Genomic DNA, 144,179 nt, shown 5'->3' on the forward strand with positions numbered 1-144,179 from the left:
GACAGACAAATAACAGTACTACTGCTTCTTCGCACCCTCTTGACGGGCTTTTGAGATCGCAAAATATTGTTTGAAAATTATTATTGGAAAAAAAAAAAAGATTGCTGAATGATCAGGCAGGCTGCGATTTCTCAGGCTGGAATAAACCGTCCCGTAGCACTCACATGAACACATTAGCAACTCCTACTTAAATGCTGATGGGACGTTTTTTAGAATGTGATAAGTGTGAAATAGCCTGTGGTTTTATCACTCCCGGGTGCTGCCCACTCCTGCTAAAAAAAGGTTGATTGTGATCATTAAGTTGCAGGTAGGCAGTGCCTCCGGACTGTAAAATAGGAATGTTAGTGCGTAGTGATGAAAGCAAACTTTGCTCAACACCTGTCTATATATATTGCAGGTTGCAGTGGCTGCCCAGTTGATCCGTTCGCTCTGTTGCCTGGGAAGAAAGAAGTGGTAAGTAAAAACAGCTAAGACTAAGGGTGTTTTTTTTTCTTCTTCTTCTTTTTTTTTTTTTAAAAAAAAAACTTAATTAGCTCGTAAATCAAAAGCTCTGCTCTCGCAGCTCGAGAAAAGGCAGCAGAGAGGTAGTGCAGGGAACTGGAGTGGCATGTGAAATGTCAGCCAGTTGTGTTTTCAGCTTGTGTGCTTTCAGCTGAGTTTGTGTTTTGAGGAAAGGATTAAAAAATCATAGTTCTAAAAATGAACTCTGCTAGTTTTTGTTTGAAAGTAACTAGTTTCTTGTTAATGGAATATGGGAAAGGTAAAAAACAAAACACTGTATCAGCAGCTGTCAAAAGTACAAAACCAGAAATAAATAACTGCCTATAACATAAGGTGTTATTGTTTTAACACTTATTTGGATTGAAAAGCAGTGAGATTTTAAGTCACGGTGGTACTGGATACTGGAAAATGTCCGGGATACGATTAATGAAACATTGGAAGGAAATACTGTCAGTCGTGTTAGCATAGATAGCCCGTAAGGTCTGGGTGCTGCACAAGGCAGTGCCAGGCTGTTCTCGATGGAAACATTTTCTTATGCTAATTCAGTTTGATACACCGAGGTAGAAGGAATACATTAGTCTAATGTAGTTAGCTCAACTAATGTGACAGTAGGCAGAAATCAGCTGGTTTCCCAGTAACTTTTATTAGCAGCTCTTCCATTAGATCAGTAAGTCTTTTTAATGTCATTATTCTCTCTTCTCTCCATTCTTTACTGTGTGTTTTGTGTTCGGGATGGGGTAACTTGTTGCTGGAAACATGTTTTGCTGTTTTATTCTTAAAAAAAAAAAAAAAGAAAAAAAAAGGAATGATTGTTTTTAAATACCTGCCATGCATTTCAAGCAGTTCATTGAGGTTTCTTGGTTCTGGCTCTGAAGTTGCTGTGTCTGGTGCTTTGCTTGGTTGTGAATGCAGAAGTTAATGTTTGGGATTAGTTTTCTCTCTGCGCTAGCTTAGACATCAGTTTTCTTTGTTAGTTTTATCTACTTTTCAGCTTTGCCATGTGTTAGATTCAGAATTGTGATAAATAAGCCTCAGGGATTCATAGGAATACATAGTGAGTGCAATATTGTTGTTTTTCTAGCTTTCACACACCTATTTTTTAATTTGCCGCTACTTTAGTTGAAAGCTTACATCCTAGTTGAGCCTGCTAATGTATTCGGAGAAAAAGCCCCAAGGAAGTGCCAGAGCAAACACAAGACTTGCCCCGAGCAAGGCTGGACCCTTGCTGGTGTTTATTTAACTTGTTGCCTCTTCTGTTGGGGTTTCATGGCTGCAGTGGACCAGGATCTTGGGCAAAAATGTCACTGATGTAAAGCAACTAAATTAATTTGTGCTGGCTAAGAGTCTTTCCCTTCCTGTCCTGACAGAATTTGCCTCTCTGTCTGAAATTTTGAGGAAAAGTTCTCTTGTTTCTTCCAGCTGTGCATAAGAAGTATTGCAGTGTAGCTATGTACTTACTGCTATGAAGCACGTGTGGCAAATATTTGCTTTACTAATTCATACAGCTGGATCTCGGATCTGCTGGTAAATCTCCTTTCAGCATAAGATGTAGCATGGTGGTTCATGACAAGAAAGTGGCATGCATTTGTGGAAAATCTGGGAGAGGAGAGAGGGGAGAGGGGAAAGTCTGGCAGAAACCCAAACTTGACTTGGAGCTGCTTAAGCAACCTGGGGAAACCTTTTCGCCCAGAAATTTTACTTCGCCGTGGTTTCGCTGGGTCTGTTCCCATCGAGGTTAGGTGTATTTAAGGCTTACAGCCTTGTAGTTCTCACTGCAGGCACAAGCTGCCCTCTCGGTGAATGGTCACGGCTGGAGGGGTAGAAACAATACCATCCGGGCACGTGCAAATGGAACTTTATATTCTCCAGGTTAAGACCAGCAAAATAAACAGATTTACTACCGCTGTTGATTTAAGAGCAAAAAGCACTGACAGCCAGCCCCACAGCAGCGGAAGCGTTGTTACAGCTGGGTGAGTCACTGGGGAAGGCAATACGGGGTGGCTGTGTGACACCTAGCGTCGCTCCTGTCCTTCCCCAGGGACTTCAGCTCTGAGATGCGGCAGTGAGAGGGGAAATATGGGTCCAGCTTCATACCCCTCGTATTTTATGCCAGTATTTGGGTTCCATTCATTCACGCTGGTCTCCCCCTGAGGAGCGGGAGGTTTCCGTTTCGACAGGAGTCAGAAGGGACATCATAGGCAGTTAGCATTTTCCGAAGGAAAGACTATACTGGCTGCGCCACAGCGCGGGAGGGTTTGCCGCAGGGCTCGCTGGAGCAGGCTGGATTACAGCTTGCACGGGCGTTAGTTTTCAGGCCTCTGCAATATGCATAGCGTACTGTGACCTGCCACCTTCGGGGGGGAACAGGCTCCCGTTTCAGCACAGGATGCTCAGGGTGCAGGCATCTGGCCAGGCTTCCCAGCAGCTAGCGCAGCAGCAGGACGTGTTGCAGAGGCAGCAGGGCTGGCAGAGGGACCGGCAGCACCCCTCGCTTTGGGCACCTCATCCAGCAGCTGTGGCTGCTTTGACCTGGACCAGCAGGTCCAGGGGGACGTGGCTCCTTCTGGCAGGCTGTGCAGCCACTGGCCGTCCTCTGCCTGCTCCCTGACATGTTCCCTTGCAGCTGTCGTCAGTGCTCAGGAGGAAACCACTATTAGTGCTTTCGTAGTCGTGTGTATCTTGCGTAAAATGGTGCAGGTCTTTCACGCCGTGACTGACGTCAGCCTCTCCAAGGGCGCAGCTAACCCGAGGGGCTGGGGAGGGATGCGGGCAGCTCTGTCACCCTGCTCCTCCACAGCATCTGGGTTTCCTCTGCACACTTCACTCAATATATTAATGTCTGTATTCAGGGCAAGAAAGAGCTCTCTGAAGGGAAAACTATATCCTCGCAGCAGCGATTAATTAACAGTAAGTAGCTGTGGCCAGGACGCCGACAACTGGAGTATCAGGTGGCTGTAAATTATCTTCTCAGCTGCTTCGTCTAACAAGATCTGGGATCTGGAGAAAGCTGACAGTTTTGGTAGCACTTCAAGGACCTACGTGGTTCTGATTTCACCCGTCCCTGATAGCAATCGCGCAGAATTGGCTGTTCAAGGAATACCACTGCAAACCCAACTACACGGGGCAAATACTGTTAGGACGTTTGGTATTCAAGTCTACCTTGCCAAATCAGAGGTTGGCTAGGACTCATATGAATAATTTTATAAACATACTTATAAAAAAACTTCCGCCACAGAGGTGCTCAATTCTCATTCTAGGCTATTTAATCACATAAAGCAAAAACAATAATGACGTACCTGTGGGATCCCGAGCACCTCAGGAACATGAGTGTTGCTTATTAAGATGCCTTGCTGAATTCTTGAACGGGGAGAGTTTATTTAGGAGAACTAGAGGCTGGTTTTCTGCTGAAGTTTTCAAGCTCCAGTTCCTGTAGTGAATGCAGCAGTTCAGCTTCCATACTGTGACCATGCAGGCTGAATCCTTCATTTCCACTCTGAGCTGAGCAGAAGAGCTGTAAAAGAACCGACGGCATCTCTCGGGCTGGTGCTGTTCACTATATTCCGTGCTCCTCTGTGTCAGGAATATGTCATCAATGCAACTTTGCACCTGAATTTCCTGTGCATTTTCACGACTTCTGTTTCACTTCAGGAGCATTTGTGCTGAGCAGATATATTTTTTTCAGAACTCTTTAAATGCTGAACATGAATAAATGAAACTTGTTTAACAAGATTGAGGTGTTCTGCCATGGGTGGGGCTTGGAGGTTGTTCTGGCATGGATGAAAATATGAGAATTTGCTTCAAGCAGATGGAAAGCCTTGTTGAAACAAGCAAGAGTGATTTTCATCCATCTCTTCTGAGATCTTTCTTTGTGTGTCTTAGGACCTGCACTGGATCTCATGCCACTGATAACAACTGTGTGAAAGCATATTTTTTGCCTATGAGAGTGTAGAATGACTTTTCTTGCTTAGGTGGAAGGGGAGAAATCCCTAATCTGGGAAGTACCAGAAAACAATGCCCTGCTGTGTTGCAGTAAGACATCAGTGATTATCTCTGTGCCATTTCCTTCCCAGCCAAAGCTGAACTCGGGAGTAGGATGTGTGGCTGTTGACATGGGCAGGGACAAAACTTCAGCTACATAAATGATTATCATTAAACAAACGATTAATTATACTCCCTCAGAGTGGCTGCTAAACGTGGTTGAGCCTTGTTTACGGGTGCACGATACCCGCTCCGACTCTGACCCTCGGAGGCTGGGCGCAGGTGCCTTGTTTATGAGGAGTGTTGCAGGCAGGTTTGTTCATCCTTGTTCCAGCCATGTGGGTGTGAGACGTGGTGGCCACCGGGCAGGCCACAGCCTTGCCTGTGGCATGGTCTGACACGTGTGGTAGACAGGGTTGAAGAGACAGACCCCGAGGTGAGGCTTTTCTGGGGAGTGTTCACCTCTCCCATCCCTTCCACTGAGTTTTGGGTCACAGAGGCTGAGCTAATGAACCACCTTACAAGCCTGGGAGGGAAGAATTATAATCATGTGTTGTTAGAGCCCCCAGTCACCTTGCCCCTCTTTTATCTCTCTCCCCCTGGCTCCCGATACTGGCGAAGCAGCTTGTGTCTTCCAGGTTTTGGTTCAAGAAGCATCTGCCTTCTCTACTTGGGCCTGGGTTTGGTCTTCCACGTGTACTTATTCCAGCAGGAATTGGCCATGTAATTTCCTATTTTTTTGACTTATTATTGGATAATATTAAAATACGTGCTAAATGCCTGACCTCAAAAGGGGTCAGGAAGGAAAAAGTTCATGCAGAGTCTGTGTGAGATGGGAGAGCCTGTAGCTGCTGCTACCAGCTCCGCTTCACTTCCAGTGTCAGCGGCAGGAGCTCCAAATACAGACCTGCAAATGGCCTCTGTCATTTAATAATGCTCTTGTCTGGTCCTTCAGCAAGGGCCATTCTGGACCTTCTGAAGCTTGTGTCTTCCTTTGACTTGTCCAGAGTCACATAGTCCTCCATCCTTCCAAGGGAATGAACCAGTAGAGGCAACAAGAAGGTTGTTTTTAGCATACGTGTCCCAAACTAGGCTATGCCTTGAGGAAGAATTAATTTTCAGTTTGATAAAGGTAGTGAGTTAAAGCTAGAGGATGGAAAAAAGGAAATCAGTGATCTGACTTTTTGCTGAAAGGAGATAAAATGAATTAAAGAAATGCTTTAGGTTAGGAAAGCTGAGAAAAAAAAGTGAACAAAAATATAGACATGATTGACTTTTTTATTAATTTTGTAAATTGCACAAATAAATCAACTGTGTGATTTCAAAGGTAAATGAGATATCAATTTCACAAATAAAATAATAGTTCATAAAAATTAGTAAAAAGCTGTAGTCAAGGACAAATTACTTCTATTCCATTTCTTCTCTTAAAATTAATCATATTCTCAAATGCCTTGTTGTAAATTGAGTATGTTGAGTTCACATACATTTTAATCAGCATTACTTTATCAGTCACAGATCATGGCTCCTTGGCCTGAGGTGGACAAGCCTGAAACCAATAACTATATCGGGGATTCTTCCAAACAAAACCAGAACATGCCTGGAAAAGAAGGAGAAAATCACAAAGGTAACATGTGCTCTCACCTCTGAGTTAGAGATATGTAAGTTTGATGCTCCTTGGAGAAGAAGGAAAGTAATTAAACTTTTTTTTTTTTTTAATGTTCTATTTCATCAGGCAACGTGACTTCACTTGGAAATAAAGGGGAAATTCAACCTGCATTTTCCACGATAGCCTTGATAGATGAGACAACGCCAGAAGAAGACCCATGGGCTCTGCCAGAACTGCAGGACACTGGGGTCAAGTGGTCAGGTAGACGTTTCTCAGTAAATAAGCTATCTGCATTTTTTTTTCTTCCATTACTTTTGCTGTCTTTGTATCAGTTATGTTTTCTGAAATGGTATTTGCTGCAGAACAGAATTTAGGATTTGAACTGTTTTCAGATGTAGGCTTTACATTTTGTCTCAGCTTCCATAGTGGTGAAGTTGGGATAGTGTATTTAGGCAGCTTAGAAGGAATTGGAGAGCATGCTGCTTACTCTCCTTAAAACACAAGGGAATATATGGAAAACAACCCAAAAGCATTAGGATCTTATTTTCAGGGTCCTATTGATCCTTCTTTACTCAGTAGGATGAATATGTTAAACCAAGGATCAGTCCTGGTCTTCATAAGGCATTTATCTTATACCGAAGGCTTTTTTATTTTTTTTCCCTGGTAAAACTAGCTAAATGAACTACCCATTTCTGCAGTTAAAATTTGGATTAAGAACACTCTTTTGGGTTTAATTATACGCTGGGGTCATAACACCATACTTAACTCTGTAGTCTCTGCTTGCACATTAAACTGTTCTGGAGAAAACACCAGATAACATAAATAAGTTTTTTTATGTATAATGTATTTGTTTTGCAGAACTGGATAGAAAAGGAAAAATCATTCGTGTACTATACGGAATAGGAAAGTTTATCATCTTGCTTGGATTACTCTACTTATTCGTGTGCTCTCTGGATGTACTGAGCTCAGCTTTTCAACTGGTAGGAGGTAGGTATGAAAATGCATCTAAAATATCAGGAATAAGCTACAAATGAGGCATTAAATGTCATCCAAGTGAACAAAACCCAAGTTTTACTCTTCAAGAGCATAATGCACAGATTTATGTGTAGAGATACAGATTCAGAAGTAAGTATTTCTGCTTGAAAACTGATTTTCCTCTGCAATAAAAAGGGCCTTTGTTTCTCAGATTCCAAAGAGCTGTTGGTGTAGGGATTATTGGCCCCAGTTTCTTAGGAGGTTCCTTTTACTTTAGTGATAGTTTACACAAATGCACCTGAGCATAAATCTGTCCCATGTGAAAGTCATTTCAACAAGGAGAAATATCAAAACTACTCTCTTGATCAAAGCATTCAGCACTGAAATGTCTCCCAAATCTTTCAAAGATGAAAACTATTGGAATATAGGTTGAAGCCTGCTGATGGATTCAGAAGTTATCAAAGAAATACGTGATTTTCTGCAGAATTATCTGGATTTTTGGCAATACAGAAAGCTACAGGAGCAGAATTACTCAAAATTATTAAATTTGCTTTCCTTGAGGCAGTAACCAAAAGCCATTAGGGCAGAAATAGCATTTAAATCTATGTATATGTGTTTGTTTTTTTTTTTTTCTTTACAGTCTTTCTTCTGATGGTGGTTTTATATAGTTCTCTGCAGAGTTCACTATAGCTTGTTTAGTCACTGAAATGAGAAAATATAACATATTGCCTGATAACTGATAAACTGGGAGTTCAGAACTTGAATTTGGATCCCTGGGCTACATCACTTTGTACATTTTTTGGCTGGCAAGCATGGCTACCTATGTATCATATTAAATGGTTGAATGATCTTTAATTAAATGCTCTGCTAATTCCTATTGACTTCACCTTGTACTTCCCTCACTCTGAGAATATGTTCTTGCAGGTAAAGCAGCAGGGGACATTTTTAAAGATGATTCAGTGCTGTCTAACCCTGTTGCGGGACTGGTGATTGGAGTTCTGGTGACCGTTATGGTCCAGAGCTCCAGTACTTCTTCATCCATTGTGGTCAGCATGGTGTCCTCCACACGTAAGTCTGCTTACAATATCTTCCTAAAGATCACCCACAAATCTCAGTGTGGGGTTGAACAAATGTTCCCACCTGTGCTGAAGTTGTAGAAGCATTGGGTGGAATAGCAGGAAAAGACTTTCACAACTGTTGCCCTGATATCATATTATGAAAAAAAAAGGGGGGGGGAAGAAAAAGTTAATACACTGCAGAAAATACTGTCCATAATAGCAAAGAAAATCACTGGAAGCCTTGGTATTGAATGCATTAGCTTTTAAAGTATCTGCATAGTTTTCTTTTGTTAGCCTGTTACTGAATTTGATTTGTTTCTAGCACCATTTCACAATTCTGCAGACAATACCTGAGACTCTTACTCTGGCCCTCTATCATGCAGTGAAAGGATATAACCATGGGCTGCAGTGGGGGGTCACTAGACTATCAGAGTACCACATTCCCAAGGGGCTTGATTAAAGCAAACGTCTGGATTAGAGTGTCTAATCCCAGTGATATCAAGGGAAGTCAGGTGTTAACATAGATTAATTTTCATTGGACCAAATAGCTCGCTGATGATTTTTTCATTCAATGCTTCATTTTCTACTTTCTAGTGCTGACTGTGCAATCAGCTATTCCTATCATTATGGGGGCAAACATTGGCACCTCAGTTACAAACACAATTGTGGCACTCATGCAAGCCGGGGACAGGAATGAATTTAGAAGGTATTGTACTTAAACAGTAGAACTGAAAAGCTGCTTTTCTTCCTTCTCACTAGGTTTTCTTCTATACTGCCTATCAGCACTACAGCCATTCAACCCTTCTATTGACCAGAATTTGAATGTCTAGTTAGGAAAATCGCAAGAAACTTCTAAAGCAAGGTTAATGACCTATAAATGCAATAGATTTTAATCATAAAGGATTTTATCATTTATTTCAATGGAGGTTAAAAAAAAAAAAGTTAATTGTTTGCTTTTTCCTATGAAATTATGATGTGAATTATGTAATTTTCAGCTTCCTAAACTGTCAGCTTTGACATGATAGCAAGTTTTAAGCTGTTGTCACTCCTCGCACAACTGCCATGGCCAAAGTACAGTGCTGTTTAGATATATGGCTTCATATACATGCAGAAAAGCATATTGGATTTCTTTAAATTTTTGTGGTTTTGTGAGACTCCACCATTTTAAATAGGATCTTACGCAATGATAAATTTTCAGACTACTCCAATGATGCCACCCACTTTTGGTTACTTCTTAATTTTAGGAGTTAATAAATTGACATTACACTATTTCAATCTACTCTCATTAAGAGGGACTCCAGTGCTCCAGGCTTTTGAAGTCTACAACAAGCAACAGCTGGTAGCCATAGAAAAATGAAGTGTTTTGGCTGTAAAATAAATAGAGCAGCAACTTTTTTTTACTGTCACTTGGCATTATCACTAAGAGCTCACTTTATCACATAGAGCTCTCATTAAATGGAGAAGGGCAGTAAACTTGGGAGGAATATAATACTTTAGTATCTTATATTTATGGTATACCAAACATACAAAGTACACCTAGCTGAAGCATATTTCTCAAAGATCTGCTGTTCGGAATCTTTGGTTGAGCTAGTTTCTGTCACTTAACTTGCAATGACAAAGTACCCTACTAGTTTCTGGTCAGGAAAATTTAAATAATTAATAATGGGAAATAAGTTGATTTTTAACGTAGTCATTAACAACCACTTTAGTCTCTAAATACCCTCTGCATATGCTTGTTCTGTAGGGCACTCACAGGTGTACTTTTCACAAAATGGAAAGAAAAACTCTGGTGACCACCACCGATTAAGATATTCTCTCTGTGGTAGCACTCTCCATTTTGTTGGCCTACTTTGAATGTTCCACCTAATTTCCCCTCAAGCAGTTTGGAACCTAAATTAGTGGATTAGCATTTCAAGGAATATTTCTTCCACGTTTTTCTTCCTCTACAATTCTTAATTTAAGGAGCCATATTTTAAAACAAATACAGGCAGATTGCATAGAATTAAGAGGAGCACACACACCTGCCAGGAACTTTGGAAAGAGTGCCCTTGAGGAAATAGCTGTGGCTCCTCAGGTTGTGGAGGAGAAGCTGGAAGGGTGCTGTACACCCATGGTTTGCAAGAACATGTGAGAGGGCTGCAAAGAGATGTCTTCTGCATGAGTCAGGGAGAACAGATCCTAGAAGCAAATCCTGGTTGAGAATTAAAAGTGTACCAAAACAGGGTGAGATACAAAAACAGTGTAAGCTGTTAAGTACTCTTGGCAGCCTTGTGTTGAGGATTACTTTTGTATTGTCTAGTTTTTCTTGTTCTGGTCTCCTTGCCTGACTCTTTCACTTGGACAATGGTGTGGAAAAAACTTAGAGCTCTGTAATAAAGCAACCATCTTCTGGGACCTTAGAAATGAAATAATTCCTATCTGTAAATGGGCTTCATCCCCACCCTTATGATTTCATATTTAATTGAAGTTGTGCACATATTGTTTAATTAAAAGCAGCTCTATTTTTGAATTTCTTCTTGCAGGGCCTTTGCTGGGGCAACAATCCATGATTTCTTCAACTGGCTTGCTGTTTTTGCGTTGTTGCCCATTGAAGTAATTTCTGGCTATCTTTACCATCTCACTAATGTTATAGTGGAGTCCTTTCATCTTGAAAGTGGTGAGGATGCCCCTGAGCTACTAAAAGTTATCACAGACCCTTTTACAAAGCTCATCATTGAGGTAAGCTCTTTTTCTCATTAACGAAGCTACTTACTTGGTACCACCACAGCTAAACAGAATGCTCTGAATATGGGAAAGGGACTCAATCACTTCTCTGTGTCCTTGGGATAAAGCTCATTAGCAGGTGGATTCACAAAGACCCAGCTCCATAATTCCCACTTCTATTTCCCCTACATTTCATCTTCATGAGGATAGGCTTAGCTAGAGGGCTGGGAAGGCAGGTGACATATGGGGTGGATGGGATGGCAGCCTGTTGCTTCAGGCAGTTGTGTCAGTGTAGCTGTTTAAACAGAATGGCTGAGATGATGGGGTGAGTGATTTGGGGAGAATACTCCAGTGTAAGTATTTGTGCATATGAAGTTGTACCTTTTCTGGGAGTAAAACCCATCCTCCCTGCTGGGCAGCAGCTCCAGTATTAGAGATGGTCATGTAGGCTTCATGTGGCTGAGCTTCCAAAAGAGAAGTTATTATCTGGGTAGAGCTGAACAGAAGTGTGTGGTGGAAGTTGGACTAACACTGTTGTTTTCCTTTGTTTATTTTTAAGCTTGATAAATCTGTAATAAATGCAATTGCTACAAATGACGAATCAGCAAAAAACAAAAGCCTTGTAAAGATTTGGTGCGTAACTGAAACCAATGTGGTAAGTATTATGTTAAATTAGTTGTCAGGCTCCTCAGGAAATATTTATTGATCCATAGCTGGCACTGCTTATCATAGGATTGTGAAATTAGATTTTTAAATGAGTATTTATTGCTGCAGAAAAGGAATGCAGACAATTTAATGTAGCTTTTGTACTGCTTAAACCAAGCATGTCATACCAGCAGCAGTCTTGACTTGGTTGCTTTTGCAGCCCCTTGCTTATCAGAACTGGTGGTTTGGAGCCAAACCTACTCCTTTCACATACAAATGCCTTTAAACTTGGCACTCCTTCAGACTCATTGAAAGTGGAAAAAATCTGCAACATATGCCCAAGAAAATCTCTTTTTGCCCACCTATCTGATCTAAGCAGCTTTATGTGCTAGGGTGGTCTGCTGGCAGTTGGTTACTTCAGTTTTCTCAGAAAACTGCCTTCAGACAAAGCCTCTCTGGGGCTAAAATTATTTTTTCTTCTCCTGAGACCACTGCAGCTTGAGGAACTTGTTGTCCAGATTGGCACCAAGGAGTACTTTGGTGGACTGTGGAGCTGTGTTTGGTTTGTGTTGTTCAGCTAAACTAACAACTTGAGCATTGAACAGCCCCTGGACCTCTAACGAGAGTTATTCTACTTGTTAGTGGGTGTGTAAAACTGATTCCTGAAGTCCTGAGGCAGCAGATGCTAAAGCACACATAGAGTGGAGATTAAAATTAAGTTTTCAGAGGAGCCCCACTCCTACTGAATGATGTTCTGGATGGCCAGTGAAATGCTAGCCATGGCAGACAGGGCCAGCAGCAGGCCGTGGTAGCATGAAACTCCCCTCGGGTTACCTGTAGCGGTGCCGGCTGCTCCACCTCAGGTGTGGCAGGAGGCTGAGGCGGGCCTGCTGCTCCCAGTGCCCTCTCAGGTCTGAGTGTCAGCATCCTGCAATCCTTCCAGGCCCAGAAGGCGAGCAATGGCACAAAAAGTGCAAGCAGAACTGTGAATCTATTTCCATGAGCCCTGAGATCAGTAATTATGGTTCTCAGCTACTGACGATCTGGTTGCTCTGACATAGAAGGTTTCATCTTTAAAAGTCATATTGACTGACCTTAGTAACAGCACAGCTGTCTATTTTAACAAAACAAAAAATTTTGCTATGTCATTTCTCTGGTGTCATTAATTATACTCCAGCTTACAAGCCTGCCTGTAGCTGTAGTTGATGAATTCTTGGTTGCAGCAAAAACCTAGAATGGTGTATGGGCTCTTAAAGAAGGCTGTAGGTGACTGAACCATCTGCTTTCTCTGGCAATCTTTAGACACTGCAGAATGTCACACTTTCACCTTCAGAAAACTGCACGTCTCCTGACCTTTGCTGGACTGAAGGAAACGTGACATGGACCATGAAAAATGTATCTGAAACAGACTACATCAGCAAATGTGAGTAGTGGAGCTATTTCTCCTTCTGCAATACTTTTACAGAGTCGCCTATCTTCCTAATGGTGCCTACAGACCACTTCAGAGTTACACCAAGAGGCACTTGCCTGTATGCATGCACAAGGTACTACTACAGGTGCAGTCAAAACAGCCTCAGCTCTACTGTACAGCTACATCATCATCATCACTGCATCTGGCTGCGCGTAGATACCTTTCCATGCTCCCTGATATCAGTAATTGGGGTCCTCAGTATCATGTCACCCTTGCTATTCAGGTGACTCGGTGCTACAGTTACTGTGCTGTGGTGGCTGCTTGGATGTCTCCATCCCTATGTGTGCTGCTCAGGACGTTCAGCAGCCATTCCCAGCACACAGCCGTCCCTGGGAAGAGCTGACTCACAGCCCAGCTGGGAGCACACCACAATTTCCTCACTCTGTTGTTGTTCTCCTTCCATGCATATAGTCACCCTGCTTCTGCCTGCCCTGCAGATGTGCCCACTATGTATTTATGAAAGTGTACATACACGAGTTCCTCTCAGGCATGGCTTTTGTGCAGCCAGGGAGGCAGCATTTTCTTTCTTTTCATCACCGCCTCAAGCTGCGTCCCATGTTCTTAGGGCTATGCATGAAAACCAGAGCTGGCCTTGGGATCAGAAGAAAAAATGTGACTAGGCCAATTTGTTTTCCTTTTCTTTTTTTTTTTCAGGCCGGCATCTCTTTGCAGAATCAGACCTGCCTGATCTTGCCATCGGTCTCATCCTTCTGGCTTTGTCCCTGCTTGTTCTGTGCTCCTGTTTGGTGATGATCGTTAAGCTGTTAAACTCTGTACTTAAAGGACAAGTGGCAAGTGTTATCAAGAAGACAATCAACACTGGTAATTAACCTGCTTTTCCTGAAGATTGCTCTTAGAAATAGCAAGGACATTAGGCACATTTATCAAAATCTCCTGTTCTGTTATGCAGTTATTACAGAATAGGTTCAAGAAAGCAGTATGAAACCAGTCGTCACCCCCCAATATTTCTTCAGCTCAGCATGCTATTTTCTTCCTTTTAAAAGCTATTAGTTAACAGCTTGCTTGTGGACTGCAGGTTAACAACAGAGACCAAAGTTCAGGCTCTGTATCTTGATGTATAATCATTAGCTGTTAGAAATGTAATCTTCATAACCTCAAAAGATAGTGCCGAGATCGTGACTGCTGGCTTGGGCACAGGGCCTCCATGTTTCTTTTAAAGTAAGCTGAATAAATGTACGTAGAGATTAATGATCTAATTTCCTTTACTTGCCCTGCTCCATTCCTTAACCGTCTCCTCAGGGTGATAAGCAGCCCTGCATATAGGTACTTTCTGTCTTTCCCCGTGTTATCCAGGTGATTTTTCAGCCTGTTTTCATTGTGTGCAAACAGCTATTTTGTCTTGTTTTGTTTTGTTTGTTTTCCACTTGGCTGCTTTTTCTTCATTTTCCATTGAATGGAGAGGTCAGAACCTGTACCAGGGAAAAGCAGTCCTGGCATACACCTGATTGTGTTAGAAGAGAATGCTCACAGACGTGGGGAAGACAATAAAGTGGTCCCCTTTCTGTCTTCTTCTGGGCAAAGAACATTGCCCAAATCAAAATAAATGAGTAGAAAGTGATCGGCTGCCAGTTACTGTTCATTTGTGATCTGCTTGGAATCCCTCTGTCTTCCTGACTGATGGAGTCCTGGCCTCTTCTCACTTACAAATCTGCAGACCATTGTGCTTAGTTTCTCTAATCAGTGTGATTAGCTTTTCTTTGCAAGAGTAACAAGTGAATTATTAGGAGATGATCAGCTTAAAACTAGTTAAAACAAACCTCCTTATTTTCTCAGGATAGTCTTCAGAACTTTCTGAAGACCTGATTCATGTAGCAGGCGCCTGCTCGCCAAAACCAATACTTTAAACACCTAGAAAGTTTTGTGTTGAGCTCAGTGGAAAAATTTCTGGTACCTACTCGTATTACAACATACATGCTACTCTGGGTCAGGACAAAGGTCTACCTAGCCTAGTATCCATCTCACAGTGGTGGAAGGCTGGAGAGAGAGTACAAAGAACAGGGTAAATTCAAGTAATAGAACTCAGGCTGACCCCAAATCTTCTTGTTTTAGACAATATGCAAGCAGTATATTTACATTTGAAATGTTTAGTATTGTTTTCTATATGACTGGAACATTTTGTTATTCTAAATATTTGTTATTCTAAAGACAATGTTTTGTTTTGTTTTTAGATTTCCCTTTTCCTTTTACTTGGCTAGCTGGATACCTGGCTATGCTTGCAGGGGCTGGCATGACCTTTGTTGTCCAAAGTAGTTCTGTTTTCACATCTGCAATTACACCTCTTGTTGGTAAGTTGTCAATATTGTAATTTCTATCTCCACTTTTTATCTTTTTTCAACATTCTGCAATCATTCAATGCTGTTTCCTTTCCCCTAGGCATTGGTGTTATAAGCATCGAGCGTTCTTATCCCCTCACCTTAGGAGCTAACATTGGCACAACCACAACAGCTATACTTGCAGCTTTAGCAAGCCCAGGGAGTACATTAAAATATTCATTACAGGTCAGTATAAACCAATGCTTCCTTGAATTCATTTAGAATTGCAAATTTTCTGAATAAAAACCTGACAAAATTAGTTCTGATGCAAATATATCATGGAAATTGGACTTGATTCTTTGAGTGCTACTAGTGACTGCTCATTAATTTCAACTATCAGAGCAAAAGGCTTCTATTAAGCATTCCTAGAATGTCTATATGTAGTCAGATCTTGCTTTCATAAATTTAGCTTGGTCTGATTAATTCATTCAGAAATCAGACAAGATTGGCCACCTGACTGCAGAGTATGCGATCTTAGCATCTTGGAATTCAGTGCTCACTTTGACAACTCTTTTGTCTATCCCCTATGAGGGTTACTAATTTCTGTTGAGTTCCCTGCTCAGGACCCAAACTCTGTTTATGCAGTGTACAGGGATTTCTGTCATCTAAGTAGAGGCTTTAAAACTCATAAGACGTCAAGTTGTCAACCTGTGTGACATTGCAGTGAGCATCATGACAACAACATTCTCATTGCAAATCTAATATGAGCGGCTTTTATTGAATTTCTTTTTGCCTCAGACTACTTGAGATGTAGGCAGCCTGGCTTTGGGCTCCCACTTACCACCCAGTAAAGAACATTCCAGTCAGAAGATAACATTTCAATGAACCCTCTACATCAAAGAGTGAAAAGATAATGAAGTTTCCTTTGTGAATAGGATGAATGCTTTTTACTAGCCACAATAAATTAAGAAAATTACAGAAGTTATTTTATTGTCCTCAGGCATGACAGAACAGATATAATCATGTGAAGATACTATCTTGACCAACCTCAGCTCTCGTGTTAACCTGCTATTTTTATAATGTACTCTAAAAATCAGAATCCAGTACTTTCATGTTTGCTTTAGTCTGATAACAGTTACAGAAGAAAAATAAGATAGTGGGAGCAGGGAATGTACTGTTTTGTTCCACGTATGCTTATTCTGTCCAAGTGACTTCTGAAAGATTTAGCAAGTATATGTCTCTTCATGCTTATTTTTTTTTTAAAGGATTTTGAAATATCAAATGATCATAAAAGATTTAGAAAAAGTCACATTTCAGGAATCTCCTCAGTGCCGTGTAAACTTTTTGCTAATTGTTTGGAAAATCCAGGTTCGTCCAATTAGCAATTTCTCAATAACTTGTATGCAATATTTAATCTACTCTTCCCATCTCTTAGTTGAAAACTTAGGGATGCAGAACTCAGTAATGAACAGTTCTCACGTGGTTCTCCTGCCTTACTAACAACAAAACTGTTTCCTGATTGTTACTTGGTTTGCCAGCTTTATTTCTGGTAGACTCAATTTCTTGCAGTGGAAAGCTGTGTTTTAAAACTTCTCCATCTGCAGGGAGATAAGGAGGAGTCCCCTCTATGCTTGTCTCGTTTCCAAATGCCATGGCCTGTTTGTAGGGTTTGACCTTTACAATGCATGAGGTATTACCCAGTCCTTGCTTCGTGCAGGAAAGGCCTGGCAGTGAAACAGCGTGAAAGACAAGACAAAAAAAAAAAATGAGGAGCAGGAGAAGGGACACTATGGAGTCAGCACCACTGGAAGTTATTATTATGTAGGCAGGAGCATTTAAAGGCATTTGTAGGAGCAAACTTCTCAAACTTTTTTTTTTTTTTTCTTTCAGATTGCCTTGTGCCACTTTTTCTTCAATGTCTCTGGGATAATTCTGTTTTACCCGCTGCCTTTCACCCGGCTCCCAATACGGATGTGCAAGACTTTGGGGAACATAACAGCCAAGTACAGATGGTTTGCTATATTTTATCTTCTCGTCTGCTTCTTTCTTTTGCCTTTGTTTGTATTTGGTCTGTCACTGGCAGGCTGGCCAGTCCTTTTGGGTGTTTGCCTTCCCTTGTTTGTTCTGTTTATTGCTGTGATTGTAATTAATGTTATGCAGAAAAAACGACCACATTCACTGCCTGAGAAGCTCCAAAACTGGGATTTCCTACCCATCTGGATGCACTCTCTAGAGCCCTGGGACAATATGATTATGTCTACACTTGCCTTCTGTGGGAAACACTGCTGCGGTTTCTGCAAGTGCTGCAAAGTCAATGCAGAACAGGAGGGTGCCAAAGACAATCAGCTAAAAACTATGGAGGTTTATGAAAACACCATTGCAATGGCTGATGAAGAAAGAGGTGTAAGAAGGGCACCAGCTGCAGCTTGTGTTGAAAAAACAGGCACAAACAACACAGCCTTATAGTAGTGGATCAACAGAGATACAGCATAGGATGGTTAGGCTCTTGTAAACCATCTTGGACAATGCACTGAGGACAGAGTGAACATTTTGTTAGGTTCCTGCAGCCAGTGATATATCACTCGTCAAGGAATGGAGTCAAACAAGCTTGACAGTCCCTAGAATATCTATGATCATTTGAAAAGCTAAAGACAGATTTGCTTACAGAGGATCTACTGTGTTGTACATTCATCCAACGCTATCAGTAGCAAACAAAAGAAATCCTGATGTAGACCCATGAACAGAGGGATGAAAGGAATGCGATCAATTCAAACTTAATTAAAAAACAACCAACCAACCAAGGCACTTGTAGAACAGCCTTTCTGGCCCATTGGCTTACTCAGCAGAAGTTACTTTGATACCCAAATGCTCTGGAAATTAAAAAAAAGAAAAAAAAAAAAAAAGAAGAACCAAACAAAAAAAAGTATCCAAGCATTTTCATTGGCCTGATTGCAGTGGCTGCAGTGGTCAAAATGGAAAACAGTATTCGCAATACAGACAAAATCTATTGTCCATGTGTGGAGGAAAGTGAAATGCTGGGACATCCCTCAGAAGCTCTGGGAGTCCTGGTCTGGCATAAGGGTATGCATAGGCCCATTGTGAGCCCTCTGTCTCCTTTAACACTGGGGACGGGAGCTGTTATCTTTTGTCATCTCAAGCTAAAGGCCAAAAAGTAATTGCTGATCCCTTTGCCTGCTGAAGGTTAAGCACTGGGTTTGGAGACACGGTGGCTATGAAAGAGCTTGATGGACTCAGGATGTGGTTGCGTGGCCATTCCTCTGTCTAGATAGTCCTCCCCAGTCCTGTTCACCATGTAACCCCACAAGCTCTTGTCCTGACAATTAGAGGAATGGTTCAGGAGGGAGGACAAGTGGCTGGTGTAGGGGTGGAGAGAGCCACTCAAGTCTGGGCTGATGCCAAGAGACCGGTGTGCAACTATGGCTCCGTCTGGCTGAGCCACAAAATGACCTTTAAGGGTAGCGGTGGAGCGACAAGAGTAGCTTTAGGGCTACAAAAGAGGGAACCCAGAGAGAAGATTATGGCTAGTGCGGGACATCTAGTAGCATTTAATGGTGAGAAAGGAGTGTTCACTCTGCACCATCCCTGTGTGCTCCCTGGAAACAATGTGAATTTTACTGGCGATTGAATACAGCATATCCCAAACAAAATCCATAGGTAGTGTAGTCATTGCCACGTGTAGTCAACCCATAGGTAGTGTAGCACTTGGAGTGAAGCTGCTTGTGCACAGATCTTACCATTACTAATGTTCTGCTAAATGCTTATGAGACTGCTCTGACTCATGGACTGACAAAAGGCATCATTTCAGTGTCAGAAAAAGAACATTTCAAAGACGCATTGAGTACTTCTGCTGGCCTTCAATAGCTTAGATATGAGTGAGCACAGGATAATATCTGAGGTCCAACCACCAAAAGAAAAAAAAAATCATGTGGTTGGGTGTAGGCCAAGCAGTATAATTTAAAGCCACTTTATATGGCTGAGATTACATTTGTAATGGAAATGCTGACAAGACCTTTAGTTTAGCGTAGCCATTCCGTGCTGCTAGAACACACTTCTGAACAGTTTGTTTTATGCAAAGCTCTAAGATTAGTAGGTTGCATTCAGCTATCAGGTAAACACACATTTTAGAAGGGGAATTTTTTTAATTTCCTTTTTAAGCTGACATTTGAAATGGGAAACTAAGTTGCCTAAAACATGTTTGAAAATTACATTCATACTGAGATTCCAACTGTTGCTACAATTGTGAGTCAGTGACAAAATGCTTAGAATCAGAGTGAATTTCCAAAAGCATTTAATTTTGGTGTATTTCTGCTCTTTGTAGGCTTAGTAACAGAGAGCAGAGTTATACCTAACTATTTTTTTTGAAAAGTATTTACCTTCTCCCTCATATAGTTCAAACAGATTTTTTTCAGCATCTCATTTTCAAAGTGGAATTGTGGTATCTTCAATAATTGTTTTTCATTTTCTTCTCAGTTCATGATGCTTTCATGATCTGCGTTTCTTTAGATCCTAGCGTGCATTTCCCATGCTCTGTTTCTACAGAAAAAATATGAGAAAATTATCCATAATTCTTTCAAAGTTATCTTAAACAGCCATTGAACACCCATTGAAACAGGGAACATTTTCATCTACTTTTACTCATTTCTTAACGTGCACCTTATTTTGCATCTTGAAGTAAAGCCATCAAGCACAGTGATAACTTTCAGCAAAGCATTAGAGGAAAAGCAGTTCTTGTAAAAGAATCAGGGTAAAAATTATGGTTGGACATATCAGTACTTTATGTTCCTCATTGTAATGTTTCCCATATGATATACCCAGTTCTCACTCTGTCCTTGCTGGTGAACTTCGGGCCATATTGTGCCTTTGTTTTGGGCAGATTCCAAACAAGGACTTTTGATTAACACTTGGCAGCATAACATGTCCTGGTATATTTCCCCCCCGCTCTTAACAAAAGATATTTACACTTTATTTATAATTATTTGAGTGTACAGAACTTTTCATAAGTTATACAGAAAGAGGCTCATGTGATTGTGTTATATATTACGTATTTGATAACTATGCAATGTTTATCTATAAAAATGTAAAAAGGAACTACTGTATATTTTGTAATATAACTTTTAAAATTGTTTGTAACTGTGTATACTGCTTATTATGGAGGCTGTTGGCTCCTTCAATAGGTTACGTAAAGATGGTTTGTAATGCAGAGACAGATTTCTTAAAATAAGGATGGAAGACACCCACATACTTTCATCATATGGCTTAATGCACAAGGATATTGAACTCCACTTTTCTAAAAGATATGAATTTTCTGTAATGAGGAATTTTGGAAATACATTGTTTCTAAAATACTTTTCTAAACTCTCAAACTTTATCACTTTTATTGTTTTTAGGACAGTATATGGCTTTATACTTTGTCCTGAATACTCATCTTGTCTGTCCTCGTGCATCGAATGTAAAAATAAAGAGAAGTTTTAAAAAATGAAGATTTTTTTTCATACTATCTGTTTACATATGTATCACGGAAGCTTGCAGAACAACATAGTACAACATAAAGGAACTGAGGTTAGCCCCAGGCATTAAAGAAACCCATCAGAGGGCTGTGTTTCCAATAAAGGTTTTCATATGAAGAAAAAAAAAAAATTGCTCAGTGCAATTGTGCAGGCCGAAATATCTTCCAGCAGGGTTCTGCAGTCTGTCCTCAGTGAAGGTAAGCACAGGAGACCAGAGCCAAGGCTTCTGTAACAACCAGATGCAAACAGCCTGTCTCACTGTGATAGGCTCAGACTCTCTCTTCCTTCTACAAGAAAGATGGCACACGGAGTGTTTCCAACATGCTTCCCATGACATGAGTGATGTCTGGCTTATGACTAGGCAAAAACAGCCATCTTGCTCTTTTTTTTTTTTGATTGCATATAATCTTAAAATGAAAGGGATGGAGAGAAATGAAAAGTACTCCTTAAATGCCCGAAAGACTATTTTAAGAGGTCATTAGGTTTCCTAACTCTAAGCTCAGCAGAAGCGGAGGAAGCAGCCCCCAAAACAACCGCCATGTCAAACTGTACCATATTTTAGTGAAATGAAGATAACAGAAGTATTTCTTATAACATAAATATTTATGCAATACAGTATAAACAGTCTTCTTCTAAAATGTAAGCAGTAATCACCCTAGGCCCGTGATTTAAAATTTAAGTCTTCTGACACTCATGCAGAAATACTGCAATTCCATGTGCCATCAGCCTCCATGACTCACTGTCCATCAGGAATCAAAGCACATCCAGGAAACATGCACAGGTTGTGCCATCCATCTCCCAGTTTCCAAACAGACTGCAGAGCTACCTAGGGCAAAGTTCAGCGACGCCTATCCGTATTTAACAACAGATTTGTGCTGAAGTACTGCACTGGCCAGAAGCCTTTAAAACATTCAAAATAATGCTTGAGCTAATTGCCAGGTTGCTCCTGATCCTGTGACTGGGATCAGTCGTCTTCCTCTCTGCTTATGACTTAGGCATGATGGTCACGGCTCCTTCTGGTGCTTCTGGTTTTGCTAACCCTCTGCCAAAGCTTCTTGTCCAGTTCCCCCAGATTCAAACTCTCTTGATACCACTGCACTTAACTACCACTATGATGGATTCCCATTAATCAGAAATGCAGGTTGAATTCGTCATTTCTTTCTTCAGCTTACCTTGTAGTGGTGGGCACCCCATCAGGTCCCCAGAACAGCCCTGGCCATACTGCTGGGAAAGGTTACTCACTAATTTATGGCAGACTGTTTGTGCATGCAGCCTGGTGTGGTACCACTGACAGTAGTTTGACAATAGCAAAGGATCTGATCCTGTCAGCCAAAGATTAAAAATTAATACTACCAAGCCAAAAGCCACTATTTCACAAGTTATTTCATGAAGGAGGATATACTTGATACACATACATGGAAATGCCAGGCCATACTGCAACTGCACGATTTCCACAGGCTGTGCTTCCATGCCATGATTTATTTGCATTCAGACTTTTTTTCCTCCAGCTAATGGCCATTCCTGCTCTTGGTACATGCCAAAGCATGACACTCTAAGTGTAAACCTGCTTGTGATATTTTTATAGTGAATATTCTGTAGATCTTAGTCCATTTATTACAATTTTACTACAAAGGAAACCCATAGTTGGTATGAAAGAACAGTATTGGCATACCGAACATATACTGATTTTCACCGAACTGCCCCCAAACAGATCTCCCCCAGCAACTGACATCTCCGTATTTCAACAAGACAGAGGAACAGAGCGAAGGCTAGCATTAAAATGTCACAAACATTCCATCTTACTCAGCACCTGTTGAAATTTCCTAATTGCCATTTACACTTTTGGGGTGTATCAATCTTTTTACACTGCTCAATGTCTAAGGACACATTACCATGACATAAACAATCAGGGTAATTACAGGAGAAGATGTTTTGCAACCAACAGCTCAGCTGATTGTTGTATTATTATTTTTTTTTTCACAGTACAAAAAGTATAAATTACAGGGCATGCAAACAACTTCCAGACCAAGTGCTGCCCTTGGTTAGGCAACGTGCAACCGTAATTGACATTAGGAAAGTTTGTGCACGTGTAAACTAGGGTAGCATTAAGCCCTATTTTAACTGACTAATGCAATGGCCTCGGGCACTGGATCTCAAATGATTACCAGCAGGGAGCCAGCTCTGCTGTTGCTGTATAATATAAACATACAATATCTGCTCTTGTTGCTCCCAGCTGTTACATCGCCTGAGAAGATGTTTTTAGATGTGCCTATCAATAAATGTCTGCTGATGGTCACAGCGCTCTTCACTAAGTGTGAACCTAGCAGGGCCAGCTCTTGCCAGATGTTCTCCTGCTGTGGTCTTTCTGAAGTGCTTTCAGAGTTTCCGTCTCCAGCTGAGCCATCTGAGGTGCAGGACAGAGCTATGCAGCTTGGTCCATGGCCTGGTGGTGTGGTGGTTGTCCTGCTCTCAGACATTTCCAAACTGCGTGGCCTGGCAAGGCAGCCTGGCCCCAGCTCAGGCTCAGGTCAGAGGTTCTCATGGAGGAAGATGAAAGAAAATTATGAGGTCTGCGTTTGTCCTGCTTAGCCTGGTTGCCTTCTTGGGCCAGGCTGTGCGTATCCTTACCTCCCTCATAGGTGACATCTCTCTAAGAAATGGAAAAGGGAAGGGAACAGGAAAAAAATAAGCATCTCACTGTGGCTCAGGTGGGATCCCATCTCTGCCTGCAGTCCTCTGTGCTCTTCTCCCCTCCCTTCAGGCATGACAATGGCGCTGAAACAAGGAAATCCCTAGGTGATGTTCACCCAGCTTGGGAAATATAGGGACAGGGAGTGGTATTTCAATTTTTTTCTACCTTTCTCCCCCATTGCAAGCCTGGGATGCTGGGGGCTGAGGAACCACAGAGCAGCAGTGGGGCTTGGGGTAACACAGCTCTGAAACACAGCTGACTTCTGGGGGCAGATGAGGTGAAATTAACGCTAGGGCTGGGTGACAGGTTGGACCAGGTGGTTGAATGACTGCGTGTGCATCCCAGCAGGCAGAGATCACTTTGGATTCATCGTCAGCAATTTCAACATTAGTTTGAGGTGCAGGGAAAGGAATCCATTCTACTCCTCTGGATTAAAACAAAGCACGTAGTGAGCGCTTAGTGAGGCATCCTACGCCCAGGTTCATGGAGCTGGCGGTCCCCAGACACCTCATGGTCATGGATGTGATGGAGCCCATACCTCCTAATCAGGTAGGAGACTGACACCCATGCATTCACAATCTCAACAAAGCCCTCAATAAAGTGGGCCCATAGCATTCACTGAGGCCCACAAGGAGGGAAAACAACAGTAAGCATTCAGGGGTACCTCATCAACAGGGCTTCACCTTCAAGAAGATGAAGGAGACCTTTCTCCTTGTGTAAGGTGATAGCCTAGCCATTTCTCCTAGAGTACATACACACACACAGAGGGGTGTGGGTGTGCTGGCTGCCAGCACTGCGCGTTGGTATAGCTGCACCCATTTTGTTGGGGCTGGCCTGGGAAGTAAAACTCGGTGCTGTGGGATTGAGCGGAGGCTAGGTAGCTACCCCGGGTGCCTGCAGGGTTTGTTTTCTGGATGGCAAACCTGATCGACAGCTTAGGGTCATGATGTGCTTCCCCACAGGAAGAAAGGGTACTGGTTATAGAAGTAGAAGAAAATATAAAGAGAGGGGAGTGGGTATCAGTTGCAATTGTTAGGCTTCAGGCTTCAGGTAGCTATTAGGCCAGACAGAGCACTTTGGGAAATAAATAACTGCTGAAATCTGGTGAGAGGTGTGAGAGGAAGGCTGGCTATTGTACAACACACAGGTCAGGTATAGTGAGGAACAAGGAGATGCAGTAGGAGCAAGCAGCCAGGGTTCACCTAGCACGGTGTGGGTGTCGGGCACTGAGTGCACCCCAGTTCCTGGGCCTGGCCCAGACAGATTCTCCTCTCTCTTGCCATTTTTCTAAAAGCTGGTGTCATACCCAAATGCTTCATCAGTCATCATAAGAAGTAATTACTGGCAAAAGTGCTGCCTGCAAGACGATTCCCACTTACCTCAGTTATACTGGAACAGATCCTGCTCCCATCTGTAGCAGTGCCACGGAGAAGAGTTAAGTGCACACAGCCTGAGGAAGGGATCTCTGTCAGTGACATGAAAATCACGCGGTAAACAAGGAAGCTACTGTACTTTACAGTGGTGGTATTTGCTTTGCAGGAAAGAATCTCCTCTCCAGAGTCATCAATCAGCACAAGAGGAGAAGGTCAAAGCAGATTAAAGCTGAGGGTAGATTAATTTCAGTTCGGTTTGATTTGGTCCCAAAGAAATGTTAGACCAGTTTTGTGGAATGCCTTTTTCCTCACTAGAGAGTGAACACTTAGTGCTTTCACATCAAATTTAGCATTATTGCAAAACTTTAAGAAGATTACAAGTGCGACTGGGCAGTAAAATCCCTTTGGTGTATGTACAACAAGGCAGCCTACAGTTAATGGAATGTGTCCCAGTGCTGCTGATGGGCCTCTCTTCTGAGCAGAAGGAAGGGATATTTCAACACCATCTGTTAGTGTCCTGGCAATCCTCCCAGATGCAAATGCCAGAAGAATTTAAAATTGCTTCACCTTGACTGGGGGCATTGCCTCAGGAACGAGCACTGACGATGGTCTCTATGGGACAGAGTTTTCTAAGTGCACATATGCCTGAATGTGTGTTCTCCAGGACAGGCATTTCTTGGGTCCGTGAATGACTGGTAGGATAACTGGTGCTGTGTAGGATATCATAAGTGCAATTGTTTTCTAAATATCCACTTATACTTCCAGACATGCAAAATAAACAAATGAAATTGGGGGTCTACAAGAAAGTTGGAGAGGGACTTTTTACAAGGGCATGTGGTGATAGACAAGGAGCAATGGCTTTAAGCTAAAAGAAGGTAGGTTTAGATTAGATATAAGGAAGAAATTCTTCACTGTAAAGGTGGTGAGACACTGGCACAGGTTGCCCAGAGAATCTGTAGATGTTAGGATGTCATACCCCTGGAGGTGTTCAAGGCCAGGCTGGATGGCTTTGGGCAATCTTGGCTGGTGGGAGGCGTCCCTGCCCACAGCAGGGGTAGGAACTGGATGGTCTGTAAGATCCCTTCCCACCCAACCCATTCAATGTGGAAATGAAAAATAATAAATGAACACTTAAAATGTTGTCTAAGATATAATGTGTTACAAATAAATATCACTCAAGATGGGCTGTTTTTTTTCCCCTTTTTTTTTTTTTCCTCCCCCTGAAAAGCTTCAAGTAGCCTTTCAGCTTTATATCTTTCAACTCTATAGAGACGGATTATATCAGCTCCTGGTGCACACCTGGCAATACTTTAAAGCAAAAGGGAGTGATTGAAAACAGCTGAAAAGTGACTGAATAAGAAGTCAGCTTCTGGCTTAAGGGTGTGAATCAGAAACTGCTATCTATTTAAGCTTCAGAAGGTTAGCTTGTGGTAGGTAAAGTTGGTTTTGGAGATATATAGTCTGAGGCTGCTTAGTAATTTAATGAAGAAGTAAGAGTTGGGGGGGAAGGAAGGTTGAGGTTTAAGCAACAGTCAATTTGTCTGAATTTATTTTCCTAGCTTAAGGGTGAGCTGTGTCCTTGAACTAGAGGAGATTGCGTAGAAGGTGAGAATAATTCTGCTTGGGTGCATCAGTGGTATTCTGAAAAAATTAACTGGTGAAGATCTTTTTCTCAATATTTATTGCATGAACACTAAGTATTTATTCCCCTTCCATGGTTGTGAGTTAATTCCTGTGAAGGTGTCCTGTACAATCCAAGTCTGAAATCCTAGATAGTTGTGTACTGGATGTGAGGATAAATTTTAGTTAAGACTTTGTGCTCTCCTGGAGTGGGGTAGGGAGGAAGTAAAGCAGTAGATATCTGCATGTACTTGTTGCTCATTGCTACTCTAATGACGTAGGAGCTGTGGGTTAGATTTCTGTACTTTAAATGTAGAGGAAAAAGATTGTGAAGGAAGCTCATATGTTTTGTTGTGCAGATAAAGAGATGTAAATTGTGGCTAAACATTGATAGCTATCTCTACACAATGTGGACAGCTTGTCTAAAAGAATGTTGCAGTCAATGAGGTGCTGGGAGTTTTGTCTGGAGACAGACAAGAAAACCCCTTTAGAAATCTGGCATGTGAAAGCACAGAGATGCAAACTGCATGCAGCGGCTGGGTGATGAACAAGATGGGATGCAGTGGTCAGGAGAGGCAGTGGTAAGGGCATGGTGCTTAGGAGCATAGTTTAGTGGGTGATATTGGTGGTAGGGGGGTGGTTGGACCAGATGATCTTGGAGGGCTTTTCCAACCTGAACAGTTCTATGATTCTAAGTGTCTGGGAGTAAAGATCTCGTCCCCAGATTATGCCACCTCTGTGTGGAGGTGACCTGTGGAGATATCATTGGGTAGGAGACAGGTTTAGTGCTGAGTTAGAGCTGTGGCTTGGAGAGTGTAGCTGAGTTTCTGTTTGCTGTGTAGATCTTTGATTTTATTTTTTTCCAAGATCAGGTGGAAGACAGTGGAAAGGAGCAAGCTACTAGAAGAACAGCCCCTCGTAGCTCCAGTCATAACAGAGGTGGAAGCCCTATAGCCCATATACCGCTGTGTGCATGAATTGTCTCCTCCAAGATGGTGTGAGATGGTTGTGCTGCTTCAGGGGCTTGCTCCTAGGCTGGGCTAGTATTAGGCTGGCTCAAAACCTCTAAGAAGAAAAAAAAAAATAAAATTGAATCTAGACTGCTGACACAGGAGCTATTGGTGTAATGGGTGGGTGGTGGATGCTTTTTTCCTATCCTTTTAGAAGGAGCATTGGGTGCATACATCTCAGGTTGGGCACCACCAGTAAAAGGGATGGGGAGGCATCCTGTTGGGGCCATGCAGGAGTTGAGTGCTCTCAGTACAGTAGGTGATGTTGTCAGGACTGTCACCTGTCTGGCATCTCATAATTTGTAGAGAGGGCAAATCTCTGTGAAGTGACAGATGTAGGCATGAACCTCCTTGGAATAAGAGGTTGTGGAATGATGCTTCATCTGTGTAGGTTCTCCACTCACAAAGCTGTTCTTATAATAAAAAAATGCTGTATACTTTTTTTTTTTTCAAAGACAGTAGCATAACCACACAGCTGTATCATTGTATTAAGTATCCCCCTCCCTTTTTTATTTTAATAAAATAAGTGGTGGCAGTAGAGTAGCAAGTTCATGTGCATCCTAGGCATTGGAGCAGCTACACAAAATGTTGAGCTTTTACAGTACCCAAAAGCTGTAATCAAAGTTAGTCAAAAAGATGTACCACAAATATTTTTGAGTTCCTCTGATTCTTATATGAGGCTTCTTAAAGAATGATGCAGAAAATAAGGAAGGAAAAAAAAGGTATTTCAAATGTGTTCATGGGCTTATAATTGCAGACCAACAAAAACTAGGTGTCTAAATTCCAACTTATAAGGCAGGAAAAGGCTTAGACTGAGGATTTAATTCTGAATTGTTAAAACTGAGTACCTATTATTTTCATTGAACTGTTAGAAATATATATGTTTTCTTTAAATAAAGTTGGGCATCCAGATTGCAGATTTGGGATCTAACTCCTGACTACTCACACTTGCCAAGGACTCTGGGCTTTTCTCCCATAATGCCTGGATAGCCAGAAGATTCCCCTAAAGACTCATGTTTAGTCAAATCTAATGGTTTAATTCTGTTTTCTGTTTCAAAACACACGTACAGTTATGTGATGTTTCTTTCTGTGGTGAGGGGAACTGCTTTGGACCATTCTGCTTTATTTACAAAGTGGCATAAAGTCCAGTCCTACGGCAGTAACCCTTTTGCTGGCTGAAACTGTCCTGCTGACTGTGCAAGATGTTAGACCTGGAAGTCAAAAGTCCAAAGGAACAATTTAATTTATTAGAATTAGGCACAAAACCCAAATCCTGAGGATGTGTTCTTTAAAATCTTACAGGATGCTGCAAGGATGATGCAACGTCCTTATTCTGATGGAAATAAAAATAAAGCTATATTGCAAGACAGATAATGTGCCTCATTAATTTTCTTTACCTGTACCAGCAAATGCTTATGAGCATGGACTAGCCCGAGTGATTGAGATATAGGCTGGTGCTGGTGACACAAGAGCTGTGGCAAGGCCACCGGTATGGAAAATTCCCAGGGTAAGAGCTCCAGATCACAGTCCAGTCGTGCCCTGATCTGACTACAGACAAATGTGTGCCCAAACCTTGCGCTGCTCCCTGCAGCATTACCAGCCAACATCAGAGACCTGGCATGGCTTATTAGGTCCAGCAGGTCTAAGTACTACTGCTGGCTGAACCTTTGTCCAGAGCAGTGGGCTGAGAAGGGACAGTAAACCTCTACTTGATCTTTGCTGCTGAGATAACTTGTTGATAGCGCCTGGGATAGCCCATGCAAGCAACTACCCTGATGAATCATCTCTAAACTGCTTTGTCTTGACTGGTGCTACATGTGGACTTCTGCCATTGCAATGAAGTCACAGCATTTATCAGTGAACAGCAGTAAAAACACAGAGAACTACTCTTCTCTTTCTGGATGGAGGAGTAATAGAGACTGTGGAAGACTTTGGGGACTCTCAGTACTTTTCCCTCCCCCTCCCCAGCTTCAGTGAGCCTCAACTCAAATTACCAAATTCTGGCAGGATGGCTTTGTGTGTGGAGGGGATCAAGGCTGAGACAAATGCTGAAGTTTTAGATTCTTCATCAGTGAAGAAGCATTGATACTGTATATCATCTTCTAAAGACGTCTTACTCCTAGGACAGAGAAGTTCAGTTTGTAGTATCGTTAACAGTCACACAATCTTTTAAATGAAAATAAAAGCCTTTTACTGGTTTCAGTGGAAGAACTGACTTTTGTCTTTATGTATATGCAGTAGGGACCTTTGTTAAATTTGGCATCCCATCTTCAGCCCTCCAAACGCTTCTGGAGTTACGTACAGCAGCCACACAAAGCAGCACAAGGCCTCCAAAGCTCTGCTTCCACCTGTGTGTGTGTGTGTGTGTGTCGGGGTGTAATCAAGTGCCTGGCAAATTTGTGACTTTTATTTTTATTATTTATAGGCACAGTTATGAATATAAAAACTACTTTCCTTCAATGGGGGATTTTATTTTATGAATATACCATTGTTAAGCACTTAATGCATTGCAAGAGAATCTAGGTGTTCATGGGGTAATGATACTGGGGTACAAGGTACAAATAGGCATGATATAGGGGAGAGTTGTGATAAACATAAACTGAGCTTGATATATATATATATATTATTTCTTTCCCTAGCTAACTGAATTAGCACACAGGATAATAAAACTTACCTAGAAAGCTGTGTAGATAGCTTATTACTCAAAATGCTGGACAAGTTGTTTTCTGTCTCTGATACCAGGATCAATATCAGAGAGCCACCGAGTCTGTCACAATGCTTTTCCTCGGTATCTGAGCACCAGGGGCCTCCTGCATACTTCTGGATATGTCAGGTACGAAAATGATGTTTTTATTTCCTTTGCTGATGGAAAGGCACAGAGGTTGTATTTGCTGTGCCTGGCAAAAGAGCTTGCCTTAGGAGAGCTGAGAAATGGGCTGCACAGCAGTGCTGCTGCCAGACCGCCTCTGGGCCCTCTGAGGTGGTCTGCACTTGCCATGGGTATCTGCCTGGCTGCCACTTCTGCTGTGGGTTTCAGTCTCTCTAAGGACATGTATGTGCTTATAATGTGTATCAGTGACCGGTTCTGAATCTGTTAGTCTGAGATGGGTATCTGAAGAACTTGGCCAGAATTCATTTAGGCCATGGAATATTTGGATTCATGTCTCTGTATTACGGAAGCTTTTCAGTTCCATACATAAACTTCTAAATACAGGCCTGCTGGTGCTTATGGAGGTTGGTTGTGGTTTTAACATTCAATTTATTATTGTTTGGGACCAGACACAGTAAATAATAAAAAAAAAAATAATAATAATAATAATAAATCTAGAGGAAAGACTTCTGATTAAATAAATATGACAAATTGTGGAGTATGTAGAAGCTTTAGGTTATTGTCACTAGAGCAGATGTCTCTGGGTTTCTCATACTGGTATTGTTACCAACAAGGTTGATATGGTTAACTCTCTCTTCTAAGAGTAGTGTGCTGTGGTTGACTTAAAAATGAAACTGGAAGAGCTGCTCATGTTCAGCTGGAGGTGGCTTGGAGGAGCAATGCAAGTTAAGGAGCAGATGTGAGCCCCCAGACCTTGGCATGGACCGCACGTGGAGTTGGTGTGGGACAGGGATGGCAGGGACAGTATTCTTGCTACCAACCAACTGCAGAGCAGAAGGGGAAAACAGGGCTGTGAACTTCCTGCAATGAGGCAAAGTGTGAGTGGAAGCTCTGACTTGTCATAATCAGCAAGTCAGCTGCAGTGCATTTTGGAAAGGCTGTCTTGTTGTCTACAAACACCTCTCGCATGAAAACAAGTCTTCATGACGGCTCTGAACATGCTGGGACTGCTGGGAGGCACGAATTGGTAAATGGGTTGGTGAATTACAGAAATCAGTTCTAACCTTACAGTAATAGGTACTGGGAGGGTGGGGGAGGAACAGGGCCTGGCAGCACACAGCAGAGGCCAGCAGGCAACCAGCAGTTCATCTGCCCAGTTAATCTGAGCAAGGCCTAAGGATGTGTGTGGTGAGGACTCTCACAGACATCTGTGCTGTCCAGCTCTGTGCTCCCCAGCTTAGCCTGTTCGAGTCTTATCCCACTTGACAGTGTTGGGACACAGCTCGGGGGTTCCACGGACCAGGGCTGCCCCCAACACGCAGCTCATGAGGCACCCATATTCTGAGAAGGAGTTTGACCATGGCCATGCTTTACCGCTTCCTCTCACGGACAGGCAGTGAGTGGAGCCTGGCCTTCATTAGCTTAGTAGTAGGAATTTAGCTGGAGATTGTGCAAGTTTAGAAGTATATTAGAGACACTTGCTGTGTAAATCCATGACTCAAGGCCATGCCATAATGAACAGAAGGAAAAAGCCATGTAGGTTTCTCAGTTTCTGCTCTGTCAAACTGCCTATAAAACGGTGCTAGGCCCTGCTAGCCAGGTTGTCAGGTTGTGCTTTTTGCCGTTCACCAGGCAGAACTGATAGGAACAAACAGCAATGCTAGGAGCTATCTGGAAGGTTGGTGAGTGATCAAAGAGACGTCAACAGGGACAAACACGGGAGAAAACCAAGAATCAGGTGATGGGAACAGGGGACAGAGTCAAGGTCAGTGGGCATGTTAGACGAGAGGAACGATCACTGACGACCAAGTTACAAAACAACCTGCCGCAACCAGCTTTCTTCTGAAGGGTTATTAAGACCTGAAAGGTAGGTGAGTATCTGATGGCATTTACCAAGCAACGCAAGTCCTGTAAGCCAAGGGGCACATAAGCACTGTGGCAATTTGTTTGGAATCTCACTGCTTGAGAATATCTAATCTGTAGCAAGCTCTTTGCAAACACATGTTGTCTAATGCTTGGTTATGTATGCATAAACTGCATGGACTGCAGTTCTGCAGTTACGTAACTTATCTCTTCCTTCCCATTTGGGTTACTCATTACTCTTTTTTCTTTTTTTTTTTTTTTTCTTCTGATTCTCACCTGCATGAACCCATATGCAACTGTTTATAAGAGAGATGTATTTAGGCATGGACTTGGACATTTTTTACTGTAAATAACAATTTGGCCTTCTGGCACAGGATTTAGTTCCTAAATAGCTTAGGAAATTTATTAGGAAATTTAGTTTCCTAAAAAATGATGTGTTTCTAGCATGTCTATATGCCAGTGTCTGCTTTTTCTTTGTTTACTGTGTTATTTCAGTTATTCAGACATTGCTTCTCTCACCTATGTCTTAGGAGTGATCAAGGGAAATTGCTCTGTGCCTGGAGTTGCCTCTTCATTCCTTAGCTTCCTTGCACTTGGGCTTGTTCTTCAAAAATACCATCTTGTCTCTTTCACTTCTATTCTCTATGGCCCAGTCTTTTAATTCAGTTCATATGTTTATGGCAGGGAGAAAAGGATGTGGGGAGGAAATTCCTCAGCCAAAGCTTATTGAACCTGTTTCATATCTCTGTACTGCACTTCATCCAAGATAAGGGCCAACAGTCACCCGGTGCTAAAAGCCATAGTCCATTAGTCAAAGGGGACACATTATACAGAAAACAATTGGGTATGAAAACAAATCTCATAATGGGTATTTCCCAAAGCTTTGAGCCTTCCTCATAGCTCAGATGGAAAAGCTATAGTTCCAGCAGGAGATGTACTTGCAATGCACACTCCAAGTACCAGGACTAATATATACGTGTGTGTATGTCTATGCAGCTGTAAGCACATGCTTATTATGCCTGTATATTAGGGTGTAATGTTCATCACTGTACAGGCTGGGAAACAGCATCATGCAATGGTCACAGAATCACCCACGTAAGGATGCCTGCAGTCACTTCTGTCCTGCTACTACCTTGGTATGTAATTCCAACTTCAGTTTCTGCAAGTTTTGCATAACCAATTTGAAACACCTACTACATGATCCTTAAGCTGTTCCCCACTTAGAACTACTCAATGCTGACTTTATTTTTGAAGTTTACCTTCACGTACTCATGTTCCCTTTCTGTAACTGGTATTTAATTCTCAGCAGTATTTTTTTATTGTAGCATTTTGATACATTGTGCATAGGAACTTCTAGTCTTTGTCACTTGCAGTAACACATAAGTTTACTTAGTTGGTACAAACTGTACATTAACTTTATATAATTCAGCACTTACTCTGTAAATAAGGACTCTAGAATTATTTGATGTCTGTAACTTACTTGTTAAAGATAATTCTAAGCTTGAACCAAGACAAAAAAGGGAAAACATACATCACTTACACTACCTTAAGCAACACCTGTTTTGCAAACCCTTTATTTCTAGGCTGTGCTGTTGAGCTGGCTGGGCTTCTATAAAACGTGTATGAGCATGCAGAATTCCAGTTCTAGAGTCCTATGCTTCTGACTTTTTCTTTAAATATTTTTCCCTCCCATCCTGACAACTCAATATGTGCTCAAGAACTATAAACTACAGTGGTCTTGTTCTATCAAAATTTTGGTTTAAGTTGAAACAACTTCTTTTTGTGTTTTCTTGCAGATGTCATAGAATTATGTCACTGCTTTAACTAACCATCCTTTCCTTCTCCCTGGGAATTATATAATTCTCTAGGTTGTCAAATAATAGCCTTCTGTAAAGGGTACCCTGTGAAGGGTAATTTATTATTACTTCAGCCTTAAGTGGTACCACTTTATTGTTAACATATTTTCGTGTTAAATGTTCTTTGATAGGAATTGGCTGTAATGGTTACAATAAACAAAGACATGATTAATAACTGCTGGCGTCAAGAAATATAGGGTAGTTTTATCAATTGCCTTCTGAAATATAGATGTGAAATAACGCTTCTGGCAAGCCTCCTCAAGTCAGTTCACTAATAAAGCTGAAAGCATGAACAGACTTTGGAAAGGACAATGCGGTCAGGCCAATTGCTAATGCTTATTTATATATCGACACAACCTGGAATTCAGGAACTCAACGACCTCTGTGATTTCAGCGGAGGAGTTCCAATCATACCACCATTAATGAGCTTCCATGGGATTAATATTTTATTATGGCATTAAAAAAAAAAATTTTTGTCCCTTAGGGACAGCTGCTTTTGTGACTATAGCATATGTAATAAAATATTTTACGCACAGCTTACTACATGGTGTGGCTTGCCACATGCGTGTTCAAATAATATTTTTTTTGTGTGTGACCACTTTAACTAGATGTGACATTTGGTACATAACTTCATGCCTATTTTGTGACAATTACTTGTTTTCAGAGGCTATACTTTTTGCAAGAGCTTTGGGATCACTATTTCACCCTATCCCAGTTTTATTACAAATGCACAATGTTTTCTTTTATTAGGTGACTAAGATGAAGTTGGGAGAATTCTTAAAATATCTGTATGCCTGCGTTAAAAAATTGGTATAATTACAATGCTTAGCTTGAAGCTGGAACTTAGAATACTTTTGGAATTTTTAGTTCGCTAGAGAAGAAATATATGCTGGCGTGTAGCTCTTTTATATAACTCAATCTCTTTTTGCATTTTTTTCCCATTTAACTCATTCCCTTCCTACTGAAAACTGCTACTTTTTGACTGCCAAAATAACCTCCAGGTCTGTTCTGTGAGAATGCTGTGTTCTTCGAAGAAAGTAGTGGTCGATTGCTCCATTTGAAGTGAAGAAAGCAGACACCTACATCATGTTCCTCAAAATCTGCAATGGTAAGATACTAGAAGAGACTCTCACCTGAAAGGTGCTTTAAAAAAAATCCTTCACATTTAGGCTGAATTAGAAAAATATTTTTATTTACAAGAGTAAATAATGTAGTGCAAGGAGAGTGGATTTAACCCTCAATAATAATGCATAGATTGATGCAGTTGATAGACTGTGATCTAAATAATTTTGCAGAGGTGCATACACACCTGCTTTAAAGGTCAGACCTCTCCTACAGCCACTTACCTCACAGCCTTAAATCACACAGACATTTGCACTCTATATTTATTATCCCATCTAATGTTTATCAAATAAATTGTCATTTAAACACATGTGTTGAAAAGGTATGGTAGAATACGAAAGAAATCCTTTTGAGTGCTACCTATGTAAGAAATTAAAACAAATTGTTCACTCCATGTCACCTGGTCACATTTAAATATTATTTTATTTATCTAATAAGGACTCTTTCTCTAAGCAGTGGCTCTTGGATGGGGTGGGAGAAACTTTATTTGTATCCTCAGGAAAATGCTGACACTGAAACTGACATTTCAAGAGTCAGCCAATAGGACTACTATGTTATGATCATATTGCAAATCTTCCCATATTTTTGTTTCAAAAGAAAATGCTTTCTGCAAAAAAGAGCTAGGATGGAATGTAAGATGTCAAGAAAGTAATTGCTATCACTGTATGTACCAAAGTCCTGGCTGGCGTTCCACGGAATTTGGAAAGTGGAACTAGGCGGCTGGGTTTCACTTTTATACCATTTCCATGCTTCCAACTCAGAAAACTCTTTACTGGTAATTGCACCAGTAAGGTAAGCTTAAATGCATTAAAGGCCACCTAATAAGTTATTAGACATCTGAGTAAGGTATTTTCTTCATCAAAACCAATGGGAGTTTTGCTCATTTTTCAAGTAGGTAAAGAGTGTGCCTGTGTTCTTGTAATTCTTCAATATAATACACTATGATCATGTGTTGGGTATAGTGAGATAAGCTGTATTCCCTGTTTGGACTGGAGTGTTTAAGTTATTATGGGGTGTTTTTTTTTAAGTTACAGTAGAGAAATTAGTCCAGTGGATTTTGGCTGCTGGGCTGCATTATTAATGCCATTAATAGGGTTGGTTGCCAGTTCTTACACTTGTAGTTCATATCCGATCATCCTGGTAGGACATCAACCTTCAGAAAACTACACCTCAGCTGGTAACAAGAGGATTCTGAGGGTTTAACTCCTGCTCTGCTGAGTCATTTGATAAAGTAGATTCATCTTGCTGTGCTGGCTGTGTAGCATCTTCATTGCTGTTCCCTGAGGAAGAAGGCTCATCTGATGATGGTTCTGATCTTGTTCCAAGAGAATTACTAGCTACAGAAAAATGCCAAAATAAAATATTTAAAATCCTCAATGCACCCGAGATGTCAATTTCCATATTTTTAAATATTATATGGATATAAAATTGCAATATGAATAAAATACTCAAAGGTTAGGAAATATCAAAAGAAGAGTATCTGTAACTTTATCTTTGCCCTTCATATATACACACACATTAATTGATGTAACTTGAGAATTACATAACTAGTAAGAAAAGAAAACAAGGTCTCAAAGTTATTTCCATAGTCAGCCTATGTCCTAAATGGTGTCTATTAAATATAAAAAGATTATTTGAATTTCCTAGTTAATGTTTACAGATAGGATTATTTTTTAAATCCTTTTCCCTTTCAGTGTAGAAGACAACTTGGAAACTGACTTTTTTCTACATTTTACAGAAGTATGTCAGAAAACAGTTTTTTCTTCTTCTAAAGAAAATAAACTTAGTGGAAGAAAATCTTTTCATAACAGGTAATGTTTATTTCACAACTTAATGATCAAGATCCTGTCTTGTGATTTAAAGGAAAATACTTGCCTGAAGCTGGCAATGCTTTTTAAATGATGATTCATTGTGTTTGCATGTGACTTTTTTTTTTCCCCTTTCCTTAGCAATGCTGTTTTGTCTTTGACATCTTCAATGTGGTGAGAAAGAAAATCAGACTGAAGCCTGACATTTAGTTTTCTGTCTCTTAAACACTAGTGTCCCATCAGAAAAGAGAACATACAGCTAACTCTTTAGTTTTGGACAGGAGGAATCTGCAGTTGCTGATTCTAAGTATTTACTGATTCTTTCACTGGTCTGAACAGGCAGTGCCTGTTCCTAAGTTACTCCAGCATACTAGCTCTCTGAACCTCACTTTTACTTCCACCTTGTATCTGAATGAATCCAGTCATGCGTAACATGGCATGCAGTCTCATCACATATTAAAGTGACAATGTATGAAATCATATAGTCATATAATTAGTTTCCATATAGTCTCCCACAGTCAGTGTTTTTATAAAGAAGCAAGTGATTTATCACGGGAGTTCTCCAGAAACTGACAGGCTTAAACCAGCCATCTGTGCCTCACTCACTTCATGCACTTCTTTTCATCAAAGAATGACTTGCATGACAAAGACCTTGCTCTCCATAGGGACTTCTACCAAATCTAGAATATTTTTTTTTTTAAGTTCTTACTGGACAGAGTACAACATTACTTCATTACCATTCAATACCACTTCTTCAGTTTTGCTATGACAAATACTTACCAGATAGAGTCTGAAAATAGTGCACTGCAAACGCAATCAGAATTGATAAAAGAAAGGTTCCCATGAAGTATATCTGTGGCAGGAAGTTTAAAAATATGTTAGATCCATGCAAAGGTGCAGTAGTGCTACAAATGAACTAGCACATGTACCAAAGGAACAATACATACCAGCGTAGACTGTAAAATAGCGTTCCAGAAAACTCTCATGTAAAAATAAAGCAATGCTATTGAGCACGGACTAATTGATTCTTGGTTACTATGATTCCAGCACCTACAACCAAAAAAGATTAAAACAACTAATTAGTCCTACTTTGCAATTTTGTGGCACCTGTCATCTGGGAATCTCTAGTGTGTTTGCATTAGCACAGGAAAAACAAGCAGATACTATTATCACTATCACAGTAAAAGCTCATAGAAATATCAGATTAATCTCATTAAGCACAGAATACTTTACCCTAGGAGCATATTTTTGTTTTCTGATGAGTCAACAACTAGCTACCTTAGGAGCCCCTGGCTAGAATCCAGGCTACCCTTGTCAAGCAATCACAATACAACCTCATATCCGAGATACTTTGCTCTGACTCGTATGAGTCAACTGAAATCAACAGCAGTACCACTTGTATCAAGATTAAGCCTACAAAATTCAGCTGTCTATGCAGCAGATTGGTGCCAAAAACCCTGTCAGAGACAATTAAGTACTATAAAATGCCCTCAGCACTCAAAGAGTGCTTTAGCTGACTAGCTGCTAGGTGTCTGTTGCGGGGTGAGCTGAGTTGCTTTCCATGAGGTAGGACTTCACCAACTAGGAGAGTTCAAAGAGCTAAATCACAAATACCATAAGCTTGAATTGATTTTTTTTTTTGTAACCAAGCTGAGCAGGGGTGCATGATGTAGGATGATGGGAAGTTGCTGTGGCGCTGTCCACTCTGGATTTTATTCTCACTGCAAAGCAGCTGGGTTCAGTGAAGGCAAAATTCAGGTTCAAGCTTACAATCCCAGGAAGCCCTATTTAGCTAAATGGTAATTTTATGTGGATTGGAGGTAATTTAGGGAGCAAGTTCAGACTAGCTGCAGTGAGTAACAATTTTGGTGGATTGCTGATGAATCAACAAGTGAGGCCTCAATGCCGTCTCCACTCTTTTGTTGTGTTAACAACTCTCAGTGGCAAAACAGAAAAAACACCACTTATTCCTTGTTCACAGATATGTATTAACTATTAGGTTCTCCTTCCTTAAAAATCTGAAAGGCAGTTCCACGAATCCACCGAATATTCTGTAAACTTTCCATTCCCACTGTGCTTTTCTAACATGTTACTTCATCTAGGCAAGGAACCCTAAGTTCTCTTAGGTAAAGAGAGCTCTTAGGTAAACAAAACCAGAGTTCTGCAGCTGACTTCTGCACACAAAGTATTTGCGCTGCAGTTCAGACAGCAGATCCGTAACATCCTCACATGTAATATTCTGTGCCAGGACGCTCTGCGGCACAGATACACTGGAACATCTTTGCAGAAACAATAGGAAGGACTGCTATTATCCCAGTTACACGCTTTTACATTCCATATTAAATTATGCTATAATTATCCTTAAAAATTGGTTTGGACAGCATACAAATTGTCAGTGCCTACCTAATGAATTTAAATACACAGAATAGGAAAAGGCCTCCTGGATCATTAAATCCAGTCCCTGCTGTTTCAGGTAACCACACACAATCAAGTCTCTCATAACAGTATATTTAGGCAGTTAAAGCATTTCAAGCATGTTGACCTTAACCTGCCTTAAATCATACCAGAGAACAAAGTTAACCATTACAGGAGATGCTGTTCTCAAAAGTAAATGCTACTCAGGGAAAAACAGAAGATGCTGATTAAGGTAAAAAAAAAAAAGACTCACCTATAATAAAGCTCCTGAAGAAGTGAAGCGTTACCAGAATGCAATGCCTGATCAATTTCCAAGTGATCCAGAATGTAGGAAGGTATGGAGTTGCCCTCTTCTATCAGAAGGGCCAAATTAAAGAAACCCTAATAATAAAAAAGCATATACATGTTTTAGTCATTTTTTCATATGTGTATTTAAGGTATAATATAAGCATCAAGTATCTAAATTATTATAACTGTCTTCTATACATTAACTTAGCGTAACATGATCTTCACTGAATAATGAGAGCCTTCCCTCCTAATCATGTACCCAGCTAAGCCCAGAAAGATGTGAAAGAACAACATTCATTTGTTGCGACAGTTTTCTGAGAAATTATTTAAAAGATCTGAGCTTTCTCACAAAAATCAAACCGTAATGTCTTATCTACCACAGAAATATAGACTGAAAGCAGGAATAAATACCTGTTCTGTTGCCATTTAACTCCCCTCTAACTCTACCTAGATCAACAGAAATCAGAACAGTGAAACTGAGAGCAGAAATTTGCTCCAAGAAATTTAAATCCTTAGTCTTAGACTTTTGCCTACTTGGGATAGTCTTAGGCATCAATGTCTCTTCGGAGCCATGAAGATGAACACAGAGGAGATGTATTGCAGGATTCCCCATCAGTCTGGCTTGCATACTTTAAAATAACTGTTCATGTGTATAATCTTTCCTTTCCTAGTTCATCAGCTATGCTTTGTCCTAATATTCTCAAAACATATCAGAACTACACTACCTCTGATAAATTCACATACAAGATATTTTCTGGAAACATTGTCAGAGGTACAGGGCGACCAGAAGATTGCATCTCGGATATTTCAGAAGGATGTGAAGGTAGAACAGGGCATTGAAATGCTGCATGTCTTTGGTAATGTAACGTGGCATATCTTTTCACTATAAAACATTTTAAGTTGGGAGCTTCTGTTGGTGGAGTGACGAAAATTCACCCTAGGATACACTCAATATGTTCATGAAAATGTACTACTCTTCTGGTTTATTTCCTAAAAATAGCAATGGATAGAATTGGAAGAAAACTCAGGCAGTCTATTAACACTTCCCCTTGCAGTAACAAAAAATATGAAGGTCACAACAGAATCAAATCCATCAAGGTATGGCAGCACTGAGTTAATCTCTTCACGTGTCTTCACCTTTCAAGAAAGGTGAAGGTGTCTTCACCTTTCAAGACACCTTAGCCCTAGGACTGTCCTTCTGTTCTAGGTCTACCTTCTGACTCCCTAGGTATCTTGAAATAATTTTAACTTATTCAGGCAAGTCTATTCAGTGCACAGATGTAGCCAAGCAGAATAACTGCTCTCAGGTGAATCTTCAGATTGTTCTAAACTCTGGTGTTTTATTAACACATTACAAGTGCAGACCTACCTGAGAATCTCCCTCTAACGCAGCTTGTGCGTACATCCGCACTGACAGCTCAAGGTCTTTAGACTGGTTCTGGTACCCGTAGTAGTAGAAATCTCCCATCTTCAAATAAGCTGTGGAAGAAACCAGTGGCACGTCATTTAAAGCATTTGTAGAGAGAGAATCAAATAACCAGAAACGTGGTGGAGAATTTAGTAATATTTCTATTTAAAGCAGTGTATCTTTCTCTCTGATGGTCTCTATGACTGCTTCACGTTTGAATGACTACTGAAAATATTTATTCTGGCTGAAATTTCTCATGATTTCTCTTTAATAAATTAATACAGTGAATGATTCTGCTACTTTTACAAAAACAGACTTAGAGACTTCACACTGTATCCCCTCTTCACTTGCTGATTCTGTCTTCAGGCAACCTGTAGCCTTATTATTCAGGTTAGCCTTACTAACTTGATAAGTCTTACAACATGCTGCTCAAGAGCTTGTCATGTGCCTGTCTCTTTGGTAGTTGAACACACCCCAGAAGTTACAGAGGTTTGCTGCTGATAATGTCATTAGTTTCAGATCAAATCCCACCCAGGACAACTGTAAGGGTAGAGTTTTTCCGGTCTAGAAGGAAGCAATGCCCAGCAAATACTTTACAAATATCTTTCTCTCATACTGCAAAGTACTGAAATGCTGCAAAAGACTACAGCATTGGCTCACTGCACTAACCTATACTAAAGAATTTATAAGTTTCCATGCTAAGCTGTGCCAAAATGGCTTAGAAATACTTCTAAACCTTGCTTTGTGTGTCTTGCAGTTATCTGGAAGTCCACTGTAAAAACTGGTGGCATTATAGCAGAGGTTTTCCAGGAAGCAAGTCAGTGCCAACAGCAAAGGCAGAAAGACTACATGGAGTGGCTGCCACAGACGCAGAGTGGTAGGTCACGAACACTGCAGTGAATCATAACGAGGAGATCTCCTCTTGACCGTATCAGCCACGTCATTCCAGCCTCGTTTTAAGAACACTCCAGGAATAAGCACTGGCCTTGAAGTTATCCTGCAGTGCACTGACGCTGTAAGCCCTGGGAATCTCTGCTGCTTGGGTTAGACTTTCTCAGCCCCAAGACCTACACTGGGGATTCAATCCTCTGCTGCTGCAGAAAGAGGCCTCAGATAAAATTCCCTCCTTATGTTACCCATGTGAAAAAAGTAATAAAGTTCTTCCTTTGATAAAGTCAACAAGTCTTCTCTCCTTTCCTTCAGTGGAATCACAGTCTCACCCCAGGAGTCTGAACTTCAGAAGCTTCTCTAATATAAGATTTCACCTATCTATAAAGTCAAAACTGCACCTTGCTAAAGCATCAACAAACTCCTCACAAAAGCTAACAGGGTCTGTCAGCTCCTGTGGCTTTAGACTCTGTCAACGTGGTGTTTAGTTCCAACACTGCTACATATTTAAATAGCTTGTATTATTTTTAGACTGCACTTTTTCATGTGCTTATTACAAAGCACTTAAACTTTCTTGTGAGACAATCAGATGAATGTATGGAAGTACTTAAAAACTCTTTACAAGACACCAGAATGACTTACTCAATAAAGGATCTGATGTATTAAAATTTAAGACCAGAGGAATTTATCTTATACACGAATAAACCTTCTCTTCCAGAAAGGGATACCTTTTGTTTTTACAGAGACAGAGAATCCTTCAGTTCCCCCATGGTAATCTCTGCCTATGATAAACTCTGTACCCTAATAGAAAACTCATAATAAATTAGATAAAGAATCCTTTAGCCTCCATTCGTTTCTCATGACTCAATTATGATATGGAAGTGTATTAGCTTTTGGATTTTCTCTTTGATAAACTGAACAGCATGAGCTCTTAAAGTCTACTGCTACTTTTTTTTTCTTAAATGTTGAGTCAATTGCTCAGGCTCTTAAAGGTCTGGCCTGCTCTAAGCTTAGCTTTTTTTTCTTCTTTTCACATTTTATCCCACAAAAGGAAAATTCTCTGAAAAATTGTGCTGAAATACAACACTTAAAACACTTACTTTCTAATATTCCTATCAAAACATTGAAAAAGAAGTCTGTAAGCATGGATTACTCTTCCCTTAACTCGCTTACTCACACAGAAGTTGCAACAGATGTAGTTTTTGAAATAAAATTAAAAAAATCAGAAAGAATTCCTTATACATACCAAATGAGGGTGCATTGATTTGAGACGCAGAGAAATTGTAGTATCTCCAAACACAATCAGTTGCTAGGTATTTCCTTGCTAGTTCCTGGAAAGAAAATGAATTCATCTATTTATAACACACAGGAGATATTAGGATAATGTTATTACTAATGGGTGTTCCTTTTAGGGTAATGAGATGTGAATACATTTACTTACTGGTCTTTCTTCACAGAGGTGTGCTAAATTTGACTGTGACACTTCAATCCCAGTTTCAGCTGCTAGAACATAATGTAGCAGAGCTTCATGCCTAATGTTTGATAAAATAGATTAGTGAAAAACCTAACAAAATCACAAGTGTTTCAGTTATAGTTAAAATTAATACCTAAACTGATAAAATCACCTAGGAGCAAAATTGGGTATGAGGCTTAAAAACAAGAGGCTGGTGAACTCATGCAACAGCTACATCTACTGTCAGCACTTGGTGTAACAAGCATTGCTGGATCTCAAGAATTGTTTTATCTCTTGCATTGAAACTAGACTGGCTCCAGTGTGCATTTACTCTTTTGAGATGAAAGATTGATGATAAAGCTGTACTGACATTAAACCAAATTAACTTTTTGAATGTTTTGGAAAAAAACACATTCTTAAAAGATTCTTTCCCTCTGTGATTAAAAAAAATAAATCTATTATTAACATACTTGTACTCATCTCTGTCAAAAATTCATCTGAGTATATCTTTGGTACACTTTATCTTTTGCCCATTTATTTATGTGACTTTGTTGTTCTGTCTTTTTAGACAGACTTTTAGAAACAGAAATTCTCTCCCATACTTGAAAATGTAAGAGAACAGTCTCAGTCCCTCTATGAACATTAGGCATTTCATCTACTGTAAAGCTAGTAATAAAATATAATTTTGCATTTGCAATGCAGCATTTCAGTGTAGCAGTACAGCACGACAGCAGTGCCCATGATTCCAGAGGACATCATCTCTTTCATATCTCTTTAATGTTCTCTGTACCTCATCTACTCAATAGTGTGAAGACTACACTATCAGAAAAAAAGCAGTTTCAAAATAAAAAGCCTTTTTCCTGCTACTTTATGTACTACTTTGTGCACCTTTTTCCTATTAGACTTCCTACTGAAGGGTCATGTTTCCAGTGACTTTCTGCACAGCATAAAGCTAAAACTATGGCAGGTTTCAGGGTTTGTTGGCGTAACTGGAAGCAAACACAGTTACCTAACATTTGACTTCAGGAGTAGGTGCTTAAGTGAAGAAACTTTAAACAAAACTGTGAAAGCAGTTGCCCCTAAAGAATAAGCAGGTATAACCTCCTGTTTCCAAACTGCTTTTGCAAGATTATGAATTCTTCCTTAGTACTTGTCCTGTAAAGCCATCTGGGATAATGGGAGCCTGGCACCAAAGAAGGAATCCAGAATACCTAAGCTGGGCAATTAATTCTGATCCTTACATCTCAAAGGACAATTCAGAAAAGAAACTACATTTAAGATCTCTGAATTAGTCTCTGAAGATCAAACAACCTCGACTCTCATAGATGTGTTTGACATGCAGCAGCTAACAGCAGTAACTGAGGAACAGGCATTATTTGGTCTGCTTAGCAGTGTAACGATGCACAACTGTGCAAGATACATGAACAAATATTCAGAGGCAAAGATTTATTTAAGAGTGTGTTCATGTTGAAAAGAGAGATGACCACCAGACCAGTGTTTTTAAGTGACTGCCCCATACACGTCCAGTCTCTGGCACCTAAAGCGGGTGTCTAGCAGATTCTTCCTCCTACCTGCTGATACCAGACCTTTTGGGAACTTAATGCCCTACCTTTTGGGATCTGAATGCCCTGTGAAGTGCATATGACTTTCTTGGGACTGTACTCAGGGTGAACTGGGTGAAGTCACAGGTTGTACAACCTGTACAGAAATGGTAACTTGAGATTTTTTCAGTGCTGAAAAGTGAGGTCAGTTCTCAGGAGAGCCTGTGATGGACCAAATATAAAAATAACTTCTGCCAGGAACAGGTTACTTCGAAACAGTCCACTGTTTCTTGAAGATCTTCTAGGTCCAAAGCATTAATTAAGTGCTAGCAGGGGCAGCCTGCATGGCTAAAAAGGCTGTTGTCTCAATCGCGTCACAGCTTCTACAGTCTGATGCCTGCATGTACAGTATCTGGTGCTTATGCCTACAGGTCACTAGGACAGCTGAGTCCATGGTGAATTCACTTGTAAAATGCCTTGCCTACTACTAGAGACTATGGCTAACTTGATGAACACTGACAAGGCACATCTTATCTCAGCATTATGCATCACTACTCCTTGCACTGCATTGTTACTTCTCACTGCCCTGAGGCTTATGTTCCTGTTTGCTAGCTAAAAAGTCACATGAAAATTAAAATGTGAAGTAAAACATTATGGTTTCATTGTTTGGGTTTTCCCTCAGACTGTTTCTTATCAAGCCCAGAAAGGCCCCAGTGCAAAAGCAACTATTGCCTGCATCATCCTGAGGCAGCATGCACTTGCTCAATAATGTACTTTCAGAAACTCTCCTGAATTTCCAAATGGTGTGGGCCTTGCCAGAAGTACCTGGGTCACGCACATGGGAAAGGAAATTTTCTAATAAGCCACAGAGTCTACTGTGCAAAACAAAAAATTATATAGAAGAGAGAAAATGTGTGTTTTTTTAGGGACAGAGTGAAAAAAAAGAAGTGAAAGGCATTACTCTGGCTAATCCAGTGCCCATTACATACAGGAGTACTACCAGATGAAAAGCACAGATAGCAGAAGACAAAAAAAATGACTGGCCCTGCTGTTTCCTGCACAGTCTAGTGCAGAAACTCTATGCCATACTACAATCCGAAGAGTATGCCTATTTCTAGATATCCCTTGAGGAGACTGTTACCTTTAAAAACAAGACTGGAAAAATCTCCAAGAACATAGTGAGCTTAACTAATAGGAGCATTTTATTTACACACTGGTTTAGTTTGCCTTAACTTTTTATCTATACTCCTTGGGATGATCAATACCTTCCTTTACAACCTGCATACAAGGGCCCTCCCATTGTTTGCTCCACTTATTTATATACAGCCACTTGTAATGTGAGTTTGTGGGCTCTAGATGCAACACTATTTCACTCCACAAACTCTCTCTCTTTTTCTCTTTTGATCCTGTCAAAAGGGTTGAATTACAGTTCAGGTCAACTCCTGCTTCCCTGTATGTCAATAAGTGTTTTGACACAGATTTCAGTGGTGCTACTAGTATTTTTTTTTGAGGTGATGGCCCAATGTTAATTGTTTTATCATGTTATCAAGTAATAGAAAGATGGAACATGAACTTGAAGAGAACAGAACAAACATACCATGAGAGTTCCAGATAAGCATTGAGTGCTTTTCTGATGACGTGACCTAAGTAACCGTTCTTCTCTGCAATATGTTTTGCCCAGCTGTAGAGAAAAGGACAAACAAAGAAATAAGAACAGCTGTGCTGCAGTAATGTTACCCCAACTCACACTGACATGAAGGACACGAAGGATATGGGATCACCTTCTGACTTACTTCGTAAAATAAACTGTGGGATTTCACAGTAATTACTGCATCAGTGGTGCAGGTTTTGACTGAACAAGAACATAATTACCCATTCATCTCCATGAACGTACCAGAGACGTCCTGTGCTTTTTCTTGGCCAAATTATTTGATTTTTTGAAAAACAAAACCAAAAAACCTTAGTGATATAAGTGCTATAATTTCTTATCAGTCTTTTTATACCACGTTGAAAGCTGGTCATCTCTCACTAAGGAAATATGTGCTGTTTTGTTACACACAGTGTTTTTTTTTTCTTTTTATTTCCCTTGGAACAACTTGGAGAGCCTACATACTTGTGCATCTACAAGTTCACCAGAAATACTCAGCATCACTCAAAATCTACTGGTCATTTAAATAATACACATACTCATGGGGATCAAACTCTTCTGCAGAAGAATTCTTTTTTCAGGGAGGTCAGTAAGATGAAGTAAAGAATATTTTGACTTAAAAGATATTTTTGACTTAATTGTGGACTTAAAAATCATCAATAATCAAAATAATCCCACCAGAAATACATTCTCCTTTAACAAATGATTTCATTTCTTACATTACAGCTTTTTCTGGATCTCTGGGGAAGTCTTCCACATTTCCTGTGATGTAGTACAGAGAACATCGTAAAGTCCCTTCTATATGTCCTCCTTGAGCAGCTTTATAGAAATAGCGTGCAGCTACTGTCTGCAAAGAAACAAGACAAAACTAGCAACTTCATATTATTAGTGCTTATTGAGTTTTGTTTCCCAAGTCTCATTTTATTAAATAAATTCAAAGCAGAAGTTGGCTAGTGCAGGCCAACCACTTTTAACTGCTTTTAGTGAACTTAAGTGAAATGAATTCCTCTCTTCAACTTTTAAGAGTTTAGGCCAGAAAAGATTTTAAAAAACTGAAATTCTGAACAATAAATAGAAAAGCGTCTAAACACACAACTGACACCTGGTGGTACACAAGCTTTATGAAACTAAAAATAAGTACTAGTAGAGAAATTAATATGGTACCCTGGAGAACAGACACAGGCTGGGACTTTGACAATGGCGAGACCTAAGTGAAGGCTGGGGAGCAATAGCAATGCTCAGGATGCCTTGCTGTGCACAACTGTGCTTCTCAAGTCTCTGAAACTTTTATAAAAGGTAACTCAGACTGAGTAGGCAGGGCAGAGCCATAAAAGCAGGAAGGATGTGTGATTCTCTGTGTCTTACCCTTAGAAAGAGAAACCTGTAATGTAAACCAAAGCAACATACAGCCTGAAATAACTTATTTCAGGATTTTTTAAACTATCTGTATCTGTTTTCTGTGAGTGATCAAAGACTTCTTTTAATGGGCACTTTTAATGGTACTCTTACAGCCAGACTGCTCTGAACAGTGTATTTCAGTCCCCAGGGAAGGAAAACATGTTTGTCAAAAGCACATGTTGGTGAGCACTGCTGCTGGCAGCAGAAATGCTCGCTGTCTGGAGTACATCCAGATCTCAGAGCCCACAGGCCACGCTGAAGGCTTCGTTTAGCTCTGAGCACAAGGTCTGCTTGCATTTCTTACAGCCTGCCTCACTATGTTTGTGCTGTTGGTTGAGAACTACCTACACACAGCATTTTTTCAAAGGTAATTAATGGAGATATAATCAAAGTAAACCCTTCTTGGTAGGGAAAATACATGGTTCTTACTGACACACACAAAATTAAACGGGCTATATCACAGGAAGACACAGTGGCGAAACACTGCCATCTACCATGGTTATGCTGAATAGCTACATTTGTGAGTCTGGCTTGGAAGTCTTTTAATGCGGTGCCGAAGTTTGCAGAAGCAATGTGAATATAGCATAGCTGCTTACAAGTTCAGGGACAAGATTCTGTTGCTTTTTTCTATAGGGGAAAACATCCTTCCCCGTAAAGTACCAGGGAAGTCATCAGTGCTGAGAAACTAGTCTGTTTGACCCAGGGTCAAGAAAAATTAGGAGCTAAACCTGCAACTGCTTTGCTTCTAAACTTAAGGAGCACAAACGCACACAAAGAAGCACAGCTGAGAAATTTGAGTAACATCACTTTCTCTCTCTCTGAGCAATCTGACTGAATTGCCCACTACCACTCTTCTCTGTGACAAAAAGCACCAAAAACCGACTCAGAGTAAACACAGCCATCTCAAGAATAAAGTCAAAATCTGTAAATTGGGCCCCAATGTAAAGAAAATAACACTACAGAATATTTACTCACTTGATTTCTACTGGGTACTCCAGGGTAAATCCCATCTAAATAAAGGACACCAAGGTTGTAAGATGCATCTGGATTCCCCAGTTCTTCAGCAAGTAACCAGTGTTTGGCTGCTTTTCTGTAGTCTCTTTTAAAGTTGTGGTAATACCATCCCAGTCCATTCACTGCTTGTGGCAAGCCCTTAGGGAAGAAGGAAAGCAGTCTCAGATCATGCATCAACTCTGCCTTGGGTCACATTGCAATTTCAACCTGCTGCCCAATTTTGGGTCTTGTCATGAGCTTGCCTGTCTGGACATCTGGCACATACATCCAGTCAAAATTCCCATTGGGATGGAGGTATAAAAGATTTGCCTTTTTTTCCCTCCCCACTTCTTTTCCTTATGGCCTCATGTTGACCACAAGAGATTATAAAGTCACTCCCTCAGAGCTTCCCACTGCTCATTAAGGAATGATTCCACCCTGAAACCCAGCTACTTTGTCTTATTCTACAGAGCCTCAGCCATGTCTGCATTCAGACCCGTACTTGGTGACAGGAACAAACTGTGAAAGTTTTTCACTGATTTCCTGTGCAAAGCCTAAACGAGAGAGGTATTCTTGTGTGCATCTGCAGTGGAGCTAAGGGAAGGCGATAAGAAAAAACAGGGAGATTACTGCACTTCCAGACAGGATTAGCAATCAAAAAACCTCACTTCTTTTAAACTCAAACATTTCTATAAGAATAAATAGGAAGCAATTAACACAGAATTTTCCAATGTTCTCAAAACACAGCTACGTGTTTTATTTGACTAACCCCACATAGATCTTTTTAATACTGTGCAACACACTGAGTTGCATCGTTAACTCAGTAAGCACGGATTGTAAGGAGAAAATCTTCCTGGGACACAGTTTTTATTTTGGCTGCAGTGAGTCACTGTCTCCTTGTACAAACTCATGTCATGGATCATATGGTGGCTGTAAGTTTGCCAGCAGTTCAAATTACTCAGCACCAACAGATAGGTTTGGACATGCTATTTTCTCTTATTTGAGAATGGATGTTTAATAGGAACCCTGCCAGAAACAGTGACATAAGGTAAAAGCTACCTAAAAAAAAGTCTCAGTGCACAAATCCAAGCTATTTGCTTGCTACCATCTGCCAAAAGCTTCTACACTGCACAGTCTCTTTCAGTGACCCCTGTAGTAAGAACTGTATACTACCGGCACTTAGGAAGGCCCTCTGGAAAAGGATTTATTTTCCTTTCAAATTGGAACAGTGTTGCTTGCTTAGTCATTAAAATCCAAAAGCTGTTCAACTTTTCAATAATTATGGTGTTCTTTTTCTACAGAAAATGTACTTGGGAGAATAAAAACTTAAGTATCTGAGCCTAGCAAAGGTAAGCAAATTATTGTCTCTAGGCTGTTCCCAGAAATTTGCTCCTCAGATCCCGAGTTAAGGGACATTTGACATATTGTGAAAGCTATTCTGTTTATTCAAGTCTTTCCCAAACTGTCAAAAGAACAGGTAGTCTCTCGTGTTTCAAAGAGATGACATAAACAGTAATTTCTTGGTGGTGGTCCATAATGAAGTCCCGTGGACATTACCAGAAATTTAACTAGTTCTGGTTTTCTGGAGCAAGGAAGGTAACCAGGATCTAGGTACCTTTTTTTTTTACAAAGCAAGGTAAGAAACAGATCATAGCCTGCGTAACCTGACAGCACTAGATCAACAAAAGGAGCAAGGCTCCTCTTCTCCGTGGTGTCTGTCAATGTTTTCCCCAGCCATTAAAAAGTTAGAAGGCTTTGGGACATCCTTATCTTCTCCTTGAAATAGGAGAGATGTCCAGAGAGAGCAAGTATGGCCTTTTTTACATTCACCAGCATCCACCTACAGAGACTGGCATGTCAAAAACTCAAGCTTGGTGGGCGCTTTCATGAAAAAATATTTTTAGTATGGTCTAAAACAAAATGCTTTGGAACACGAGACAAAACCATACTCTTGGATAAACTACTCACTCCCTAAGTCACTTAACCATCAGCAAGTTCAAAAAGACGTAAGGAAAGAAAATTCTTTTTCTTATGTAACTTTGGCTGATTTTTGAGTGTTCTACTCCCTCAGTTAGGGAAAATAAGTCTTTTGACATTCATGGTGAAAGCAACTGGAAAACCAACTATTTTTTACACAGAATTATTATGCATATTTCATATAAAGCAGAGATCATTAGTATTAGCACCTCTCATAGTAGTTTTGTGACAAAATACAGTATTTTACCTTGGCTGCTGCTTTCTTCATCAATTCTAATGCAAGCTTTGTGTTCTTCTTCACACCTTGGCCCTAGGAAATGGATATATGAAATAATCATCGTTTACAAATACAGAATACAGGCTAATGAAAATTCACATCATTGAAAATGCATTTTAACATTGATACTGTTATTTACTAGATGCCATTCAGCTTCAAAAAGCTACCATTTAAAATGCAGCTTTGTGCCCATCCTTCATTCACAGCTTTACAAAACCTTAATGATCCAGTCTTGGAAAAATTATTTCACCATATGATCCACGTGATTTTTATGGGTAAATAATATCACACACATTTAATTTTAAGCAGCTAAGGAAAAATTAATAGTATCATGGATTGTTCACAATTTGGTAATGCATAAGAGCTCTCAGCTTGCCTGAAAAAGGATGTCAGAGTGCCTCCAGAGGAAATACACAGATGTTACGCTGATGATGTCCATATAAATAAATTCCAGACACAGGTCAAATAGACTACGGATGCTCAAAATTAACACAAACAAAACTTATGCAAGCATTTTGCAGAGAACAGCCCTCCAATGTCAAAGGAATGAGATGAACATCTAGCAGATCTGTACTAGTATCTCTGATTTTTCATACTCTAGACTGTCTTACGGACAACACGGTTTAGCTGATACTGCTTATTTGACTCAGCTGGGGTTGGACCTGAGTTTAGCACCTGTTGTCTATTGCTTCTAGTAGGGAAAAAATAACTTCATCAGGGGACAATTAACACCTGCTCAAACAAAATCCCAACTTAGAGATCTAATAAAGGGCATTCTAAGACATTATAAGAAAGGATCTAACTTTCACCTACAACTCTACATCCAGGCCTTTCCCTGCTACTTGTTCAGATATTTTGAGCTAACAAGCTGCTAAGAATAATTAGGGTCTAGAATTTAGGTGGTGTTTTGATTCTGAACCTGGTCTAGGAACAAACTGACTAAACTCATTTTCACTTGTTCTTTTTAATAGTTTTTTGACATATCTGGTAAAAATCAACACCAGCTCTATTGAATGGTTTTCAGAGTAAATCCAAAATCACCCATATACACTCTCACAATGCATCACTGTGGATAATTCAGAAACATGGATGTTTCTAAGGAACGATTTTTGAAGTGAACACATGAAACATGACTTACCTTAAACAACACAATGGCATAATCGTATATTAACACTGGATCTTCTGTTTCTGTTGCACCCTTTGCATACCATTCTATTGCTGCTTCAGGATTTTTTGCCACTCCTTGCTGGCCCCAAAACAACATCTGAGCCAATCGTTGCTAAAAGAAAACAAGGTAAACACCAACATCATAAATATTAGTACTGAGATTGGAATTTTCAGTGGAACCAACTTTTGCAGGCTTAGATGGACTTTAAACATGTGAAGAAACTAGTTATGTGTCCTTAATAGTTTGGAAGCAACTAGTATCAGGAATATTCACGGGATTTCCCAACGACGGAATGTACTGATAAAAAACCTCCAGTAGGGTTGGCTTTTATAGACCGTGAAAGTCTGGCTTGATTTAAGTGCTGAGGTATGTGATAAAGGCAGTGGTAAATGTATGCAAATGATCCAGTACTACAACACTGCTGCTGATCCAACTGCATCATGTCAAATACAAATCCAGGGAAAATGATCAGACAAGGAGTTTACTAAGTCTCGGTAACTCTTCCCTTTTACCTTCCTTTGTTGTTATAGCTGTTTACATGGTCACTAGACATTACCTGACAAAAACAAGGGATATAGTTCAAGCTCATAAATAATAAGTAATTCCAGGTTTATAGAGAAAAAGTCTGCTTCACTCTTCTCTGCATCTTTCACAGGTTGTCTACAAATGCACATACATACGTGTGTATAAAATCAAGAAGGGAGAAAAGTATTACTTTATACCTGTGCAGCTGCATTTCCTCTCGTTGCTTCATGCTTTAACCACATAAAGACATCACCATTTTCTTTTGTTTGAGCTTTTAGCAGTTCATCATCCATCAGCCTTATAGTCTCAACAAATGCCTGAAGAGTAGGTGAACAGAATAAAAAATATTACAAAGGATTTCATACACCTGCCCTCCAATGAAAAAGTTGCCTGTTTCCTATTTCTCCTTAAAAATTCAGTGGTCAGTTCTGAGTTTTAAAATTCTCACTACCTCTTTGCTGGCCAGAATGTTAAGGGACACCCTTACATCAGTTATAGTACAAAATCATAAGTTCACTCTACATTGGAAGAGTCTGGAGAAATATCAACAGCAGAAGAAAATCTCAGTTTTAAAAGCACAAAGTGATTTTGTTGACTGAACTTAAAACAAAAGGATTTTTTTTTTTTTAAGGCTTTTTAGCTTGTACAGAAATCTCTCTCAAAACAAAACAAAAAAATGGCTGGCAGACAGCTTAATGAAGACATGCCCTACAATGCAGTGTTTGTACCTAGGTGATTCTCTGCTTGTTCTTCAGCAAAGTCTATTGTTTATATAATAACCAGTAATCATTCTTTCAGAATTCTAGTACTGGCCTACCTTGAATAGTCTTTACAGATAAAGCTGTGCTATCTGCTGCTCAGCACCTAGTTCTGAGGTCATTTTGCCATAACTTTATCTCCTCCCATAGGTATTTAACAGCCAAATCTTTTACATTTGATTATAGAAAGGTAGAAGAACTGAGAGGATAATTCATATTTTGCTTGAACTTCCTGATGCTTGGCTGCTGAAACAGCAGACCAGATGTTTAATAATGATGGCCAGTAATATTAATGACTAAAAGTCCGAGTGAGGTATTAATGCCCAGGAGCAAGACTTACACTTTACTGAAAGATATGCATGTGGACAATTCTGGGGATTTTCGATTAACTTTGATTTGTTTTCCCCCTTCCTATGAAACGAAGTAATGATACACATAATTTGGGGGATTTTATAACAATCAGATGTGTTAATACTTGCAAATGAAGATTAAAATATTCTGTTCACATAATTATTATTAACATATGAAAAGTCATTTGCACAGAAAATAAATCAAGATACATGTAGAATTCTTTTACCTGTTCCCCTTTTATAGTGTGCTGATCCAAGGATGTCTTTATTGCAATATTACTGTAATAAGCATATGATAGCTCCAAATCAATTGGATAGTTATTAATGCCTTGGTAATGTTTATAGCCAAGATTCATCACAGCAAGTCTTTCGTTCCCCTGAGCACCAACCAAACTGTACAGCAGTCCCTGGCAAAAATCGACAAAAAAACCACGTGTGAATTCACTGCATATCTCATACATTTAGCATTTTTGTGATTTACAGGGAACAGAGAGTTCATAATGGTAGCTGATATACTAGCTATATAATATAAACACAGTAACAGAATCAAGCATGATTCAAAGTAGCTGAAATTTCCCTTATATGCAAAGAAAGCTTTGAAAGAGAAGTTAGATTCTCTAATTCCTTTTAAAATATCGCCTTTACACTGCAACTGCGAAGTGTGTGGTGAATTTTAATGCCACTTTAATATAGCGTTAATTATATTCTGATACTTTTTATACTCGTCAGTGACTTATTTCTATTGTTACTGACATCAACTAGAGTTTTAGCACTGAATTCAGTGGAAACAGATGGAGGCTAACAAACAGCATGTAAAAACTTTACCCTAAGGACCTGACAGGATGAGGAGGTTGGGACTTGTGGCTTACAAGATTTTAGCACAAAGCTCCCTCGAGCTACACATTATTTGGTCCTAGAAGTAGTCTAGGCACTGCACATTTGCCAACGTTATTTTCAACAGCACTACAATTTTTCACCTGCGCTGCAATAAAAACAGCAGTTCCCAATCTGCACTGGGTATTAAATTATTTCCTACGCTATATGAAGCAGATCCAATAAAGAAACTTGTTAGCCTCCATAATTAGTAATAGGTACACTTCATAATTAGGGTATAAAAAACGGTTCCTGTCTCAGGTTTCTTGGGTTTGTGAAACAGAAGTCAACTTGGTCTCTCAGGACTTCTTTTGATTAGTGTCCAGTAACTACATCAGGCAGATCTGTTATTCTTTACAAGCATTTTACCTTACACCATTATATCATCGTTAAATATCTTTCGGCATTTTCAGTACAGCCCTCCTCCAGTGACAGATACGCTTTTCGTTTGACCTTGCAATGGACTCCAGAAACATTTCAGTTACTTGTAACCTGCCCAAGAAGTATGGAGTTCACAGTGCGGTTGCTCAGCTGAAGCACAGTCATTTTTTTTCCCAAAAAATATTAAGGTATTTCCCTACTCTACCCAATTTTAGACACCTACAAGCAACCTAGATGGTTTCAGAAGTTGCCACATTTTTTTAATATTTTTTTAAACGATTGAACGTAAGTTCTTAAAACCAAAGATTTAACTGCTAAGACTTTGGATTGCAGTTACCAGGTCTCCACCACAGAAACATTAACTATCTAAACCTTTCTACTGTGGTTACCTTTAATAATTTGATCATATACTCAGTGCCACATTTTTGTACAGAGTACCATGGGACTTCTTTTCTGACTCTGCTATGCAACCTTTTCACTTCAGGAGATTTGCCTGAAGATAGATTTTTTTCATACCCATCTACAAAGGATGACTTGAGTGTTACTCCCTCATCCTATGTCCTCAGCAACTGGGAAAAGAAGCACGTTCCATGCCATTCAGCTTACCACCACTTTTAGGTCTTATTAAATCATTCATTTCCCTGCTATAAGGACTTCATTAAGACTTCACTTCCATTGGGTTATTTAGGAGTAACTGTATTAGAGAATGATTTCAGCTGCAGCCTGAAAAAGGATCTGGAGGCCATTTCATATATATATATATATATTTTTTTTTTAATTCTACTGATCCTAAATCTATCCCAGTTTTAACTTGCCTTTAAAGGTAATCAATTTCATAGACATAATGAAAAGTATTAAATATACTACCTTTGTACGATCCACAGGAACGCCAAGACCTGTTTCAAATATAACTGCAAGGAAATAGGAAGCCTTATGGTATCCACAGCAACTGGAATCCACCAACAAATGGACAGAGGAGCCCATCTTGCTTAGGCCATCAGCACTGGATAAATCTTTTGCAACCTTCTCAAATATCCTCTGGCCAACTTCTAGAACTGCATCACTTTCATCTTCTAACACAAAAACACAACATAGGACAAAGTTAAAATCAGGATTTAAAATCAGGAATGGATTTCCCTTCTCTGATTTAATACAACAGAGTCAGATTCTACTGTTTCTCATGCTGAAAGGTATTCTCAATACAGACAACAAAAATTCCTAGGTATTGTTGAATAGGAAAGGTGAATAAAAATCCAAAATCAAAGTAACTAACCACTGAAAACATCTTTCTACTTCCATCTACATAATAAGCCATCCTTTGCAGTGCAATACAGAAGCCTTTACAAAGTTAGATGATGCGAAAAAAAAAAATCCATGAAACATGAACTGAAGCCAAAGCATACCAACTTAAATTACATATATTGTGGAATTATTTCAGAGCAATAACATATGATTACCATCTGGAGCACTGAAATCCATCTCTTGCAACATTTTGAACAAGGTGTGGTACTTTTCCCTGAGTTCTTTTCCCCACATGAAGGCATCACATCTGGACTTTTCTCCGTATTTGCGAAGCTGCTCTAAGTAATAGTTTTCAGAGTAACCTTGAGAAAACAACATATTCAAGTAAGACATGAAAGCTGACTTGGCTGTTCTGTAAACAAGCCTCCAGTAGAACAAAGATGTTTCAAGGGTACATTAAAAATTCATGGGCAAGATGGACACTTCTATAGTACAAAGCAGTATTGAAAATTGATACAGCTAGCATAAGCTGCTTAAAAATACATAAGATTTATTCTATTCTCTTCCATAATATTGCCACAATGCACGTAATCAAATTCTAATTGGAAACACAAGTTCCTGTTCAGCACGTATTTAGACTATGATACTCTTCTTTGATTAAAGTGCTTTGGTATAAGCCTGTCAATTGCTTTATATTAGCTGACTGTGGAAGAGACACTGTAGCAAAAATGCACACATTTTGGGGAAAGGGCGTAAAATACCTTAAAATATCAAGATGACTTTAGAGTAATTTGGGAATGAAACCAAAGAGAGGTAATTGAACAGCTTCCATTTAAACTTGGAAACGTTTCTTTGTCCCTTTGTGTACCTGTCTTATTCAAGAAGAAAAATGACAAACATGATTTAAGTTTGGATTCTACTGCACAAAAGCTTCTGCAGGAACAAAACCAGTTTTAGCTACCAGTAACAAGGGTAAACTCTTAAAATTGCCCTTTTCTTTTTATTCCTATGACCAAATTTAAATTTACTTTTGATGATCATTAGCCACAATGTGGTAAAAGGAAAGAAAACAGGTTTCCAAAGATGACAGCTTTAAATTCATTTCTCATGGATACTTACAATTTCTTTGTGCTAGTTGGCCTTGCCTTACAATATGTTTGTACTCATAAACTACTTCTTGAATGTCCATACATCTCTCATAGTAATGTTCAATTTGTTCCACTGTTTCTTTGTCATAAAGAGGGTTAGAAATCTAGAAAAAGGCAAATGATGAATAAACGTCATCTACAGCATCTGTTGTTTGTTGCCTATACCTTAGGCGTGTTCTAGGAAATAACAACAAAAGGAAAGATTGTTTACTACTATCAGCTTATCTGGCACATCATGTTAATGTGCCAAGAAACCTGATGCTGGTCACAAAAGACTACGGCTTCAAACAGTCAGCATAACCCAACAGATGAACTTTAAAAATAATAATAAATAAAATCGATGAAGCCTGTGTGCTTACCACCAGCTTTAACAAAATCATAAATTAATCAAATGTGTTCAATATTGTATCGCTGAAAACTCTGGAAAACTGAGCAATACTTCAAGTAAGTCCTTATTTAAATACAGATTTGGGAACATTGCTTTATATACTTGGTTCTAAAAGTCTTATCTTTTAATATTTGAAGAGGTAACTAACATGCCTAGACTAGAACATGAATGGATTGTTGTATATTGGTTATATATTTCCAAGTTCTCTTATGCGTCATAGCAAGTTAATCATTTAGTAAGAGCTTCAGTTCAAAAAAAAAAAAAAAAAAGTCCTGTGTTTGTGTGCCTAGAATGTTCTTATGATCCCAAAGAAATTTCCCTTGGTAAAGTGCCACTGGCTGGCTGCTAATATTTAAACATTCCCAGGTAATGCTGCTGTTTACCTGTTCTGTGTCCAAGACATTGAGCCGATAGTATTTCACGGGTCCAAAGAATGCTTCAATACCATTGACGTATCCACTGCCTCCAACAACAAAATATCCAGCAGTGTCGTCATAGTAGAAATCTTCCCTGAAACTTGAAAACATGAAAGAGAAATAAGCTGGCTATCAAGAAGTATTATGAAAGAAAGAAAGAAAAAGAAAAAAATAAACTTAGAATTTCAGTAACCAACAGCCTTAAATTTATTGCCAGTATCTTTTTCTTTTTCCATCTAAAGAAATTTACTCTAAAAATCCACTCTGTTATTTACTGTGAGGATTTCTGGAATAGATTTAACAAACAACTTGTCTATAAAAATCGTAAAGCAGCAGAATGTTTTATTTTGCTGATCCGTAGGACTCTTCTGGAGTTTTATGCGTCATTAAATAACCTCAAAGATTTCAATTCCATCCCTCCCCTGCACTTCTCTAAAACTGGCCTATCAAAATTAAAGTTATTTGTCTCCAAGAGTTACTGTCTTCGAATTTACAGTCTCTGGTTTGTAAACCACAACAGAGGAAGTTCAACTACGAAGCCTTCAATGCAATTTATTTTTATGCAGTTTCCATACTAAAAATCCTGCTATCTGCCTAAGCGAAGCAGATACACTGGTGAAATCCTAGCTGCTTCATGCAATAGCAAAACTTCCTTTGACTTCACTAAGGCCAAGACTTTATTTGAAAGCTGATCCCAATTCCACTGATCTCCCCAGTCAGTTTTTAGTGGAAGGCTCTGTGATTCTGGGATCTAGTACGGTCCAGTACTAGACCATACAGCATGAGTTCATGGCATTAACCAAATTACACAGATCAGATCATTCTCAGCGTCAGCACAGTAACACAAGCTAATTTTGAGAGTATAGACAGTAAAAAACACAAATTTTCAAAATCTGGAATCTCAGTTACAGACTTGTGTTGTCATCCTACCATTTTCCATACCTGAACATACACACACACACACTCAGCAAAACAGAAAATGTTGCTTACATAAAAGACTGATGATGTTGTCTTCTCAAATTCTTCCCAACACTGCTTACTTCTATCTAAAAGAACACAAAGTATTAATTGTAGTAGACTAAATATTACACAATATTAAGCCACTTTAACTCATAGTTCACAATATTACAGCTGCAGCATATTGGATCTCCTCTGTGCTACAGAGGATGGTGTTACATAGCTGATTTATGTCAGGAAAGTGTAGTGGAAACATGGACAGTTGTCTGTGCTGGCCGATCATGAGAAACAAAAATAGCAGAGATGTTGCCTACGACAGCTATTCCATTCCTGTGTTCAGTTATAAGCTATTTATACGTTGCTGAAGCTTTTACTCTTCCAAGCTGTGAAAGTTTGTTTTCCTTTTACATAATGAAGAGAAATTTGATCATCTCAAGTAGCTGTAGCTTACAGGTAAAGAATGGCCAAAGAGTAAATGTAACAGGCCATGATTAAAAAAAAAGAAAAGTCTGGGTTCAACTCCCACAGGAGACTTTCAGTGCCAGAATTTCTAGGATGACTGAAAAGGATGACAAGATGAGGTTTTTGTAGACATTGCTATTTTAAAATAAGTTGTCTAAGGACTCACAAAACAACCTTGCACAATTTTATCAAGTGCCTAGGTATCCTTATGGATTCATCCACATCTTTCAATGCTCTTAAAATCCCACTTAATTTCTCAATGCTTCAATCTCCCAGCATTCCCTAATTTTTTATATTTATTTATATTTTTTTATATTTATTTATTTATGAGATCACATTGGTAAGCATATCTTATCAATGGAAGTGAAATAAGTAATTGAATAAGGAGATTCTTGTGCACGTTTGCAGGATCGTAGCACTTAAAAATTTGCTACAAGAGTACCTGTCAATAAGATGTAACTGAACCACGGTTTTATCTGTCCCAAGACCAGCTCTAAGTACTGAAATGTTTTTAAGTTGGGTTCTACTTCCTCTGCCTGCCACAAGAGTGCTCATTAAACTCTTTGCAGCTCTCTTATTTTGTCCAGAAGCAGAAATTAATTAACCACAGGTTTTATCTCATGCCTGAATATACTCACTCTGCTCTCTCATGCAAGAATGTTTTCCCTTAATCTAATTGTACAGGCAGTCCTCAAGTTCCCAACAAGGCAAGACTAATATAACCTTTTATCAATATTGACAGTAACTTCTGCATTTGTGCCTCCAAAATTCATACGCTCTTCCACTTCCCATGAGTTTAAATTAGTAACTACAAATTAAACAAGCAGAAGACAGTTCGGAGCACACAAACCCCTTCCTTCACTTCTCCTCTTAACAATATATTTAAAAGCATGTTAATACACATCTCTACCTCATTTTCTTGCAAGCCCATCAGTCACCTCACCATTTACATACTTAAAAAGGTGGGGTGCAAAACAAATAGCAGTAGTTTAGACTGGGCATAGCTCTCTCTGCACAGCATTGTTTCAGCTTTATCAGTCACTTACCTCATAACTTAAATCTGCCTCAGCTTTTCTGGCAATTTGTTAGTAATTATTTTTACAATTGAGAATTTAATCTATTCAACCATTTTCAAGGAGAAAGAAGCTGAGAAAAACAGACTGATAAGGTTTTTGATTATTTTCACACCCTAATATCTTAATAGCTGGACGTACAGACAAGGACTTGGGAGTGGAGACTGAATGGTTTTCAGAGCTGCTTTTGGAAGGTTCTTATGAAAAACAATTGTGATTTGTCAAAATGTAAATTATGTATTTTATCTACTACAGAGCGATACTGCAATATTTTTTGTGTTTTTTTAATGGCAGTCAATCCTATGCTGCTCTGTTAAATATACAAAATTTGGAAACTACACATGCTTTCTTTTAGCTATGCTGACAATAACATCTAGACAAGAGGCATGCTACTGTACAAGGAAGCCAGACACTTAAATTTTCACATCAGAATAATAAAAATGCACAAGTCTCTGAGTCCAAAGGCCCTGGGGGCTATTCACACTATGTAACTTATCTAGATAAAGTATCTAACCCAGGAGTTCTGGTTCCCCTTACAGTCAATAAAGTTGCCAGACAGCAACTGTGCACCAGGATACCCACTGAATACGCAGTAATTTTAGGCACTTATCTTAAGCATCTATGATGACTTCCTGAAGTCAGAGTCTGTACATCTGTGGCCAATTTCTAGGGTAAGATTTTTCATTCTTTTGCTATGCGAGCATGTGCAGATTACAATATTCCCCCCAAGACTTACCTGAGAGGTTTGTTAAGGGATCTGTCAGAGGCATAAACAAATTAGACAAATCCCAGTCTTGATCTGGTAATTCAGTAGCACACGTACCTGTCCACCCTTAAAAGAGAGATCCAGTCGAAACCACTGCTTCAGAGGCAGGCTGAAGCTAGTTTTCACTGCAAGGTCATCTCCTCTAATGAGGTGCATCTGTATATGCACGCAACCTGACAAAGCAACAAAGGAGGAAAAAGACAATAAACACCATAGAAATATTAAGAATGGATTTTCTCATGTATTATACACAGTGGTTAGGCACTGGAACAGGCTGCCCAGGGAGGTGGTGGAGTCACCATCCCTGGAAGTCTTTAAAAGACGTTTAGATGTAGAGCTTAGGGATATGGTTTAGTGGGGACTGTTAGTGTTAGGTCAGAGGTTGGACTCGATGATCTTGAGGTCTCTTCCAACCTAGAAATTCTGTGATTCTGTCCACCAGCAGACATCTGTTATCAACAGACATCTGGGGACTCACCATGCAGCACATCAACTCTAACAGAATCACAGGGAAATGTGTTCTATATCTCAGTTATGCATCTCGGTTGCTAATTCACAGGCTGTCACGTGAAACTGTTGAATCAAAACCAGCTTATCGAAGGGCTAAAGACATTAAACCTATCTGTTGATCTCAGAAAACTAGACGTGATCACAGCAAGCAGGGTAGCAGGGCACATGAGCATCTTATTCAGTGCTCCTATGTTAGCACGTGAGAGCATGATGACAAAGTACAGCACGACACTAAGCCCTATTACTTGGACCCGCAGAAGCTGGGCTCACAGCCTGAACCTGTAAAAACAGAACATATTCTTCTGATATCCTAGTCGAACACTGAAAAAAGCAGGCCCCAGAACCTCTCCAAGCAAGTCTCAGACCAAGCTAGTCACTCCTAGGGGAGCTGTCGTTTTTGTTTGTTCTTCTAAGAAACACATCCAGTTTATAAGGGAAATAAGGATAATGGAGAACACACCACGGTGTTATGCCAACTGTTCTAATGGTTAATTATCTAGATCGGTAACAAGATACAGAAAATAGAAACTGCAAAAATAGTAGAGAGGAAGAGATTAGCAGTGAACCTTGCAAATAAGGGGAAAAAATACAACGTCTTATGAGAAAGCCAGGTGTGTACTTTCAGAACTCTGCAATCTTTTTCCCCTCTGAGCTTGCCAGCCAGTCCCCATCTGCTGAATTTCATTCAGTTTCAGAGATTGAAGAGCCTTCTTCTGGCAGGAATGTTCTTCAAGTGGAAGTGCTGTTAGACTAAGTGTTACCTCAAACTTTATTTTTGGATTGGGGAAATAGACTATGCTCTTGAACATCACAACATATGCATGAACTTGAATTATTTGAACTTCTGAGGCTATTCAAAATTTTCAAGAAATCTCATGTAGTAGGCATATAAGAATTGGGAGCAATATTACAATAACACTTCAATTTCAACACTTCAGTTTTTAAACACGACTCTTCAGACATTATAGTCAAAGAGTATTTCACGAGATCAGTTTCACAAAATAGGTCTGATAATATATTTATAACTGTTGTTCCTAGGCACAAATTTATAAAGGCTGTATTAGACCCCTTCTGAAGGCCATTAATAAAATCCCTTACCTTCCTCACTTAGAAATACAGCAGGAGTACCATACATTTCTTTTGGATCAATAAAATACAGGATACCACACAAGTCCTTTTCACAGTGATGCAGTAAATACAGCCAGATTGAAACGGTGAACCTGCATGAGTAAAAACAAAAACAAAAAATCCACTCCTGATGAGAAATCTCCCTACGTAATTTGAAAAACATGCATTTCACTTCAGTTTAGCCAACTGTATTCACACATGTAATCTTCAGAATAGAACACATCCTGTGCACTAAAAACCCTCAGAGCAACTCTACTTAAGATTGTTGTATCTACGATCTCCTTATAAGCGAGCACTTCTGTGGTACTGACATGAGAGGAGAGTTAAGGGAGTGTTATCTGAATCAATTCCAGAACGGTGAATCAGAGCTACTGCCAGATCCCACATCAATAGGGAACTGAAAAAGCAGCTGAGACAACTTGGAGCCACCCTCCTGCTTGCAGACTACAGTACAAAATCCCCAAATGCTCATTCTTGTGATCTCGATTGTAGAAGCCAGTAAAAACTAAGCTCTGTCTACTAAGCTATACTAACCAACAGCTGTGAAAATGTGCTTGGGAGGAGCAGGTGAAAATGAAGTGAACGTCTGGGTAGTACAAATAGGCATGAATACTTGTCACAGAGCTGAATCAAAGGATAAATAAAGGTGGAGCATGATCAAACTATGGAGCAGTGCAAAATAAAATAAATAAAAAAAAGGAAGACCCAACAATGTTATCTACTGAGCAATTTCTGAACAGAGCTGGAATGGTTTCACTGGCTCTGATGGCATTACAAAGCAGATTTGCTAAGGCACTAAAAGCAGAATTTGTACCACTGGATCTGATTTTAAGGAGTCTGTGCCAGACTAAAACTGCTTCTGTGCTACTGACAGGAACTTGGCCACTTATTTCCGTAACAGCAAAGTCAGCTCAATGCAGAATGCCTTTGGCAATAATAGCTTCAATGTACAGCCCAGCAAAGCATTACAATGCTTTCTGACAAAGTTCTCAATGACTTCTGGAAGGAGGTATTGTAATTGAGACACAATGCAAATATTTGTTGGGTCAGCTTGCCTTGCATCCCTTGAGCAAAGTTTCTAGGCACACAGTACCTTCTACCTTAACCAAGGTAGGTCTGAAAGTGTAACAGCTGCTCTCATGTTAAAATAAAACAAAACAAAACGTAGATAAAATTGACCCTAACACAGACTACACCTTAAATAGCTAGTAACATAATATCCTCCACAGCTGGCACACGGGTGAGGTAGAAGGGTTTGCCAGCCATGCCTGCCCATAAATATCTCATTATGTGCTCTACAGGCAGATGCTGTACTCCCAGCAAAACCGCCTGGGCTCGAACACCGCTCTTTCCCTCTTTCATCTCTGGCAATGCAGCAAACTTAAATGCTGGACTCTCCATTTACTCCTGGACTGCCAGTCTGAGCACATAACCTATCTGGCCAGATTTCCTGGGATGCAGGTGGGGGCAATGCTGACTCATTTCACCTCCTCCATTGCCGCAGTGCCACGCAGGACGAGCAGTCCCCCACGGTCCCAGCCTGTCCCTGCTGCAGGCTGTACACTGGCAGCTGCCTCACAGGACTGTTGCCTACCTCCAGTCCTCTTTCTTTACACTGAAGCTCAACAACCCTGTTAAACAATAAAGGCAAATCTATTCTGGAAAGCTGCTTTAATTAACTAAATCCTTGACTGAAATCAAATGAGTAACTTCAGTTTGATCCATCTGCTCCTGTTTGCCTCTTGGAGCAGGGGGAACCACCACTCACATACAAGCAGCTGAAGGAAAAATCTCTTCCACTTCTTAACAGAGCTACCCAAGGCTGTCACACAACCACAGCACACAGGCAATGCTTTCTGTTAACACTGGAGAGATAACCTGAAGTCAAGAGACATTTGGAACCGTGTGGAGCCACTAAGAAGTTGCATGAATTCATGCTGTTTTCTCAACCAGAGCTTCAGTACCAGAAGCAGAGTGCAGCTGCACTGTTGAGCAAAGGGCAGCAGGCTATGTAAACCAGGCTGTCACCCATCCTAAAGAGGCCAGGAGCTAAAAACTGCTCTGTCCTAATGACTTCAGACTTACAGGATGATGGCTAAGAATTGTGTGGAACCTGGACTTGTTGACAAGCCTTCAGCACTCCCTGATTACAGGCCTAACACAAAGCTGCAGGCAAATTCAAGTTCCTGCAACCATTTCCCATTTCTGTGATACGGGAAATGTTACCCCAGTTGCTGGGGTAACAGCATCTGGTGGAAGGGAGATTATGGATGTACACGCGTGCACGTGCATGCGAGCGCAAACACTTTTTTGCCTGAAGTTGCAAAATATGACTGAAGAGCTGTGACAGTTTGGGGAAGAGGAAGAAGAGCAAAGAAGGATGATCCTACCAGTGCGATTTCTCTGTAACTGCATGGTGTGCAGAGCTAAGTGGTTTTACCCCATCCGACTAGGACAGTTTACGCAGGGATGGTGGAAGGAAACAGTGTTAAACTCAAACTGAATGATTCATCAAGGCAGGGGACTCTAATCACTAAGGGCTTGTCTTCTGCAAAATAACTAGTGTGAATTTATAAAGAAAAAAGCTGTTTTCACTGCCTGCCCTTGCAAGAAACCACTGCAATTAGTCTGCAAATGGTGTTTGAAATGCAGATGTCTTTGTAATGCAGAAAACCTCGGGCTAGGTAGTCATGAGGCAGCTGTCTGATCATGACAGCAGTATCAGCTAACCTACCCTCTCCTAACTATACATAACCATCTCAGTTTCACCTACCACTGGTATCTCTTACAGTACATCTCAGTGCAGGGCTGAGTAAGTATGTCTCTAAGGTTCAGGTTAATTCCCTCCAAAAATAAAAAGAACAGAAGGAATCACTAACTAGTTTCCTTTTGAGCTTTTTCTCAAAATAGCAGGCATTATTCCTTTACTTTGTGAACACAGCCTGAGAATTCCAGTGCATCCTACAGCCTTCAATAACCAATTGTGGCCTGCTCCAGTTACTTGCCTATACTTACATCGGATAGTCAATCTGATGTTGCCTGACTGTTTCAAGTTCTCTGTTTTCAAATTGTTCAAATCTCTTCACAATTCCCGTCTTCTCCCCACTGGAAGCATATATGAAGTTGAGAATCTGAACGCCATCTGCAAAATACAGTCTTTCTTAATCTGCCAGAAAACAACCATTGATAACTGAGCAATTATTTAGCTCGCACTTGTATAGTCAAATATTTGAGTTACACAACAGATTAAAAATTAACACAGACCTTCAAGAAGTCTTTAAGCACAAGTTCATTCACCGTTCTTAAATGCATTACAGTCTTGAAATGACTAACCCACAGAAAAGTGAAACAGAGTCTATTCCCGGCAGCTGTTCGAAGCAGGGAAGACAGGTATTTACATCTAAATACTTAACTTTGAAGCACAAGTTAGCTTAAGCGAAAGTTAGCAAGGAGAAAATTTATGTCACTCATCTAAATCTCATTCTATCTTTGGTTATGCCTACGTGAGATTACTCCACAGATCTTGGGCTTGCTCTCCATTTTCAGGTCTCCACTTTATACTGTTCTTAACTGATATACATAATCTAATAAATCTAACTGATAATGCTGCCCTGATAAGAAACTGGAAAAAGATGTTCAAAGCTTATTCAAGGCATATCAAGAGGTTTCCTAAAAATCAAGCAATTTGTTACAAGCTTCTTTAAAAAAAAAAAGAATGAAATGTTATTTCCTCCTTTTTCTTGTTATTCTAAGTGCTCTTACCTATAAAGCAATTAGATAAACCGTAAAAGGTTTCACACTGTTGTCAGAGTTCACGTGCTTGGTCTCTAACAAGTATTTTAGAAAGCCCCTGAAGGCACCAACTCCCTTGCTTCCCTGTTCTTTTCAGTGTATTTACATGACAACGTGGCAAAAACAAACTATACAAATACCTTTACAAGATTTTCTAGGAGAGAACCCTTCAGAAACGAGTAACCTTTCTGGTTAACAAAATAACAACAACAACAAAAATTTAAAATTGTAAAGCTAGAGACAGGTGGACAGGAAAAAAAATAAATCAAGAAAACTCCAAGAAAATCCAGAAAGCAGAGTTGTGGGTTTCAGAATTTATAAAATAGGCAGGACAAAATAAAAACTTTATATTTAGATCCATAAATACTAAAACTACAAACATAGCCCCAAATAAAGTACTTCTCTTGCTAGCTAGCCAGCAGGATGTACCTGATATAATTTTTTTTGTAACTCCTAAAGGTTAGTATTTTGTTATGTTAGCAAATTGTAAATGATACAATTCTTCTTTAGCAGATGGTTATTTTTCTTTGTGATTTGTGTGAATCTATACCTGAATAGAAATCAGAATTCAATCAAAATGGTCAAATACAATGTATTTAGTTTTTTAACACTAGCATAAATGTTGAAAAATTAGCATTACTGAAGAATAAATTTATTAAAAAAATATTTTAAATTTTAAAACTATTCATTTTAATAAAAAACAGTTCATTATGACTTCAGGAAAAAAAAGGAAAAAATTACTGTAATGTTTATTTCACTGCAAAGTCTTAAAAAAAAATCCGTTTCCAAGCATATGGCACTCATCTTAAGCAGAAAACATGAGATGACCCACGTGAGTGTTATGTATGTAAGAACTGCAGGACTGACGCTGAAATAATGCAGTATGGGACTGAACAACTCTCTTTGAAGGAATGGTGTCCACTAACCTCAGTGAGTTTTAAATAAATATTTTGTGAATATACTTAGAAAATAAAAGGCAGTGCTGCAAGAGATCTCCAGGCTGGCTGTGGTTAAACAAGCTGACTATGAGAGACAAGATGACTTCGGTCATTTGAAGCTCCAACCCTGTAGTTACTAAGCTTACGTAGTCAATGTGGGTCAAGTAAATCTTTCCACATACAGAGTGCATACCTGTAATAAATGTTAAGAGCTTACAAAGATGTTATCTGGGTCCTGTTAGTCCCCTCAGAAGAAATTAAAAAAAAAAAGTGACATTTCACATACCGCTTTCATGAGGGCACTGGGGTATCTTGTTTGCCTGGAGCATCCACAGATAGTCAGCACCCCACTGAAGACAGACTTTGTGGTCTTTGTATGGGCGTTCAAAAGGCGGAACTGCTTCTAAGAAAGTGTAATTTTTGGCTACTGCCTCCTGGTAGCTTTCATTCTGCTCAACATCATAGCTGCTAACTGGTTTGTGACTAATCCATGCATATAATATCACACTGTGCACCATTATTGAGTTTCTGATGATAAAATCATCCCTGTAAACCATGATGCTTGGGAACTTCAAATGCACTTGTCGAGTTTGACTAATGTAAAGGTTCTTCTCATCCTTCCACCTCCTTCTGTATACTGGTACACCAGTCCTGAACTCTGAGGAAGCTACCGCTTCCAAGCTGACGATGCAAGGCTTAGAACATAAATACTGAACTAAAACCTCAGAATTGTTAAGAACTTTCTTTTCCAAAATGTTTAAATGAATGAAGTCCGCATAATCCATATTTCGTTCAAACTGTGGTGTAACAGCTGTTGTCCGTAACGTCTCCTTTCCAAAGGATGGCATAAAATTCTGGAAGGAAAAACAAACAGTGAAACCACCCTGTTAACCAGAGAACCTACGTGTACAAGATTACCAATACACTGTCAACAATAATAGGACACTGAAGAAGCAGGAGGTTTACACACAGTACTCGGACTCCAAAATACCAGGATTCCTTCACACTGCAAGTAGGTATGAATTACTAAGGAGATACCATCAAGGTTTTAACAATAATAACTTACCTAGGTTGACTTCTCAAAGCCACATATGCTTCCCAAGAAAATGTACTTATAGGGTGTATCCTTCTGCAAGTGCAATCCGGTCTACTAAGATACTGACTTTCACGTCATGCTATTTACACAAGTTCCCATGATCAAGACTAAAGAATACATACAGAAGTGTGTTGGCATTTATTCATCCTATCGCTGCTGGCTGGCACTGCTGCAGCCTGGTATTCCCCTCTTTCTAAAAAGTTAACTAGTTGTGTTACCTCCCGTGCGGGTATCCAAAGAGCAGGAATAACAACTAGAGCAGCTCTCCGTGGTTTCCTGAGAACGAATCCATGTTCTTAAAGCATTTAAGAACATCCATCAGAAACATTCCTATCCACAAAATGGGTTTACAAATCTGGGCAGCGAGACCAGCAGACAGCTTTTGCTCTCTCTAGCTATGCCCATGATATACTTTGTGAGTTCTTGGACACCCACCAGGATTATCCTCTGTGCTGAAGTTCTCGTCTCCAAAGCTTCAATCTGCTTTTTTTCTTTCTGCTCAGCAGTCAGTGACTGGATTGATGTGCTGCCAGGATACCAAGGATTACTCGGCTCGGAGGGCCAGCCACTGTCACTGCACTGCTGCCAGATTCCCTGATCTGTCTAAAACATTCCCAATCGCTACTTTGGACTGCCAGGCAAGTGGGTAGTTAGGATTACTCAAAATAAGAGGCTTTTTTTTTTTAGAGTCTTTTAATTTTGCTAAGCTTAAATAGATTGAATTGAAATGTATCTTGGATATCTACCTCAGACTGATGGCTTTTTTACTGCAGTTCTCAAAATATTTAAAAGCTTCAACCATGTGGCATGTACATTTCTAGTTATTAGAAGCATGTGCTGTGAACCTGGAGGACAAGACCTTGCCCATGCTCCAAGCTGGGGATCAGTAAAAATCCCTTATGATAAATCATTTTGCTTTTTACTTCTTACAAATGCATTGACGCTCCTTTAAAGCTACTCTGAAAAAAAATAATAATCATTTGCAAAACACGTGAAGCCATAAAAAATAGGAAAAGCTACAACTAAGTTTACCTGTACTACCTCCTTCTTCCTACAGGTAATTTTAGATTTCATCGTATGACCAAATGTTCTCTTTTTCCCCTTTATTCAAAGCAGAAGTTGGAAGACATAGCTGAGTGAAGGAACTTGTGGATGAGAAAGGTGGCTATCACTGCTAGCAACTAGATAACTCTAGATAACAAGATTTATTTACTTTTATAGGTCTTTTTGAACTTGTCGCTCAAATTACTTCCCACAAGAACAACCGCCTGTTCCTTATCTTCTCGTGTCTGACAAGAGACACAGGAAGCCAAATGTGCAGTAATGCTGAGCATTCATAAATACATGTAAGCCCCCAAATGTATATTTTGACCAAATAAAATGCCATAAAAATGAAAAACTCTCCATGATGTCAGGATCTAGGCTTTTTACAGTAGGTAGTTTCTTCAGAGTAACAGCCTCTTCCTCTGTCTTATCTCCCATCCTATAAAATCCTATAAAACCGAGTTAGCATTTCAGTCACTAGTGGCAAAGCGCACTGAAATATTCATTTGACCCTAACAAATCTATCTCCAGGCCCGTGTTGTTGATAATGTGTTTTATGATGGACCTACTGAAGGGAATAAAAAAGGAATAGCAGAAAGGGGCTGGTGTCCGTTGGAAGTTACTACCACATCCTGCAATAAAACACCTGCACAAATACACATTAGAAAGCTGATTAGAGAACCTTGATTTTGACTCCAATACCTTTCAGGCACAGCTACTATTATGATATGCTTCTTATATAAGCCTTTTATGGCTATAGATATTGCTAAAGAACGGACACAACGGCAAACACAAATCATGCCAAACCTCTTCTACTTGATGGATGCCATCCATATTTATCAAACATTTTTTGATCTTGCAATAAACAGTATGTGAAAACAGTTTAATCTGTATGATTTATTATGATCTTCCTTATGGCACGGTCCCCAGATTATAGAAGTCATGTCATTTAGTTATCAGAAAACATTGAAGTCTACCAGGTAGACACTACAAATCATCGTGTTACCACTGCATACACTTATTTAAAGCTAAAAATCATCCAGGCAGCTCTCAGTTTTCCCAGGGGTTCCTCCAACACAGAGATATGGGAGTTGGCTCCCAGCAAAGACAGCTTGGGTCTGGCAGGGTTCATTAGCAAAGACGCAGCAGGATGTGAAATGTGGCCATCCGGCTTCCAGCGAAAGGCTGACTCTGGCAGAAATTACGCTGGTGTTTTGTTTTTTTTCTCCCCCCGTGGTGAGGATATCCCAAGGCAGTAAGCACGGCAACTCAAAGCCAGCTCCTTGTAGTACAGACTGCTCCTGGAGCACCTAAGCATGACGAAGCGTGACCACTGATGCATAAGGTCAGCTTCAGCTGCGCTGCCCTCAGTGCCCGCTCTGCAAAATAGCTTGCACAGGCTTCCTAAAGAACCTTTCCTTTGTATTCTGTGGTGCCTCAGGTATTGAGACACAAGCTGCAAAAATGCACGAAGCACAGTCGGGCGTGCTGTTGCACCACACCTAATAAATCCTCCAGGATGCCCATCCAGCAAGCAGCACAGTGCAAAGACCCCTGGAGTGATCCCACAGCGATGCAGCTGTGCCAGACCACGGACAGCAAACTTTTCTGGACAGTGGCTGAGTGTGTTCCCACCTGGTTACCCCTGCGCATTGCTCTCCAATGTGCTGGCAGCATGCCTATTCAATAAGTCTGTCTGTGAGGAACCCTAAACATCACTTCCCTCAGCATTACCTCAGACAACACAGGGTTAATTACACGTAATCTCTGGCTACAGAGAGCTAGGATGAAAGGATTACACAATGAGTGCGATTATGAGATTTAAAAGTAAAATTTTCCCAGTGTAGTAAACAGGCCAGCTATGGTGGATTAAAAATGGTATCATGAGACAGGCAGGGCTCAGTTAAGACAGGCACAGAGGCTTCATTGTGTGGGGCAACTTGATCGTAAAAGCTGTCCAAGTTTTCTTCTTGGATCTTTTTCTTAAACCTGCTGAACCTGAGGGAGCGATCTAGCCCACGCCATCACACCACTGCTGGAGTAAAATCGCTGTGGGAGAAAATCACTACGATTAGTAGGGAAGTGAGCATTTTCAGTGGTGAAATACTACAGAAACGGTGCCTTCACTGGCTGGAATACGATCTTAGCAGGTAAGAGCTCACCCCTGCAGAAATTCCACACAGCCCTTTGGGATCACACCGGGTCACACCATGCCTGAAGGTAACCCCAGTCCCTCACCTGCGCACAGCCGCCACGTCGCGCTGCTTTGGGATGTCTGAAGAGCAGACCCGCCACAACAGGGTGCCCACCTGCTCCTATGGACCCCAATCTGTACGCACACGAAGGCTTGGGACAGGAGTTTGCATTTCGCAGCAGCAAAGAGGCGAAAGGAGCTCAGCTCAGCTGACACCTTTACAACCCGATTTGTTTCCAGCAGCTGATGCGCCCCGAGGCAGACCCCAGAGGCACCCCCCTCTTCCACCCCTCAGGACTCCAGTTTAACGCGGTTCAAGCTAAAATGGTCCAGTTTAAAGGGCTTCACCACACACAGCCCCGAGCCCCCCAACCCCCCGGGGCCGGTCCCTCAGCCCCGCCACCATTTCACGGCCGCCCGGGGCAGGCGCTCCGCCACTCACCGTGAGGAGGAGGAGGAGGAGGAGGAGCGGGGGGACGCGGTGGGGCAGCCCGGCGGGCTCCATGCTGCCGCGGCGCCTCAGCAGCAGCAGCAGGAGGAGGACGAGGAGGCGCCCATCGGCGTGGCGGCGCTGCCCGCTGCCTGGCCGGCAGGGCTGCGGCGGATCCGGCTTCCCGGAGGAGGAGGAGCCGGCGGCCGGGCAGGGCAGCGGCTCGCCCCGAGCAGCAGCAGCAGCCGCCGCCCTCGCGTCCCCTCCGGCCAGCGGGGAGTCCGCCGTGCCCCGTCCCCCCGTGCCGCACCGGGAGGCGAGGAGCACGGCAGCGGGCGGCCGCCATCAGCCCCGGAACCGGCAGCGGCGGAGCCTCGGTGCAGGAGGAGGAGGAGGAGAAGGAGGAGGAAGAGGAGGGGGCCGCCGCCATCATGGCGGGGCTGAGCCGCACGCTGGGCATCTTCGGCGGCTTCGTGGCCGTGGTGGGGGCTGCCCTGTACCCCATCTACTTCAGGCCGCTGCTGCTGCCGGATGAGTACAGTGAGTGCCGGGGGGCCGCAGGGAGCTGGGGGGAGCCGTGTCCCCATGTCCCCACGTCCCCACAGGTCGCACGGCGCTGCCACGCGGGGCTCCTGCCGTCTGCCCGCCGCCTGGCGAAGCAGCTGGAGGGGGTTTCTAGGAAAAACGACAGAAAACAGGGCGGCAAACTCATTGATGTTCTCCGAGGGACTTTGGCCTCGCGTTGGGAGTGAAGTGAAATGTAGCTGGAAAGCAGCGGGGATTATTTAGGGAGGCGATGTTTGTGAAGGTGGACGCTGACCCCAAGGACAGGTGTTCTCCCCTGTGTTCCCATTGAAAAACCCTACTCTTTTTCGCTTAGCTTACTCCTTTTTACACGTGGTGTGGTCTCCAAAATTATGATGTGTGATCCTTCCTCAAGGAAGGGAGAGAGCCAGTGGATAATTTCCTCACCTGTGCTTGTGAGTTACATGAGCAAGTGTTCCCTGTCAGGAATTTTTTTTAAGTCTCTATTTTACACATAAAACGGGCGGTGTACAGTTAGTAAGTACTTACACTTGGTATTTAGTGTCTGATTGTAGGCTTTATTTATCACATTCTGCTCAAGCTCTCCTTTGGCTGCACCCGTAGTAACTTCCCTTCCACCTCAGGATGTTCCCTGTGCTCTTCTTGATGCTCACCAGTTGCGTAAGAGCAGCACAAACATTCACCTAACTCTTAGAGGAGAACATGGGATTTCATGGTTGTGGTACTGGTGGGAAAATACCAGTGTTAGTGTTTGGGCTGCAGAGGATTTAATTTTCTGAGTACAATCTAGTAAGCTGTATAGCAACAAAACTTCCAGAAGCCTAACACCGCCCCCAATTAACTTGAGCTGTGAGTGAATACTCGTTATCTCTGCGCATTGAGAAGCTGGGTCTGCAGTTGGACATCTGGGTTTGCATCCCATAGTAATCCTGCAAGAGGCAAGAATGGATTGTAGTTCGTGAGTGCCATTCAATTTTGTAAACATAAAATGCCGTAATTTCCTTCTTCAGTCTTGTGTTTTTTTGTGTGCTACCTGAATTCTGCACAAGTGAGGCACGGTATGCTCAGGAGCAAGTCTTTTCCGCGTGATACTCACACATCTTCAGAGGCAATTCCTAGCGGTTTAACAAATAAAGTAGAAGATATTTGGGAAAACAGCACGTAATCAAATTGCTAATTTGTACCATAAATTGTTCACACAGGGGTTTCTGACTTAATTTCATATAGAAGTGCTATCATTTTATAGCTTTTTAGTACCTCAGCTTGTAGCTTCGATGTTCCTGATTATTTTCGTGTCTGGGACTAGTTTTAAAATAGACTGTTCCTCATAATAAACACATAATTTAGTGGCAGCATTGAAACCGTGAGTTCCTTCCACCTCTTCCATTTAGATTAATTAACGCAGCTGGTTGACAGAATCTATTTGGGTTGAGGCCAGATGGGAATAAGGCATTTTCACAGTAGAATCCATGATTTTACTGAATTGTGAGGCTCTGCTGTACCATCCTGTGAGGTTGTTGTCCTACCACTGAGACTGGCTTTTTCTCATTTTTCTTTCTTTGTTTTACCCATTTTCCAAGTTGCTCCCAGGCCCCATCGTAGTCTCCCAATTGGCCATGCTGTGTCTCATCTCCATGTTTCTCGTCTGTTACAGTCTGTGCCAGTTTCTTTGCCTGACCAGCCAACAGCTCTTTCCGTTCACCCCAAGTGTGTTTCAGACAGACCTCTCAAATTGATTCCTATTTTGATCTCTGCCTCTCCTCTCATTTTAGCATCCATCTCATACTCTTTGGCTGTCCTTCTCCTCCATGTCTAGGAGTAAGTCTGATTCCTTGCCCTAACCGGTTCTGTTTTCTCTGAGTTTTACACCCTATTGTTTGAAAATGGATTGAGCTTTTGTATGCTAAAGAGTATGGAACAGCAATTCTTATTCTCAGTGGACAGAACTGAGTGCCTGTCCCCTTGCAATTAGGATCAGTGATACTCCTGCTAGTGCCTTAGGCATGTACCTAGACAGCCTGATCACATGCAGTGCTTGTGCATTCTCAGTGTGATAGGATGTGGAAAAATTCTAGTTTTAAGGTGGGCATAGTTCAGAGTTTCCCCTGAGACAGTGCACACGACAATTTTTTTAGAGGCTTAAAAAGTTCAGTGGGATTGACAAAAGGCTAATAATCCAGACAAGCTTTGACTTCCTGCTTCAAAGCACTACAGTAGTAAAGCCCTTGACTGGAAAGGGGGGAAAAAAGGGGAGGGAAATAGGGAAAATGATATAGTTTTGCCCGTTTCTCTTTCTGGAAGTGTTTAGATTTAAAAAACAAACAAAAACACTGAGACAGGTCCACTCTATGGAAAATATCCCCCATACTCAGTTTCATGAAGTTTTCCAGCAGTAATTTTATAGATGCTGCCGTGAAAACTGTGTGTGATGAGACAAAAGATTTTTCAGGACCTGAAGATGGGGATCACTGATTCTGGAAGTAATAAATCTTTTGAGGAGTTTTACATTGAGCATGTGAGGGGTAGCTCCTAAAAGTACTGGTCATTGCTTAAGTTATGGCATTACAACAGGTATTGCAGCATTTTTTAAAAAAGTAGTCATTACTTCAAGATGACTATCTTACAATTTGTTTGCAATCTCTCAGAACAGACTAGCTGTTAGTTTCTCTGCTATGTGTGAAGGCTCCATTTGTGTTGCATGCACAGATAACTCACCAGAATTTTACTGTGTAGGATTCAGAATGAAAGTATTTTTCAGTGTTGTTTTATTAGGAACAGGCAAGGTGTGTGGTATTTTCTTTTTGTAAGTAGTGTCCTTTCTGTTTTGTTTTCCAGAGAAAGAACAGTCAATAAACCGAGCTGGTATTGTTCAAGAGGATATTCAGCCTCCAGGTATACTCGATTCACGTGTCTCCATTGATTGCTTTAAAGGTCTTCCTGAAGTAAGACCTGAATATTTCTATAGATTTAAACAATACAGTGAAGATTACATTGAAAGAACACATGTATAACAAACTTACCATGAAAGTGTTTTCTCAGGCTTACAAATTATGTATTTACTAGACCTGTTTTCAGTTGATCTAACTGGCCAAGTGAAGTTTTAGTTATTTGGTAATCTTCAGTCTTAAACAGTTTCCACGCAAGAAAACCTGCTCAGACTAAAGGAACCATGAATGGTCCGGGCTGTAGCTGTAGAAAATACCCTGTTGTACCCTTGTTTTGTTGAGTACTGCCTTACAACTCAGCTTAACCACAATCTATGAAGAATTTATCAGTACCTTCCAGCCTCGTGGGAGGAGGGTTAAGGTAGAAATCCACAGCACAAATGGAAGTTTTGAATGCAACGATAATAGCTTTTTGATACCTGCTATTCCCCCGTGCTTTTCTACCTCTTGTTGGTAGAAAAGCAGGGGGGAACAAACCTGTAGTATGTCAGACCATCCCTGATAGTTTGTTGTCTCTTAGGTAACAGAGTTGGCAATTCACTGTGCAAGGTTGGCATTTCTTGTTTAAAGATACGAGAATGCTTGTCTTGATGAAACAGTTTGTATTCGAATATGTTAAAGGGTAACTTATTCCTATTTTTAGAAAAGCCTGACAGCAGCAGCAGGGGAAAATCCAATAGGATTAATGCCATGTCCTAACTACACACATCAGTTAATTCGTCAGTACAGGACTTGCTTTCCAAGAAGGTGGTGAAATGTTGAAGAAGAGCAGGAAATCATTACGAAATAGGAGTCTGTTAAATCTGCCTTTTTATTAAATAGTAAAGAAGATTGGACTGTCTCATTTATCCACGATGCAGGTACTTGATGACTAATCATCCTCAGTATAACTTTTTAATTCAAATTTAGCTGCCAATAAGAATTTACGAAACCTACTAGTTGAAAGCAAAATCCAGCCAAGGTGCTGTTCTAGTGGTTTTTTTTTCCAACAATATTGGAACACCTTACACGTGGGTGTAATAGATTTTCCATTATCTGAAGCTTAAGGTCAAGATGAGGTTGACTTTCTAAATATTTTTGCAGTCTTAAGCAGGGTTGAGAGCTCAGTGCAGAAAACATTAGATTCTTTCAATTCTTTTCCACAAGGCTGGAATAGAAGACAAGTTTGTTTTTTTCCGCAACACTACTTATGAACTGCTGGTCATTTTTGTATTTGGTTTATAGGGTTAAAAGTGTGGTCTGATCCCTTTGGAAGAAAGTAATGTGGCTGGCTGGGTGCATTGCAAGGCAGAACTGAAGACGGACTCTTCAGCTGTTTCTTCTTACACTGAAGTGTGCCTGTGGGTGTCGCTGGAGAAGAATTCTGAATATGCTGTGTGGGCGCATGAGGAGCAACAGACGCTACTGGCTGGAATGCCAAGAGGAAAAAAAAAATGCTAGTTTTGACAAAAGGTGCTTTGGTAACAATGCACAGATTGTTAGAGCGCTGAAGGATTAAGTTTAGAAGTGAAATATTTATTTCCTTGAGAAAAGGGAAGAAGAATTATTTTTTGTGGTTAATCTGTAAACACTTCTAGAAAAAATTATGAATAGGCTAAATCATGCAGACCACTGCAGTTTCCTCCCTAGTTTGAGAATTACTTTTTGTGGTTTTATGAAAACATGACAGAAGTTTATACCGAGAGAGACCACTGCAGATTTGTGCTCTCTTATGCAAAATATAACATGGTGAGTGTGAATTTGTACATTAAAATTTCTTCTTTTCAAACCTATGTGTATTTTTATTTCATTTATTTTGCGAGTAGTGCCAGCCATTCTCTCATGTCTCCCTTCCAAATAGGAAGTGGGAAAAATAGGATAAAGAAGCTCATGGGTCTAGATAAAAACAGGGAAAATGAATGTAATTATTGCCATTATAATAGATTTGGATAGTGAGAAGTGAACAACAACAACAACAACAAAAAACACATTCCAACATTCCCCTCCTTTTTCCAGGGTTAATTTCATTCCTTACTCATCTGCCCCAGCCCCCTAGCAGCACGTGGGGAGTGAGGTTATAGAGAGTTCATAGCAGTTACTCTGCTGCTCCTTCCTCCTCACACTTCTTCCCTTCTCCAACGTGGTCTCTCCACAGGCTGCAGCTCCTCTCAGGAGAACCTGATCCAGTGTGGGTTCTTCATGAGCTGCAGTTCCTTAAGGAAATAATCCAGGTGCTGTGATGTCTTCCATGGGTTGCAGTGTCAATATCTGCTCTGCAATGGTCCTCTCCACAGACTACTCCAGTGCCTGAAGTGCTTCCTTGCCCTCATTCTTTTCTGATCATTCATGTTACTATTTCTCACTTCTTTTTTCTTACTCTGCTTGTCTGCTGTTTTACCTTAAATACGTTTTCATAAAGGTGTCAACCACTTGGCTGCTGGGCTGTGCTTTTAGAAAGCACTTTTATGGTAGGCATACTGATCGTCAGAACAGCCTAGAAAAGAATTGCCCCTGCTAAAGATCTTTACCCTAACTGGATGCTTCTCTTAACAATAGGTTCTGAATAAATGATGTTTTCAGATTTCAGAAGAAAGAAGCACTCTATAACCTACAGTTTTTATGGTTTGTATCCTAACAAATATTGTTGTTAAGTATAGGTGTAGCACATACGTTTATCTTGAATATGCTGTCTTCTTTCCTTGGATTATTCTTAGTATCTGATTGTGGGACAAACATTTTGACCACTGCAAAATCATGTACATTATGTAGAATGCATTTGCAATGAGTGTTATTTATAAAGTTGAGGTGTTAATTTGCTATTTTTACAGATATCATTTGGCTTTATTAACGACAGATAAAATACTTGACTTTTATGATGTTCTCTTCCAAAACACCATTCTGTTACTTGCTATTCCTTTTCTACCTTTTGTTGTAATTCCCTTCCCATTCAAACGTGTACTTCCTCTCCTGACATTTTTTTAAGAATCTCCTATTATCCCAGTAAGCGTTACATTTTTTTATTTAATTTTACTTTTTATTTTTTAGCTTGCTTGCTGGGAAAATGTGAGCACACTTGATTCTTGTGAGTTCTCAGGTCCTCTCACAGGGTAGATGATGGCTGAAGCCAGAGTTCATCCAACTTCAGGGTTGTTGACAGAAGTTTCCCTACATGGCATAGCACAACTCTGTCACAAAGCTAATTCAGTCTTTGCTAGGAAAAGAAGAATCAAACTGAAGAGCGAAGAGGTTTCTATCACTTAAACATTTCTCCAATGAGAGCATGAAAATGAGGGAGCCTTGCTTTCTTGAGCAAAACTAAATGGCGATGAACCAGAAAGTTGCAGCAAAGTTGTTTCTTCTAAAATACCTTTCCAATGGAAATAAAGCATTGCTTAAGTACAAATAATCTATAACTGCCTAGTTAGAAAAAAAGGAGTTCTAGCAGAAACTGGAAATTGTTCAATATTGTTCAATAATGCTGCTTAGTGACACACAGCATACATCATGGTAATGCGGAACAGTTATTAAACTGCTCCTTCAAGATAAATGATGTGATAGAGGATATTAAATTATTTAATTTGGAGTTAGGAGATAAGACAACCTCTGCTACTCTTCCCGTGTTGTGAACTTGAACAATTTGCTGAGTCCGGATCTTTCCTAGACAAATATTAGATGGTTTCAGAACAGTGGCTGTGTGCTAACAGGTTCTGAGCCTTTTTGCCTTCATTTCACTTAAATGTTACAAAACACTTGAGTACGTGAACTTAATTATTTAGAATTTATAAAATCCAACATGTCTGTTGGTCATGATCTCTAGTTCGTTCTGGGGCCAAAATGAGATGACAACACATGCAAATAAGCTTGGTAAGATTTGTACTTTTTTTATATTGGATTTGCAGCAGTGCATATTTGTTGCATACTACCAAAGTGCATTGAAACTCTGAAAATGTTATATGTTTTAATGATTGTAACTCTTCATTTGCCGTCTTCAACCTGATAAAATGGGTGATTTGCCCTGTCTTTAAAGTATTAGAATACTGAATGCCTTTTTCAAAATATTTTTTATTTTATCTGGATAAAACTAATTACTCTTCTTGCAAACCAATACAAAACAAAACTATTAAGTCAACAAGGAACATACGGCAATAATTTGCAGTTTACACTGAAATTTTATACTATTGCTCTGGCAGTTGCCAGTTGCCTGGAGACTTGCCCAAGACTCCTGTGGGAAGTCCTGATCCTGCAGTTGGCTTTCTGGGCGTGGTGACAATGCTTTGCCCTGCTCCTGGCCACTGTACACAACCCTTCCCATCTCCTAACTGCTCAGCTGCAGGTGAAGTTGGATAGATAGCAAGTTGTGCTCCCTAAAAGTGTTTCCTTATCTTGCTCTGAAGTTAGGAGGTTTTACTACTTTTGTAGCCTGCAGCAACTACTGGTTTTCAGCACAAGCACGCAAAGCTGTTAGATGTTTATAATAATTCATTATTTTATATAATTGCTAGCACTTGGGAAATCTGCGTCTAATCTGCCCTTCAGAGAGGAATCCATTGTATGGTTTTAGTCTACCTGTTCTGATTGTTGGGATAGAAGGTTTGGGACAAAACATTTGATTAAAAAAAAAAAGTTTTCTATGAATGTTTTTTTAAAGTCATTTATTCTGTAATATGAATACTTATTTATTCTAGCTGGCATATGAACAACAAATATAACTTCAGCCTTTGGTGGACTTGGATTAAAGTTTGAAACACCGCTTTGACTTCCTAACAAAAGCAACTGCTTATACTAAATTTGGACCTGCAGTAAGCTGATAAATTTTGAAATTGTTAAAACTTGTGCTATGAAGAATAAGTTTGGAATTTTGGTCTAAATGCCACATGGCTCTGAAACACTGTAGATGCATATAAACCTTCAAATGCAAACATGACAGGAGGAGGAAGTATGGCAAAGGATACTGGCAAGAAAAAAAAAAAAGAGGAATTTTAAATATTTGCTGAAGACTGCACTTGATTTATTGAAGTAGTTCTCACTGGTAAGGTGAGAAGGGATTTTTTTTTCTTTTATACTTAAACACATTTAATAGCATCAACTGATCTGCAAAGTTTACTGTATATGTGCTTGCCCACAAAGAAAAAAAAAAGAAACCTGTCCAGAAAAAAAAGCAGTTTTTATGATTTTCAGTTTTCCACACCAAAATAAATCTACTTAACCTTCTTGCAGTCTAGCAATAATTAACTACTCATTTTCTCAGAAATGTGTACACTCCTACTGACCTTCTTCATGTTAACATGCAGACACAGCAGTAAATGAAAAGCTGCATTGACTTTTTCTGTGGTGCCACACGGCCCAGATAGAATGTTTGCTAGTGGAAGGAAATTATTTTCCAGCTTCTGAGAAAGTGCTGCGAAACATAGTTTTTATGTGGACAATGCATGACTAGAGGGCAAAAAACAAAGTGCAGGGTACAGCATATTAAAGCTTTCTTTTTCGCATAATAGCTTTGCCAGAAAAATGGTACAGTGTTTAAGACACTGTCTTGGAAATTAGGAGTGTGGTGGTCAATTCCCTGTTCCACCACATTTCTTTTTGCTGCCAGCAGGTAAGTAACACAGCCTGTCAGCTTCAGTTCTGTCTGTAAAATAAGAGGAATACTCCTCTTCCTTGTGAGGCAGGATGAAGATAAATACAGGGGTTGTTTGTTTTGATATTCTGGAAGCTCACCTGTTTTTCACAATATTGACAGTTTGTTACAAGATCTCCAAATCTGAGTATAAACTTCTACGTGCATGTTGAAGTGCTACCCAATATGTATGTTGCTGCAGTTACACAAAAAGCACAACACTGGTCAGGTTTTGTTACTGACCCAGGTGTCTGCTTAAGCAATTTTCAAATTTTTTGACTTGTCTTCTGAACCAGTGTGTCCTACCTTCTCACCTCACTAAAAGTCTTTCAGAGGGTTGCAAATACTGAGCAGGGAAAGTCAAGTGGCAATTAAGGGAGGTGAGGAAGAACTGGAAATGCTGCAGGAGAACAATGGTCTGTAGCCCTGGAGGAACACCTTGGAGGTAGGGTGGTGGGCATGAAGAGGAGCCAGGGCTTACTGGTCAGCTGAATGGACAGGAGCATGAGGGACACAGGACATAAATCCATGGGAAAGCAGCCTTCATTAGCTCTCCTGCTCACAAAGTGGGATACCCCTTTCTCTCTATGTTTACACCCCAGCAGATCAGAGGCAAACATTTCTAAAGAAAGTTCCTAGGCAAGACAGTGAAGTTATCATTAGAGGAGAGCACCGAAGGAGATTTAATGTAACTATCCTTCACTCTAGCCTACCTTGAGAAGTCAGAAATCATAGAATAATTCAGGTTGGAAGGGGCCTCATGTTGAAAAATGTATTTTAGGCCCCAATTCACAGGGAAAGGTGCCTCATCACTGTCAACTTTATCCTGTAGTTCAGTACAGTGAATATCAGCAATACCAATCAGGGTAGAGGAGAAAGATACTCCCATTGCTTCAGCAGAAATTCCTGTAGGAGGAGTTCTTCTTCTCAGCCACCCATTCACTCCCAGAACTGGGTGGCTCAGGCACAGTTTAGGAATGTATTTATTCCTTCACCCTGGAAGAAGAGAAACCACTGTGGATAATCAACCAGTTCCTTGGTTGATTATCTGTGACTTCTGGTGTGCCAGTGATTGTAGCAGGCCAGCTCTAGATCCAGATCTCCTCCCCACCTACAGATAAGAGGAAGGTTCATACAAGAGCTCTAACTTGTGCCATTACTGACTGAGCAGCACCACTAGGAGTCTTCTGAAACCTGGAAAGGAGGTAATCTCAGTAACAGAATCTTCATTATCTGCTTGTAGCTTCCTCTGAAATAAGCTCTCCATTCCCTTGGTCCTTCCTATAGTCATCCTGTGAGTGGCTAGCACAGAGTTTCTCATGGTTCTGTCAAAAATCCCATTATAAAATCCTCACATTAAGAACTTGGTTCTTGTTACTTTCCCCTGTATTTTCTGTGTGTTTTTTAATATGGGTTATGTGATTTTGTGGCCTCTGCTACCTACTGCCTGCCTACCAATCTGCCTATGGATCAAAGCAATGATGCCAGCAGTACCAGTAGCTGAAAGAGCCTCTTAGGAGCTGGAGAGGCATTCCCATACATTTAGTCTGGCAATCCTACTAACCTGCCACAGACTTCCTCCTAGTTTTCAGCTGACAAGCTTTTGGTTTGTAGCAAAAACTCTTGTTATTGTTCCCCATTGCACTAGTGCAGTTAATTTTGGTCCCATAGCTATCATTCCAGCTATTTCAAGTCTTTTGTACTGACATTGCCTCCCAAGTCATTTAATCAGAACATTTCATTAGTATACTGCTACTTTTTTGTGCCAAACAACTAAATTTGTCCCAGGATAGTTCTTTGAGGAATGCAACTATTAAAATCCCTCCAGGCCAATGACTTCCCTTTTGTCATTTCCGCTTTAGTTCCATACCTGGCTTGCGAGTCTTTTAACTACTAATTGCTTCCCACGTGACATTATTTAAATGCTTTGCTAAAGTCCAGATGGAATAAATCCCCTGAATTTCAGACATGTTAACAAGCTGGTTACCTGATTAAGTAGCAAGATTGATATTCTGACATGCTCTGCTATTGACATTTTTATTTGTATCCCCATTTTTCATTATGAGTTTGCCATGATCCTTGCCGTGAGAGTTTGCCATGATCCTTCTGTGCTTTTTTTTCTGGCAATAATGACAGCTAGGCAGAAGTTTTCCAAAAGAAGTCACAGAAGTACCCAGACACCATCATACTCTTTTTGTCTGCATGCACCATAATGCATATGAAATGAAAGACTGGCACTGTCAGAACTAAATAAACACTGTGAGAGGGTTCTGCCTTTCCAGCCTATGGAGAGACATTTGCTGGTATTGGTTATTTTCAAAAGCTCAAAATTTTACATTTTTCCTGTCTCTCTGCCATTGATTATTGGTTCATAAGAACTAGGCCTGACTAATAGAAAGTTGCTGTAAATTTTGTTCAAGAACACAAGGCTAGTTTTATTTAGTCACAAAAGCTTTCTCTCATTAAACTCTCAGAAGAGGAAGGGCAGTTAGCAAATCTTATTGACAAAGTGTGATTATTTCAGTTGTCATCTCTGCATTCATTAGCAAGATTATTCAGGGTGATGCAAATTAATATACATCTGGTTCTGTTTTCCACAGGTCAATGGGTGCATATCGCTTAGTAAGGCTCTTGACAAGGCAGGCATAACATCCAGATAATGACTGCCTTGAAGAAAATAGGAACTTTCTCTTGGCTTCAATCCTTTGGATTCACAGAAAAGGTACAGATTAAGGCATAAACGTAGTATTTCAGCTGTGCCAATGGTTTTAATGGAAAGACACTGATATGACATTATGATTCATTTGTGAACTGTCACATCCTTTGGGACCTACCTGGAATATGATGTGTGTGGTATGCTCTATTGGATCCTAGAAATTTTGAAGATGCCTCACTCCATCCAATTTTATGCAATATTTACAGCAAGTCACTACACCCCACCCTTTTCCAGGAGTCTTCTCACGGTAATGTGTTCTATCTAAAGTTCTGTTTAACTCTAAGTCTTAGAAGAGCAAAAAGTATTTCATTCCTTTTATTTTCTGCCTTCCAAGGAAAAATGTTTGCATACTACTCTCTGTTGAGACAAACATAAAATCTTCAAGACCAGGTTCAATTTCCAGACTCTAATCATGATATAGGGTGATTTCTAATCTTCTAGACCATTTTTCCTAAGTTGACAGGCAGACAACTCCAATTCTAGAGTGGTCTTGCTGTGTGTTCTGCTGGTAGTGCAGAAATGTTTAGTCACAAACACAGTTTCATTCTGAAGAAGCATTCCATAGGATTTAGGATTAACTTGCTTAGGCAGCTGTCTCTTGTGGGATATAAAGCAGGTATATATATATGTACAGCAGGTATAAGGCTCCTTCCCACCTAATTCTTTCAGGATTAGGCAATTTTGTCTCCTCTGCAAGTTTTGAGATAACTCAAGAGAAACTAATGTATACTTATTGTAGAGGGACCTTTCTTTACTCATGGTCTGTATCTGTCCTGGAATAGACCCTGAACTGGATTTTCATGTCTCAAGTACCTGCAAATATCTTCTGACAGTTTTAATAAAATGTTCTGAGTCCATAGTCTTCTTTGTGTATTAAACACCTTATGAGATGTTACCCCTATTGCATACAAGCACTATGGTAATATTTATGTCTTCTTTGCTGGTACTACCTGAATGGAAACAGAAGTTGGACCCTTCAGTCTCATGTATTACTTAATGTGTTGACTTTTATTGGCTATTATTCATGTTACCATTAACTCAGAAATATGGCAGGGGAAACCCCTTAAAACTACCTGCATGTTTTAAGTATAGATGCTTTATGGTCAGCTTATATTTATAAGTATTTCTGAGTTAAATGCTAGCTTTTATGTTGAAAGTCTTCCTTGTAATTCTAATGGATATACCATTTTGGGTATACCATTTTGTATCACCACTGAAAACAACACACTCTTTATAAAGTAATGAAGGAGGAGACATAACCAATTAAATCTGAAGAGTCTGGCTATCAGTAAATATATTTAGTTGCTCCACAGATGTGCTGGGTGGAATTTTTTTGCAGAAGAGTTACGTGTAGGAAAGGACAGAAGACATTCCTTTGGCAGGAACGTCCCTGCACCAAGCAAGATGAATGAGCAATGCCACAAGTCTGCTGTGTGTGCTGTTCAGTGTCTTTCCACTTTTTCTCATGCCATTGATCACAAGAATCATCAAGAATTTTTATCAGGATGATGTTAACTCTAGTTGAACGCCTCAATCCAAGATCTGAGGTAAAAGCAGTCTTTCAGTTCACTCAGTTTTAATTGTTCCTTCATAAATGCGCCACCTCAAAAACAGTGATATCACAAAATCAAAGAATCATAGAATATGATTCTGATCCCGAGTTAGAAGGGACCCACAAAGATAACTGAGTCCAACTACTGGACTCCACACAGCACCACACAAAAATCAGACCACGTGTCTGAGAGCGTTGTCCAAATGCTTCTTGAACTTTGTCAGGCTCCACCCTCTGGGTGCAGAACCTTTCCCTAACCCCCAGCCTGACCCTGCCCTGTCCCAGCTCCATGCCGTTCCCTCGGGTCTTGTCGCTGTCCCCAGAGAGCAGAGCTCAGCGCCTGCCCCTCTGCTCCCCTCATGAGGGAGCTGCAGGCCGCCATGAGGCCTCCCCTCGGCCTGCTCTGCTCTGGGCTGGACAAACCAAGGGACCTCAGCTGTTGCTCATACACCTTGCCTTCTAGGCCCTTCACCATCTTTGTAGCCCTACTTTGGACACTCTTCAATGGTTTTATGTCCTTCTTATACTGTGGTGACCCAGATTGCATGCAGTGCTCGAGTTGAGGCTGCACCAGCACAGAGCAGAGTGGGACAATCCCTTCCCTTTACCAGCTAGCAATGCCATGCCTGATGCATCCCGAGGTACTGCTGGCCCTTCTGGCTGCCAGGGCACATTGCTGGCTCACAGTCAACTCAACATCGACCAGAACCCCCAGATTCCATTCTGTGGGGCTGCTCTCCAGTCTCTCATACCCAAGTCAATACATATATCCAGGACTGCCCTGTCCCAGCTGCAGAATCCAGCACTTGCTCTTGTTGAACTTCATTTGATTGGTGATTGCCCAGCCCTCTAGACTGTCAAGATCTCTCTGCAAGGCCTCACTACCCTTAGGAGAGTCAACAGCTCCTCCAAATTTAGTATCATCTGCAAACTTACTTAGTATATATTTGAGTCCTGCATCCAGATCATTTATAAAAACATTGAACAGAACTGGCCCCAGAATGGAGCCCAGGGATACCCCACTAGTGACTGATTGCCAGCCTGATGTAACCCCATTTACTATAACCCTTTGAGCCTGGCATAATCCAGTTGTTCACCCATTGTATTGTGTGTTTCTCTAGCTGCATGCTGGTCATTTTGACCAGAAGGATACTGTGACAAGAAGTATTTATGGTTTTGCTGAAATCCAGAAAGACTACATGTATATCTACTGGCTTCCCTTGGTCAACTAGATGGGAACCTTATCACAAAAAGAAATTAAGTCAGTTAAACAGGACTTTCCCTTCATGAATCCATGTTGGCTGTGACCAACACAGACTAAACACAGACTAACTGCTGGAGTGGGTGAGTGGAGGTGATGGAGGACAATTCCTTGCAGTGCTAACTTCAGAGTCAGATCAAGTTGCAATGGATGTTTGTGGCAGGGTTAAGTGCCGTCCTACAGCTACTCGCTCAAGCTTTGGTAAGTCAGTACAAAACATCATCACCTCTGGGAGCGTGGTAAATCAGTACCTGTTTGTCGAAATGTATGCAGAAGTATCATTGTGGGTTTTGAGCAAAGCTTATTAGGGACTATGGTATTGATTGTCTCCAGACCTAGCACTTATGCCCTGTAAAGAAAATATCCTTGCAGTGCTTAAAGAGTTCAGCAATAACACTTTTCTGTGTATTAGGTGGCATAATCCATGAATGCCAGATTAAATTTCTGTACTCTCTTGAGGGCATCAACACTGGTCAATGACTGGGTAAATCAATATCTTTCCAGGAGGCTCCATGCAGCCTGCTGAATATTTACAGGTCATTGTGAAGTAGAGGGTCATCGTGATGTCTTTATCTGAATGTGGGCGGGTGTGATGAACACATGTATTTATGTGTCCACCATGTAAAGAAAAGCTAGAGAGCTGTGTTTGCTATTCCCACCAAAGATGGGGAAAGCAGAATAACCAGCAGTTACTGCCCAGTGACACTGTGGATAGAATGAGCTTTTGAAGAGGTTTTTGCACTGCCAGAAGAGGTGAGGAGCTGCTGCTGGGTGCGCTGGCCAGCCATGATCCCTTTTGAAGTATCTTTGGTAGAAGTGCTTTGGCAGCTGCAAGCAGCCATGTAGTGGGGCATGCACGATAATCACACCTCTCTCCACCCAGCAAAGGAAGAGCCACAGTCATATTTGTGAAAATTCCAGCAAACAGCAGCAAAATATCCAGGACTGCTCACCTCTGTTCAGGACAAGAACAGAGCCATCCCTCTGACACACCTCATACAACCATCTATTGATCTGCAGCCTAGGCAGTATTCGCATTTCTCTAAAGGAGAGATACTAACATTTGGAAGCCCTCTGTGCAAACTCTTTCCAAACACTCATCTCGTTTCCCTTGGGCTGGAAGTCATTTTAGATCTGCCAGCTGGGACTCAGCCCCTGGGCTGATTCCAGCACCTGAGCCTAGGTTTATGTCAGAGTGAGCTGGCTGCTCCCGTGGGATATTACGGCATGCCCTGCCGCAGGGGTGCTTGGAAAGGTGCTGCCGGACCTCTGGAAGGAGACGGACAGTGGCAGTGTCAAAGCTAAGTGGTGGCAGAGCAGTGATATCCAGCTCCTTCAGATGTTTAGTTCCTGGTGAGTGGTATGTTTAAGAATATTCTTAAAGTTGTGGTGGTAGCAAGAGGTGCTGGGCTAGTTGCTTTTCCTATATCTTCTGTTGTGAAATTTAGAATATCTGTGACTAAATATATTATTGTCCCTGCACCCAGAAGAAGCTCCCCAAGCAGAGACGGATCAACTGGATAACTGTCCAGTCCTAAGTGTCTGAATGTAGAATGAAAATTTTGTTTAGTGTTTTCTTTTCTGTTTATTTCCCAGTAAAAACAAACTGCTTTTTGATATAATGGTTCAGTCTCTTGGGATCTTTGTATTTATATTATTCTTGTGCATTATTATTTAAAAAAACAAAAACAAAAACAAAAACACAACAACAGTAGCCTATGTGATCACAGCTGAAGAACGCAGATTTTGTTCTTGGGAAAAAGGTAAGGGAAGAAAAACTGCATTCAATTCTGTTATATAGTCAAGAACATTAAATCTCTTAGAGAAGAATGGTTCTAGATGTTTCCATTCAAAAGTACTGTGTATAACTAACATAATAATTTATTGACTCATTCACAACCAGGAACAAGAATGTTTGATTCATCTTGTTTTACAAAAAATGTGTCTGCAGGGTGTGGAGTGCCATGCAAATAGCAATTGTGGCTGTTTCTAAACAAGGATAACAGTGCAGAGATTGTCAGGGAGTTAAGCGATGAGGAGATTTATCTCACTTATACTGATGGTGACAGAAAAAGGAAGACAATGGTTTATCTGCAGTTCTGGTCATAGCTTTCAGCTAGATTCTGTTTTATATTCAAAGCTCTGTCCAAACATTTGCTTCTGACAGTTTCTGAAATATTTATCAGCTCAGACTGACAAAATAAGATTTGGGCCTGTGATGTAAGCCAGGCATCTAAATCAGACCTTGTATAGGGAAAAGAATGGGTGTTCCCAGGCTAGTAACCCATAACTTGGCCCAACAAGGGGATCTGTCAGGAGGGACTGGAGAGTTAAGGAAGTTCGACACTTGTCTATGGAAGCTGCTTTCAACACGATGCTAATCCATGGCTAGTAAAACTGAACTGGTGTCCTTTTAGCATCTTTCTTCAGCTGGGTAGCTTCTTTCACAACTATCCTCTGTGTCTCCTTTTGAGCAGCTCCCCCAGCACAGCAGCACTGAAGTTTTTTGCTCTGGGGGTAGCTGCTTGGGGAACACAGCGCAGCACATCCTTACAGGAGTGAGGAAGCTTGAGCTTGAGGAAGCTTGGGTGAATGGATTTACTACTGACACAAGCCCAGGCACTGCCGGCTTGTTCTGACCCCTCTTCTGTCACTCAGGATTTTATAGACTGAAGAATTGAAATACTGGAAGTCATTTCTAATCTCACTGTGGGGAAAGTTGTGCTACTGGTTCCACCCAGCTGAGGAATTCCTGAAGAAGCCAGGTGTGCTTAGATAGAGGACTCACAAGGTACCTGTCCGTGAAGATGGCAGCTTATACCACAAGTGGGCCTGGGCACTGCCTGTAGTTCAAATCTTTCACTGTGTACCTGGAAGATAGTGCTCAGCACCTCTCTTCAGTGGACTTTCCTTGTAGACATGTCAGGACTCAGACAGTTCTAATCCAGTTACTTGGTAAGTGAGGTGCTAGCTATTATATGCTTAATCTGAGAAATGTCTTGTCTCTTTTTGTGACCTCTCTAGGGTTATCATCTAGAAATGCTGGATTCAATTTTACACTGCAGTTGTGAGGCTCTACAAACATTTGCTCTAAGACCCAGACCCTATAGTCCATTGTTTTTCATGTGGTAGAGTCTTGGACTCTAGAGATTTCAGAGACATTTGACTGTACATTTAAAACAAATAATTCAGACCAAAATATACTCCTGAGAGGCAGCTAAGCAAATCTTTCATGATGGTGTTCAGAAAAGTGCATGTGCTTGATGAGCTCTTATGTACAACCCAACACTAGGTATACCAGGAGGTATAGATTAACAGCCCATACATCCTTTCCCTGCCTGCTGTATTTGGAATTATTCATAATAACTTCTCAGGTTTATCACCCAAGATGAATAAACCCCAGTGGATATGTTCCTTCCCCTTTGCACTCCCTCTCCTGCTGTGGCCAGTTTATTTTCTTCAAGTTTATTGGGTAACTGGAGTCATAGCTCCTTAAGATAGATGGTCACACTTGTGCTTTGCCACCTGTGTTTCCTGAAGATGATACTGGGCTCTGCTTATTGAGAGTGGTAGTTCATTATCTTCTGTTGTGGACGTGACAATAACCCCCCTGTGAACTTTCATGCCTGGGCCTAGACAGACATGCTGATAGTTTAGCAGTCTCTCTGCTTAGACTTTTCAAAATGCAGCAGTCCTTTGGGCAGGTGAGATGTGCACATGTGGGAAGCGTAAATACTTGCACGTTGACTAACTTGAGCAAGCTGTCATAGGTTTGCTGGTGTCATGTCGAGAAAGCATGCCTGTGTGTAGGATCTCGTGGTGATTCGGCTTGCAGGTATATTGGTTTACCTTAAAGACTCTTTTTGGTAGGCTTGCAGTTGGCTGCAGCTTCTCTCTCTAGGCACATCTGATTGGATCTGCAACCAGCATGGGAGGTCATTGAGCAGAGGGATGTTAAAATACGAGTGCAGGTGCTGACCTGAAAGAAGATCAAAGAGAACGAGGCATGTGCTCAGAGTCATCTGACAGGTCTTCCTACCTCAGGAAGGACAGCAGGCCTCTCCAACTCAACCCAAACTTAATATTTTTGCTCTAGAATCCAGCCTGTCCCCTACAGGAACAGACCTGCTTCAATGGGAAGGATGCACTGAATGCAGCGATGGAAAATATAAGGTCAGCAGGCCTCTGGGGACTATTACTTGCTATTTAGTAAATACCTTTTAAAAATTCCCTAAAAAACAGTGTTAACTTTGTGGTGACATTACTGAGATGTAATACATGTGGCTGCGTGTGATGGGCGTTCTGCAGGCTTCTGTTTTACAGTATTATATGATCTTAGCCAGTTAAGAACAAAGTAAGACATAATTAATTAATTTCTCATGGCAAACAAGTCAGTGTTAACGAGTAGGTTGTCCTATTATTTTCTTTGAAAATAATGCATTTTACTCTTTGGGCTTAAATAAGTCATTACCCTATTCCTGCCATGATAAGCAGTCAGCCTGAGACTACAGGTGGGTAAAGCACTTAGGTGTTTTTTTCAGATCCTACTGTCAGTGGCATTTAAGCATCTCTTTAAAATTAGAAATGAGAACTTGAGAATTAGGCTGAATTGGGGCCTTGGTAGTGATGCACTAATTGTAGCATGAAGCCAACCTTCCCAGTGACCAGTAGATGGGGCAAGCGAGCCTCTTTACAATTGTGACCAAGATTTTTCTGAATGCAAAGTTAAAATGTAGCCCTCGTTGGCTCTTAGTTCAAAAGTCTAGTTCGAACTCTCTTCACCTTTGTACTGTAAGGGTAAATTACGTACTTTGACGCAACTGGATTATTTTCTTTACAAACATGTGTCGTAAACAATTGTTCTCTTCCTTGAAATTCTGAGATTTAGAATGATGTTCCTTTTTGCACAGGGATGGAAACAAATCTTTTGAAGGTTTTGTTGTGAGAAGATATGGGAATGAGCGTTCCCTCCCCAAAACTAGCCAATAGTTAGATGTTTACAACGCTCACAGGGATGCAAAGGATCCAAGTTTTAGTCCCTGGTAGTCTTCCACGTGCCCACAGAGTGTATCCGTAACAAGATCACCTTACCTGCCTACTTAGGTCACCTGCTCCAGTTGTCTCCCCCAAAAGCTGTTGTCACTTTTATAAATCTATCCGTGCACCAGATTTGTGCAGCCTACCTGGGTGACCACAGCTGTTGGTCGCAGACTATCGTTCTGCCCATGCTTCTGGATCCCACTCATACTCCATGTGATGTATTTATCCAAAGAGAGGCTGACCCCCAAAATAAGTCAGTCCCCAAATACTACCTGTCATAATGATTGAAAGATTTTTCTTAAACATGAGGGAACGTAGAGTCCTTATTTTTTATCTATAGTTTCTGCACGTTCTTCTACACATTAGCTCCCTAACTGCGCTCTGCTCTGTCCTTCATGCTCACCTTGGTGGTGTGAGTTCAGGAGATGTATTCTTGCAGTCAGTGTGATGCAGCTGCAAGAGCCATTTGCTGCCTTGCACTGAGCCAAAAACTCCAGTGACATTGGCCTTGTGAGAGGTAGGAGGCTCGCCAGGTGCACAGCCCAGTGACGACAGGGAGCTCCTGCTTGTCTCATAGGCAAGATATTGTTCAATTAGTTGGGCATATCTTGCCCTTGTGGAAGCAGCTCCCACTGTTCAGCCTTGAAAAAAAAAAATAGTTATACTGTATTTATCTTGTTTTATTTTAGAGTAGGGCAAGCTTTCTGAGGTATTTGGGTGGAGGGGCAAAGAAACCTGTATCTATATTAAACTGGATAAGCCAGGCAAATACAACATGTTAGTATAAAACAGAACATCATGGCTATCTTTAAAATAAAATAATAATAAAAAAAATCTCTTACTCCTCATATTTTCAAACTCTGAAGCAGGGGTAATAGATGTAAGCCTGCCTTCTTGGATATGTAGGGAAAACTTCAGCTGCTGGGCTTTGACCGACTGGTTTAGCACAGGGGTCTACATGCCACCATCTGTCATTATCCATTTGTGATACCTAAAACTTTTCTCTGGGTGGGAGAGAGCGCTGAGGAATCCCTGGCTGGATCAGTGTGACTTTGTGCTCTTGCCTGAAGCTGCTATCGAGATGGTAATACTGGGTATGGAGGGGGACAAGGCTGGAGCTGACACAGGCAGAGAGCAGCTCCTTTGCAGGCAGGAGTGTAACCAGACTCTACAGAGATCTAAGCTGGTAAGACTTTGGCTCATCTTCTCCTACAGTGTACAGAATCTGGGCATTTTTCCAACCTAATCTATGTTTTTGAAGAACCATCTATATTATATTTTCCTCATATGACTTAAAGGGTGCTCCAGCTTCTTTCTCGGCCGCGTGATGCCCTCAGACTTCAGCCCTAGCACTGCCTCCTTCATGGTGAGCAGCCTGACTCAGACCAGGATCCTCACAGTCACGTTCCTACAGCCTGCCACAGTCCTCCTTTCTTTAGTTTCCAGTCAGTGGTGGTGATCATACAGGAAAATTTCCTCAGACTTCTGCCATATCTTCCTTTGCCTTTGAATGTTTTATTGGATCGCTAAGTTTTGGATGAAATTGCTCTGTGTGTTTTCGGCCAGAACTTGCATTGTGTTCATTGTGTGCATCTTGACCACCTGCTTTCCTCTGATTTCACCGCTGTCCGCATGGTCTTCTAATTATTTTTCTTTTTGTCCTTCCCTGTTCCTGGAGAAGTGCTCTTCAGTAAGCTGAGCAGTGTTACTATCACTGAACCCCTCCTTTCACATTCCACTCTTCATCTTCCCTCAAGAGCCCCTACTTTTGCTCTCCATTTTCTTCTTTGCTGATGTAAAGAACTGTTTTATAAGAAACAGGCTGCTCCCATGGTAGGTATAAAAGCTTGTCTCGGACTGCACAAGCTCCTCAGGAACTCGGGCTGTGACACAAACGCAGCACGAGGCAGCTGGGAACACCTACAGCATGCGATGGTTTACAGTAAGCCAACTGTTCAGTGACATGCTGGCCTCTGAGGAAAGCTATGCGTGCTGTTAGCCAGAGGTATCTCAGGAGGATTGAGAGTCTGTCTGCGATTTGGCTCCTCACAGACAGCAGATGTTCCATCAGAAGGTGAAGCATGCAGTAAATGACCGTATTTACTTGAGGCAAATCAAGACAAGGCAGCGGGCCAGCCAAGCATGTTTACTGCTGCAGGAATGCTTTTGTGCTGATGCAGCATCTTTCACCCCAGATCTCAAAACGTTTTGAAAAGCGTTAACAAACGCAAGCTAACTCCAGTGTTCGCAGGCCTGTCTGAGCCAGGTGATTGCTACCTGCTTTGGTTACTGCCAACCAGAGAGCCCACACCGATTTTGGGACTGCTGTGGTTACGTGACCGAGTACTTCCTTAGCTGTGTAGATGGTGTCTGCAGCTGGAGCTGAGCTCATGCTGATGCAGCTACACTGTTAAGGGGACCTGAGCAGGCTACTGTGCAGCCAGCTCAGGTGGGAGGGTATGAAATGCTGTCACTTCAGCACAGAGGCACAGTAGTCCAATTTTTAAGAGGAAAAATAACCTAAGACCTGGACTGAAGGCAAAAGACAAGTCACAAAGATGCATCTCTCTTTTCTTCTGCTTCTTCAGAGGGGGGGAAGATCAGAAAAAGTGAAATTCTGAGTTGATTATTGCAATTAAAAATTGGTTCATACCAGGTTGTGCCATATCTATGTCCTGACTGAATATTCAGCAAATGTCTAATGCATAGAAATGTCCAGTGATCCAAAAGGGAGAGAAGTAGTGTCTTCATATGTTTGCAGCTTTAGGCTTAATCCCGTATTTTCCTCATGGACCAACAAATATCACTTTGGATGCTTATTCGGAGAACCAGAGGTCACCTGTGAGTCTTCAGTGGCACACAGAAGAGGACCGTCTCTTTAGCCAGCAGCAGAGTGTTAATTCAGGGATTTCAGGTTGTTTTTCTAGTGAAGAATGTGCTGCCAAATAAATGTCACCTGGCTCTGGGTAGGTGCCAGGGGGTGGCAGTGAGTTAGGAGCCAGCAGGACTGCACTTCCTTGAACAGTTTCCAGCAGAGCCCTGCGGACTAACGGCCCTGAGGTGACTCGGGGATGGCTCTTCCTCTCCATGTGTTGCCAGGTATTTCTGGTAGACGGCTCCTCTGCGGTGATCCAGTGCTCCTCGAGTAAATCCTTCCCACCACATGCAAAAGGTGCTATCTCTGAAAAAATCATGGGGTGTACAAACAGGTCATGTCCTTGCAACTTGCCTACATTTTACTGATAAACTCACATTGTTCCCTTCTCCTTCTTTGCCCAGTTCACTACTGGTGGTTTTCTGTGGCCCAAATGACCTTGCTAGAACCAAAGCTAAACAAAAGGGCCTCCCCGCTTTCTGCTCGGAGTTCCTTAACTACGAAATCCTTTCAGTCCTGTATTTTTTCCCTCTGTTCCACACTCTGCTCTCTGGCTGCCCACTGTGACAGCCGTATCTGTTTGATTTGAGGGAAGCCTTGCATGTGCTGTGACTGGCTCCTTCTGCTAATAATTTGTTCTCTGGAGCCTGTTGCCACAAAGTATAAATAAATTTCACTGTTTAGTACTTTCCTGTTTTGTTGCTCAGCTGCTGGCAGTGAGTTGACACACCCTGGTTTGTTTTTCAAATTTATCTTCTTTTTTTCCCCCCTCTGTATAAGAGACAAAATCACAAGATTACATTAACAAAGATGCATTATTGGTGCGTACATTTTTTGGTTGTCTTGTGTTGCACTCAAAGTTCTGCATAAAATGGGAATTAAAATGCAGCTGCCATCCTGGAACAAGATGCAGCCTGGTCCTGAGATAGGGAATAGGCTTTATCCTGCTTCAGAAAGTCTAATGGTACATGCAGGATAGATACTCTCCCTGTATGAAAATTGCTTTTCAGCCACCCTGCCATGTAAACTCAATCTTATCATAAACAGTCTTAATTTAGCCCATTCTGTGTGCATGCTAGATTTACCAGGCTACGTAGCACACCAGACCTGGCTGTGCAGGGGTGCGTGTAGGCGCTGGAAGTTCTCTCTTTGTGGCAGTGTGCATGCCACTGCAACCTCGAGCTCAGAGAAGGGTAAATATTTAGAGTGGCTGAGCCTAAACTGGGCTCTGTGCTGTTTTAACTAGATTGCTCCTGCCTAATTTAAAGCTGGCTTAGGCATTTCTCCGCCACACCAGAATCACTGCTGAGTGCACGTCCCCCTAATTGGGTATGATGAAAGCCACAGTCATGTTTTTCATGGTTCCAAGCCTGGTGCTTAGAGAACTTGAGGTTGTTTTTACTGTGTGGATGTGACTGCATGTGCGTTTTAATGTAGGGAAAAACAGACCACGATCGACTAATGAAGTCAGTAGGGTGGTTACACTTAACTACTTTCTTGGAAATCTCCATCATCCCCATCTTCCTTGGGATGGATAAAAGGGATCTATCACTCTAGGCAAAAGTCCTTCCCGTGTGTTTTTGATTCTTTTTCTAGAGTAAATAAGTTTTAAATAATGTAATGCATCAAATGTTTTTTGCTTTCTCTTCCACTGATTCCTTCTAAGCAAAGAAGGGCATCTCCGTGCACCTTGTTAAAAAAAGATAAAGAGAAACTAGCCCTGTGCCATTTGCATTTTATAAACCAGGTCTTGAAAATAAAAAAAAAATTACTTGGAGGAGGGGAAATTTTTCACCTCAACATTGCAAATGATGTGAAACCAGAATGTCCTCCCACCACAGCATATGTTTGTGGTGGGTGGGCGGGGAGATGCAGGGAAGAGGTGATGGTATAAAAATACCTTGTAAAAACAAGTGTTTGGCTGCGCGAGAGAGTTTGTCACTTCAGCCAGACTAGAGGGGGGAAACCAGACAGACAGGGGGCGGATGGGGAGCGGGGGGGAAGAATTTATGTCACTTCGGCAAGGTAAATAACTTGACAAAGTGTCTCAGAAATAGCAGTCAAATAATTAGCACAAGAAGATCAGATATTGAACAACTAGGTGGCCTAGAAAGTTAAGAGGAGAAAGTAAGAGCTGTTTAAATAGAGCAATGAAGATCGCAAGAAGCAGTTAAATGTGTGGCAAACCCCAAGCAGAAGCATGCAGGTGGAAACCCCTAGGTAAAGCACACGGACTTCTCAGTAGACTTTCTTCCTGCATTTTCATGAACAGAGCAATACGGTGTTCTCATTTACCCTTAAAATAATTCAGAAGCTCCAGTCCGAATACATCCCAGGGGCTCTGCGTGGTGGCACTGCTGCTAAATGCAGCTCTGTCACACTTTGCTAGCATGGGCTTCTCTGCACAGGACACCTTCCTGGCATGCCAGATCCAACATTTAGCACATGTCCAGTGCCGCACGAATGAGAGCAGACACCAGTGTGGCCACCCATGTTGCTAGCAGGGGCGGAAAGTGGCAATTTGCCCTATAATGCTTGGGGGGGAGCTTACGTGCTGCTGTGGGGGACTGGCACCTCCCCATCTGCAAGCCAGGCTCTGTGCTGGGGACCGTGGGAGGGAAGTGCAGCACTGTCCCTTTGCATTTCGGGTTGGCAGTGCCAGCTGTTGACGTTGGGAGGGCAGTCTCCTTCCTCTGTGTGGTATTTATAGTTTTTATTAGATCTTAATTGACTTGCCTCAGCACCCACCCAGCCACCCAGCCCAAGAGTACGTGAGTGTGTGTGGGAGAGACAGAAGAGGTGGGGAGGGAGCAGGCTGGTGAGGTGCCCTTTGTCCAGCAATCTGTTATCCGACATGTATTTTATGGATGGCTTCAGGTGCCGTTTTCCTTTCTACTTTTCCTCATCCCCATTGCTTTCATCTGAATTTAAATTTGAAAGAGGTTTTAATGGATCTCGCCACGAAGAGAAGCTGCTTTGCTACACCAGAAGGAAGTCAACCTCCCGCTTTCCCACTTCTTTCACTAGGAATTATGTCATTCTCCCACGTTGGTGATGACTTTTGTTGGTTGTCATTGTCCCTCCCTCACAAGGTGGGACCTGCAGGGTAATTCAGCTGGGAGGGGGCAGGCAAGGGGCTGCTCCTCCCGAGAGGCCTTACAGCCACCCATCCCCTGTGCTGGCAGGTTGTGAGGGTGGCAAATGCTATGGAAGTTGGTTCATCCCCAGTTTGCAATCTAGGACGGAAGAAGATTCGGCTCTCCTCTCCACCTCTGACCTGAAGCATGTTGCTGAGGTCTGTTGCACAGGGTGGGACTTTCCACTGGTAGGTGTTCATACAAATTGGGCTATATCTGGCTATCTTCGTATGTTGCTGCGCAGTCATTTCATACTTGCATTCCACAGAACAGCGATGGGTGTTTTCCCCCTTCACAAATTTTCAAAGAAAATACACTAACAAAACATTGTTAGAGAAATTTTGCACGCTCCAGTCGGCAAACTGAAACCTAGAATACCTTCTGAGACCCTCTCCGAGCAGCTGCGCTGCTGCTTTGTCCGCCAGGGCTGGCTCGGGGTAGCTGTGGGGATTAGCGGTCTGAGTTCCCTGACTTCCATGCATGTAATATTAGTGAAATATTTTGGTGGAAATCTAGCTTTTACATTTCAGATTTGTTTCATTGCACCAGTTGGTGGATCGAAACTGCCATCACAGCAGCTGTCTGAATATCACATAACGCAACACGCCTTGATGCCTTGTCATATTTCAGCGTTTGCTCACAGCATGAACAGTCCCAAGCATTGTGTTGGTATTTTTGTATTTTTTTTTTATGAAGGTCCAGAGTTAGTGAAATAGAGAGGACCCTTTTTTCCTCCACTTTCTCACAAACCCACAAGTTCTCATGCCTTTTCACTATGTCTTCCACCGATTTTATGATTTACCCTTTACTGTGCAAGAGCTTAGGGGCACTTGCACCACAGTAAGAAACGTGGTAACGTGGTAAGAATACAGGAGGCCTAGGTAGATGCTTCTGTGTTAATGTCTTACTGAATGCAATGAGTAGGTAATAACGCTTGAAGAGTGGATGTTTTAGTAGTGAAAGATAAGATATATACAGTTAGCCAAGAACTTCCTTTGCTGGAAGATGTTTTAACTAAAACCTAAAACTTTTCATGGAAATTCCGTACTTGTGATGAAACCCTGGGAGTTTCTTATACATACATGTAACTGCTGATAAAAAAGAGAGAGAGGCTTTCATTGCAGAGTGTTTAAAAACCTGGTAGTTAGCGTGATATCTGAAATGTATGAGGCCAAGGTCTAAGTGTCTTACCTGTTGGGCTTTTGAGTACTTTTTCTCTGGTTTCTTTGTGTGATGACTCTCAGGGTCTTCCTTTAATTCTTATGTTCTTCCATTTTTCCTTTTTTTTTTTTTTTTTTGACCTGAGATTGAAAGTTCATGCCTTTGCAAAATGGAAGTCTTGTTATCTGTTCAGCTAGAGTATTGAAAGTTGTAGGTGTGTTGTGAACGTGAGGCAAAGAAGAAAATGTGTTGTTTCACTCGCTCAGTGTGAGAGGAAAGGCCGGGCTTGATTTAAAAGTCAAATATAAAGATACTTTTGCTAACTTTGGCTTACAACAGATCAAGATTTAACACATTCTCATTTCTCCTTGGGGGCTTTAAAGGATTCGGCCCAACTTGATCAAAACCTACTATCCTCTTCGACAGATGACCCCAGGCCTTTGTGAGCGTGATGTCTGCCTCACGGCAACTGCCTGTTCTCCACAGCCAGCAAGTGGCAATCACATTTTAAAGGAAGGATGTCAGAATGTCAGAGAGCAGCTTGGTTTTCTCACTTGTCATCATTATTTGTTTCTGTCCTGGCCGAACCACCAGCAGCAGGTTAGGGATGACACAAATGAGCAACAAATCACGGGGTGGAGGACAGAGCATGTGACAATGCCCTGGCCGTGGTGCAAACATTTGAGCTACGTTTCGAAAGCCTGGGCTTGTGTTCCGCAGGGTTCACGAGTGAAAAATACAAGTCTTTGAGGATAACAAACAACAAGCTCTGTCTCATTAGTGTCTACCCTTCAGAGAAGAGGCTGGAGCGGATCCCATCAAGCTGTGATTTGGTTCAGTGCACCAGGGAAGGTTCCTAGAAGCATTCCCCCAGCTTCTTCACACTGTGCACTGAGGGGAAAAAAACAACATTTGGCAATTTGTTGTCAATATTTGTATAACTCCTGATGCCACTAAAACTGCATATGCAGGCTTTAAACTAACAAAAACAAAGCCATGGCCAAGCTGGAAAGCTGGATTTGTTTCCATGCACAATTAGGTTTATTTGTTTAGGTCTCATTTTATTTGCTTTCAGATGACTCAGATAGGAGTATTGCAATCCTTTCAAAGTGAAGTAGTGTTCTGTGTATTTTGGGCATTGGGCTTAGCCAAATGTGGAAAGAATTGGCTGCTCAATAGTATTTTCCTATCCAGAGGTTTTTCAAACTTTTGAGAGGAACTGAAGGAATGTCCCTTCCATGCCAGGCTTTTTTTTTCCCCCCTTCGCAGCGTCTCTCCACATCATTGTTAAAGAGCACAGGAATTTTAAAACACTCCTCCGTTGTGCAACTGTTAGCAACTGCCCTTATTAATTGCTTTACCATTGTGCTGCATGCTTAAATTCTCACTGGTGTCATCCATAACGTGCTGCTGTGAGCGCCTTTTAACCCGTTCCAATACGAACAGACGCACGGTGCACGGCTCAGAATCTCCCAGCCTGCTAGACCAGCTCTGGGCTTGCTGAAAATGATTTCCTGCATACACGAAGGGATATTTACATTTTGGCAGGTGGCCGAGTTTTCTGCTGGGAGTCAGTCACTCAGGGCAGATTATTTTCCAGTGGACATACTTGCACGCTATTGGTGTTAGGAGAATTGTCTCAAGTCTCGGTACCGTGGTGTGGTGTGTGATTTTTATTTAATTTACGCCCCCCACACACCCATCCCTGTAACAAATGGAGGTAAAAATGCTGGGCTTTTTTGCCTCTTCACCACTGTGTTTTGGGGGAGGATTTTTGCCTTTTTTTAATTATTATTATTTTGCTTCTGGAAATGCCTCCTCTGGTGATGTTTCGGAAAATGTAGACAATACAAATAAATCTGCATTTATTCCTATTTACATGAAACAAAAAGGTTAAAGGATTTCCTGCACTCACCAGAAGTATGCATCTGATTTATGGCTTTCCTTAATGCTCTTCCCACTCACACTCATAAAAGAAATATACTAACAATGGCTGATGGACAATCTATTTTAAAGTTTGCCCTGATAAAACCAAACTGGAACTTTATTCAGCGTTAAATGTCAATTCTAAAAATCGGAATGTTTTTCTAATCAAGAACAATAAACGTGGAAAGTGTCTCCGTGGAACAGAGCCGCAGCACAGCACGCTGCTGGCCCGGTGCTGCACACTTCAGGGGCAGAGGGAGCCGGCACGTCGTGTAGTCCTCCCTCTGCAGCAGCCTGCTCTGTGAGGCTGTTCTGACCCCAGGAGGGATGGGACAACGCTGAGGAAATGTGACTTGCTCTTTTGCTTTGCTTTTAAGAGGATAGGAACCCCAAAACTTCACTATGACAGATTACCAAATTGAGGAGGGTTGTAAATCTTCAAATATGGTAAAGAAGGGAGAAATAACATAAATTTCCAAGCCTGTCTTAAATATTAGAAGAGATAATAAGGTGGGCAAATAGATTGGAAGGTGCCTAGACATCCACTCCAGGCCTATGATCCTTTGCTTTCCTTCCCCTAGATGTGGAGAACTGAGACTGTCAAAATGGATGAAACCCACGTAGTGACCTTACTTAACACGGTGTCACTTTATAACACCTTCAGGGCGTTTCGACACTGTGCCTGCAAAGTCCTCAGCTTTCACTCTCACAAGTAGGTTGCAGCTCTCCTGCCCTCTCTCTGTGTGCACCGTTTTACAGCAAGTAAAGACAAGCCTAATCCAAAACCAAATGAGACTACAGGCTCCACTGGGGGCTGAGAGAGGAGTCTGGGTCAGGACCTGTCAGAGCTCATACTCTATGAGTATAAATATATATATACAGTATAAAATATATAAATATGTAGTATTAAATACCTGATTTGATTATCAAGCTGTGTTGTTGATCCAGGACACTGGCTTCTGTTGACTAGCAAACAAAATTAGATTTTATGCATTGAAAATGTGGAACCATTCTAGATGCATATCCTTCAAGTATGTAGGAAATTATAAAGACAGTGCACTTACATTCCAGCTCCCTGTTCACATAAGAGACTTCTTACATTAAGATGATTTTATTGTGGATGGGCTCCCTTAGTTGCCGTGTATAGTAAAGTTGCCATGCTAAATAGTAAGACAGAGGGGTATTTTTTGCATGTTATGTGCTCCTTTTGCTTTTTTATTTATACCACAGTGTGAGCTACAACTGGGCAGGTGATGATTTCAGTCTAAGATGGTTATACCCCTTCCTTCCTGCAGATGTGTAGCTGTGTGTAGGCAGATACTCATCGATGCCTGGCAAGTAATTCAGGTATTGAGACTTGTGGGCTTACCGCCACTTCCTGATGTGCATTACAGGTGAGTCTACAAGGTGAAGGAGGCCTAGCAGGAGGTCTGCTAGGTGAAAGAAGAAAACTAGGAGAAAAGGGCTTTAAGGTTGAAAAGCATCATAACCCTGAAGTTACAAGGCATAACATGGAAGGAAGGCAGACTGCACCCTTTTCCACGTTGCTGAGTGACCTGCAAAAGTTTAGCATGAGCTAAATCTTACATCGATGCCAAGTTCAGATAAGATGGTGCACACATTAGTCTTCTGTTATCCTTGTCCCTCAGTTCATCTTTTCCATAACACAGACTAAGATAACTCTATCCAATTGCATGCTCCTGTTCTACTTTAGGGCAAAGTGAAATAACTCACCTTGAGACACATCTGAAGATGGGTGGTGTGGGTTGGAGGGGTTTAAGTAAATCTCATAGTCCAGATGACACACACACACTTTTTATCTGTTGTGAAGTATTGTATCTTAGCTGAGGGTGGGGAGAAGGTGGCTACCAGCCACGGAGGAGTAATTTAGGTGACTTGAACAGTAAATGTATCCTAATCAGTAATGACAGTGTCAAATGCTGGGAAACGAAAGGGGAAGAGAGGTGGGGGAAGATGAACTGCCAGTGATGCTCTGAAGACTTCTGAGCTTGGTAGCCAGGAGGTCTCTGAGGGCTCAGAGGATACCTTGCACTGGTATCCTTTTACACTGGATTTTTTTCCATAATCTGAGGCTTGTTGCACATGATATGGTTCAGTCTCATAAAGCAGAGAGTAAACTTCAGCCTGGTTTGACCTACAGGTACTACTGTCAGAAAAAAAAAAAAAAAGAAACACATTTTCCCCCCACTAATACAGATCAAACTGTCATCCAAAAATCACGTATTTTGATAACTCATTTGATTGCTTCTTTGTGATGTTTCATTTCCCACAGATAGTCTTTATTACCTTAATCTGTTCATTTTAAACAGGACCTTTGATCCAGCTATGATTAACAACCGTATTATGGTGATATGTTTACTTCCTCATTGCTGGATTTCATTATGCTAGAGTTGCCATCTTTGAACTTTATACTCTTCAACAAAGTAAAATGTGTCAGACATCTTCATTCCAGCAAATTTTTGTATGTGGGTTTTCTTATTAATATTCACTTCCTTATACCTACGTGTATAGCTATGTGGTTGCTCACCAGCAGTTACGAGCTCCCTCTGCTTGTGCTCTGAGCTGTGACTGTAGTTAGAGGGTGCAGAGCCCAACTAATAAACCTGCAGCTGTGGCTTAACACTTCTCTAACGTGGGCACACAGCTTCCAGTCAGCCCTCAGCGCCGAAACATCTGTCTGCAACATAGCTTGTAAATAAACCCTGCATGAGTCAATGTAGTGGCTTCCTAGAGAACTCTTGGTGTGCAATTAAGTAGCACATGGAAGAAGCCTGTTTAAGAAGCCTGGGAGAAGCCTGGTTATGCCATGGATGGCGCAAGTTTCAGTTAGAAGTCCAGTAGAGAAGGTCATAAATGATGTATGACCTCAGTAAGTCATATATGCAGGTAAAGTGGAAAAGGCCGTGTTAGAAATATTGAAAAACAAAGCACAGACAAAGGTAAACTTGCAGATTGTGAGACCGCTGGATTGCAACTTGAGACAGACCTTCAGATATAGATGAGGATGAAATGGCACAGTGCTGGAGAGGAAATCCTGTCCTGACCCTTCCTAGCTGATGTGCACAGCAGAACTGCTGGGGAATGCTCTGACTCATGTATTTGCCCTTTCTTCCGTCCATGACTCTGTATCAGAAATGCAGAGGTGGAGGCTGAAACAATGTGAAAGTGAGTGGCACCCATTGTTTTGTGTTATCTGCCACCCATGCAGAGAAAAGCCAATGCACTGACGAGCAGCATAGGTTTGTGGTACAAAACATGCTGCTCTGAGGGGGCGAATCTGTGGAATATAAAGCTCTATGCCAAGCCACACTTGGCTGAGCTCTCGCTTCCAGGTGAAAGGGGGAAATCCCTGTGCTCATATGTCAAGACAAAAATCCATCCTTTTTGCCCTGCTTTCATTTACCCCTTTCTAACTCTATGACTAAGTTTTTTTCTCTCTATTCTGTCTCCTGCTTCCTCACACTTAGTTTCTTGCTCCCAAACATCCCACTGAGAAGCCGTGCAGTGTCTCCAACCTCTGCCAGAAACTGCAATACTCACTGGGAGTGGATGCTGTGGGTGGAGATGGGATAGTGGAGAAAACAGCAGTCCTAAACTAGCCCAAATTTCTGTCTCTCAGGCCTGCCTGCTCTACAAGCAGCCATCTGTAAACACCATCTAACTCCGTTCCTGACTTAAATGCCTGTGCATTTGCAAAGGGCCCCATTTTCCTGGGGAGCACATCTGACTTTTGTGTCGCTCTTGGGAGTCAGATGTGTGCTTACAGTCACACAGCATGGCAAGGAGACAGCCGTACTGAGAGGTGTTATTCCCGAATTAGCCTTTTACTCTTGGATCTCCAGTGGGGAGATGCCTGCTGATCTTGTGCTGGTCCGTGTGCAGCAGCCCATGGCCTCTGGGATGCCCATTTCTGACAAACCAGCTGCTCTGAAATCACTCTTGCCATCCAACCCGTTTCTAGCTGAAAGCAAAAGCTCAGCTGGCTGCAGTGAAATGTGCCGCTTGCATAGTAATTGCTGCACATAAGGTCATTCACATAAATAAATGAAAGCCACGCTGGTAGCTGTCGACGCTTTAGAGCAGCTCCAAGAGCTGTTCTGCTCAGCTAAAGTGGTGCCAGGATGCTTTTGTTGTCTGACAGCCTGCTGGCAAGGGCCGCCCTTTTGGGGACTTTTGATGGTGGTACTGCTTAATACTGAGGGGATGCAGCGGGGGCTGGCAGGCCCCTGGGGCTGGGATGTGGGGGATCCCCACGGGGCAGCAGGGCATCCCACCGCCCCAGTCAGGAGCAGGGCAGGCCGGGGGGCAATGGGGACAGCCCCCTGGGGATGGGGACAGGCCAAGGCCAAGCTGCGGCATCAGCCCATGGGTAGGCCCAACTCAGCAGGGCCCGTGGCCAGGCAGGGTTGTGGGGAGAAAAAACCCAGCCCTGCTGAGGTGCTACTGGGGCAGGGGCTGATGTCCCCACAGGTTCTGGGCCATGGACAGGGTGGGGGAGATCCAGGGAGGGTGTTGGGGACAGTTGGGGCTGGCAGGACCCTGAGGGCCCCGCCAGCAGTAGCACACGTGGGCTGCAGACATCCAGATGAACACACCTGCTTGCTCCATGCTGGTCCTGTTCCAAGCAGAGAACTTCCCTGAGTGCCTTCTCCAGTTCATAAACCTGAAACCTAATCAAATACCAAATTTTAATGCTTCTGCCAGAAGAAGGTGACTGCTACAGTCTGGCTTTTTTTTTTTTTTTTTTCTTTTTTTTTTCTTTCCTGGATAGCTGGAGATGCTTTACAAATGCTGATGTCTCCTGAGTGTAGCCAGACAAAATCATCATCTGGCCAGACAGTAAACAAAACCATTTGTTAAAGGTGAGCACACAACCTAAGCATCAGCTTGGTCTTTTGACTCTAAACAAAGTGTACATGCCTATTTGAATGAAATTCTCTCTGCAAACTGGAGTAAGTTTAAAAATCAGCAGAGTACTTTTAAATGGAAAAATCTGTTTCTCAGGAGCATGTAAGGCAGAGCCACTGGAAGTGGCTCTTAAAAAGATTGCACGTGATGGTGGCCAGACTAGCTGCAGGACTCGGTGATGGCCACCCCCTGTTCCTGCAGCTGGGTGGTGGCTGTAACAATGTTAGGTGAAATCAAGCAAAGTTGCAAGCACTCAGTATCTGATAAGTCAGTCCCTGACTGGCATAACTCACTCCACAGAGAGGTAAACTTCTGTAAATGGGTAAAAGGATCCCAAAGTGAAGGTTAGTTTCTGACAGATAAGTAGGAATTGAAGGTTACCTGTTCCTTAACAGCCGTTAATGCAATGATGATGTGATGGGGAAAGCTTTGGTCTGACTTTTTTGCCATGCCCATAGCAATATTCTTTCTTTGTGCAGAGTTTTCCACCCAAGCAAGAATGCTGTACAAAAAATGATACAGTTGATGAATTATTTTGTTTTAGCTTTCCAGTCAGAAAAGTGAAAGGATATGCATTTGTCATACTTAAATGATGTCACTTTGGGAAAGGAATAATGTTTTTGGACTACAAGATAATTAACGTCTGCTGACCCTGAGGGTTTGATTAAACTATCAAATACCAAGTGACATCCTTGCCATGTGACATTTCTTTGGAAACCATAAGCACCAGAACAGCATTTCAGTGTATACTTTGGCTAACGTGGAGCCACCACTCCTCCCCAGGGTTGAATTTGTCATGAGTCCTTGGCGGTGAGGAATCTTTGGTCTCTTGAAAAAGGTTCCTTCCTTTTTTGGAGAGAAATAAGAAGACACAAGCAAGGGATTAATAAATTTTAGGTAGAATTCCTGAAGCAAGGAACTTAAATGGATATGGAAAAATGGTAGTGCTGAAACCTTTCACAATCATCACAAAGAGAGAAACTATTATTTTTTCTGTAGGTGTTTAAAATGCATTAACTAATGCTGCCACCAATGAAGTTCATTACGTTGAAGGAAAGGCACTGGTAAAGAACAAGGAACACCCATCAGAGACCAAAGGCTTAGGAGATAATAAAGAAAGACAAAAAGAAGGGAGCAAAAGGGGGAAGGAGATACAGGTGATGAAAGAAGTGACACAAATGTGGGAGAAAAGCAGACAAGGTAATTATTAGAAAATTAATTGGGAGATTATTCCAACACACTGGAAATCTGTCAGTCCCACATGTGAGTGTGACCTACTCTGTCAGATAACACTACCTCAGCTTCCACTACTTCACTTCGAAAAGGTCAAATCTGTCCTCATCCTCATTTGTCTTCTGCCACTGTGTCCAAGTTCTTGCAAGTGCTGTGGTTATCAATAAAAACCCGGGCACGCCAGCTTTGACAGACCAGTGAATACAGCAGGTGAAAATACAGAAAGCTGTTTAAAACTAAGTATCAGAATGTTGTTGCTGCAATTCCATCATGGGGCTCAAATTGGAACGAATTTTCATTTAAAAATAAAAGGGGAATACTTATTTGTATATTCTAAGTTTTTCCCTCCTTTAGGAAAGCGTACCACAAAATTGTATAATGTCCAGCTTTCTCTAAATACAAAGATGAGCTTTTTTCCTGCTCTGTAACTGCATGGCTATTAAAGACACCACAGCCATGATGCTTTGTTGCTCCCTAAGTGTCCCAATTTCCCAATTGGAAGGAAGTTTGTGGAGTAAATGAAACAATAGCCATGAAAATAGTAAAGGAAGGAACATCCCCTAAACTCTACTGAATTTGTTACATTCCACAGAAGGGTGAAGAGAGGGAGAAAAACATAAAAAAAATAATTTGAAATCTTTTGCTGGATTTTGTTTTAAAACTTTCTGTGAAAAGATTCAATCAATTTTTATTTTTTTCAATCCTCAAACTTGTTTTGGATGAAGTTCAGTTTTCTGGATCCAGGCCTTGTACTGGCAGTAATGTTTGGCTGGTGATAGAAAACTTCAGGCTTGGATTCCTCAGACTGCTCCATTCACCTGTGTTAGCCGAAATGCCAGAGAAATAATTCGGGCATGCAGGGCAGTTTCCCTAAAAGAAGTGTTTAAAATGTTGCCCCATCATTCAGAAACCAAAGATCATAATTTATTTCCTTCTTTTTCACATACTGCACCATAATTTTTCTCCAATTTCAATGATCTTGAATGAAAATCATTTTGCTGGCATGATGTGGAAAACAGAAAATATGAAATAAAAGGTGTTCAGTCAAAAGCCAGTTAACTGACTGAGTTTATTACAGGATTGTCCCTAATATGCTCAACCTTCATTTAAATGTTTTATTAAATAATTATATAATTTGACATCTCTTGGTTTGTTTGTTCTAAGGATTTTTGTGTTTCTTAGTTTGCTAGCCTAGAGCAGGGGATCGGAAAATACCAAGCACCCTATCATGCTTTGAGAAAGGAAGTGATTTTTTTCTGGAGTAAATTTCTATGCTTGATAGAAGATCTATATATATTCTTTCCCTAAGTGAATTTACTTGTGTTGAAAAAGAAACATATAAACTCTTATGGCTTGGGCTAGAGAAATGAACTCACACTGTTAGCACAAAGAACAGCAGTGAACAAGAGCCATCTTTCTTCAGCTCTCCCTGTATTTTATGCTCCTGCACCAGTCACTTCGCCACTATACTGCATTATTCTCTAGAAACATTTCATAGTTCTTGGCACAGCTCCCCGATGCAGCAATTTACGGCAGCTCCTGGATGACTTCAGGAAAGAGAATAAAGTTCAAAGTGCCACCATTTTCTGGAGGTAAGGGGAGTATAATAATACTTCCTGAGATTTTTTATTTTTTTTTTCACTAAACAAAAGCTAAAACACAAGACCAGTGTTGACAGAAGAAGTTCCTCTTAAAGCTCCTGCAAGAAGGCTGTGATTGACAGAAGTTTGTTTTTGCTTGGAGTGGAGACTCAGCAGCACTAGGAGGAAGTGATGACACTGCTTTGGTGGTAGTGATGCGCTGTGACATTCAAAGAACAAGGAGACACTTGTGGCACTTGTGGGAAGAGAAAACAAAAGCTCGCCTGAAGAAGCATGGCTTTTTACTTTCTCTTATGACTGATGCTAGATAGGGCTGAATTGTTATGGGGATTTGAAGGAGGAACTTGGATGTAAGACATCAAAGAGAGCAGGGAGGTGTTTATGTACTGGCATGGTAAGCTAGCCCTATTATTGCTGAGCCAGAAGGAGTTATCAGGGCACTTCATAAGGAAAAGAGAGCGATCATTTGTTTTTTGGAGACTGATTGCTCTTCACCACTAAGGAGCTAAGGGGATGGCTATTTCCACCTTTGGGTATCTCGTCACAAGCAGAAACGTGTTGACACACAAAGCTTTGCAGAAGTCTCTGTGATCATCTCCAGGCAGCATGTCTGAGATCAATGAATCATTTAAAACTATTATAATTCTTCAAGTGTGAAGGGATTTTATGGAGTACTGATATTTCACTTTTGTACTTTCCCTATAAAAAGTCCGCTTACCTTAGTAAAACTAAGTGTAAGATGTTGTCAATATATTTAAGAGCTCTGAACTTCACCGAGTCAACCAGTTACTTGTTCTACACATACGGCAGATCCGAGGTGTATATATGTGTTTGCTTTTGCACTGTTGAAAACATTCCCAGACTTCACAAACAGAAAGAATCACCTGGTCAATAACAGTCTCAGTGGAGAGCAGTGGGACCTGATGCTGCACAGCCTAGTTGCTATTAACTGTTACTGCTGGCAACGGTGTTTGTGGGATTTATAGGTGAATGGCCTACCCATAGCTTTGGGAATTCATTCTTCTCATGTTTTATTAATAAACTGTCTTGCTTTTGCTGAAAGAATTTATAGCAGCGTGGATTGTTATTGTTGGTACACTGAAGAGCATGCAGACATTTGAAAAGGACCTGCATCTTTTGCATCTTTTATTAAGTGCCAGAGAAGAGCCAGGGTAGAAGTAAGGCTACAGAGCATACCACATGTGGCTTTTTTTTTAATTTATTATTATTTTTTGAGGCTTCTTGTGCCCTTTGCCGGAACATTTCCTGCTCAACACTTGAAAGGAAATATTCAGGTCTAAATGGATCTTGTCTCTGAGCAGACTTGGCAATTCCTTTGCTAAATGTTAAGCCATTTTTAGAATATAAAAATAAAGGGGTAGATAGCAGAGTGCTATTAAAACACTATTTGTTTCTTTCCATATACCTTTAAAGGTGTAGACCTGAGGATAAAAATATTCACAAAATTCATAGCTTATTTCATTCTGATTGGAAAGGCAAATTACTGAGTCAGTGTTCTCCTCGTTTTTTCCTTAGCTGTTGATTATTAGTTGATTGTGTTGCTTTTGGAAGCTCTTATTCTTTATTTTACTCTCACAATCTGGAAATAGCTCTCAGTTTCCAAACTGGTCTCAGACTGCCTTGTTTCTGCTAACTGGTACCTTGTTTTGATTTGTTCCTCAGACTGATGTGTTATGTCGAAGTTCCCCTTGCGTGGCATCTCACCACTGCCCTGGTGTGCCCATATCGTTGGCTCAACCACCACACTGGAATATAAGAAATGGTAGAATCATATTAAGGAAGGACTGAAGGACTTATTCTTTGCTCGTTGAAATACTAAATAATATGCTCCAGAAAGCATTTCAGCTGCTTTTTTAAAGATCTGGGGTTCTAGTCAGCCTTGTTCTTCCAGGACTAGGATCACAAGATATCATAAAACCAGATTTTCTGGGTGATTCGAAGTGGTTCATGTCGGTACTTCATTTCTAATCAGTTCGGTTTAGTCTGTCTTACTTTATTGGTGTATTGCAACAAAGTATGCTGAGTGTTCATCACAGAGCAACCAGAGACCTGGGACGGGGGGTCAGGAAGAACAGATGTGGCTTTATAGATGCAGGTTAGAAGTTCATTCAAGTGGGAGGGGAAATAGCTATGTCTGTCTCAATGGGACGCAGCAAAATAGGAACGGGGAAGCGAGTTATACATGTCTGCAGAATGCCTTGCAACTATAGGATGCCGCTTTATCTGAAGAGTGGCTTTTCTGCTCTTCTGAATTTCCAGAAGGCACAGAAAGCATTAATCTGAAACATGAAACCAGGCCCAAGGTCCTAAGCCACACTAAAATAGCAGCGTTGTTTCATTTTCCAGCTGAGTAATTACTCCTCGGAGCCAGCTAGAAGGAGGGGCTTGGAATGCCACTTGGAAATGACTTCCCCCACACACCTCCACAATTTTTTAAAGAGTTTCCACGCAATGAAGTCAGTGTTTAATTCCAGGGAGCACACAAATGGGGATTAGCGTACAGGATGCAAGAGGAGCATCTCTCCAGAACTGCTGGGGGACTGTTGTGAAGAAAATAGAAGGGAAAGGGGAGATGCCAGTTTAGATTTCACATTGTCAGAAATATGGGCACACATACAAGGTCCACTCCAGCTGTTCTGTGTTACCAGAATGGCACAAAAATGTCCCATTCAGTCTGGCCCAGATACACAATCTGATAGTCTTGCATTTTTATTCTTACAATGGTCCATCTTAAAGAGGACAGGGTACTACCCAATACTAGGAGACTTTATATTTCATGCTATCCACCACAAAACAGAGCAGTATTTAGGACTCTCAGCTTAGTAACCTACATTCATAAACTTGTGCTTCACCTTTCTGTTCTGAACCATCTTCTTCCCACAAGAGTTAAAAAAAAATAGCCTTCCCTTTCCTTCAACTTTTCCATTTTTTATCTTCCTCTTTTGGTTCCTATAATTCTGGCTGCCTAGATTTGTGTTTTTCTTCCTTCCTCCTCAATATTGAACTTGCCTACTATTTATTGTTACAGAATTTATTACTATTACGTCTTTATGGGATTGGTATCACTGTCCATCACTACGCTGTGCAAACGCTTTCTCAAAAACTGCCCTAAATGCCTATTATATTTCATGTTGTTTCTGGTACATTGCCCATACTCATTCACACAGTGTGGGTAGAGTTCTTTGCAGGGCAGGAAGATATTTGGGGTTTATTGGAGACAAGGGCCATGATGTGGTGGAAGGCTTTGCTGCATTGGGATTGTGTTGTCCCAGAGGATAAAGCAGCTGCAGAGGCTTTTTGATCAGAATTCATTTTAATTTCTACAGTTTAGTCCATTGAATGCTTGAGAAATTAGGAGCAGATTTTCAAGCCAGCTTCCAAAGCTTCTGGAAGGCCATATTCATACAGAAGTCTGAGTCAATGGGAAGAGGACAGAGGAAGTCTGTTATAACCTAAAGGTTGTTTAGCTGTAGAAAATGAGGCTGCCTAAGGTGGGATCTGACCAAGGGGTGGTTTGATTGTCACTAAGAAGTGAAGAAAAAGCTTTCCAGCAGAGCAGAGGAGGGAAGTGATGCTCTCTGGCCATCCACACCTAGCAGGCCATCAGTCAATGCCCCGATGTGCAACATGACAGTGATAGCTCAACTCTGAAGGTTTCTGCTATATTTTCAGGCAGGTAAAACCTTTTCCCAATTCTGATGAACACTGACTCAGTCTTGCCGAAGTTCAGTTTGAACCTTGCTTTACCTAAGCAAGACTTCCTGTAAGTGTTCTGCCTTTCCATAATAGTAATAGCGCTGTAGCTGTTCACACCAAGCGTCTCTTGCAGTGTTATCAGCAACACCTCTGCCACCCTGGAGTATCCACCAGTGAACCTGAGTAGATATTAGAGAAGATGAAGGATTTATGTGACCCTCCAGGTGAAGGCTTGGACAGAAGATGCAGCCATATATCATCCTGCGTTCTGCTTCAAAGATGATATTGCAGGTACCACAGTGCAGGGTCACCTCTTTCTGTATGCAGCATTTCGTGGCTTATTACATCCCTGCATATGGCTGTATGTGGAAGGATCAGGGTTTTCTGTGTGTTAGTGATAGGCCGAGCGGTGATAAGACAGTCTCTATTACATGTCCTGATGTGAACCCTGACTGCGAGGCCTCCAGAAAGCTGGCAGTTGTATGATGTTGGCACTTTCTGGTTACTGCTTTTTTTAATAGTTTTGCCCAGGAATGAGATGGTGATTGCAGAGATCTTCAGGGGATAGTGTTTCCTTCCTTAGGAGTGGAAAAACTGCTTATTTTCCAAGGAGCTTGGTAGGTGAATCTCTCTAACTGAAGTATTGGCTATTTCCACCTTTGGCAGGCAAACTCGTTCTTCACCATTACCAATACCGAAAGCCATAAAACTGTTTTGTAATTTATGGATCTATTTTTTTCCCACTTTTTGTGAACTTTGCCGTACATATATGGGATGGGATCATCCAGAAGTGACAAAACAGGTAGTGATATCTGTTGAAAGGTGGAACCTCTTTTCTTGTGCACTTGATGTCACCAGTACCATATAGTGATGATCCTTCGCAGATTCTGGGGTAATTTCTGTTTTCCTGATTTATTGGTCTAGAGCTATCTCTGACCCATGATGGACTTCCTATCAGAGTGGGCAGTTTGGCATTCACATGTTGCTGACAACTGCCATCAGGTAGTCGGGCTGCTGGTTAAGGCATTAATGAATGAGTATTTCTGTTCTTATAAGGTGAGCAAACATTCCAGAGAGGACTCTCTTTTTACAAGTAGACCTGTTTGGTGAGAAAGCTTCGAAGCACTGAGACAGCAGTGGTGAAAGGAGGAACTTGGGCTTGATAATGTCCTGATCAAACCAGAAAAGTGGTATGTTGATTTCAATCCATCAGCCACTCCTAAGCATTCTACCCTCTGCATAAGATCTGTAGGGCACGTACCTTGTTCAGTGCTTTCTCTGTTTGACCACTTCCAGTGCAAATCTTACAGGTATTTTTTTTTCCTATGGGACTCCTGTCGTTAGAAGGTTCTGGTGCCAAGTGGCTATGCACATGCAATCCTGCCATCCTCTATTTTCCAGTTGTTCATTCTGTGATTTGTTCTCACAGAGAGAGTTCTGTTGACTCAAGAAACACAAGAAATTGTGTCCTGGACAAGGCTGGCTAGTCCTTACTCAACACTCAACCTGCCAACATATCTAAGACAACTGTTAGTGTAATAATAATGAATTCATCCTTGTGCTTCATATGCTACAACTTAGCTTTAGGGTGAGGCGGGGCAGGGGGTGTGTGCTTTTTGTGTGTTTGTATATGTTTTTTTTTTTTTTTTTTGGTGTGTGTGTGTTTTGCTTTTTTTATGAGAGCTGTGACTCTAGCTCCGGAATGTCTGAAACTCACTTCTGTTTCTTGTCATTCATAATCAATTCCAGTTTTATCAAATATTTTACAGACTTGTAGCTACATTTTCTCTTGCATCAGCCAATGGGACTAAAAGATAAATATGTATAATAGGGCCAGAACATCAAGACACGTGTGACACTTTGTTATGCCTGAGAATATTGCAATTTACAGCATCTGAAAGTCCTTGTTCTTTTCTCTTATTGTATCCTCAGCTACTGTTCTATTCAAGTTTAGCCAAAACCATGTTGTTCTTGTTATAGTTCCCACTAACAAAGTACACAGCTTTTCATTTTCGTTCTTGTCCTCATTAATGATAATACAAAATTACAAAGCAAATACAATGAAGAACCTTTAGCCAACTGTCAAGTTCCACAGAAGAATATATGCTTCACGAGCCCCATGTAGACAGCTTATCTAACACTCAACCAGTTCTTTTATGACCTGTTTTAATCTGCTTGATAAGGTAGTAATGAGAGGCATTTCCCAAATGATGTGAGAAAAATAAAGTTTCATGCACCAAGAATCTCCGAGCACTTGTTACTCAATACCCACAGGTAGATGAGTGTGGCCATGCATCTGCCCCTAAAATATGTGTATCTCAGAAAGGAGTCAAATGGTATTCTAGGTCAGCGAAGGGTTGTGAAGACTCCATAGGTGGCCTTTTTTGAATCTTCCAAAAGAAATTCAAGACAAAGTAATTCTTAAGTGTACATCCTCTCTTCCTTTTCCTTCTTCCACCATCTCCTTGTGTGTGTAAGCACGGAATGCTGATAGCACAGCTGCCAGAGACATTACTGAAGGAATGCCCAGTCCAAACTAGTTTGCTTACCTCCAATGTAGGCTTGTAGGTGTGGGAAAAAAATATGAAAGGAAAATGCCATCCTGGCTATTCCACTTGACTTTCATTGTGTTTTGGAATGTTTACGTATGGGCATTTTAAATACATAATTATTGTGAGCAATGGAGTCAGAGAGTTGTTCCTGCTTACAGCATAAATCTCTTTGTCACTACTGTGCATATTATCTTCTAAAACTTGACTTAATCTGTGGCTTGGATTTGTGGGAGCTGCTTTTTTTGGCTTTGTTATGTAACTATGCTTACAACTGTGCCAAATCGCCTGCTTGCTTCAATAGGATGATAATTTGTGAGAGCAGGAGGGAGGAGAGAGAAAGGCTGAAGTGCCACGTCTGCTTGGCTTTGCAAATATGGCACCTTATACCCACAAAGCATTTGCAAATGTAAAGGTATCGGTGTAGGTGGAGGTTTTATAGAACACTTTAGAAATTATTTCGTTTCAAAGACTCAGAAATCTTGTGGGATTAAAATCTTCATCAGCATACTGATGTTTAATAAGTTACCAGCTGTCAGCTGAGATGTGGTAAATCCAGTGTGAATGCTTTTAGCCCACGGAAAATGTCAGGCAATTCGACATAGTTTTGCCTGCAGGGAAAGATGGTTAAACTAAGCCATACTACCACGTGCTTGGCCAAATTAAAAGTGTACAGCCAGGTATTTCCTGGGCCTTGGATTATTTATGACAGTTTGACCCATAATTGTGAGTCCTTCTGCACCTTCATGTGCATCCAAATGATCCTCAGAAACTGAAATCTTGAGGGATGTCTAAATATAGCCAATTTTTAATTTAATTCAACTGCTTTGGCACCAGAAAACCTTTTAGAATTTGCTCTGGCCAGGATGCATGGAAAGATTGTTTCTCTGACTATGTAGCATTGATTATTTTATGGATTTCCATGCTGTGGTCACTTTGATATAGCAAGCACACAGGAGGTACTCCCTCCCTCACCCCCTCAATCTTTCCAGTGACCTTCTGGAGAAAGGTTTTAGAGAATAACTCAAGAAAGAGGATCCATGTGCTTGCTTTTTGCTACCTACCATTGACTTCTCTCAAAAACTTGCAGGGGGGATTCCTGAGTTACAAGTGTACAACTCATCCTACACAGTGCATTACTAAGTACAGTACTGTCTTGCAGAAAGTAAGGTTTGAATATTACTCCTGTGGCTTGAATATATTATAGTGTGAGATGAACAGGAATTACCATTTAATCACGTATCAACTAACACTTCCCTTTGAAAATTCAACTTCTACTTGATTGCTGTATTTTTAAGGCTAGAAGAGACATTGTGATCACCTATGCTTGTCCTTCCACATGACAATTTGCAAAATTTTGCATTTCTCAGTTGAAACAAACCTAGGACCCAAGCACACTCAACGCTAAAAGTTTGTAAAAGACTATTTTTAAGAGAAGTCAGTAGGAAACCTCAGGCTGCAACACACTCTAACTTTAGAGGAAAGTAAATTTGATTTAGATCTGAACTTTGTGCCCTGGCCTTGACTCAATTGTTTCCAAGTAAAATTAGTATCTGGCAAAAATACCTCAAACCCCTTGCTTATTGGGTAATATAGTTTATTAGTCATTTAAAGAAGTGTAAAAAGATATACTTGGGAGGCTGCGTTGCTTTGGAAGGATGCAGAGCACCTCAAAGACACAACAGCCCCTGCCACGGTAAGAAGCGGAGCAGTATTATTTTGAAAAAGCAACTGATTACAAAAAGTTCTGATCAAAACCAAGATACAAATAATCCTGACCTAGTCGATCTTTGCTCAGGCAATGACCCATTTGGAAAAAAAAAAAAAAAAGTTTGGATTTAACTTCTATTTTTTATTTAATGACTAAGTGTAGACACTAAAGAAGGGAATTGCCTGTTTTTACTAGCTGATTCCCTTTCCTTCCTCCTTGGCTCATGTGTCTCTCTGGTGAGTAATGGGGAGGTTGCTTCTCTGGAACACAAGGGGAAAGTTTCAGTAAATTGCAAAAGCATGTTTGTTACTTGGAAGTCTTTTGGCACATTTTTGAGTAAAGTTCATGGAAACCTTAAAACTATTCTGAAGAGAGACTTAGAGGCTACATTATCAAAAAATAAGCACCTACGCACAGGGACCTGCTTAGGGAGAGTTCATTGCAAGACCAAGACTCTAAGCTGTTGTGCAGTCAAACAGGTGTGCATAAAATACACGGCTGCATCTGCAGATGAGGCAGTTCCCTAACATGGAAACACACAGCTCTTGAATTTGCATGAATGTCTCTATAATTTATAAGGGCGAATTAAGTACCCAGTTTTATCTGGGAATTAAATTCTTTCCTTTCTTCTTTCCCTGACCCTTATGCTTCCCTTGTGCATGAGCTGTAAGTTCTCCCTGCAGAGCAATTTAACACTTCCAAAAGGCTTTGCTCTCAGAGACAGCACAATGTGAAGCAAGATTAGGAATAGTCATATTGGAGACTGGTGTGTTCATACAGAACTCTGATCTCAATAGGACTTCTAGATCCTGCCACCAACAACTTGTATTTTATTTTCTTATTTCATTATAAACATTAGAACTTAGGGATTTGTAGGGAAAATAAACAAATCTGCAAGATGGCAAAGGGGTTTTGAAAGGGAGCACAGGAGAAGATGGATGTTCTCTGGCAGGGTTTGAGATCTAGAAGAATATGCTCACACTAGTCTTTTGGCTGCCTGGATGACATCTGCAGCTGCTCATGTGCTGTTTTATATGTCTGCTTGCTGACTTTAGTAGTCATATTAAAAAAAAAAAAAAAAAAGGATTTTTCATTCCTTAAAATAATCTTTAAAAATGCCCTTCTGAAAGGTGCTAAATAGGCATGCTGAGACACCTGAGAGATATACATAGTTAAGAAAGCTTTTTTGTGTTTCACTACTGTCTTTCCAACTCAGTCTGAAGAAAATAAATCTAATAGGAAAAGGAAGCTTCGTTTTCCATAGTCCTTTAGGTCTTGGCTTCCCCAACAAGGAAGTCATATTAACATCTTCTCTGATGATGGTATATGTGATGCAAATGGACCTGTGCTGAGAATGGAACTGGAACAGCACCTTAATTTCATACAACTCATAAAAATAGACATGGGTTATCACTGGCAAAGTTTTAACTGGAAAAGTAGTTCATATGTCAGTACCATTTTCCCAAACTCCTCATAGTTCTTTGAACTTGCTCATTTTTACCTGTCCTGTACACATCTTAGAGAAGTTTGCAGTGTATCCAACCAGCATGTGCCTGCAAATTTACAGTTGACTTAGAAATATCTTGCAAGTATGGCTGTTGTCAGCAGTTTGCTCTACCTGCCTTTGTCCTTTCCTTGCACACTCACATAACCTGCAACATTCTGGGAAGATTTGGAGGTGTGATTTAAATGTCCTTGTTGGGAGCGAATAGGAACAAAAAACACAATCCAGCAAAACAATAAATTACATTAGCAAATGAGAGCCACAGTGAGAGCTGACATAAGCAATCTATCTGCCTAACATGTGAAACATCAATTTGCTAGAAATGCCCCATACGTGCTGACTATAACTGCCTAACCCTAAAAACATTCATACGCATGATTTTAAACAAGATTCATAAGAGTAACAACTCTGACACTGGGTGTTGCCTGAGAATTAATGACCATCCACGATTAATGGCCCTCAACTGCGTTTGAGCCATCAGCTCCTCCCAGCTAGTCATTAATCCCTACAAGCAGTTCACAAACTCCTGTTGTCCATTTGGTATCGGACAAGCTGAAAATACATTGTCTTCAAACAGTGAAGAGCTTGCAGTAATATAAACATTCAGTAACTCTGCTTGCTGCAGGCTTGTGCTAGGGAAATCTTGACGTTGAGTTTGGTCCTACATTATGTCTTTTACATACCTTTTGATTCCCACAATTAATCACTGCACAGCACCATAGGGAAGGAGGCCTTCCATATGCTGCAGTAATGAGAAGCCTCTAAGAAATGTGACTAATAGAGGAAATGTGCAACTTAAGCTGTGAATTAATAATTTATGTGAATTGCAAGCAGGACTTTGCATATGGTGCATGTATGATTACAGCTGAAGCTGTACATGCAAATAAAAGGCTCTGCAAAGAGTTGCACAGCTTGGGATCCAAATCCATTCAAGACCAGGTAATAACTCTTATGACATGGAAAATGAAGGGCTTGCTCTTGCACAATATATACTTAATCTGGGGCTGTGGCCTTGTTTTTAGAGTGTCATTCTGATCTGAAGAGAGACACCTGCAAAAAATTGCATTCTTATTTCATGAAATCTTCTTCCCAGCTCTGTACTCAGAATCGTACTTGATAAGACAACCTAATCATACCTTGGAGACACAGATCCTGAGCTGAAAGGCAGTAATAGCATAGGACTGGCAATGAAGGTGAGAGTGGGATGGAAGGAGTCAGACAAACACTTCCTTGCTTTAGGACAGGAATGAGTTAAAAGACAGGATTTCCATGTAATGGAAAATATTGTCACTTCACAAATTGCTCTCCTTCAGAATGAAAACAGTCTGAAACTTCCCATGGAATGGAAATTCTGTTGAAATATTCTGTAAAAAATGTGTCACGGTACAAACAGAAGAGCTTCCAATCCATAAAATAAGAGTTTATGCCTTCACTAGCACACAGCTGTCTATATATAAAATAAAATATGAGAATCAGATAATATAATATTGGAGGCATTGTAAGTCATTACACATCCTGTGAGACAGTACTGCAACACAACTGCGTGAGATGTCAGTACTTTTTAAATGAGATGTCAATATTTTTTTAAATTCCCCCAAATAAATGTCTTTTCGCAACAGATTTCATTTTAAGATGCTCGTAGGCTGTCTGTTTTTGGTTTCAAGACAAGTTGAAATCTTGTCAAAATCAAGTTATTTTGGCTTTAGGTTAAAAAAAAAAAAAAAAAGAAAAAAAAAAAAAGAAAGAAAGAAAAACAACAACAATAAAAACTTGAAAAATCTCTTTAAGACCAGTGCTTTGAAAAGATAAATCCATGTCAGTCTAGCTTGGAGTTGCAGTGCTAGTACCTCATCTGCAGCAGGGCACCCATGCTACTGAGCAGAGTGCTGTGTGTCTGTTTTGAATTGGCTCCCGTCGTGGTGTCCATCATGGTGGTGTCTGCAAGTCTGAGAATGTAAAGCTACTTGCTCTGCGGCCAACCTCTAACTACTAATAAGGGTTAGAGAGAAAGTTTCCTTGGAGGCGGTTCATCCCCTAATTGCTTGCACAGATTTTCTAAGGCTTTTCTCAGATGAAGCTGGCATTAAGTTCTGTCAGAAACAAAGGTTTAGACTACAAGGACAGCAGCAGTTCCTCTGCTTCCACAGCAGTGTCTGTCGATGCCCTGGGGGCACACATTCACGAGCTGGGGGGCACTGGCCAAGGCCAGAGCTGTCTGTGGAGGTGTGCTTTAGGAGGGGCCAGCTGCTGGTGAAGGCAAAGCAGAGCATTAGCAGCAGCAGCAGATGTGTGGAGGCAGCAGAAAGGCTCTGCAGCCTGCCTGGGCTGTCGGAGGTCGTGCACCTGGGCTTGCCACCGTGCTCCTGGGCCTCGGTGGGCCTGAGGGCAGGAGCAGGTGGGCTTGGGGCCTCTCCCAAGGGCAGGGTGGGGAGCGAGGGCTCTCCCCTCACTCTCCGTCCTTCCTCTGCCCTCTGCCCTCCCTTCCTATGGCAGAAATAGCCTGACCTCTCCTCCCCAGGGAGGAAAATGCAGTTTTGCCTGCTCTGTTGAGAATCCGTGTCCCTTCCTACGCAGTAATCCATAATGCCCTTTCCTAAGAACGAGGCTCTGGGAACATGAGTTTCTGAGCAGAGGTAGATACAGGCCTAGTACCTGTGAGAGGGAAAATTATTTCAGTGTGAGATTTAACAGCAACCACACCTGTCTGGATTTGGGGAATGGACTGGATATGGCCTAGTATATTGGTTGGCCTGGAGAATGGGCAATGGGCTCCTGTGTCCCAGAGGCCAACTACACCAGCAAGGCACAAGCAGAGCAGATCTTTGGGACAGCTAAACAAAAGCCCTGGGCGTGCTAGGTGGCAAGCCTGCTTTAGACTTGTTTCTAATCTTTTACCACACCTATGGTCTGGGGATTTTTTCTTTCTGTGTCACCAGGCTGTTTAGAGTTGGACCTTCTGATCTCGTAGATTCTAGATAAGAAACAATCAAACAAATGAGGCTCCTAACTTTACTCTGGGTTTTGCTACTGTCTTTCATCCCAGAGGGTCAAGGCTTTTCACAAACTTTACAAAGAAGTCCTGCAAAGTTGTCATTGCCTGTTTCACAAATGAAGAAACTGAAGGACATGAACATTTGAAGACAAGCCCAAGATAGCAGAGCGGGCATAAGTATGAGAATACAGAAATATAGCTCTGGTGTTAGAGTCCTAACCAATGGGCCATAGGGAAATGCTGTAACCACTTCAAGCTGTGATATTAATTAATTGATGTCTGTGTATCAGAAATGTTACCATCGTGATGCACACTGGGACTAGTATTAGTATTGTAATAGTAACAGTAGTATTATACTTATTTAATAAAAAAGCAGAGCTGTTGAAGTCTGAATGGCAGCCTTTGTACACATTTTGGTAATAGGGTGGTGGCAGTGGTTCAGAGTTGGCAATGTCAGGCCAAGAAAGTGACAAGGAGCTTTCAAAAAGATGAGCGCCTGAACTGGCAGTGAGAGTACATAAGATAAACAAGAAGAAATCCCTTCGCAGTGAGGGAATGTAATGATTCCCATAAGATCTTTTTAAATACTCACTGAGAGCATAGTTAAATGAAGTATCTGGCAGCAACAATCAGCATGAAGTCATCCACTGTTTATTAACAACAGTGCTAATTAATCTAAAGTCAGATGAATCTAAACAACAACAACAACAACAAAAAACTTGCAATCAATCTTCTGAAGTATTTTGGAGCATCTGGTAGGCTCTCGCTCCTGCAGTATTATCAGTCAGTCTGATCACCAGGCCACAAGTAGTTGTGAGCTCCCCAACAAGAACAATGTTCTCTATAACAACACATCGATGCTTACAAGGTGACATGTTCGATACGTGATCAATAAGTCAAGGCAAATGTGAAACAGGTGCAAAAAGGGTGAAATAGGCTCCTTAAAGTCATCGTGTATGGGAAGGAGAGTGGAGGAGGTGTTGGTGGACTGGGATCGCGGCGTGAGCCGGGGGCACAACGCCATCCTGACGTAGGCTGTCCATATGACTGAGTCAGAAGTAACTAGAAGCACTAGTGCTGGAAGCTATTTTATTCAGGTTCAACTGGCCTATGCATGGCTCTGCAATAAGGAAGCTGTCTCCATGGCTGGAGAATTTCAGCCTGCAGACTGATTCCCAGTAGAGAAAGGAAGCTCTTAGCTAGGTATTGTAAAAGTGGTGGGGTGGAAAAACTTGGACCTGAAACTACCCAACACTGATGCAGTGTCCATTCACATTCCTGGCAGGCCAGTTTTAACCTTCAGTTTTATAAACCTTAAGTGAATGAGATTTTACATTTTTCCCAGGAGCTTATCACAGTCTCTCACATCTCTAACTGAAACCTCTGCTTAGTAGCTTAGAGCCAAATGTACAAATACAGAGAAGCCACTTTGGAGATCTGAATGGAGGTGCAGCAGGCATGCAGCACAGGATGCCCACACAGGACGGCAAATCTGGGACCTTCCTCTGCTGTTGCATGAAATGCTGGTGCTTCGTATGAAAACAAAGTCAATTTGCCAAATTAGTTTCCTAAAATCTTTGAAAGTTCAGAAAAGCTGACTTGATCACAGTGAAGTTCACTCAGCCCTGAAATAAGCTCGCTTTGCCTATACAAAAGATCTGAATGTGTGGAGCTGGAAGGCAAGAGACAGTGCTGTATGTTATACAAAGTTATGACAGATTCTTAGACAAGACTGGTATTGGCCAATGCTTCTTTCTTGGAAAGTAAGAAATAAATACAGTCCTTCATCAACTTGGCCCATTGCAAGAAGAGATTTATTGTAAAATCTCTACTGGCAGCAGTCCAGCAAAGGGCCATGAAGATGATCAAGGGACTGGAACATATGTGGAAAAGCTGAGAGTGCTGGGGCTGTTCAGCATGGAGAGGAGAGGGCGCAGAGATCTTCCCAATACATATAAGTAGCTGAAGCGAGGGTGCAAAGAAGATGGAGCCAGGCTCTTTTCAGTGGTGTGCAGTATCAGAACAAGAGGCAATGAGTGCACAAACACAGGAGGTTCCTCTGAACATCAGGAAACATTTTCTCACTGTGAGAGTGACTGCACACAGGTTGCCCAGAGAGGCTGTGGAATTTCTCTCTTTGGAGATTTTCAAAAGCCACCTGGATATGGCCCTGGGTGATGTGTTCTGGGTGAGAGGGGATTGGACCAGATAGCCTCCAGAGGTTCCCTCCCAGTCTCAATTCTTCTGTGATTCTCTGAAACTATTTTCTGGTTGTTTGATGTGCTGTCTTATACTTTCAGGCCTCCATTTACCTTAGTAATTGATTGTGCATACAATAGAAACCTCAAATCCCATTGTCATACAACGACACGTCTTTATATCACCCTTCAGTTTAAATCAAAACAAAAACAGTGGTCCAAAGGTATTTCAGTAAGCACACTAAGAAGGCTGTTCCAGCAGGGGACATGGGTAGGCAATGTGCTTCTATTGTAAGGAGCAGTGCACAAAATGTTGCTACAGCTCTGTGACAAGCAGATGCTTGTCCAGATGGAGGGGAAAAGGAGAAAAAAAAAAAAAAAAGAGAAAGAAGCTTTGCAAGCAGAAAAGACATCTCTTGTGTGGTTATTCAGAACTGAATCAGTCTCTGCTACATGTGGGACTGTAGCCCTGGGGAAACTGTAGAGAGGGGCTAGCATGAAGTGACATAAAGACTTTTTGGCCTGTTTTGAGATGGATCACTTTGAGGATCTCCTTTGTTTTCATTCTGTCATTTTACTGTCACCTAAAGCATTTTGTCAAATCCAAAGAGTAGCCGTGATTGTTGTAGTTCCATGTCTACTTCCCCTCCCTTTAAATAACTGGTTAGAAGGAGACCTTTAGCAAAGTTACTGCTTCTAGTTGCGTGGCTTTCTCTGTTTCTTCTTTGGCACTGAAAAATCTCTCAGCCTGCCTAAATGAAATACTTTTATCATGTAGAAAGTGGAAACTCATTTTACCAGAATACTATGTTATTCCTGACAGTGACATGTCTAGACCCATGATGCATAAGCCTACACATTTCTTTTTACTATGAATGAGAACGAGTCTTTTCCCTGTTTTTCTGTGCTTTCATTTTCTACAGAATCTACATTTTCTGTCACTGTACATCACTAGAGATGTTACTTCATCAGTTAGACAATAATCTACATAGAGTATTGGATTTGGAAGCTCCTTCTTACTTAGAACAGAGAGGAGCATGAAAATTAAGGACACTGGCATCACTGATGTATTTTTCCTTCTGTATGCATGCTTCTTTTAAATATGTTGTGTAGAAAGCTTACTGCCCTGAAAACCAACAAAAATGGTCCAGAGTCTATTTTTTCAGTGCTATTTTAAACATGTGGTTATGGCTGTCAGAGACACAGTTTCACCATGCACACCCTTCTCCTTTTCCCAGCTTCCTCAAACTGTTCCTCAGTGCTTGAGCAGATTCACTCCACGTGGAGCAATTGTGCAATCTTGCATCATCCTTCACTCTTCGCCTCCATATTTCTCTTACCCTCCATGAAGAGTTGCTCCAATATATTCAAGACCCAACCAGAGACTTGTTTTATAATCATATGCCCTTCAGTAGGCATTGCTATAATCTATTTGCATGTTTTCTACATATCAAATTAACTCCAGTTTCATTTCTAACATGTATGAATTTCACATTGGAAAAATGTTCAACAATGCTTTTACCACTGGCAAAAATTGTTGCAGGAAACAAAATTTTGTTGTATTCTTTCATCCCATGATTTATAATTAAGCATAAAATAAAAACTAAAAAAAATCCCATTGAAATGTTGACATAGGTCTGCAGAATTGTAGGCTGAAGTTAGGAATAAATTATGGGTATGAATACAGAGACCTTTCACTGTTAATTTTAATTCATACTAACATTTGTCTACGTGCCATTTTATATTGTTTGTGTCACAACTGTACCTGCTCATTAATACATTTGTTTTAATACACATTCCTGTGGCACAAGGAAATAACTCTATTTAATGGATGAGGAGTTGAGAAACAGAGATTAAGCAATTTATACAAAGTCACACAGGAAACGTGTGGCTAAACCTACATCTCCTAAATGCCAGTGTGGTGGTGCAATTACAGCAGTAGCTCTCTGCCAGAAAAATGAGTTGTGCTAAAGTCCTATATTTGATATTGTAAAAAATAATCAAGATGATTATTAATTTTAAACATTCAGAATGATGGTATGCATAGCCCTATATCTAGTAATTATTAATCCAAGTTTATTTAAGTACTTCCAGTCACATTACTACAAATTGCTGCTGCTCAGAGTGCAGGGCTTTGGAGCAAGGTCTACAACTGTTGACATACCATTATGGCAAGAAGTGAACAAATACTACTTATTTTACTTTTCCCCTACTATATGTAATAAAGATATTTCCCTCCTACTAAAGTAAAGTGCAATCCTATAGGAAACTGCTTAATTAAGAAGTTTAATAAGACAGCCTCTCCTAACTCTAGTCACCAGCTATGGTTAATGTATGCTTTGCAGCTACCCACTTACATGCAGAGTTGAGATTACCTTACCCACAATATCTCCTATTTCTGTAACACTGTTGAATGTTTCAGAAATATGCTGGTAGAACATAGAAGGTGACTGCTGTTAAAAGTTTATTTTCATTCCTTATTTATTCTTTAGGGACAGAATGTGTTGATAAATTCAGCTGTGAATATGTATAGCTGCTCACACAACTTCTTAGATGTAGTGTTTTTCTTTAATACTATGTAAAAGTGCTCATGTAATAAGGACATGGGCTTCTGTGCAATTCTTGTGGGTCCCTTGACTCATGTCCTCTCTGTGGCAACTGGAAGACCATGAGGCACAAGTGCACTGAGTTCACCACATGGCAGTCTCTCTTATGGTTCCTCCAAAACTTCTTGTTCAAGTATTGGTTTCAGCTGTTCCCTTGCTATTTTGCTTATTTGCCCCCACCCAAGACCCAGGAGACTGTAGGAGACCCCCCCCATCAGTTTCCCCTCTCACAGGCTCAGGAGGAGATACCTGATGGGGATCCCAGGAACAAGAGCCCAGGTTCACTCTCTCATCTGTCATGTCTTTCAGCAGATGCTGCACAGAATCTACCAGCTCCTTGGACCCTTAGAAGGGTTTTCTCTGTGGTGTCTCCTTCCATATTCAAATAGTGTTCTTCATTTCCAACCTGTGACCATGAACTTTATATTTTTTTCTCTCATTTGTTGCCCCCCATCACCCTTTTATCCCCAGTTTCTTTTTCTTTTGCTCACACACTTTGCCAGGAGACTGTGGGAGAAGGGTGTTCAGCTTTCTTAGGGACTGGCTAAGGCTCATAACTTCTGGAGGAAAATCCACTAGGAAGAGTGACCAACTCCAGGCGCTCTGGGAAGAGTATCAGAACAGGGCATGCGACCAGCAGTATTTCCCAGATTGCTTTCATGTCTGCCCACTGATGTGTAGCCTTTCTGAGATAGGTTTGGTCCACATTCCCCTTTGAATTGGATGAATTTACTTTATACTACTTTCAGGTAAAGACCATTTTGAAGATATTTAGTGGGATATGGATTTGGGTATGGGTAATATCTGCAAACCTGATTCTGGACAAAAGCATCAGAAAATCTCCTGGAGGGAACCTTTCTAATAGGAAATGATCACAACAATTTTTCAGAAGTTCTGGCTGTGTTAATAAACACTCAGCTGATATTCTGCATAGTCAGGTGATGGTTCACAAAAATTGGTTTGAGGTACTTGCACAAACATCCTGGATTAGCTTTCATGCCCAAAGTGAATATTCATGCAGTTTTTAAAACTTAATTAGTCACTCCAAATAATTTCACATCTAGGAAAAAACACTGAGGAACTCAGCAGTGAGGCATGCAGCATGAGTGACAGTAAGTGGACAGTTTCTTCCTCTGATTCATTAGCTATTTGCTTGCAGGATTCTTACTGTGGATACCTGAATATATAGGAAAAAGGGATCAGTGAAAAAAAAGGAATAAGAGCATAGAAACTTGGGAGGCTTCAAAAGTAAGGCTACCAGTGAAGAGACCTTGTGAGAGAGGTAGTCTGGAAGTATGTGGAACAAATACCAAATGAGCAAGTAATGGTCAGTGCCTAAAGGTTTAACAGCATAATTGCATGGATGTCCAGTGTACTAGACAAGGATGGAGAAAGAGTTTTGGTCCCAGAGCAACTTTTTCATGCTGTGTCGTTGCTCAGAGGCAGTGCTGGGGGAGTCCCTGAGCCTTCCAAGCTCTGACAGAGAGCTGACTAATAAAGTGTTTGCTACACTAGCACAAGGGAAACGAAACTAGAACTTGCAAACTATCAGATTTGCATTGGAAGCTTTGGTAATAAGAAAAAAAGTGAACAATATCTCCCCGCCGCAACCTATATACTTAAGGAGGTTCTAGAAAAACATGTTGGTAAGATATGATTCAACACTGGGTAATCTGTGAGGGTGTTCCTATCAGTTGTTGATAATTAGCATCAGAAATATGTTCTTATCAGCTATCCAGAAATCCCATCTTCTCTTCCTCCTCTTTTGGGTGTGTGTTCATGAGGTTTGACTAACCTTGGTAAATAATGCAAGGTAAAATCATAGTGCTTGATTTCATGACAAGAGGAGGGGAAAAGTTGTGGTTTAGCTTAGTCAGTTTGAAATAAAGTATTACCACAGCCGAAACAGTTTTCAGATGAGGTAAGTAGCCAAGCAAAGACTGATTAGCTCTTTGTGTGGAGCAAAGTTCTTTCGTCTCCGATCAGCCTACCTCTGCTTGTACAGCAATGTTCATCTTTCTGTTGTCATGTTGACAGCCCAGAATTTTTCTTCTGAGCAGCCCCATGATATCTTTTGCCTGCAAGATTTCACTTAAGTACCTAATTTCTTATGATGCTTGGGTACTTCCTTCATTTCTTTGACATCTCTGTTGACTCAAAGAGAAGAGAGGTTGAAGCTGGAGTTGCCTTGATGAGAGAGGACCTGACTCTGGAGTAAAACACTTCAGCTGGATTCTGTTAGTGGCCTTGTATAGGTATATACAGATGCTGAAAGAGGAGTGAATTTCTGCTAACATCACAGGGTAGATGTTCAGAGCTTCTTCTCCAGTGCAAGTGACTGTATTAATGGCAGGGGGCTGGAGACCTGGGCACTGTCTCTCCGAAAAGTTCTTTTCTTGATAGTCACCTAAGGTGTAAGATAGATAGAAAACAATCCCATAGAAATGATCCTGTAGACTAAGTATGAATACTATTAGTACTATTAAAGTGGTTGGATCCATATGAAATCCCTGACTTTTCCACTAAAAATGGAAATTAGGTCAAAGCACAACCCTAGCGATTACTGAAGGACTTACAGTCTGCCTTCTCAGAGTGGCTGGGTCAAACAGATTTTAATTTCATAACAGCAGCAGGACAGGACCTAATCTGGATCTGACCCATAACATTTTTAAATGTTTGCTCTAGAAGTACTGCAAGCAAGGCTGATTAACAGGACCTATTAGCGGATGAATGTACAAAATGATAAGTGAAGCTGAATTGTATTTACATTTTCCACTCTAAAAAGTGAGAAAGAAAAAAAAATAGGGTGGTGGTTGTGGAAAACAATTCAGTATTTATTGAAATTAGCCTTGTGAACAAAAGATGCAGCTATTATTTCAATTGGTGCTATAATTATTGCGGGGGTACATTATTATATTCCTCATTTCCAAATTACCTAGCTTATTCAAACAAATATTTCCAAAATATATCAATTAGATTTGCTCAGTGCATCAATCAGCAGCATTCAAGATGTGCTGACTTCAGTTTTTGTGGTGTCTTCTTTGCAGTATTTTTGCTCTTATAAAAATTGTTTCTGTGGTCCTTTCAGATTTCCAAAGTCAGCTGCATCCAAATTTTTTCTAGCAGTGGACATTTTGGGTAGTTAGGGATAACTATTTCCAAAACCACATTTAATTTATTTATTACCTCATCCCAGAACTTATTTTACCCTAGGGCACAACCAAAACATATGTAACTAATTATCTGGAGAATGTCCACAGCTCCAGTAAGTATGATCCTTTTCCCTTTTTTTTTTTTTTTTTTTTTTAAATTCTGCTATTTTTCATTCTTTTTGGTGTCCGTTATGTTCTACAGAAAAAATTCTGTTGGATAAATTCAGCTTTGAGTTCATTTATGTTTCAGAATATTCTGTTTCATCTTCTGCTGTTCAGATAATAACCTAGATCTTGAACCACAAACTTTCTGTCAAGCAACTCAGGGATATGAAAAAAAAAAAGTCACAAAATGAAGACACCAAGGCCCAGACTTAGACCGTTTAAATTCCATTTGAGTCTCCATGCCTGGTGATTCCTCTTGGCTACAGGCAGCTAAAGGTGCAGGGCCAGCTGGGAGGAAACATTAGGCAAGAAGAAAAAAGTGGAATTTAGCCAATATAAATCACATCTTGGGTCTCTGATTTTGATTAAAAAACAAACCACAAAACCTCTGAATTCTCCAGGAAAGAAAGCTGTCTTGTGAGCCTGAAGTTTGTTTAAATGCAACTATTTTCACTGTCCTCCTTCCAAAAGAGGGAAAGAATAAATACAAAATACTTATTGAACTTCAGTGAAATCACAGGAGGAAAAAAGCCAGATCGTTCTGATCAGAAATCGTTTTGTTTGAATTTGTGATATTTGGGTAATGAAGTGAGTCCTGATTCTAGGACTGTGGTAAGAAATTTATTTATTTTTAAATAAGATAATAAATTTTGCAGAGGCATTCAAGCAGATGGATGCTAATTTTCTCAGATACACAGATTTTCTGTTCTTCATTGCCCCAGAACAGACTCCTCTACCTTGCTCATGGGAGTCAGGAGGGTTGCACATTTAAAGTATGCTGGCCCCACTTCAATGCAGAATAAAGAACCAAACCTGTTTAGTCTAAAAATTAGAAGCAGCTTAATTCTCATGAAGAGGAGTTCCAGATATGCTAATTTATCTTATCAAGGAAGGCTGGTAAATTAGCCTGAAGCGGCCCTCACCAGCCTAAAACTCAGATGTGCATACTGTAGAGAAAATACTAAGCACTTACAGGTCTCATTTACATTCCTGAAGACCCGGGAGCTTAACACATTTCATATTCAGGCTCTTGACTAAAGGTAAAATTCTAGCATCAGAGAAATCAATGGCAAAGGTCTCCTGAACTTCAGTAGGGCAAGATTGGCCTGATTAGGCTAATAAAGGACAGGACAAATATTTCTTCAACACAGGAGCAGTTTCACTCCAGCATTCAGCGTACCTGACAACAGAATATGATTCTACACCTGAAACCTATAAACCTATGTAGATCCTGGTAGCACTGCCACATGGGAGCAAGTTCTCGTTGGAAGTGTTTGTTTTTAATGAGGGAATTTAATATCTGCCACTCTACATTTATAAACTCCCCTCATAATTTTTCCATGAGTATGAAAAGGAATAATTTACATTCCTGTTTTTATTTTTTATTTTATTTTATTTTATTTTGATTAGTCAAATGGCAACATGATGTTTGGTTCCATAAAAGATTTGTGAGTCAGTATGCCCCCAGAAATATTAATCTCCCAGGCACACATTAAAAGCAGGTTTAATGGAAGACATAGAATAAGGATCTGCTCCAGATTTTTAGCCAGCTTTCAGGCTCTGTTTCTTATGCTTTGTTACTGTGTTTGTTGGACTTTTTGGGGACAACTGTCTTTGGGAATGTGAACTACACTTGAGAAATTTTATACAGAAACTTAGCCCGCATGCTTTTCCTCTGTGTGTGCGTGTCATTTGTTTTACTTGTTGTCCACTGAAGCTAATGAGCCTATCCACAAGAGTAAACATAAGATAATAAAAATTTCCCCGTTCAGACCCTATTCACTTCTCAAGATGTGTGACCAAATGTCGGACATTCCATTCAGAAGTCCAGATGAGCTCATCTAAGATAACTCACTGTGTTTCCATCTGTTTCAGATTTGAAGAAAACTATTTGGTTGGAAGAAGAAAAATACATTTTGTATCATTTTAATGCTGAACAGATTTAGTGACATACTTGCTTATTTAATCTACAGTATTGGAGAGTCTAATGAACTGAGTAAGATACATATCTTGGCTCCAGTTCTGTTCTAAGATACACCAGAGAAGCTCCATTTGACTTAAATGGAATAGCATCTTTGTTAGAGTGCAAAATGTATTCTGGTGAAAAAAGTGTACAAGAATGGTATGAGCATAAACATCTCAAACCATTGGAAATTACTTAACAGTTCATCTGCGTTTAAATCTTGTGTGTGTGTTTTTTTAGAGGAACAATACTATTTTAGTCAATAAAATAGTCTGTTTTTCTCAAGCGAGGAGTTGAAGCCTGTAACTCCCACTCACAATAGCTGGAGAAATAATAGGTACGCGAATCTTCTCAGCTCCGATGGGAGAGTGGAATCCAGCGTTGTGCTGCAGATCACACACTGCCGTTGTGTGTGCCAGACAGGTTACCTTTGACATAACACAGCCCGGGCCTGTGGGATGCCAAGCACCTCTTACGGAGTTCACGGCCATCTGCTACATTTCAGGAAAATGGGTTTTCTCAGGATGGTCCCAATATGCTTTATTTCTGTTGTACTGAAAGCACAGAGGGATAATTGACATAAAAAATAGGTCTCCCCATAGCACAACTCTTCTAGAGAAATGTGCAGCTTCTGGTGACCTTGACTGGATAAACTACCAGGTTTCTCACTCCTTTCCCAGTTCATCCCCATCCTTTATTCCTGTCACATGTGACTGGGAAGCCTCCCAGAGAACAGTATCAAGGATCAAATCCAGCTAAAGCTATCCTGTGGTTTGTCTGCAGGGGAAAGGGCCATATAGACAAGGCACAAAGGTGGGAAAGAGAAGTGTTAACTTCACCAGGGGTAAGATCCAAATTTTTAGTGGCAATCCCATTTTACCTGGTTTAAAGTAGGTCCAAGTGCACTTGAGGGCACGTTTTCAGCTGTCAGAAGTGGTCAGGCTACTTTGCCAGTTCAGCGACAATAAGACCTCATTTTATCATCTCTGGCTCAAGGTCTGTCTATAGCTCAGTTGTTTGATTTTTTTTTTTTTCATGCTAAGTAATGCATATGAGACCCTGCAAGTAATGCTGCAGAAAAATACAAGAGTTCAGAAAAAAAAAGTTAGTCTAATTTTCATTTATGTGTTCCTTTTATCATACAGTTCTGGTTTCTTAAATCTTGTGCTTCCAAGTAGTTTTCCTTCAGTTTTGTCTACAAAGTTGTGGGATAAAAGACTTGGTTCTTAAGCACTGAGATTGGAGTGCTGTCTTCAGTGAGACTGATGAGAGACAAAAATTTGAGGGCTGCTTCTTCTCAAAAAAATTACACAATGTTGAACTGTGCACAGAACATTATTTGGGCACTCTAAAACATCGGGAGTCTTTTGACAAATCTTTTTGTCAGAAAGGGTCATTTTATTGTAGCAATCAAACCTTGAAGTGTCAGTTCACCAAAACTTGACAAAATAACTTCTCAAGATGAAGAATGGAAGGAAAGAGGGATCAAGCTAAGAGAAGAGCCTTGGCTTTCTCCCAGGTGTGGGAAACCAACTTTCAAGCCCACTGTGGTTAGTGGAAGCTCTGTACAGCCTGTCTCAACATTTCCTTGGGAAGGAGAGAAAGATTTTCTTTTCTTTCTTTCTAAAGAAAGAAAAACAGAGCTGAAAGCCTTATCAGCCACTCTGAGACCTGGCAATTTTACACTAGTGTTGGGCTGTCAAAGCCAGCGCTCATTTATCTTTCTGGTTGCCGGCTTGCAGCAAAAGAAAGTTGTTGCAAAAGAAAGTCTAGGACAGCACTAACTAAACAAATGGCAGAAATAGAGAAAGATAAACTAAACTGGAGAAGGAAGAAGAGATACAAGAGAGGCTGAGAACAGGAACCTGAGCCTCACATGCTGGATATCAATCTGAAGTCAACAGAAGCTGGAAGAAATGGGGTTATCTTTTGTATCCTTCCCATTGACTGTCTGCCCATGTCATCTATTGGGATTAGGAGAACTTAAGTCCTGCAGTGTCATAAAGGATCCTCAAGTACCAGCAGTCTCACACAGCGCTTCATTCAGCAAGCCTGTTTTCTCTGAACATCTTTAGTCTTCTTGTCTATAAACTTTCTTGACTTTATGTAGTCTTCTAGATAACAGGCAGAGGGAACATTATCTATCTGGACAGCGATGTGTCTTTGCAGTACATCTTGTATTGGATTAGTTGTATTGGTCCAGTGACTAGCCATAATTAGTTTTCTTTAAAAAAAAAAAAGTTACTATTATTTTACAAAGATTTCTTCATCATCTTTTACAAAGTCTGATATTGTCTACCATCAGAGAGGGCCACTGAATGTTGATATGCCAGCAATCTTAGGGCTTCTGGTATTGTGGATGGCAAGTTTCTAAAGGTGTTTCGAAAGGTGTCTAAATTCCCACAGATGTGCCTTGCAAATTAGCTTGAGATGATCTGATAGATATCACTGTGGAAGTGTTACTCTGCTGTGTGCCTGTCTCCATAAAGATTCATAATAATCAGAAGTAATTTAAGGATATATTCCCACAACAGTCTCAGCACGATCAGTTATAAGATGCTCTCCAGTGTTCAAAGAAGTGCACTGGGTTCAGCCTGGGAACCTCCTGGGACCTTTGCTAAAAGTCTGCAGCTGGCTCTTCAGCCTTCATTTGCTGCCTGGCTAAAAGCAAGCATGGGTGCACCAAGTCTTGCAGCAATCATTTCTTCCTACTGCCATCTACAAATGGAATAAGAAGCAAGAACATTATGCAAAAAGCACTGCAGGGAACACTAAGCAAAAATTGTTCTTCGGTTAGAAAAATGTCATCATCAGATTTCCTCTTTTTGCTTCTGTAAATTGCAATGCTAGCAGAAGGAGGAATGGAGAAGGAGGGAAGCAGGCTTATGGCCAAATTTTCATTAGCCATTACGTGGTAGGCAGAACATAGACTAGAAAGTCTTTTGTTCAGAAGTGATACTTGTCAAAGTTGACTCAAGGTCTTCAAAATTTAATGCTGTATTTTATTACACTCCCCCCCCAGTTACACTCTGAAATGGAAATAGCCACCCTCTAATGTGTATGACCTCTTCATGGTGCAAAGGATCACCCTGTGGCAAGTGGCACTTCATTATAAAAGGCAGAAAACCAGTGTTTTGTAAGCCACATTTTTTTTTTTTTTATAAATTCATCTGGTATTCCTTGTTGTTGATGGAAAAACTACCATAAACAGTGTTCTAAAGAAAGACAAAATAAGGAGATGGATGAAAAAGCCAGTAGTCTTTCACATTTAGTTTTACATACTAGAACTTTGAGTGTTTGTGGTCCTGTGACTCTGAGTCATGTCTGTGTTCTCCGAAATATGTTGGCTTCCCTTCTAGCTCCACTTCTCTGCAACATCCTCTGGTGCAGTTACTCATCTGAAATCACATTTCAAAAATTGTCTCCTCTTCTACTGAGTGCTGCCATGCGTACCATGAATAAGACCTGATGAGTGTGGCTGCAGTGCCATGAGGGGAGCCCTGTGGCTGGAGCTGGAGTGTCTGTGGGGCAGCAGGCTGGTCGGGGCAGGGTGCAGGGTGAGGAGGTGCTGTGCATCATGCTGAAGAGGACTGGTGAGCCCAAGGCTCCCCTACGCACGCAGCTCTATTTGAAAGAGGAACTAGTGTCTACCTTTTAGAGACTGCCGCATCTTTTTATGCAACTGGCTGGGATGTCTATTTGGTAGCACTAAGAAGAAACAAAAAATCATCTTGCGTGCCTTCAGATTGCTTTTTCTGGGTATCTAATGCAGAACTCTGTTAAAAGAAATTCTAAAAATAAGAACCAACTTTTAATACAGAAAGTCTTGCACCCACAAGAGGATGACTTAAAATAGGAGCTCCACCTAACAGAGGAAGAGTGCTCTATGATTTTGTTACCTTATGCAGTCAGAAGAAGGCATGAAAAAATGATTAAAGAAAAACAATGAGCCAATTCTCTGAAGCCAAAAGCAGTTTGAGGCATAGTTAATTAGGAACAGAAATTTAACATGAGAATTGTTAATTTAAATTGGGAACTATTCAAGGATCTACTGCTGCTTTTTCCATGTACAGCATAAAGGAAAAGTAAATGGAAACAAGACTAAGTTCCAAGTCAATGTGTAGAGGTGATGAAGGGAAGTGAAAAGAATAGATGGACTGTCACTGCAAGGTACCTACCTGCCCATGTATCTCACTGGCTCGATCACTCACTGCCATAATTCAGCCAGGTGAATTTGTGCCTGCATCGTTTTGCCACCCACTTCTTGTTTTAACCCAATACTGGCACAAGCCAGGGGAACAGCAAAGTGGTGCAGGGAGGAAAAGACCCTTGCTTGAGGGGAGGGATCTCTTAAATTAGGTTAACTGCTGATCTTCCCCCACAGTTCCCCCATTCAGTTTAACCTAACTGAACTAACTGAAGAGTAACTAACTATGGTTCAGATAACTCGATAGTAAGAGGCTGCTCATTCACGTACAGATGGGGTAGGTGTTAGCAAGTGAGAAGTGAGAGGTTGTCACCCTGGGTGATAGAAAAAGAAACAGGCCACTAAGAACTGGTGACAAAAGCGGAGTCAGGAAGTAGTGGGGCAGGAGGAAGAACAGGTCAAAAGACCTTTTAGGTGCATCATTTTGGTAAGCATTTGACAAGTGCTGAAAAATTGGGAAATTTCCAGAGTGTGATGGGATTGCTAGTGTTATCCACTATGTCAAAAACTTAAAGCAGGTGACCCAAGGGAGTTTGCTGTTCATTTGAAATAGATTTGAGATGAATTCTTGATAAAGATAATTCAAATTTCCATCAATTAAAAATGTAAGGATAAAGTTATATTTACTTCCAGTTGATGTAGTTTTGTAGTTTTCTTTTAAAAAATGAATTTTCTACTGTGGGTTTTCTTGCAGGATTACATGTGTGCTAGATTGTTGTGTTACCATGTGCTTTCCAATCTGATATCTGTACTGAGGGTAGAATAATTTTGCAAACAGCTAAAAAAATGACACCTGAATGGTTTGGAAGTCTTCTCAACAATTTAAGTATCTTGAGGACTCTCATGAAATACAGAATGAAATGAAGTTGTTTCCTACAGTTAATTTGGATTTTTCAAAAACTCATTACTCAACAGTTTTCCAGAGTTGTCTTTTAGAAACAATACCTCAATAAAATTGATTTTATTTGAACGTTTATGTAAAGATGTGGGAATATTAGTGAAGGGAATGTGGCCAAAGGCTGTCCTGCCTAGGGCTCTCCTCTGGTAGGACTCAGACACAGGAATTTGTCTCATCTGAAACTACCAAGCCCAGCAGACAGAGAAGGAGACCTTGGAGTTTGTTGTCCAAGGAAAACTTAAACCAAGTCAGAACATAAGGCTGAGGGGTTGTTAACTAGCAATTTATTGATCATATTCTTGACAGTGAAGTCATATTCAGTACCACATCAGTAGTCATGAATGCAGACAGTGGCCAGAACTGACTGGTATTACACAGGAAGAATTATTTTTCCAGTAGGAAGATATACATCTTTTGGAAAAAGAAATAATAGTTCTTTAGATTTTCTTTTTAAAAATGAAAAATGTGTTCTTCCTTTCTGTTCTTTCACCAGTGAAGGTGAAATGGAAGGAGAACACAGGAAAAGAAAACAAACCAGGAAAACGGAACCCAAAAACTAAGGCAGAAGGGACGTTATTTTGACATGTTTTCTAAGAAAATATTAACATTTCTTTCCCTGGCTTCAGTGAGTGCATGAAACAGACTTGCTATATTCTGGTGCTTTCTACACCATTCAGATGGCAGCCAAGCGGATGTATGGGTGGGGTGCTTTTTTTTTTTTTTTTTTTTTTTTTTTTTGCTTGTGGCTTTTTGACAGGATTGTTCAGTCTTCATCTTCTTACTTCCATTAGAACTTAACATAAAGCAAACCTTAGTACTTCCGAGCATTTCCTTAGTAACTAACACTTAAAATAGAAAAATCTCAACATTGGCCTCACTGCTTGCTCTCTGCCCTCCAAAACTCCCCATGATATGGAGGATGCTAAGAAAAGGAAGTGGGATGTGCAGGCATGGTCCAAGTGAGGGATTAGCTCTGTAAAGACCTGAATCCAGGAAAGAGGCTGAGTCAAAGGAAGGTCCAGCAGAGAAGCTGTCTGTCAGCTGCTGCTGTATTCGTGCTGTTGCGAGCACAACTTTTGCTCTTGTCACAACAAAGCTCTAATAACAGTACTATCTAACTTCCACTTTTTGTGTTTTCTTTGGAGAGAAAAACTGCCAAAAGGAAATTCTTTTGCCTATGGCCAACTAGTGTTGTTCAAAATTCCTGTGTTGGAAGGGGGTTGCTAAAATCCCATTGGAATCTCCCTTGTGCGATGTTTCTGCACAAACATGGCATGGCACTATGTTAAACCACCACAGCTGAATGATCTCTGCTATCCTTGACATAAAGAAAATACATTGATCGTATGGCTCGAATCACAATGGATACAAAAGACTAATAGAGGATATATCTTCTTTAATTGGGAAATCTTTCTGTCCCAGGTACTCAAAAAGTGAAGCTAATTGATGTAAGCGTTTTACATCTGGGCAGACTTAAAAATGCATCAGCACAGAATATTCTGAAGTTGCAGCTTCCTAGGGGAAATTCAATAATTTTTTAGGGCCAAACACCGAAGCCAATAGGATTTTCTTCTGTAGAATCAGAATAAAACAAAACAGCCCCCAACTCTCCCCTTGACTATTGACGACAGGCACCAGAGCTCCGCAAAGGAAAACAGAAAAGGAACACTAATGAATTTTGAAGTGATGTTGCCAAGTTACAATACTGTCTTAATTTAAGTCTCTTCTAAGAATTTTTCCAAGGTATTCACAGGAAATAAATAGCTTATGAAAACAGCAATATAATTTCAGTGGAACCATTGACATACCCAAGAGCCCGAGTCAAAGCTTTTTCATGTAAGTGAAAGTCTCCACAGCCATCGGCAGAACAACACACAGTTTAGCAGTTTGGGGCCAGTTTGGCAAACAGATGTGGGGACAGTTGCTTTTTGTGTCCCTTTATGTGAAGAGGGCTGCCCCATTATAGCCGCTGGGTCCCAGTTCTTTGGGTGTACAATGAGAGCAGTGATAACCTCCTCATGCCTTGCATGTAAAGGGGAAAATGTTAGACGACAGAAAAGCACGTGGGTGTTTCTTGTAAAGGATACTAGGCCTGCCTACCACCTCAGGACTGCATTTCTGACAACTTTGTGAATTATGTCAAGTGGCCATGTGGTTTCATAATTTTATCCATAGTCCTGCTTTTATCCTCTCTCCTTCCTCTCAGTCGCATCCATGTCTGGACAGTGCAGCAGTCCAGAGGAATGGCATGGAAGGGGAGACACTGTTATCTAGCTGATGCTGGGGCTGTGTGAGTTACAGAAGACTTCAAAAGCAGCAGAAAGCTGGCTGGGTCAGAGACTTTTCCCTTTGCTGCTGCTGCCATAGCAGAATGTGTGATGGGAGGCATCCTATGTCAGGATCTACCCTGAAACTTAAATGATTCTCCCTTGACCACTGAAGTTTCTATCAGTAGTTCACACTGGCAAAGCCCCCTAAGTGCTCATACAAGATGGAAGGATGCTGCTGAGTCACCTGTTCAATTAGAAGTTAGGATAGGCATAATAACTGTTTTTGTATATAAACAAAGAAATATACTGTCCTGCTAGGTAAGGAGAAAAAAATCTTTCTGAGATTGTCAAAAGTGCAGGCAAAACTCCTCTCCGTATTCCCTCTCCCCTTTTGTGGGTAGGATGTCTCACACATGGTATATGTTCCACATGACTCATTTTCCTTCTCTTACTAAGATCACTTTTAAAGCAAAATTTGAGCACTAAAAGCAATTCTCTGGCATTTTGTATTTAGTAAAAGTAAGTGACTTCTCTAAAATTTGTCTGAATTCCTCTGCAGTGGGTTTGTGAAGGTTATATCACAGATCTGACAGTCATAGTGAAAGAGGAATATAACCTGCTCCATATTCGAACCAGGAAGTCTGCTCTTTTACATAGAGTTAGTGAATTTCAGATGAAAGATCTGAAAAACTTCCCTTTTCCACTTCAAGCTAAAAACAACACAGCCCAACCAAGAACCCTCTCTACTTGGGAGTTACAGAGGGATGGGGATAAAGCCGTAAGACCATCAGTCCTGGGGCTCAGGAGGTCGAAACACTGCATGAACATCGCATGCTGACACTGTACACTGAGCAAAATGAATGTCTTGCAAGTGCTTATTGTACTATTTAAATGTACTCTTAAAGCTTCTGCGCTGTTACTCTGTCTTACTTTGTATTAACTCTTTTTTTTTTTTTTGTATTCTTTTTATTCATTGTATTAGCTCTTTTTTTTTTTTTTTTTTTTTTGTATTCCTTTTCCAGAAAGGAGGACTTAATGGAAAACCTGAATTATTAATTAAATTATCTGTGCCTGGTGCTATAAAGAGGCATAACTATGTCAGTTTTCATGCAAGTCTGAAAACTGACATAGTTACATTTTGCCTGCCCTTCATGCCTAGCTTTGAGAGACCTCATATTGGAAGATGAGGAGACTTCTGAATCCGTATTTCAAGCTATTTTCTCCCTGAGAGCCATACGGCTAGTTTTAAGCCTTTGAGTGAAGTCTGAATGTCTCTCTGGACATAAATTGCAGGGCATGTACGTGCTGTGGTTGTCTGATTTAAGCACCTGGCTGAGGTGCGTGCTGGCTCCTCCCTGCCCATGAGTCCATCCCCAGAGCTGGGAGGGAGGGAGCAGGCATCTGAATCTCACTGAACTGGGACCTGGGATGTGGCTGCACGGGCTGATGGAGCTTTTGCACAACTGGGGGACGGATGTATCATACTTGCTGGCTTTTGATAAGGGTCTCAAAGATTTCTGATAAGCTCATTGATTACTTTCTGCCTCCTAGCAGGAGGGCAGAGCTAAGTGGTGGAGTCAGCACACACAACATCAACGCGAGGAGACAAGCCAGTGAGATGGCCAAGAGCTGCTGCACTGGGCTGTTGCTTCAACAGCTTCTAGAATACCACAGGTCTTGTTTTTTGCCATTCAAGAATGATCTAAATAAAAAATGGAGAGTACCCAATGATGATCCACAACAATGGTTAAAGAACAGGAGAATGTACAGAGGCAGAATGAAAGAGCTCAAGCTATGAATTAGAGGGACGATAAATTTTGGGGAGAGTCTGCAAGTCATGCTCTTTGAAGAAGAGAAAAAATGTTGATGATAAATGGCTTTCCAATCTAATGAAAAAAATGTACAACACCGAGTAAATGAGACCAGTGGCTCCCTTGAAAGCCTAACAGAAAATAAAGTCTTTTCCCCACAAAGTCCAGCAGCTCCACTTGGTCCAACTGAAATGGTAGAGGAGGGAGCTGTTGTAATGGCTGTATCATTGACAGGCTGCCTGGGAGTTGTCAAGAGCTTCTCAAGAAGTGTGGATTGATTTTGGTATTACTGGTAAAGCAGCCTTTTTAACATACATTAAGATTGAGCAAAGAGGGGCAAAAGAAATGAGGACCAAAAAGGGAAACAAATCTCTTTTTGGCCCTTGGAGAAAGAACTTTTTAAAAGTTTGGGGGGATTCAAATGATTGAATATGACAACCTAGGGTTGTAGGCAGAGACACTGAAATTCCATTATACGGCTTGCTCCCACAGATGTCTAACAAATTCTGGCAATAAGGAAATTATTTCTGCTCTCATCATAATTCAGAATCAGCATTTGAGGTAAAAGAGGATTAGAGCGCTTCAGATCTCTATCCAAACTTACTGTAAAATGCTAAGTATTTTCTGTCACATACTACTTCAAACTGATGACAGATCCTGCCATCAGAAGTAGAATTGATCAGAACTCAGCCATCAGACTGCAACGTCCCAATGACTGTAGAAGTGCTGGGCTTACAAAAGTGGCAGAATTCTTTCTTGTAAAGGAAACGAAAAAGGCCACCTAACTCTTAGAAGATTTTTTTCTCCTTTTCTGGAAATTATTAGATTTGGTGATGAAAAACTTATACTGAACTGAGTCTAAACTGGAAAGGTTTTCTGGAATAATGAAGGAATGGAGAATGGAAAAAGCCATCACAACATCTTCAAAGAAACTTTACTGTGGGCACTAGTAAGCCTGTGAGCAGCCCTGTTCATAAATCATTGTACACTTCTTGTGTTAATGGAGGGTAAAGCAGGCTTTCAAACTTATATTCTCAATATCAAGGAAAACTAAACAAAACCAATTGCAGAATCTTTACTGCCATCTCTCTCTCTCTCTCTTTTTTTTTTTTTTTTTTCCAGCAGAGTAGTATTTAACAGGCCAAATTCCAATGCATAATTAAATTCCACCCGAATTCCAGCATTTGTCTAAACTGACATACACTATCAAATTGTTTCATACTCTAGAGCTACCTGTGTAACTTTATTGAATAGAATAATTCCAATGTACAGCTGGAATATTTTTTGTAAAGTAGTTTTGAACTCTTTAAGGAAAAAGTTGCTCAATTAAAATTACAAAGGCAGCTACCCATACAGTACACAAATTCTTTCTGAAAGGAGATGAATACCATCCTCTCGGTCAAACAACAAGAATTCCTGTTGTAAAGTGGCCTTCCTCATCAGGGCACAACAAAAAAAGTGGAAGAGGCTCTTGTGAGGCAGAGGAACAAAGTAACCCAAATGCAAAAACGGATAAGTAATTTCAGAATGAATTGGGTGAAGGAGTTCATTTATTTTTTAATAGGAAAATACTAATGTTATTCACCAAGACTATTGGTAAGATGTTATGTGAAAACTTGTTCAGTCATTTTCAAGAATTCAGACTTAAACATGGGTTATCCAGCAGGCTCCTGGATGACATGTGAAAACCTCTTTCAGAGCAGGCATGAAGGAGCTTGTCTTGTTTATCACAGCAAAAGAAAGGCTGGGATGTAATGAGATTGCTTTCTGGAAACACATCACAGGGCTAAGCACCATGAAAGGAGAAAGATGGGTGAACTAGAATGTATACAGGAGATGGAAGAGATTGGTTGGTTGGTTGGATGGATGGATGGATGGATGGATGGATGGATGGATGGATGGATGGATGGATAGATAAAGTAGAGGGCCACTATCAAGTTTACACTGATCATTAGGGAGTCATTTAAAATCACCAGAGGTGATTTTCATGAGGAAGACCTGGGGGAAGGAGAAAAGCATGAGAGATTATGTTAATGCTATATTGGTACCTTTGCAGGACTATTTTGTCTGGCTCTGGAGTTCAGCCAGCTCAATCTTCAGCCAGCATGCTGAAAAACAGAGAATACCAAGAGAGGAACCATCAACATCAGCTCAGGGGACAGACATTTTAATTCAAAGTGACTCTTTCCTGTAGCAGCCGTATCATGGGCTGAAATGGTTGGAAGCTGAAATGAGAGAAATTCAAATCAAAACAAGATGAAAATTTTAATTCTGAAGGTAATTGTAGCAATTTGTCAGTTTGAGTTTCCTCTCAATGGAAACTTTGAAATCAAAATGGCACATTTTCCCTCAAAGATATATTTTTGTTCATTCATAGCACTGGCCTTGAATCAGGAACTGATTCATGGAAACCACGTGGCTTGTATTTTGCTGTGTGTCAGCTAGGTTATTCCCATAGTGCCTAAAATCTTGTTGCTATCATTCTACTTATTTACTTCCAAGCTCCTTTTAAACTGCATAGTGTAATTTAAGAATGGTGTAAATCAGACTTAATGGAAATGAGAATGGTGTCCTATGGTTTAGTACTTCTGTGAAACAAAAATATGTTGTTTTATGGTATGTCTTTAATCTTTCTTCTTTAATTGTTTTACTTCACACATGGTGATAGCTCACAATAATAGACTATATTTTTGTGCAGCTTCCTTTGCTGAGGAGGCCAGCCTCTAGGTTAACTTCTGGAAGTAACTTTGGAAACTAATTTTCAGGCAGTGCTCCAAGAAAAAGAGGCACATGTTAAGGAACTGACATAACTTTTTAACACCACAACCAGCATATTTCTTCAGGCAAACACAGCCAAAACAAGTTGCCAAAACCAATATTGATCTAGTCCTTCATCCAATCAACAAATGCCATTGTTTATAAGATATAACTTTTCTTAGTAAAAGTTCAAAGCTAAACGCCAAGGATTTTAAAAACTATTAAAATGAGAGGATTTAGGTTTCCAGAAACTCTGGCTTGTTTTCAGCCTCAGCGGGTATTCTCAGCTATTAGAAAACCATCCAAAAAAACTCCTTTATTTTT

General features: G+C 40.9%; 3 protein-coding genes and 1 long non-coding RNA gene across 12 annotated transcripts; 3 read left to right on the forward strand and 1 right to left on the reverse strand.

Moving 5' to 3' along the window:
* The first annotated feature begins 290 nt into the window (after positions 1-290).
* On the forward strand, positions 291-20,711 carry SLC34A2 (solute carrier family 34 member 2). 2 transcript variants are annotated; one of them, XM_068680048.1, is made up of 14 exons: positions 291-307; positions 398-453; positions 5,989-6,103; positions 6,212-6,346; positions 6,944-7,072; positions 7,985-8,128; positions 8,713-8,824; positions 10,641-10,836; positions 11,381-11,476; positions 12,769-12,889; positions 13,592-13,759; positions 15,127-15,243; positions 15,332-15,456; positions 17,101-20,711. In XM_068680048.1, the coding sequence occupies exons 3-14, from the start codon at positions 5,998-6,000 to the stop codon at positions 17,674-17,676; spliced, it is 2,025 nt and encodes a 674-aa protein (XP_068536149.1). In that variant the 5' UTR covers positions 291-307; positions 398-453; positions 5,989-5,997; the 3' UTR covers positions 17,677-20,711. The 2 variants fall into 2 exon arrangements, with proteins under 2 accessions (XP_068536149.1, XP_068536148.1); XM_068680047.1 differs by lacking the exon at positions 291-307 and having other exon boundaries at positions 329-453.
* A 5,474-nt stretch (positions 20,712-26,185) lies between these two features.
* On the forward strand, positions 26,186-43,139 carry LOC137855671 (uncharacterized). 6 transcript variants are annotated; one of them, XR_011095882.1, is made up of 7 exons: positions 26,186-26,233; positions 26,363-26,408; positions 30,176-30,266; positions 33,157-33,262; positions 34,984-35,090; positions 36,799-36,915; positions 41,781-43,139. It is a non-coding gene; the product is annotated as an uncharacterized lncRNA (long non-coding RNA). The 6 variants fall into 6 exon arrangements; XR_011095879.1 differs by lacking the exon at positions 26,186-26,233 and adding an exon at positions 26,249-26,293; XR_011095881.1 differs by lacking the exon at positions 26,186-26,233 and adding an exon at positions 31,896-32,134 and having other exon boundaries at positions 26,255-26,408.
* Positions 35,154-72,982, reverse strand: SEL1L3 (SEL1L family member 3). Of its 3 annotated transcripts, none has more exons than XM_068680056.1 (24): positions 72,850-72,982; positions 68,360-68,927; positions 66,359-66,485; positions 63,314-63,435; positions 61,763-61,878; positions 59,438-59,493; positions 58,415-58,547; positions 57,615-57,747; positions 56,711-56,857; positions 56,121-56,323; positions 54,227-54,406; positions 53,089-53,208; positions 52,337-52,477; positions 51,169-51,231; positions 48,927-49,103; positions 47,273-47,400; positions 46,503-46,586; positions 43,353-43,443; positions 43,158-43,242; positions 40,985-41,094; positions 39,581-39,708; positions 37,860-37,962; positions 37,693-37,765; positions 35,154-36,441 (listed from the first exon to the last, which is right to left on the reverse strand). In XM_068680056.1, the coding sequence occupies exons 1-24, from the start codon at positions 72,910-72,912 to the stop codon at positions 36,275-36,277; spliced, it is 3,318 nt and encodes a 1,105-aa protein (XP_068536157.1). In that variant the 5' UTR covers positions 72,913-72,982; the 3' UTR covers positions 35,154-36,274. The 3 variants fall into 3 exon arrangements, with proteins under 3 accessions (XP_068536157.1, XP_068536156.1, XP_068536158.1); XM_068680055.1 differs by having other exon boundaries at positions 56,121-56,326; XM_068680057.1 differs by lacking the exon at positions 72,850-72,982 and adding an exon at positions 69,140-69,158 and having other exon boundaries at positions 56,121-56,326.
* A 261-nt stretch (positions 72,983-73,243) lies between these two features.
* Positions 73,244-78,096, forward strand: SMIM20 (small integral membrane protein 20). The gene is made up of 3 exons (XM_068680059.1): positions 73,244-73,377; positions 76,219-76,275; positions 77,553-78,096. Exons 1-3 carry the CDS (start codon positions 73,269-73,271, stop codon positions 77,588-77,590), a joined length of 204 nt encoding a protein of 67 aa, XP_068536160.1. The 5' UTR covers positions 73,244-73,268; the 3' UTR covers positions 77,591-78,096.
* Positions 78,097-144,179: the final 66,083 nt, after the last annotated feature.

This window comes from Anas acuta, chromosome 4, assembly GCF_963932015.1.
Source record: "Anas acuta chromosome 4, bAnaAcu1.1, whole genome shotgun sequence".
NCBI lineage: Eukaryota > Metazoa > Chordata > Aves > Anseriformes > Anatidae > Anas > Anas acuta.

Bases quoted from the DNA above. Each gene is read 5' to 3' on its own strand.
- SMIM20 (XM_068680059.1), top strand. From the start codon at position 73,269: ATGGCGGGGCTGAGCCGCACGCTGGGCATCTTCGGCGGCTTCGTGGCC. The intron at 73,378-76,218 runs GTGAGTGCCGGG...TTTGTTTTCCAG, and splicing joins GCTGCTGCCGGATGAGTACA to AGAAAGAACAGTCAATAAAC. The intron at 76,276-77,552 runs GTATACTCGATT...TTTGGTTTATAG, and splicing joins AGAGGATATTCAGCCTCCAG to GGTTAAAAGTGTGGTCTGAT.
- SLC34A2 (XM_068680047.1), top strand. From the start codon at position 355: ATGAAAGCAAACTTTGCTCAACACCTGTCTATATATATTGCAGGTTGC. The intron at 8,129-8,712 runs GTAAGTCTGCTT...TCTACTTTCTAG, and splicing joins CAGCATGGTGTCCTCCACAC to TGCTGACTGTGCAATCAGCT. The intron at 15,457-17,100 runs GTCAGTATAAAC...TTTTTCTTTCAG, and splicing joins CATTAAAATATTCATTACAG to ATTGCCTTGTGCCACTTTTT.
- SEL1L3 (XM_068680055.1), bottom strand. From the start codon at position 72,912: ATGGAGCCCGCCGGGCTGCCCCACCGCGTCCCCCCGCTCCTCCTCCTC. The intron at 68,928-72,849 runs GTGAGTGGCGGA...TTTTCCTTCCAG, and splicing joins TCCTCCTCCTCCTCCTCACG to AATTTTATGCCATCCTTTGG. The intron at 52,478-53,088 runs GTATAAAGTAAT...GTTTTCTTTTAG, and splicing joins GAGGAAATGCAGCTGCACAG to CAACGATTGGCTCAGATGTT.